The 144,179-nt window shown below is 41.3% G+C and overlaps 2 protein-coding genes across 3 annotated transcripts; both read left to right on the plus strand.

Annotated features, from left to right (window-relative positions):
- Window positions 1-30,906: 30,906 nt before the first annotated feature.
- Window positions 30,907-53,368, plus strand: TMX4 (thioredoxin related transmembrane protein 4; the record flags this gene model as incomplete). 2 transcript variants are annotated; one of them, XR_014490741.1, is made up of 9 exons in its annotated part: window positions 30,907-31,124; window positions 36,417-36,532; window positions 38,976-39,021; window positions 41,382-41,510; window positions 42,486-42,531; window positions 43,619-43,720; window positions 44,067-44,124; window positions 51,927-52,388; window positions 53,215-53,368. XR_014490741.1 is itself a non-coding variant. In XM_083348694.1 (8 exons), the coding sequence occupies 8 exons, from the start codon at window positions 30,907-30,909 to the stop codon at window positions 52,175-52,177; spliced, it is 966 nt and encodes a 321-aa protein (XP_083204820.1). In that variant the 3' UTR covers window positions 52,178-53,368. The 2 variants fall into 2 exon arrangements, 1 of the variants encoding a protein (XP_083204820.1); XM_083348694.1 differs by having other exon boundaries at window positions 51,927-53,368.
- A 2,586-nt stretch (window positions 53,369-55,954) lies between these two features.
- On the plus strand, window positions 55,955-107,745 carry HAO1 (hydroxyacid oxidase 1). Its single transcript, XM_083348695.1, has 8 exons — window positions 55,955-56,797; window positions 62,168-62,319; window positions 81,794-82,049; window positions 83,919-84,094; window positions 88,883-88,974; window positions 103,521-103,679; window positions 104,876-104,945; window positions 106,003-107,745. Exons 1-8 carry the CDS (start codon window positions 56,661-56,663, stop codon window positions 106,071-106,073), a joined length of 1,113 nt encoding a protein of 370 aa, XP_083204821.1. The 5' UTR covers window positions 55,955-56,660; the 3' UTR covers window positions 106,074-107,745.
- The last annotated feature ends 36,434 nt before the right edge of the window (window positions 107,746-144,179 follow it).

The following is a 144,179-nucleotide window of genomic DNA, read 5'->3' on the forward strand; positions in this document are numbered from 1 at the left end:
CTGGGTAAGCTGGTAGACCACAAAGCGAGGGGAACTGATTCGTCGGCAGGAAGGACAAGGGAGACGCGTCTTCGTTAAACAGGTTTATTTAGTCAGCCCGGACAACGGGAACAGTAAACAACATGCTTATATAGGTAGCTGTCAAACGGGACAGCAAATCAGCTGGGCGCATTTTTCCCTCCAAGAACAGGGGGCCAATCAGTCAGCTGTAGGGCAGAATTTCCCCAGCGACAACGCTGAGCGGGTAACTAGGCAGGGAATCCTGTCAGCTGGTTTTGGCGGGCGGCTGGCGTTTGACAGCTCGTTGCCGCGACTGCGCATGCGCCAACTTTGACAGCTCGCGGCGGCCGCCGGGCTTGCCGTGAGTTTGACAGTTGGGTGGTGAGTGCGCATGCGTTAGTGTTTGACAGCTCGCGGCTGTCACTGTGGGATAGCCGCGGTTTTGACAGCTCGCGGCTGTATGCGCATGCGCGCCGTTTGACAGCTGTCAAACGGCCGCGTGTGCTTGCGGGAGCGTTTGCGCATGTGTCATTTTTTGACAGCTGTCAGTGCGGCCGCGTAAATGCGGCCTATGACAGCTGTCATTATGGTTTGCAGTATATTGCACCCCTTCCCCCCCCCCTTGAACTGAACAAGGTAATTTAATTTAACTTTCAACAGTGTTAGAACTTGTTGGCGCGCTCCCGGCCCATTCGAAGTCCAGTAAGTATGCTGGCGGCCTTTTCTGTCGCGTGGATCTGCGAGGTGGAGGTTTCTCTATTGTTGCGGGGGGTTCCTCGGGAGGAAGATCGACTGGAGCGGGGACAATCTCTGGGTGAACGGTGCTGGGGGGTGCAGGTTCTTCCGTCGCTGTTCCTGGCGTGGAGGTGTTGGGGGGTGACCTGGGTCGGAGTTGATCTGCGTGTCTCCGTAGTGTGAGTCCCGTGCCAGCATTGATGGTGTATGACAGGGGCCGTTTGATCGAGAACCACCCCCTGGGTCCATTTATCCCTTCCCCCATAATTTCAGGCCCAGACATTTTGTCCCTTGGAGAATGTTTTGTGTGGCAAGTTGTTGGTTTTTTCGGCCGCTGGCCTGTCTGGGTGCAGTCTGTCAAGACGAGTGACCAGTCGGCGACCCCATCTCAGTTCTGCTGGGGATTTACCGGTGGTGGACACGGGAGTGGAGTGGTGAGCGAGGAGGAAGCGGGCGAGTCGACGGTGCCAGTTCCCGACGATTATCCTGCGCAGAGAGTCTTTGGTGGTCTTTACCATGACCTCTGCGAGGCCATTACTGGACGGGTGGAACGGAGCCGATGTTGCGTGTCTAATACAGTTCCTCCTCGTGAAGATCTGGAAATCACGGGAGGTAAATTGAGGTCCGTTGTCAGTGATTATGACATCTGGTAGACCGTGGGTGGCAAAAACTCCCCTTAGGGCTTGAATAGTGGCCTCTGATGTGGTGCTTGAAACCGGGAGAACCTCCAGCCATTTTGAGTAACTGTCTACAATAATTAAAAATGTTTGTCCCTGGAATGGTCCTGCGTAATCGAGGTGGATGCGGGACCAAGGATTGGAAGTGGTTTCCCATTTGTGGACTGGGGCGTGTGGAGGGGAGGGTCTGGTTTGCTGGCAGAGATAGCAGCCGGCTACGTGCTGCTCGATGTCCCTGTCTAAGGAAGGCCACCAGATGTAGCTGCGTGCCAGAGCCTTCATTTTTGAAATGCCAGGGTGGCCCTCATGTAAGGTTTGGAGAACTTTTGCTCTGTGGCATGAGGGGATTATTACCCTGCAGCCCCAAAGGATGCAACCTAAGTGTGTTGAAAGCTCTTGTCTTTTTGCGAAATAAGGTTGGATGGAGGGAGAGGGGCAGGTTGATTGCCAACCTGATGTGACCCATGAGAGTACCCTGCTGAGGGTGGGGTCCCTGGTTGTGGCAATTGCAATGTCTTTGGCAGTTACTGGGCATTCTGTGAGTTCTTGGATGGCCAGGACCTGGCCGGCTGGAGCTGGGTCGGGGTCTATCTGGGACAGTGGGAGCCTGCTAAGGCCGTCTGCATGGGACATTTCCGTCCCAGGCTTGTAGATTAACTGATAGGAGTAGGCAGAGAGGAATGTCGTCCAGCGAAGCATTCGCGGGGATAAAATTTGCGGGGTCTGGCGGTCCCATGTGAATATGCCTAGGAGAGGTTTGTGATCTGTATAGATTGTAAATGGTCTGCCGTAGAGGTAATCGTGGAATTTTTTAATTCCAGCTACGATAGCCAGGGCTTCCTTATCTATTTGCGCGTAATTGCGCTCGGTTTTTGAAAGTGTCCTTGAATAGTAAGCGATTGGGGCTTGCGTGCCATCGTTAAGGGAATGGCTGAGAACTGCCCCGATGCCATAAGGTGAGGCATCGCAGGCGATGCATAGGGGTTTGGTTTCGTTGTAGTGCGATATGGTTGTATCGCTGGAAAGTAATTGTTTTAGCTGTTTGAAGCTGTCATTGTGAAGTGGAGTCCACTTCCAGGGGGCCCCTTTGTCCAGGAGCCTATGAAGGGGTTCTGCTATTGTGGCTTTTGCGGGTAGAAATGAATGGTAGAAATTTAGGAGCCCTAGGAATGCCTGGAGCTCCGTTTTATTTTTTTGGGGGGGTGCGGCTTGTATTGCCTGTATTTTTGCGTTGGTGGGGTGAATGCCTTTGCCGTCTATTTTGTACCCCAGGAATTCTGCGGAGGGTACTCCGATTGAGCACTTCTCACGTTTTAATTTTAAGCCAGCTGCGCGGAATCTCGAGAGGACTTCGTGCAGCCTGGTTGCTAGGGACTGGGTGGAATCGCCCGCGATGAGGACGTCATCAAAATACGGGCAGACTCCGGGGATGCCTTTGAGGGTGCGCTCCATGACTTCCTGGAATATTCCAGGTGCCACTGAGATGCCGAATTGGAGGCGGTTCACTTTGAACGCCCCTCTGTGCGTCACTATGGTTTGGGCTTCTGCGGTTTCCCTGGTTACTGGGAGTTGCAGGAAGGCATGTGCCAAGTCTAGTTTGGCGAAAATGGAGCCGGACCCTATTTCTGATAGAACGTCTCTTACTGACGGGACTGGGTACGCATGCGGGTTGAGTGCTCGGTTGAGGGTCGCTTTATAGTCTGCGCAGATTCTGACGTCACCATTGGGTTTGACAGGTGTCACTATGGGGGTTTCCCAAGTTCCGCTGTCAGTTGGTTCTAGGACTCCTAGCTTGAGCAACCGGTCTATTTCTCTGTCTATTTTCGGTTTTAGGGCGAAAGGAACTTTCCTGGCTTTTATTCTAATTGGTCCGACCTCTGGTTTGAACTTGAGGTCGATGGGGGGGCCATTGTATTTGCCCAGTGAGCCGTCAAACACATCCGCAAATTTTTTGCAGATATTATCTAAAGAGTCGGTTTGGATGCGGTTTGTTCCTTCGAGGCGAATGCCTAAGGCCTCAAACCAGTCTAGTCCTATCAAACTAGTTCTTGGTTGCTTGGTTATTTGGGCTGTTAAGTGGCCAGAGAATTTTTTAAAATCGACCTTTAGGACGGCTTGTCCCTTTAAATCTATTTGCGCCCCTTGAAAATCTGCCAGCAAGACCCTGGAGGGTTGGATAGGAATGCGGTGATTTGTTTTGGTGGCTATCTTTTGGAGGGTGTCTCCTGACAGGATTGAAACGGAGGATCCTGAGTCGACCTCCATTTCGCAGGGGATTCCCTGTATTTTGACCCACGTCCTAACTTTGGCTCTGGGGATGTTGTTAGCGGGGGTTTTAGTTAAGGAGCGTATGGACCCTATAACCCTTGGTTGAGGGCGGGGAGGGACTGTCCTACCTGCGGGGATCTCGTCAAGGTCGTGGAGGGTCTCCCGGTTTAGGCTGCGACATGCTGATCGGATGTGGCCGGTCTTGCCACAGCCGTGGCACTTCGCGTTCCTAAACCTGCAGGTGGCTCGGGCATGGCTTCCGCCGCAACTGGCACACTTTGCTCTGGCGTTGGCCTGCGGCTTCTTCGAGTTGGGGCCCGGTTGTCGGTCTTGGTTGCGGTTCCTTTCCCGGCCGGCGGTCATCCGGTTGAAACGGGAGAGGATCGCGTCGACCCCGGATTCGGGCTCCGGCGGCCCCTGGTCGAGTTCCCTGGCCTGATGGACAGAGTTGCCCGGGTTTTCGCCAAACGACTCGATTTCGTCGCGATGGCTATCTTCGTATGCCATTATTTCTAGCGTGAGCTCTGCGAGGTCCATTGTGGGCTTTGCCACAAGTTTCCTCTGCAGGCGCGGGTTCTGGAGACCGGCGATGACTTGATCGCGGATCCGGTCCTCCAGGTCGGGGAAATGGCATTTTCGGGCGGCGTGCCTGACGGTCGCGATGAACGCGGTGGTGGTCTCGCCCGGCTGCTGCTTCCGACGGGCAAACGAGAGCCCCCAGTACAGTTCGGACCGCCTTGGCACGAAGTGTTTGCTGAGGCGGTCCGTGAGCTCGGCAAACGGAATGGTGGTGACCGGGTCCGGGCTGCAGAGGCCAACGGCGATGTCGTACACCGCTGGCCCACTCAGGCATAGGAGCGCGGCGGCCTTGTGGCGGTCCTCCATGATCTTATTTACGAGGAGGTACCCCTCGACCTGGCCCAAATGCGACTCCCATCCTTCGGGGTGCCGGACGTCGAACTCCCTTATGTGTCCTAGGGCTGCCATTCGGGGTCCGCGGTACTTTGGGCGCCTGGTAGGTTGGCTTGTCCGGTCGGTGACTTAGCAAGTGACTTCAGCGGATTGACCGGACAGCAACACTCCTGGCCCGTGGCTTCAGCTAGTACCGGGATCCCACCTTCGTCGCCAGGTGATTCGTCGGCAGGAAGGACAAGGGAGACGCGTCTTCGTTAAACAGGTTTATTTAGTCAGCCCGGACAACGGGAACAGTAAACAACATGCTTATATAGGTAGCTGTCAAACGGGACAGCAAATCAGCTGGGCGCATTTTTCCCTCCAAGAACAGGGGGCCAATCAGTCAGCTGTAGGGCAGAATTTCCCCAGCGACAACGCTGAGCGGGCAACTAGGCAGGGAATCCTGTCAGCTGGTTTTGGCGGGCGGCCGGCGTTTGACAGCTCGTTGCCGCGACTGCGCATGCGCCAACTTTGACAGCTCGCGGCGGCCGCCGGGCTTGCCGTGAGTTTGACAGTTGGGTGGTGAGTGCGCATGCGTTAGTGTTTGACAGCTCGCGGCTGTCACTGTGGGATAGCCGCGGTTTTGACAGCTCGCGGCTGTATGCGCATGCGCGCCGTTTGACAGCTGTCAACGGCCGCGTGTGCTTGCGGGAGCGTTTGCGCATGTGTCATTTTTTGACAGCTGTCAGTGCGGCCGCGTAAATGCGGCCTATGACAGCTGTCATTATGGTTTGCAGTATATTGCAGGAACTCCAAGGCGCTCCTCCAGGCCACACAAACCTCCTGCATATCTCACAGACTATACTGTAAAGTAAAGTGATGTATAATGTTATGAAAATTGTACCACTACCTACAGAAATTGGGGCATTTTGAAACTGCCAGTACTGCTTGTAAGCATGTGCATGAGATGTTGTTTAATCTCATTATAGTCCTTACTGCATTGGTAGCTCTTTAGCCATTGTTAAATCTCATTGTAGTCCCTACTACATTGGTACGCTTGTAGATGTTGTCTAATGTCCTTGTAGACATCTTGAATCTATAAGCTTTATTGATTATTATTTTTGTTATTATTTTATTATGGTGGTTGGGAGTGATTCATAAGTCTTGACTGTTAAGCTTATTAAGGGGTATTATAGCCTGATCTTAGGAGGGAGGGGTGTTATGTATTGGGCTTGTGGTATTACACCACGTGCGTTGCTGGGAGAGCAACGGCTCTCCAGCAACCCAGACAGGCTGTCTCCAGGCCTGCAATTGGTCAGCCCCAGGCGGCAAGCGCAGGTTCAAACCTATTGGCTGCCACCTTAGGGCTAGGCTATATATTGTGGCTGGGTGTGGCCCAAGCTCCAGTACAGTTCTAGCAAGAATAAAAGAATGAGTTTCTTTGTACTGAGTCTTGTGTCATCATTCCTGCTTACCAGAGCCCACGACTTAACAGTGACTTTGTTCCAAGAGTAGGGAATCTGGGATGATGGCTTAGCCATGCTAGGCCCTTTAATTGGAAGAGTGAAAAGTTGTTTTTGAAAAAAAATAATCAGAGGTGAACTGATTGGAGCAGGCCCCAAGCTCACTTTCAATGTCTTGATGTTAGTAAGAAGAGAATTTACACTCTGTTCAGATTTACAACGATGTATCCTGAATAGTATAACTAATATTCAGCCCACATTGTTTTTGTATGTCATATTCTAATTTGCACAACTGCTGGACCCTTAAATGTCTCATCTCAGCTTTTTATGCTAATAGACTCGTAACAATATAATTAATACACAAATCAAATTAATTCAATCAGTGAAACAAAATGAATCCAAATATTGTCTGAGATAAAGTTCAGAGACACTCTGTGAGGTTAAGTAACAGGAATTCAAGACTAGAATAAACAGATAACCCGGCACCAAAAAAGGACACTTTACAATTGCTTGTTTATTACATTTCTAGGCTACTCAACTTCAGATGACTATGAGAGTTTCCCAGAATTTAAAAACAGCAATAATATACTATCATAAAAAAAATCAGAAAATAGTAACCATTAAGAAAATAAAACTATGCCTTCATATCTCCAGTAACTCACAGAGCCTATCCTCCATTTCAAACCAAGGCCTGAGGAAAAAGCCAGTTTTTTTAAAAAATGCTTCAAAACAGGTGAGATGGGAGCTGTACCGATTTCTGGGGCCTGTTCTCAAAGAACATCCTTAAAAAGGAAAGAATGGAAATTAAAATGGTCCAGTATGGTAGAATTCAGTAAGAGTTTTGTAACCATCACCACCTCTTTTAAAGTAGTGGAACCACCACATGCTCCCAGCTATTCATCACCCCTTTCTCTGCAAAGAGAAAAGAGAGAGGAATCCTACAATAATTAAACTTGGTCAAAGTCCTGACCATTTATAATCACCAATCTAGCCAACACTAGTTCATTTTTAATTGTAACAATACGTGGGCATTCGTAACAAATAGCCGAATGCTTTTAATTAGAGTCCATTAGCAGCTGCAAGCTAAGATACAGGCAGTGAAGCAGTTTATGTTGTTCCTGAATAATTTAGCAGGCTTTGGTTGTAAGAACATTTGGTGCACAAAAATATCAACAATGGCATGAAGGTTTTTTTTTTCTGGAATGACTGAGCAAGAGGTTTAGAGACCCCACTTGGGATATAGGGTGTGAAAAATCAGAATTTGTTGCATTCTTATCAGATATGGCCAATATGCTGAAGCTATTTTCTGCAGATTGTAGATGGTTACAACAGTGCAAGAATGGAATATACTACTATTCTAAAGCTATACATGGAAAGGAGGAAAAATGGTTTGAACTCTGAATAACAATCATAAAGTACATTGCAACATCCAGGAGGAACGTAATCTTCTGGAATAGCGTTTTCCAACCTTGTTCAATCTCCAGATGTGTGGACTTCAACACCAAGGATTGCTGCATACTCATGTGTTATTAGATGAAGGGATTTTACTCAGAGTATATAGTTGGAAAAATAAGGCATAGCTCAGCTGTTTCTTTAGGAGGTAGAGTAATTTTCTGCATGTCTCATTGAATTTTTCAGCTACCATGATTTACTCAGATAGGTCTGGAAAAATGCACTATATTTCTCTTAATTTAGAATTGGCTCCAGCCCCATCCTTTATAGTAAAATTACCAGAAGGCTGCACTTTCTCTTGGGATAGCAAAAAATAATTTAAAAGGAAGCAAGATGCAAAAAAGGGTTTCCTCTTTAAGATATTCAAGTGAATACTGACCCGATCCTTTTAATTACCTTTCTTCTTCAGCAGTGAATGTTCAAATTTTTCTTTTTCTTTTATTCAGATAATATACAGAAACAGTGCAACATTTGCAATTCAGCTGCATACAGATTGAGACATTTTTGTTCTGAAGAGTTATTCACAGGCACTCTTTTAGAAGGTTCCTCACCAATCTTTCTGAAAGATGCTTGTCTTCCTGAGTGGTCTTGTAAAAATTTAGTTTTAATCACATCTGAAGTCTAAATGGAACATAAGGTCTCAGACTTATACTGTGCGGGCAATGGTAGGATTCAGCCGGTTCACACCAGTTCAGTAGAACTAGTAGCTAATTTTTTGTTGCCCAGACCTAGAACGGACTTCTGGAAGTGGCATCCACACAGAGAACCGGTTGTTCACACATTTGTATCCCACCACTGTGTGAGGGGAAGGATTGGTTCTAGCCCCTTGGTTACAACCTCTTTATGCTTTTCTTCTGTTAGGCTGTCAGGATTTCAAGTTTGAGATTTGTAGTTCATCCGGATTTTAGAACATCAAAAAATTATTTTCCCATTTCTATGAGTCAGAAGGTACAAATCCAATCAAGGCTGTTTTGGGCATTTTCTCAGCTTTTTACACTTGATAAATTAGTGAGCTACACTAAAAGTACCCTAGGCACTGTAACAGATGTATTAACACCAAATTAGACTCAATGTCTAATTAATATGAAGGAAGTCTAACACAAGTCTATCAATCACTAAACTTCTTACAAACTCCAGTGCCACCTCTACTACATCTGACAGATATTACCGAAGCTTGTTCAGAACTAAGACATGGAGTTTGCAGATATCAGGCTGCATCTCTCCCCCCCCTCTCTCTCATCAGTTCTTTAAATCAATACCACAGATGCCAAAGAAACATTATGAAAGTTGTTTGGTTCTAATAGACGAGGACTCAGAGTGGTTTAACAATGAACGAGTTTATTGAATACACAAAGTCAACTGTCAACTGTCAAATGTTGCAACCCTTTTATAGAGAAAGCGTTAGAACTGTAACCAATCAATGGAGTCTCTTTTCCCGCTCCTAGGTTATGGCGTCCAATGATTGCACCTTAATTTCCCGCTCTAAACCTTACTATGCTGCAATCTGTTTGCAATCTATTAAGTGCCTTGTTAATAACTATTTACATACACAACACCCCTTACCCCCCAGTTGATGTTATTTCTTTACAAAATCCTTTAAGTATTTTGGTGGCCTATGTATTCTAGAAGGGTATCTGTTACCTTGGCTGCTAGGGACCCCTCTTCCTGATTGACTGCTTGGCTGCTTGTCACTGCTGGACCTGGGCTCTGGGTTACTGGACTCAGATGTTTCCCTGTTGCTGTCTTGTGTATTAGTTTGTGTTTGGAAATCAGTGGTCACTGGCCTACTTTGCAGGGGTATTTCCCATTCAATTTGACTGAATTGTTGTTGTTGGGTACCAGGGGATGGGTCATTTTGCCTTTCCTCTACGCCACTCTCTGGCCTGTTGTTATCACTGAACCTGGATGTACTGTTTCCCCCTAGTATGCTTTGGTCCCCCTCTACTGGCACACATCCACTAGATCTTTTCCTCAGCTGGTCTATGTGTCTTTTACAGATCCTATTCCCTTCCCCCTCAATAGTGTACGACAGGGGACCTAAGATTTCAGTCACGACCCCAGGAATCCATTTGTCCCCTTGGGCATAGTTTCTGGCCCAGATCAAATCCCCCACTTTAAATGTTCTGTTAGGAATGTCCAATTCAATGTTTGGTTGAAGTCTGTCAGGGTGTAATCTGTCCAATTTGGTGGTTAGTCTCCTGCCCCACCTCATTTCAGCTGGACTTTTCCCTGTAGCAGAACAAGGGGTCGTGTGTTGGGCCAACAAGAACTCGGCCAGTCTCTGATGCCAGTCACCTTGAATGATTCTTTTTAAAGCGTCCTTCGTGGTCCTCACATTTCGTTCAGCCAAGCCGTTGGTGGAGGGGTGGAAGGGTGCTGAAGTCTTGTGCTTAATCGAGTTGGCCTTGAGGAAATCCTGAAATTCAATAGATGTGAATTGTGGCCCATTATCAGACACAATTAAATCCGGCAACCGATGAGTGGCAAAGAGGCCCCTTAATGCCTGTATTGTTCTACCTGAAGTTACTGAACTGACTGGTACTACCTCTAGCCATCTAGAGTAGCTGTCAACCACTACTAGGAACGTTAACCCTTGGAAAGGTCCAGCAAAGTCAATATGAATCCTGGACCAAGGATTCCTAGCTAGTTCCCACTTATGCGTACGGATGTGTTGTTGTTCAGGCCTGGAACGTTGGCACAGATGGCAATTGGCAACACATTCCTCAATGTCGTTGTCCAGTCCTGGCCACCACAAGTGACTCCTAGCCAACGCCTTCATCCGTACTATTCCAGGATGTCCCTCATGTAATTCTAGTAGAATAGCTGATTTGTGGATTCCTGGAATAACTACACGAGTTCCCCAGAGTAAGCATCCCAAATGAACTGACAGTTCATCTTTCCTTCTGAAATAGGGACTGTATTTTTCGTCCGGTTTGGCGTTAGGCCAACCACTCATGACCCAGACCATTACTCTCTTTAAGGTGAGGTCCTTATTAGTTGCCTCGGCTATGTCTTTAGCAGTTAGGGGCAAATCAGGAATGTCCTGTAGGGACATTATTTGTCCCACAGGTGCAGGGTCCTCCTCTGTTATGCTTAGGGGCAATCTGCTAAGAGCGTCAGCGTGTCCCATGTCCTTGCCTGGTCTGTATTGGAGGGAAAATGAGTATGCTGAGAGGAAAATGGACCACCTCAGTATTCTGGGCGACATGATTTGGGGAGTCTGTTTATCTGTGGTAAACAGTCCCAGCAGGGGTTTGTGGTCAGTCAGTATGGTAAAGTTCCTACCATAAAGGTAGTCGTGGAACTTTTTAACTCCTGCCACTATAGCTAATGCCTCCCTGTCTATTTGAGCATAATTGCGCTCTGCCTTGGTTAGTGTTCGGGAATAATATGCAATGGGTCTTTGTATTCCTTGGTTGTCTAAGTGGCTGATCACGGCCCCTACGCCATAGGGCGAAGCATCGCACGCCAGGTAAATTGGTTTGTTTTCTATAAAGTGGGTTACAGTTGATTTACTGGAAAGGATGTCCTTTAAAGTTTGGAAACTCACTTTGTGTTTGTTCTGCCATTGCCAAGGGGACTTCTTATCTAAGAGTCTGTGGAGGGGTTCTGCAATGGCAGCCTTGTGTGGCACAAACGTGTGGTAAAAGTTTACCAAGCCAAGGAAGGCCTGTAGTTCCGCCTTGTTCCTTGGTTCTGGGGCCCATTTAATTGCTTTAATTTTGTCAGGGGTAGGGTGGATTCCACTTTTGTCAATCCTGAACCCCAAAAAATCAGTGGATTTAACCCCTATGCTACATTTTTCCTTTTTAAGTTTCAATCCAGCCTTCCTAAATCTACCCAGTACCTGTTCCAGCCGCTCTACTAACATCTCCTCATCCTTTCCTGCTATTAGGACATCATCAAAGTAAGGGCATACTCCAGGTATGCCCTTTAAGGTCCTCTCCATCACTTCTTGGAAGATGCCTGGAGCTGCTGCAATTCCAAATTGCAGTCTGTGGACTCGGAACGCCCCCTTGTGGGTAACAATCGTCTGTGCCTCTGCAGCCTCTTTAGAAACAGTCAACTGTAAGTACGCATGCGCCAAGTCTAGCTTGGCAAACATGGCGCCGTCCTGGATCGTGGCGAGGACCTGCTTCACCGTCGGGACCAGGTAAGCATGCTTTTTCATTCCAATGTTCAGGGTGGCCTTGTAGTCAGCGCAGATTCTCACATCCCCGTTAGGTTTGAGGGGTGTGACAATCGGCGTTTCCCACAAACCACCCTCAACAGGTTCTAATACGCCCTGGCCTACAAGCCGGTCGAGCTCGGCCTCGATTTTTCCCTTTAAGGCAAAAGGTACCCTTCGGGCCTTAAGCCTGATTGGTTTTACTGAGGGGTCTAGGTTAAAGTTAATGGGGGGCCCTTTGTACTTGCCCAGAGATCCATCGAATACGTCTGCAAATTCATTGCAGACTGATTCAAGGGTCTTATTTTTAATCACTGAATTTATTCCCCCGATCCAAATTCCCAGGGCAGGGAACCAGTTAAGTCCAATTAAGCTGGTCCTATTTCCCTCTGTCACAATTAATTCTAAGACCCCCTTAAATCCCTTAAATTTTACGCTAAGGCTGGTCTTTCCTTTTACTTTTATTGGACTTTTTTGAAAGTCCGTTAATTGAATATTTGTTGGACTAAGTGGAATTCTCTTTCCACTTATTTGTTCAATTCTCTCAAGGGTTTCAGTGGAAATTATTGACACTGAAGCCCCTGAGTCTATTTCCATTCTGCAAGGGACCCCTTGCAGGAGGACTGTGATTTTTAATTTTCCAACTGGAAAATTGTGACCTTTTCCCAGCCTCCTCCCATTGACTCGCGCCACCTCCCCTAGCTTTGGGATTTTAACCCGGGGTTTAGGGGTCTCCTTGCCACTGGACTTAGGGGTTACCTTACCCTCAGGCCACACATCGACTTTGTTAAGGCGGTTGTCGCGAGCACGGTTCCTGCAGATGGCCTGGATGTGGCCGGTCTTGCTGCATGCCCGGCACCTTGCGGAACGGAATCGGCAGGAGGCGCGGGGATGGTTGCCGCCGCAGCTGCCGCACCAGTTCTGGGTGTCAATGTCGCGCAGTCTGGTTGCGGTGTCCCGCCAAGGTCGTTGTGTCCCGGTCGGTTGTCTTTGCGGAGTTGCGGTTTGTTGACGGCGGCCAGGTTCAGGCCCTTCGCTTCTGGGTTGTCTTGGCGCCAATTTTCCAAATCGCCTGGAGACTTCGGCGATTTCCTCCCACTGCTGGTCCACCTCCCCGCAGTCCACATAGCCCTCTTGGTTGATCTCGGGCGCCGCTGCCATGCTACTGCGGGGGGGGTCGCGATACCCTGTTGACTCGTAAGTTAAAAGTTCGTCAAGCACTTCCTGCAAATCGCCGGTGGGTTTGGCGATTATTCTGTTTTGTAGTTGTTCATCACGTAAGCCCAGTACTACTCGGTCCCGAATTCTTATTCCTAAATTATCGTATTTACATCGTACTGCGGCTTCCCTGACGGCAGCGACAAATTTTTGAATGGATTCTCCCGGTCTCTGGTTCCTCTTTTCGAAGATGCGCCGCCAAAAGAGTTCAGATCTTCGGGGAGTAAAGTGGACCTTTAATTTGGCAAGGAGGTCGGCGTAAGGCACGCTTGAGACTGGTTGCGGTTGACACAGTCCGACAGCGACTCGGTAGACCGGTGTCCCGCAGATCGTCAGTAATGCAGCCGCTTTTTTACGGTCGTCGGTGATTCCGTTCACTAACAGGAACCCTTCGACTTGTCCAATGTATTCTTCCCAATCTTCGGGGAAGTTTGGGTCGAATTCCTTCAATGACCCGATTTGCGCCATTCGGAGAATTTTTTCCTAATTCTTCCGCGGCCGCTCGGTTGACTGTGACTCGTTCTGAATTTGCCGCCTTTCGCGACAATTCCGCCAATTCTCTGGTCTTCTGTCAATCCCACCTTCGTCGCCAGTTGTTTGGTTCTAATAGACGAGGACTCAGAGTGGTTTAACAATGAACGAGTTTATTGAATACACAAAGTCAACTGTCAACTGTCAAATGTTGCAACCCTTTTATAGAGAAAGCGTTAGAACTGTAACCAATCAATGGAGTCTCTTTTCCCGCTCCTAGGTTATGGCGTCCAATGATTGCACCTTAATTTCCTGCTCTAAACCTTACTATGCTGCAATCTGTTTGCAATCTATTAAGTGCCTTGTTAATAACTATTTACATACACAACAAAAGTAATGTGCTTTGTTCTGGAATAAAGCAGAATGTGAATATTAAGTTTGCATAATCTGAAGAGTAGAAGTGAAAAGAAATTGGGAGCTTAGGAATCCATATCAGTTCAAGAAACAAATCCCAGAGGTCAGCAATAGACCTTTTATGATAAAATGCTGATGGGTAAAATATGTTACCCCGTCAATTTAAGACTAGCTAAGGAATATTTTTAGAAGTAACTATAACTTTTGTTATTATCTCCCTGTCATATAGGGTTATATTTCTGGTCAAAGCTCTGGATATGTCCCCTGACTTTTGTGACATAAATATTTTGGTCCCTGAACCTAGTAAGTTTTATATTTGGGGTAATCAATCATGTTATTCCCATAAGACATTAATCTTGAATGTTCAGCAGTTCAAAATGCAGAAATACTAGCTATCACTAAACCCAAAAATATGATTATTTCATAGCGGTCCTTTGCCTTACAACAGTCTACTCTTCCATTGAAAGTAATTTATTGGTCAATACTAAGGCAACTGTGCTGTTAATGTTCTTTTTAGTATGAGTCATACACACTCAAGAGCTGTTTACTTTCTTCTTTTATCGGTATATTAATAAGCTGAATTAGTTCAGAGAGAGCTTAGGTCCAGTTGCTGAAAAATCAGTTGTTTGCGTATTCAGAAATGGATCAAGGCTTTAAGGATTTCAACCATCCCTACTTAAGATCACTTTGTCCTTCTGAAGTAGCAAGTGCTGATATAATGAAATACTTTTGGTTTTTACATTCTAGATATGAAATCAATGTAACAATTTAGAGAGTTAATGCCTGTCCACTTGGATTATTCTATTTAAATATCTGAACAGTACATGAAATCATAAGGAACAAATAGCTAGTTTTGATCTGCTTGAACTGAGTATATAGCAGGCTGTTACTTATTTTATTTATTTCTTAAAAAGCAAGTGGCTGTGGAAGAGTGAAATCAGTGAGCTCACACATATCTTAACTAGTTTAATCTCCCCTCTCCCGATATTTTTCATCCCTCTATTCGACCCATTTGGACTACAAAATGTATTGGTTTACTCTGATCTCTGAGTTGAATGGGTTAAAAATATCAACATTATTTCAAAAGGACCAAAGAGCAATCAAAAGGTAGAACCAACTTTTCTGAGTTTGCATATACCTCCCTGAGTTTACACTAGGATAGATTAGGCAAAATGCTGCTACTACATTTGGGACTGCAGGCTAAGCAGGGACACTGCTTAAATATATGAGCATTATAATTCTAAAGAATTACAAAGTAAACTATTCAGTGAATACTCCCTGTAGAGAGAGAGAGAAAAAAGATTAAACATCTGATGAGGGTGGGTAATATTGTGGGACTTTAATTAATTGCATGTAAGGCTCCATCATCTCAACTTAATCTCAGGTATTGCTTATATAAGGGTTACAAGCTTTTCCCCCCTCTTCTTTGTGATATACTTATCTTATGCCTTGTGCTGGAAATAGATTTAAATAACTGTCTTCTTGATGGCTGCACCCTTCACTTCATAACAGCAGCTCGGAATTTTTGTAAACTGACCAGACAAATGGACAAAATACATACTGAAAACTCGAGGATCCCTAACAATTTATTGTTTTACCTTTCATTTTGGAATGTTTTGTATTACTCCAAGAACTATCATTACTCAGGGTGCAATAACAAATGGTTTACAGGGAATCCTCAACTTATGACCACAACTGGGATGGGAAAATTCATTGTTAAGTGATGTAGTTATTAAGTAAGGCATCATGTGGGAGGATCCAATTTTACAATCTTTTTTTGCCGTAGTTATTAAGTGAATCACCAGAGTTGTTAAGTGAGACACCATGGAACTGCAATTTCAATCTTCCCTGCCAGCTTTCCCATTGACTTTGTTTGTGGGGAGCCAACTGAGAAGGTTGTTAAGTGGTGAGCACATCATCATGGGAATGTTTCAACTGTCTTAAGTGCAAGGATCAATCGTAAATCACCTTTTTCAATGCTATTGTAATGGTTGCTAAACAAAAGTCACAAGCTGAGGACTATCCGTACTCTCCTCTTGGCCAGTTGAAGAGTACTGGTTGACTCACAGTGTTTTTCCCCTCTAGGTTTGCACAAGTAAAGATAATTTCACAGCAAACTTCAAAATACTGTTGTGATGGTGGCCATAGTTTACTATACTGTTCGATCCTCTGATGTGGGAAAGGAACTCCTTTGCTACCTCAGCTGACTTCTGAACCATTGCTAGAACATGTCTGATTCATTCCTTGGCTGGTTGTTATTTGGCTAACAGAAAAGTTTAGCAAGTTTTATCTGCCTGCAAGCACACTGTCTCCTCAGCGGGAACAGGAAGAGCTTTTAAGGCTACACAACTTTCCATAAATAAACAAGCAAACAGAATTGTTAAAAGAGTAAAGATAGGGGTGGTTCATTGCACGGGGGAGGAGGAACCAAGGTTATAGAGAAAGGGTGATAAACTGTGGATATTTTAGGAAAATTAGAATTGCACATTGCCGAGTGCACAATGGATGAGTCACATGGGGCACAATGAAAGCAGCTATATTGAGCTCTTGAGTGCCGTTACATTAGTGAAGAGGCTGGGGTAGGCAGTAATTTGGCAAAAAACCCTAAATTGAACGCCCCAGAATGTATTCCAGGGCAGCCCACATTTCTTCGGCTGAAACTGGAAACAAACATTCTTAAATTCTAATTTCATTGTTTTCTTTTTATTAAAACGAAAACCTTCAGGAATGCACATAAACGGAGTTGAGACGATTGCTTGAGGCTAAAAATAAAAATCACTGAAGGCAGCGGCTGTACAAAGAGAATGAGCTTTCCAAAGACTGGAATGTTTGTGGACAGTGAGGAAGGAAGGCCTGATTCAAGCAACAGATATTTAGAGCAACTTTGTACTTTTGAAGACTTCTCTTTTCTCTTTTGTCCAGCACTTCCGTGAAGAAAATGCCAGCTTCCTCTCCAACGAGTCCTGCTTCACGAGGGACAACATTCTAGATCTGGTGCTTCCTTGTTGTCTAGAGAAGAAAGAAGAGGTTTGCTTCTCAATGGATGTTGACAACAGATCAGAGATGCAAAGCCTCTTCTTTCTAATTGTCTTTCCCTGAGCTGACCGACAAAGATTGCTTCTGGCTACCTTGTATGAACACAGCAGTAGGCTTTCAGACATAAACCCTATTAATTATTTAAAACAACAAAAACAGTATATTTGTAAATATTCTTCTTTCAGTAAATCAGAAGAAAATGGAAGAAACCTCACAGAGTCTACACCTGTATGTATACGAGGGAGATGGTTCTCCCAAGTAGTAGCTGTTAAATTCATTTCATCTATTTTGCTTTTTTTTTTAAAAAAAAGAAAAGAATACTGGCAGCTTGAATAGAACAGACAAGAGAAAATCAATAAGCTGGTGAATTGGCACAGAGCCCTGAGTCGAGGGAGCAGGAAAATAAATCATAGCACCTACTGATCATTATATATTAATGCCTCCAGACTCTGATTCCTTGTTTTGTTTAGCAATTCCTCCTGATATAATAAGCTAGCTTGCATATGTTATAGATGTAGGGATGTGGGGGGAAGCAATAAGGATTTGAACACCTGCAGGAAAGGCCTCACTCAGTAGCTGTCTTACTATAGCAGATGGCTTAATGTTATTAAAAGCTACCAGAAGTGATAAATGTCATTACGAAGAACTGACAGAAGGACAGAGAAAAGAAGACACTTTTTCCAGACACTGGAAATTCCCATGCTTTCTAAAGTACTTCCAAAGGCAGGCATATTCTACTGTTGGAAAAAACTATGCAATACAATTTTGATTCAGAGGGCAGCCACAGATGTACTTTTCAGGTAATTAGCAGGCTTAAGATGTATTTCCAGTGCTGCCAGAACCTGTTAAACCTGGCCAGCTTTTTTAAAAACCTTACTCAAAAAAGAACTTTTTATTGCAAGAGCGATCCTTGATTTCACAAGCGTGCTTTCTCATGAAACAAAATATGTTCAACTAGTGAATGCAAAGAAATACAATGTAGTAGAAAGCGTATATTCCTTGTTGAAAAGAATTGGCCAATGGTATAATGTGGAAGGCTGTAGATGCTAGATTCCAGATATTTCAATGATTACTGAAATTACTTTGTACATCCTCCATACAATTATACAGCAAAGAGAAAATGTTCCCCCTTTCAGTAGATACTAACTTTCCTGAATAAAACACAATATACTAATTTAAAATTTTTATAACATACCGGGCACTCTGAATCATGGTGGGAAAACAACCCAAATCCTGGCAGGCATGAAGGAAAAGCTTATCCTTTTTGGCTAGTGGAGTGATGTTTCATCACGTTAGGATTAAGCAGTCATGTAATATTAGCATACAGCATTTAGGGTTTTGTACGAAAAGATCAGTTCTAATAACTGTAACGGGCTGTCAGAATAAGCCTGGGAGACGAGAAGAGGAACCGCAGCCTAAACCACAGTTAAACAAGAAGGAATGGGGGTGGAGAAAGCATCTCAGAAGGAATCATAGTTCTCTGGGAAGTAAAGCCAGAAGAGGGGAGAAGTGCTTTCAGACTTGCCAGATTCTGTTACTATAAACTTACAATAAAAGCAGTAAACGGAATGCACGTTCCTGTCTGAACTACCTTGAAGAGCTGACAGTAACCAATACAGTAAATATAGTTCTGTGGTGGCAAACCTATGGCACGTATGCCACAGGTGGCACACAGAACCCTCTCTGTGGGGACGCGTGCTGTCGCCCCAGTCCTCGGCCTTCAGCTGGATATAATAAAACCTTTTCGCTTTAGGCCTCCACCGCCGTGTGCAAAAAAAAAAAAAGTTCAATCAATCAATTTCAACTTCACGTGGGAAAAAAAAGATCTCACAAAGTTGGAATTGATTGATTGAACTTTTTAGTCCCACCCAGTCTGCTGTTACCACCACAGCCACGCCCACCCAATGGGCCACGCCCACCCAGCACCCGACGATACATAAGTGGGTTTTGGGTTGCAGTTTGGGCTCTCGGTCTCTAAAAGGTTCGCCATCACTGATATAGTTGTTACCTCACCTAACGGGTAAATTTATTTATTTATTTATTTTAATTCCATTTATATCCCGCCCTTCTCCGAAGACTCAGGGCGGCTTACAAGCTTAGCAGTAGCCTTCATTCTATGTATATGCCTGCTTATTAGGGCTTTCACACACCCCCAAGCGGCATTATTACAAAGTCAGCTTAATTGCCCCCAACAATCTGGGTCCTCATTTTACCTACCTCGGAAGGATGGAAGGCTGAGTCAACCTTGAGCCTGGTGGGATGACTTTTCATACTGAAAGCTTTTATATGATGCATACATAGGAAATGGGTTAACTACAGATGTTGTGTGGCAAAGGTTTACTCTGGGAGAGGGGTTAGCATTAGCCTCCAGAATCTGGATGATACTTAATTCATTGAAACGCTCACACAGCAAAAGTCTTGTTGAAATATTTTACGTTCTACCTTACAAAAGAATTAAAATATCAGACTAATAACATTACAGGAAACAAAGCAGGGCAGTTTTTTTTCAGAGGGATTCAATGTAAGAACAAGATGGATTCATACATTACATTCAGCCATTATTTCTGAAAGCCTACTGAGTAAACGATAATTGGCTAGTTTCACTCAGCATTGCCATAAACTGTGATCATAAATCTCAAAGTCTGGTTTCGCACAATGCGCTAAGCTGAAATTACAAACCATATTATGGCTAAGGATAATGTATGAGTCAGGTAAACAACTCAGTGGCATAAAAATGAACGTTGACTTCCAGACTTACACTAGGAAGTCTGGTCACTGCATAGATGCAATTTAAGTTCTTTAAAGCTGAAATAATTTTGAGAGCCCTACACTGAACTCTTTGGCTAAATCAGGGGTCTTCAAACTTGGCCCTTTTATGAATTCTGGGAGTTGAAGTCCACAAGTCATAAAAGGGCCAAGTTTGAAGACCCCTGGGTTAAACTTTGGACTACAAACGAACAAATTGTGATGTGGAACCAAATGCTGTTCATGGTCTTAGGGCTCACCAGCCTCAGTAAGCAATGGCTGATAGTTAGGAGCGAGAGTGAAAAATTCAGGACACATATATAGATAGATAGATATGCTGGAATCTGATTCATATACATAGACTTTCCAGAGTTATGAGTTCAACTTAAATGAGGCTCATTAGTGCATAAGCCATTATAAAGGCTGATACTGTCCATGATACACAAAGATCTACAGCAGAATTCCATCTATGCGGAATGATGACAAGGATACAGGTTCTGCTGTGTGACCATGCTCAAATTACTTGCTATTTCATTTTCAGGAAATATGTACCATTAGGGTGATTTAGATTCTGTCTGTGAAGTGAGTCTATTTCTCCTATTTTTAAAAGAGAAAAAAAAACTGAGCATCTTGCCCTAATAATATGGCAAAGATTAATGACATTGCCAAGAAAATGACAGTGTGAAAATAGGATTGGAGCTGGATGGTGCTGTTTCTGGGAGAGCTTTGAACAGTAAAACAGCCCAACAAAAACATCCTTATATTTAGCATGCTGTGATGGGCGTGTACATGTTTGCGTTTAGAGGTGATTGGGAGGGTCTGGTGGCTGTCGGTGCTTTTCTTGGGAATCCTTTTACCAGAACCATTTTTCCCACCAAAACCCAACAAGAATTTGATAAATGCGGTATATGGATGTAGTGTATGCCTTTAAAGCAGAACACAAAACCCGGGCACTGCAACACACACACACACACACACACACCACAACCCACAACAACAATCACGATAAGGAAGAGAGTCTAGTCACAGCACCACACCACCAGGAGAACCAGTCCCAAGATCAAGCAGGCAGCACAAGGCTCCAAGCTACCTCACGGACTATGTGCGTTCTTAGGGGGGTGGAGAAGCAACCAAGGAATAACAAATGTAAACTCGTGTGTATGTAAATTTTGTGTATAGTGTAAATAAGTGTATATAGTTATGGAGACAGAATGACAGAGGGTAATTCCTCACTATGGGGGAAGGGGTGTAGTGTATGCCTTTAAAGCATACACGGAATGTCAGCACAGCAGGGGGCTGGACAGCTCCAGGCTATAACCGCTTTTGGCGGGAAAGCCTGAATAGAGCGAGTCGTTGACAGCCCCAGGGTATGGTCAGCTCTGGCGGGAAGCTAGGGTTTAAATCCATTGGCCACCTGCACTGGCGGGAAGCCCAGGTTTAAATCTATTGGTCACCATTCACCTGGGCAGGTATAAGAGATGCCAGGTAACCCCTTTGCTCCAGCTTCATTTCTGACTCAATAAAGTCAGCTCAAGTGTCCTTCTCTCCGTACAACCACGCGACTTTGCAATGGACAAATGTTATCATTCCAAATTATATTTGACAAATTGCTTTATTTCTTTGGAAAGATCAAAAAAGCAGTGCTGAAATGCATTACTTGAATTTAAAATATTTATTAAATATTATTTAAATATTTGAATTTAAAATATTTGAATCTTATTTAACATGCCATTTTAAAAAAAAAATAGTAAAGTGACTTGCTGGCTCCTAGGCTGACATTGTACAATCTCATTTATGCATTGCTGAATTTTGTCTGTTGAGAAGGAGGAGTGCTTGGAAACTGTAAGAAGTCTGCATAAAGTTTATTTATTTATTTATTTATTAATTTAATTTATATACTGCCCTTCTCCCAGGGGACTCAGGGCGGTGAACAGGGCAATACATAAAAACTAGATACAAAAATTAAAATTATTAAAACATGATTAAACAATGCCCATAAATTAATACAAATTTAAAATTAAAGTCATTTATAAAAATCCCACCCCGCCCCATCAGGCCAGGCCAGCTTGTTTAAAAAGATGGGTTTTAAGATCGCGCCGGAAGGAGCGGAGATCGGGTGCTCAACCGGAAGATGGTTCCATAAATCCGGTGCACCCACAGAGAACGCTCTCCCCCTGGGGGCCACCAGTCGGCATTATGAGGGCTCAGAGCAAATTTTGGCTCATAGACCAATCCTGGAGAACACACAAGAGGGATGTAAGATGTGCCATGGTTGCCTATTACTTTTCTTGCACAATTTTAGTTTTTTTTTTTAAAAATAAATTTAAATGTGGAGCATTGCTAGGAACCTGTCACGTTATAAACAACCACCTCTTGCATCATTCATGTTTATTTTTAAGATTGGTAGCTTCAATCTATGCTCTGTCTGAATTGCATCTATTTGCCTTCTCCTCCCTCAAAACCTTAAAAGTAAAGGTAAAGGTTTCCTCTGTCCAGTTGTGTCCAACGTTAGGAGGCGGTGCTTATCTCAGTTTCTTAGCCGAGGGAGCCAGAGTTATCCGAAGACATTTCTGTCGTCATGTGGCCAGCATAACTATACACCGAGATGCACATTACCTTCCCACCGAAGCAGTACCTCTTTATCTACTCACATTTGCATGCTTTCAAACTGCTAGGTGGCAGGAGCTGGAGCAAGTAACAGGTGCTCACCCCATCGTGTCACACTTGGGTCTTGAACCCGGACTGTCAGCTTTCCAACTGACAAGCTCAGTGTCTTTAATCAGTAAGTCATCATGCCCCTTCTGCCAAAACCTTAGGATGCTAGCTAGAATACAGGAAACAAGAGGGGATGGCACAAAGGAACCTCGTGAGCTGGGGAGGTTAACAGAGGTTTAGTACTCGCTATACATAAACATGATATGCATGTTTTTTTTTAATTGAAAAGTTTTAACATACATTTTATCTTTAACAATCCCCCCTCCCCCTCCCCTCCCCCTCCCTCCCTACCTCTCTCCCCCTCCCCCCCGACTTCCCAGAGCTAAGTACAAGGTATAAAAACAAAAAAAAAACAATCATAGACATCCATATGCTAACAACCATAAACTCTAAAATCTCTCTCTCTCTAGCTCATATAGGATAACTACAAACACTATTAATATTAAGTATATATAGAAAAAAAGGAAAAAAGGAAAAGGAAAGGAAGACTTATTCAAATGCTACATGAAACTTTTTAGTCCTATATTTGTTCTGGATATACTCAATCCATTTTCTCCACTCCATAATATAACGTTCTTGCGAGTGATCTTTCAAATAAGCCGAAATCTTTGCCATCTCTGCCAGGTCAGAAACCTTTAAAGTCCATTCTTCTATAGTCGGCAGTTCCTCCTTCTTCCAATACTGACCTATTAAGAGTCTTGCTGCCGTAATTAAATTCAACATCAACTTAGTGTCCACAACCGTAGCATCTGTAATTATTCCCAACAAAAAAAGTTGCGGACAAAACTTTACCCTTTGCTTGAAAATCTTCTGCATATTCCACCAAATTTTTATCCAAAAGGCCTTAACCTTTTTGCAAGTCCACCATATGTGAAAATATGTTGCACCTTCATCGCCACACCTCCAGCATTTTGGCTGATAATTCGGGTACATACTTGCAAGCTTTTTAGGATCTAAATGCCATCTATAAAACATTTTATAAAAGTTCTCTCTTAAATTTTGAGCTTGTGTAAATTTTACGTTCCTCACCCAAATCTTTTCCCACGTGTCCATTGTAATAACTTCTTGGATATTTTGGGCCCATTTTATCATACAATCCTTAACAAGTTCTGTTTCTGAGTCAATCTCTATCAATGCAAGATATATCCATTTAATATGTGCTGGACCCTGATTTCTAATTTGCTTTATCAGATTTTCATCAGTCATTGTAAAACCAGTTTTCTGATCTTCTTTCCACCTGGCCCGTAGCTGAATATATTGAAACCAAGTTTGAACAATCTTCTCATCTCGCAAGAGACTGTATGGTTTCAGACACCAGACATTTCTTTCCAAACTTAAAATCTCCTTATACGTAGTCACATCATGTTTAAAACCAACATTTATATTTTCTATTGCGTGTTTTGGAATTGCCCACAATGGTATCTTACAGTCTAACTTATGTCTATACTTCTTCCAAACTCTCAGCAATGCCTGTCTTAAAATATGCACTCTAAACACATTATCTACCTTCTTATCATACAACAAATATGCATGCCAGCCAAACAACAAGTCGTGGCCCTCAAGATTTAATAATCTCTCTTGTGTCAAATTAATCCAATCACTTATTCCTGCTAACGCAGCAGCTTCATAATATAATTTGAGATTGGGCATTTTAAGACCACCTCTTTCACGAGTATCCTGCATAATCTTAAGTTTAACTTGTGGCCTTTTCCCTGCCCAAACAAATTTATTGATACCTCGCTGCCATTCCTCCAGATTAGAATCTTTCTTAAGAACCGGTATCATTTGAAATAAGAATAAAAATTTAGGCAGGACATTCATTTTCACTGCTGCGATTCGCCCCAACAAAGACAATTGCAATTTTTCCCAACTCTCCATTTCTTTTTGAATTTTTCCCCATAATTTTTCATAGTTATTTTTATATAACTTTGTATTAGAGGGCGACAGAAGCACCCCCAAATATTTGACCCTTTTAACAATCTCAAATCCAGTTAACCCTTCTAAAAGGGCCTTTTGCGATACTGTCATATTTTTGGCCAGAATTTTAGTTTTTTGTACATTAACTTTAAATCCAGAAACCCTCCCATATTGCATAACATGATATGCATGTTTATAGTGCAGGTTCGCATCCCACCAGGCTCAAGGTTGACTCATCCTTCAGAGGTAGGTAAAATGAGGACCCAGATTGTTGGGGGCAATTAAGCTGACTTTGTAATAATGCTGCTTGGGGGTGTGTGTGAAAGCCCTAATAAGCAGGCATATACATAGAATGAAGGCTACTGCTAAGCTTGTAAGCCGCCCTGAGTCTTCGGAGAAGGGCAGGATATAAATGGGATTAAAATAAATAAAATAAAATTTAAGTAATAAAATAAGCAAACATCCCCAAAGCAGTATTTTTGTGAAGATAGGTCTGTGTTTCTCCTTCTATGATCGGGGCCTTGATGAGGCGAAGGGGCTTGTGTGGGTAAATGAAATTGTAGGCAATGTCGCCAGACATGTATATGTCCAGAAGGGTCTCCCAAGGCAAACAGGCCATGATACCCCAGATTAACACCGATCACATCTGCCAACCCGCACTGGACCAGCATGGCAGATTATGGTCTATTCTTTCCACACGCCAATACAACCTTAGAAATGGCCCTCATTCCCCGGAGGCCCTAAGGCAATTAACCACAGCAGTGGGGAGACCTGCCCGAAGGCAGAGGGTGCTAAGAATCACCGGGCTAAATAAGGCTGCCTTTGGACTTTGTACATAGGATATTGTTCTCACAAGACCTAGAAGAGAGCTACAAAGACACATTAAAGAGTTGCACAAAGCAGGAGGACCATTTGGCTTAAAAATAAACCTGAAAAAGAACCAGGTTATATTTAATAAATTCACCAAATATACATATACATATGCATATACATACACACACACACACACACAAATGTTTTAAATGTTTAAGATCTCCCCCTATACCTGAAAAGTTTTCAATCAGTGTGTGCTATGTGCTCTAACCTATGCCAGTGAAACGTGGACCGTAACCTCACAATTGATACAAAAGCTACAAGTGGCACAAACAGCCATGGAAAGATACATGCTCGGCATTACAAGACAAGATAGAAAGACCTGCACATGGATTAGAGAACAAACGAAAGTATACAATATCATCAAGAGAGTAAAAAGAATTGAAATGGAAATAAGCTGGTTCCATAGCAAGAAGAACTGAAGGCAGGTGGACCAAAGCGGTCATAGAATGGATCGCACTTGATAAAAAGCGTCCACGAAAGAGACCTAAAACAAGACGGATCGATGACATCAGCAAGTATTGTAGGCCCAATTGGCAAAAGAAAGCTCAGGACCGTATTGGTTGGAAACATGCAGAAGAGGCCTTCATCCCGTAGTGCAGGGGTGTCAAACTCAATTTCATTGAGGGCCGCATCAGCATTGCAGTTGCCCTCAAGGGGCCGGGTGGGTGTGGCCAGGGTGGGCGTGGCTAGAGTGCGTATGGCCTACTGGGTGGCCATGGCCAGCTCTACATCGTTGGCATCAAGGGTGCCTATGGGGGCCTGGGCAGGAGTGGGACAGATCTGAGGGTCTCTGGCGGAAGGAGGGTCTCTGGGCCAGGGCCAAGGCAGTGGGGGCCGTTCCCTCACTGTTTCCAGGATGGCTTTGCGGGCCACATGAAACCACTTCACGGGCCGGATCCGGCCCCCGGGCCTTTTGTTTGACATGTCTGCCGTAGTGGATAGAAAATGGCTAAAATGATGATGATGATGATGATGATGTGTTTACCATCAGGCCTGCCCCACTCAACTGGGTCAGCTCAGGATGATGCAGCAGTAATTTCTTTCAGCCAGCATTTCCTAGTGTCTTCTTTTCTGCCCCTTATGGGAGCAAAAGAAAGGCAATAGTTTCTCCAGTTTTAGCTAACTGAGAAATGCAAAGGCAGCTTTAGCCCAATACAGTAGGTCAGCCTGGAGAAGTCTAGGACTACTGAAGCATGTGATCAGATTATAAATCCACCCTCAGCACAGTGTGGCAGTGGCACTATTTACAACACTCGAGTTTATTTGGAACACACAAACCAGTAAAGAAAATATCACAGTGGATATCAGGGAGATAGAAATGATCAGACTTCAAAAGAGGAATGGGGAACAATGGATAGGCCCAACTAAGATGGCAATTAGGCCTTCAAGAAAATGAACTTTGAAAGAAGCCAGCTGTTTGCCTTGAGCACATACTGTATAAAATACTCATCGTCCTTGCTTAGTGATGCTTTGTTCAGTGGCCATTCAAAGTTACGAGGATGATGAACAAAAAGACTTACAATTGGCCTTTATAGTTGTGGACATCACAGCATACTGCATTCATGTGATTGCCATTTGCAACCTTCACATTCTGCGCCTGTCAAAGTCAGAGGAAGCCACCTGGAAGTCACATGACATGCTTAACAACTGGAATGCCCATGGTAAGTCAGCATGGTTGTGTGATGTCACCCTTTATGACTGCATCAGTGACAGAGTTGCCGGTCCCAATTACGGTTGTTAACTGAGGACTAGGTCTAAAGCCAAATCTTAATCTCCCACTGTCTGTTATTCACTATACTGTACCTAGAGATCCCAGTAAGTTAAGTCCCTCCCTGCATTCTTAAAGATTATGTCCGATAACTTGGGGATGAGGTTATAATTCCTTTCTTTCCTTCTCCACAACCAGCTACCACTTTTGGAGAAATTCAAAAGAGCATCGGTCTCTAGCAATTTCCTCCCCTGCTGCTTAACTACATGAGGAGGGGAAATGAATTTAATCATGAATTTAGCCAACCAGTTCCCATAGGCTTACTTGCCTAGAAGCATTCACCTGCAAGTGAATTGGAAGTACTTTCTGCTTGAATGGAAATCTCTAGACTTTTCTGTTGACGGAGGGGCCTGAAAAATGTGTTGCAAAATGGGTGGGTTCTTTTGTGCCAAGGTCTGCTTTGACTGTACCCAACAGTTAATGGGAGGATATGGAGGGGCCAAAGTAATGCACATGCTACTGAAAAGTGAATCCAGCCAGTTCAACCAGTTCTAGCTCCTAGGGTGTCAAATTGCTGGCCCGCGGGCTGGATGCGTCATGCAGAAGCTGCACCCACCCCATTGCTGGCAGTGGCAAAACAGTCCTGATACGTCGCGCAACGTCACGTGACGTCGCAAATTTGACATGTCTGTCTTACATTCATCACAGAATAAAGACAGAGCTATTCCTTTTCAGCTTAGCCATCTGGTGTGATTAACCCTTTTAGAGATTATTAGTTACATTCAAAACAAATGGAACATCTTTTAAAAAGCAGTGTGGGACTATTATCTGTCTCTGGCAGGATAGGGCCCCTGGTTTCAAGGAGGGCACTGAAAACAGCTCTCTGGCTGGTGGAAAATAGGGCAACTTGTTCCAGGCTGCCTGCCCTGGGCCTCTTCAGTCAACCTGCTCCCCGCTGATCTGCTGAAAGAAGCTGCCCGATCACCTGATTCCAGGTGAAGGGTACCCACTAATCTTCTGCAGACTGGGAGGAAAGAGATGTCACTGGGTCCTTTTCCTCTGAAAGAAAAAGAAGCATGGCTGCCTTCTCTCTGCCATCGCTCTTCTTTAAAACATTATCTTTTTCTCTGGAAGAAATGTGATGAGGGTCCAAAGGAGTTTTAAGTCTGACCTGAACTTTGACTTCCACAGGGCATACACTGGACTCCTGTTAATTATGAGTCTATTTTTGCATGCTTTTCTTGACAAGAATACAGCCATGTTTCATTACTACCTTCTCCTGGATGTCTTCCAGATTCCGAATCTAGCCTACAGCTCTGTTTTTTTCCCTGATGGTCTCCTATTCAAGTATTACCCAAATTTGAATTTAAACCTTACTGTTATGAATGGGTGCCTAATCTCCAGTAACTTTAGACAACACTACTATTCTTTGCAGCCAACTGGGCTGCAATCTTCATTTTTCTGTCCTTTCTTGATGTAGTATTGGGCTGACATGCAAGCTGAACAGTAAGTAAATGCTGAAATTATTCAGCAGAACTGTGACTCCATGGGGAATGTCCCCAGGGTACAAAAACATTTTTCTTTGGTTAGAAAATATTCCATAATTGCTTCTTGGACGCTCTAACTGCATTTTATGTCCAGCTTCAAAGCAGCAAAAGTTCACCCACTACCTTTCTTCTTAATGTTACTAGTTTCAACAGAAACCTAAATGAAATCTGGAATATATTTGCAACTGATGTAACACCCAGTCCAGCAGTTATTGTCAATACAAAATTCAATGCATATGTATTCAAAGGCTCCCTTTTCTTTCCAGGGCTTTGAAAATCCTCTGGGCAAGATGACCCTTTTATCTTGGCTGGGCTCTGTAATTTTTTTTTGTCTAACATGCTAGGCCCAAATGGGGTAGGTTAGGTGAACCAAAGCTAAGAAAGGCTAGTTATTGTTAGTACTTGCATGCACAAGTCCCAAGGAAAACTGATAAGATCAGAAAAATCAAACATAAATCTTGAAGGCTATAGTCAAGGCTATGGTCTTCCCAGTTGCAATGTATGGCAGTGAAAGCTGGACCATAAAAAAGGCTGAGCGCCAAAGAATTGAGGCCTTTGAACTATGGTGCTGGAGAAGACTCCTGCGAGTCCCTTGGACTGCAAGGCGATCAAACCGGTCAGTCCTAGAGGAGATCAACCTTGACTGCTCTTTAGAAGGCCAGATCCTGAAGTTGAAACTCAAATCCTTTGGCCACCTGATGAGAAGGAAGGACTCACTGGAGAAGAGCCTAATGCTGGGAAAGATCGAGGGCAATAGAAGAAGGGGACGACAGAGAATGAGGTGGCTGGATGGAGTCACAGAAGCAGTAGGCGTGAGCTTAAATGGACTCCAGAAGATGGTAGAAGACAGGAAGGCCTGGAGGAATGTTGTCCATAGGGTCGCGATGAGTCGGACACGACTTCGCAGCTAACAACAACAAATCTTGAAAGAAGAGGGTGGAAAATCAAGAAAAAGGTGTGGATGCATCCATGAAAACATCACAGACCGAGGTTGGTTTTACCATTACTTCAGTTTAGACCAGGGGTAGGCAACCTCGGCTCTTTTATGACTCATGGACTTCAACTCCCAGAATTCCTGAGCCAGCATAGCTCAGCATAGCTGGCTCAGGAATTCTGGGAGTTGAAGTCCATGAATCATAAAAGAGCCGAGGTTGCCTACCCCTGGTTTAGACCAATCTGGTTGAAAAAATACAAAAGAAAAACAATCTGGCTGTGCTTTCAAAGATCTGTGACAAACAGAAATCCAGTATGCTTCCTGTCAACTGAATTTCTCCCTGATGGACTGTTGTAAGGGGCCTAGGAGCATTCTCTAATTGAAACCGAATACCAAAGGAACTTGGGACTGATTCATGGATCATGCAGAAGTGAAACATAGGTTGCTTCATTTTAATTTAATATGGTACTTAAATCCAGCCATTGCCGCATCACACTTGTATCAGAAGCACTAAGGCACTTCCAAGTTGAAAGGATTAGCCAGTGACATCACAGTTGCCCAAGGGATGCCCAGCTGGGGGCTCCTTTCATGTCCCTGGCATGAACGCTGGAGCCAAGAATGTTAGCTCACACGCCTCAAAGCAGCACTCGGATGCCAAATGCAAACTTGCTTAACCTCCATCCCAACTATTGTTGTGAAAACAATCCAAAAGCCGGACAAGATTTCATTGTAAGATTATTCTTGCTAGACAGAGGACAAAAATGAGGACTCTTTTGGTGGTATGTAATAATCATAACAATTGCTCTTCAATTCTGACTGTGTTCTGGCTTCTTCTCATTAGTCGTCTCTAATGTTTGGTTTCCATCAGATTTCCATAAACTGTAATTATGCTTTGTTTGCAGGAGGTTCCCAAAAAAACCTCCACCATTCTTTGAATTTGGCTGGCTGAAGGCATGAGACCAGTTGCTGTGGTTTAATATATGACTCAGTTCAGAGTGTGAATCCAAACGCCAAGCCTTCATTAAGCAACCCATGACTTAGCAAGATATCCAACCAAGGTCTCTCATTATAACTCAGCAAAAAGGTTGTGCCTCTGTTCCGTCTCTTGCCAGTCTCGACCCTATGGAACCGCAGGATTTATTTCCAGGGATCCAAGCAGATCTGCCGTCATCTTTTCCTATTTCACTCCCGACATTCATCCAGATAGTTAACCAATTCAGTTGCATAAATTAATCCATGGGGCTTGCCCAGAAGCAAATCAATCAGATTTTAATCAAGCGTTTGTATCATGTTATCAGTCATAACTATATCTTGCTTTATATATATTTTTAAAAAAATATTTCAATAGTTTTTAAATACGATTGGTCCTGAGAATTATGTTTTATATATTTATATTTATATTTATATATTTATATTTTAAAGTATGCATAGTACTAACGTACAGCCAGAACCACACTGCCTTCCCAAACCCGCGCATTGCGCTGAGACTGTTTGGATTGCCTTGCAATACGTTCCTAATGCTCATTCCCACCTCGCTTCTTCTACCCCGCACATGGTGGAAGCCGTTCGCATTGAACCGGAAGCAAAGGTGCCCGTCGGGCGGCCCCGCCACTCTCGGGTTTCTTAACTCGGCTTGGCGGCGGCGGTTTAATTTCCTAGCTGCTCAAGATGGCGGCGGCCGTCTTTTGGAGGCGCTGCTGCAAGCGCTGGAGAAAGGAGGGGATAACTCCGCTGTTGCTGATGCTGTGGGGAGCCGCCGGCCTGGCGTCCATCCTTACGGTTGCGGCTTCCCTGGAGCCGGAGCCGGAAGCGATGGAGAGCGGCGTGGTGGAGCTGAGCGGGTCCAACTGGAGCCTCCTGCTGCAGGGCCAGTGGATGGTGGAATTGTGAGTCAACCAAGCCGGGTCGGGAAGGGCGCGCGCAAACTTGGGAAAGGGAATGCAAGGCAGAAGAGGGTGGACTACAGCCACCATCATCCCCAGCCAGTTTGGCTAACACGTTTGCAGGCAGGGCAGCGTAGAGTGCTCCTGCTGCAAGTCCGGATAGCTGACGTGGCGTTAATTTTGGGGCGTTGACTTCGGTCCTTCTGGCGTGATTGGCGTGGTCCTGCACCTAAATCGAATGCAATTCATAAACCTAGTTCAGGGGTAGGCAACCTCGGCTCTTTTATGACTCATGGACTTCAACTCCCAGAATTCCTGAGTCAGCATAGCTGACTCAGGAATTCTGGGAGTTGAAGTCCATGAGTTATAAAAGAGCCGAGGTTGCCTACCCCTGACCTAGTTCATCCGTCTTCATTTTGGGGAGTTGGCTTTTTAGTAATAAAGTAAATGATTAAAGTGATAGGGTGTTTTTTTTACAAAGCTTTTTTGGTTTTAAGTCTTTTCCGATGGGCTTTAATTAAATCCAGTTTTTCCCAATCCAGGGTCTGCTCAATATATTAATAGGTCAAGTTAAAGAATTCCAGGCTTCTGGCCATACTGTTTGGTTCCGTTGTAGTTTATTCAAAAAACGTGAATGTCCTTGCAGGAGTTATGCTACATTGCAAGTCATCCCAAAGGTGCTTTTTCAACTTTTTCTTTGAAGATGTTTCGCTTCTCTTCCAAATAGCTTCTTCAGCTCTGAGCTGAATCAGAAGCTTCTTGAATGAGAAGCAAAACGTCTTCAAAGAAAAACAAGGTCCAATTGCCTCGTGGAATAGCACATTTGAGATAACTATGACCTGGATGACTAAAAATCTCCATAGACATACAGCTACATTGCAAGGTGATATTTGGTCTTCAATGCTAAATAACACCGGCTGCAGCATGCTAAACCCTGCTAATGAATTGCTGCATATATGTAAAGGGCTGTTGCCAAACAATATTATGGTGTAATGTAATGGCCTAGTTCTCAAATTGTTTGAAGACAATGACTGAATTTGCACAACAAGCTGAACTCACAAACTAGTGATTATCTAGTGCAGGGGTCGGCAACCTAAAAAAGAAAAAGAGCCACTGGGAACCGGTTCCATCACAAATTAAAAAAAGAGGGAGCCGCGTGCGTGTGTCCATGCACGCGCATGCGCAAAAAGGTTTTTTGCGCATGCGCGGACGCACGCGGCTGCCATTTTTTAAAAAATGAGATGGAACCGGTTCCCGGTTGCCCGATGGCGACGGCCCGTCTGCAAAGCTGCCGCTTTCGGCAGCTTTGCAGACGGGCCGTGGCAGCTTCCTCAAAGAGCGGCGCCCCTGCCCATTCCGAGAGGTGCGCGCGCACCTCTCCGAACGACCGGAGGTGCGCGCGTACCTCCGCGCGAAGGGGCAGCGGCGCCGCTCTTTCAGGAAGCTGCCGAAAGCGGCAGCTTCCTGAAAGAGCGGCACCGCTGCCCGTTCGCGCGGAGGTACGCGCGCACCTCCCCAAAGGTTTGGGGAGGTGCGCGCGCAACTCCGGTCGTTCGGAGAGGTGCGCGCGCACCTCTCGGAATGGGCAGGGGCGCCGCTCTTTGCGGAAGCTGCCGCGGCCCGTCTGCTAAGCTGCCGCTTTCGGCAGCTTCACAGACGGGCCGCGGCGGGCTTCCTGAAAGAGCGGCACCGCTGCCCGTTCGCGCGGAGGTGCGCGCGCACCTCCGGTCGTTCGGAGAGGTGCGCGCGCACCTCTCAGAATGGGCAGGGGCGCCGCTCTTTGCGGAAGCTCCCGCGGCCCGTCTGCTAAGCTGCCGCTTTCGGCAGCTTCACAGACGGGCCGCGGCGGGCTTCCTGAAAGAGCGGCACCGCTGCCCGTTCGCGCGGAGGTGCGCGCGCACCTCCGGTCGTTCGGAGAGGTGCGCGCGCACCTCTCGGAATGGGCAGGGGCGCCGCTCTTTGCGGAAGCTGCCGCGGCCCGTCTGCTAAGCTGCCGCTTTCGGCAGCTTCACAGACGGGCCGCGGCGGGCTTCCTGAAAGAGCGGCACCGCTGCCCATTCGCGCGGAGGTGCGCGCGCACCTCTCCAAAGGTTTGGGGAGGTGCGCGTGCACCTCTCCAAACGGGCGGTGCCACTCTCCATTTGGAGAGGTGCGCGCGCACCACTGCCCGTTGGAAGAGGTGCGCGCGCACCGGGCGGCTGGGAGCCGCAAGAGACGGCTCAAAGAGCCGCATGCGGCTCCGGAGCCGCAGGTTGCCGACCTGTGATCTAGTGTATTGCATGAATGTCTACTATCATAGATATTCTTGGGAAGGACATGGTGAAAGAAAAAGAAGACATGCAGTTCAGGATAAGGGATTAGCTTTACAAATAGCTGTTATAGTGACAAAATCTTGCACGTGAAGAAGAATTGCTGTTGTGGCAGCCCCCAAATTAGATTAAATATGTTACACCAGTGTAATTCGGAAACAGCAAAAATATAGTATTCTAATACTTCTGTTGCTTTTTTTGTAACTTTTTCTGTGGGATGCTTGAAAAGTGACTGTGCACATAAAGCATTTCCTTTTTAATCATTAAAGCAGACATGTTTTATTTCCAGGTTTACAAGGCTGCTTCAAAAGGCAAGTACATACATAGCTATCTACAAGCATGTACATCCACAGCCGTTCTACTTCCTTGGAAAATACAGAATGGCTGCACACGTATGACATAACAGCCAAGGGCATTTTCCATATTAGATCCATGAACTTGGGCGAGACATAGCTTCTTTTAGAAGCAGGAAATCAAATTGCTTCCTATCCACTCACTCATATACTATACTGAACACTCATTCTGAAAAATATGTACAGACTATTAAGTAGCCACTGTCAGCCTTTTTTATATTTGGTACAGTTATTTTTATTTGTGTACACAGATTATATGTCAGATGTGCATATAAAAGAATAGCTCTTATTTTAGATCTATAATATAAAAGACACCCTCCTCAAACAACAGTCAGATTCCGATCAGTGTAACTCACCAGTGATCCATTGCCAAACAAATGAAGAAACCAAGAGATGCTTTGGTTCACAATTTTAATACCATGGATATAAAGCAAAAGAGAAATACCACTGAAAGAGAAAGTATGTTCACCTCAGCTTAGCCCTCTCTTTTGGGTATGGATGAAATCCTAAGTTGTCCCGCAATGAAGCTTGTTCCCCCCCCCCCCCTTAACACAAATGCATAGACTACTGCAGGGTTTCACTGACCTGGTTCAGGGTGTCATATGAATGAGAAATAGATTTGTGAAATGAAATATAGAACTATTGAATGCACTATCATGAATAGGCGATCTTTTGACGGCTTCTGGCCTTAACATTTTTTGTGGAACTGCAGCATATTGGAAATGAAGTGAGTTAGGGATTTGAAAATACTGCTAAAATATCATAAAACCAGCTGTCAGAATTAGATTATATACTTTATAATGTAGGAAGTCCTACGTGTTTTAGCAGAAAATTAGCAGTTAAGCACCTCCAGGAGGGGCTTGCAAAATGTTCTGTCCCAGAATGTTCTGTGAAGCATAGAATACACTAAATAGCTTGTTTTAGGACTGGAACATTGCATGATGTCCTTACTTGATATGCAACAGTATAAAATTCTTACATAAGAAACACTGCATCACTTGTGAAGGTGGTTCTCCTTCCTGCAAATATATTTCTTGCAGAATAACTGTAAATGTGCATTTTCTGCAGCATACTTTCCCATTTGGTTGGTTCCTTCTTGGCCAGAATAAATGTTTATGAAGTAAAATATTAAGAATGTTTGCTGCCTAGAAAGTTTGTCTTTATTCCTGAAAGATTACATAATAGAAGGTGACTGCAAGAGATTGGCTGGTGTTAAATATTATATTTTTTGAAAGAATTTTAAGAGCATTTGCTGTACTAATTGGTAGGATGTTATGCTGTGATGCTGTTGAGTTGTTCAGTTTTTTAATTGTGCTTGAACTTTGCTGTTAAAGAGCATAGGTGTGCTCTTGTGACTACTCACGTTATGCACTAAGTTTTTTCAGTCAGCATGCCTAACCCTGCAAACGTCTCCTTTAGAAAGAGTATCTCCTTCAAATAGCTAGATAAGATCATTGATGAATACTGTGATCATATGTACTATTGAATAAATGAATTATAGGATCCAGGATGTACTGCTACATCAAAATGTTTTGAACTTCAAACATCCTGTTAGATTTCAAAGCAGCAGTACTAGTCTTGATAGAAATGTTATGACCACCTTAAAATACTCCCAAGTGTATAAACTGGTTGGATTGGTGTCAGACCACTTTTAGGAAGGTTGAAATAGTTTGTTTCCAATTCAAGACAATTATTTTGAGGTTGAAACATTTTGCATGCCCTACAGGTAATTCTTGACTTAACACCTTTCACTTAGCAACTGTTGGAAGTCAGCATGGAAAAAAGTAAGTTATAACTTGCACTTATGACCATCACAGCATCATGATCCAAAATCGGGTGCTTTGTAAATGGCATGTATTTATGATGGTTAAAGCATCCTAGGGTCACATGATCATCATTCATGACCTTCCTGGGGGAGAGGGGTGTTCCAAGAAGCAAACTCAGTAGGGGAAGCCAGATTCCTTTAATGGCCACAATGAGCTTAGCAATAAACCTTCTGGTCCCAATAGTGGTTGTAAGTTGAGAACTGCCTGTATATAATTTGGCCTACAGCAGTGTAGGTGCTGGATTGACGTAGAGGTTGGACAACGTTTTCATTGGTTTTACTTCAGTCACTGCTGTGTCGATGATCTGTGAGATTGAACCAATTGGATTTTTGACATTGAATGTTGAAAAATATAGTATTGCTTGGTATGGGGTGAATTTGGAGAATAGAATAATTGCGGGAGTGTAATATTGGCATTCTCACTGCTTGTTGATGCAGTATTATGGTAGAAAAAGATGATATCCAGGTTGCATTGCAGAATTCTTAAAATGAAAAACATTAAGAGTTGAAAATATCTTGTAAGTTTGAAAGTATTGTTACAACTTTCTCTGAACTTGAAAGTGTTCTAAGATCATAAAGGATATGTTTTGTGCTCAGATTTCTTAGAAATATGAAGAAAAATTCTGGTATAGTCAGAACAGCCTGTTTGGAACTCAAAAGCAAAAGATTCTGGACAATTTTGAATTCAAAATATTTTCCCCTTGTTTTTTTTCTCTTAACTGTTGTCAAAAAAAATTGATAAATTGGAAGCCACCTTAAAAGATAATGAAGTCAGTTCATGCTTATATCGTACTGTCACTTTCCTTAGCTATGCCCCGTGGTGTCCTGTCTGTCAGCAAATGGAATTAGCGTGGGAAACTTTTGCAAGAAATAGCAAGGAACTTGAACTCAGTGTGGGCAAGGTTGATGTCACTCGAGAACCAGGTAAGTAATGAATAATCACTAAGAACAAAAATCAGTGTAAGTACCGTAATTGCTTTTAAAAAAAATGTGAACAGAATATTAAGTCTTAATGTTATTAGCCCAAATTTGTAAGTTCCCCCAACCTCTGCTAGATGTCTGATATGATCCCAGATCAGTGTAGTCAGCACCCATGCTCACTGGGGATAATCCGCGTTGTTGGCATATAGTCCAGTGGATCTGGATGATGACATAGTGCAAGGGTGTCAAACTCAATTTCATTGAGGGCCGCATCAGCATTGCAGTTGCCCTCAGGGGGCCGGGTAGGTATGGCCAGGGTGGGCGTGGCCTACTGGGTGGGCGCGGCTAGAGTGCGTATGGCCTACTGGGTGGGCATGGCCAGCTCTACATCGTTCGCATCAAGGGTGCCTATGGGGGCCTGGGCAGGAGTGGGACAGATCTGAGGGTCTCTGGCAGAAGGAGGGTCTCTGGGCCAGGGCCAAGTCAGTGGGGGCCATTCCCTCACTGTTTCCAGGATGGCTTCGTGGGCCACATGAAACCACTTTGTGGGCCGGATCTGGCCCCCGGGCCTTGTGTTTGACATGTCTGACATAGTGACTAAAGCTGCTTTGGATATTAGGACTATTGTGTGAGATAGTCCTCGACTTCCCGTAATGGAACCCGATCATTATGGTCGCAAGTCATGATGTCATTAAGTGAAGTGTCCACAATATTGCCTCACTTAACGACCCCTACCAATGCTCTCCCGTTAAATGGAGCATGGGATGCTTCAGGTGAGTGAGGCCCTGGGAGGCCTAATGCAGGCCCAGGAATGCCTGGCTCAGGCACTCCAACCTGTCCCCCATTCTCTGAGGCACCCTGTGATCTGCTTAACAGGAGATCAGGGGTGAGGGTCATTAACAGAGTTAACCTTGAGTTCCTGTAGGCTTTTGGCCTGCTTCCCACTCCACTATGCCTCACACCCTCCTCCCCACCTTTTGTTGATATGCAGAGCTCAAGCTCACATTGAGAAAGGAGGGCCAGGCTGCTTTGCCCCTTAGCGTTCCTAGACTGTTTTAGCTCCATCCCAGAAGCAAGCACCATTTTCGGAATGGCCTCGATTTTTTAAAAAAAAAATCTCTGAAAATGTATTTATAGCTTCTGTAATAAGTAGAAGAAGCTCACCCAGTGAAGTCCATAAAAACTTGCTGTTCCAGAGGTTTTTTAATGTAAAAAAAAGGAATTTAAAAATCAATTCCAAAGCGATTGAGAAACAAGGAATGGTTGAACTTTGAATCCTTAAAGTTTATATTACAACTATGAGTGTAGTTGTAATCCATCGACTTCTAGTCACTCGGCTCACAAGCAAACCTCAAAAATATTGGCTCCTGCCATCTACTCATGAGAAGCAGTTGTGTAGAGTCCAATTGTGGACTTATCTCGAGAGCTCTCCTTTCTCTTGAGTGATTTTGCCAGTCTGAATCCCATATCTGGCCAAGGATTTCAGCTGTAATGTCCTGTTTCTTTAGGAACATCTTCATCTTCGTCATGGCCTTACTGGAACCTTTTTTAAAAACCATATTAACCCTATTGTAGGGTCTATGCTGATTTATGCATTACCTGTCTCAAAACAATTTTTGAGAGGGAAGAATCACCGGTACCAGTAAAAAAAAAAGTTTTTATTTGGCATGACTTAAGTCAGAAAAAGTACTCTTTTCCCAAGATACTTCTGGACTATCTGTGAGCTAAAAGCTTGTGTGCTTGGCCAAAATTTGCTCATGGATATTTTAAAATTACCCTTGAATATTTCTGAAATGTGCTAAGACAAATTCTTTTCTGCCAGTATTTGGGACTCCTCTCTCTTTCTCTTGTTTTCCTTCAGTGCCTGACCTCTTTAGTTATAATTCACATTTGTATCAGTAGTGGTTAAGGCAGGGGTGTCAAACTCAATTTCATTGAGGGCCGCATCAGCATTGCGGTTGCCCTCAGGGGGCCAGGTGGGTGTGGTCAGGGTGGGCGTGGCCTACTGTGTGGGCGTGGCTAGACTGCGTATGGCCTACTGGGTGGGCATGGCCAGCTCTACATCGTTCGCATCAAGGGTGCCTATGGGGGCCTGGGCAGGACAGATCTGGGGGTCTCTGGCAGGAGGAGGGTCTCTGGGCCAGGGCCAAGGCAGTGGGGGCCGTTCCCTCACTGTTTCCAGGATGGCTTCGCGGGCCGCATGAAACCACTTCGCGGGCCGAATCTGGCCCCCGGGCCTTGTGTTTGACATGTCTGGGTTAAGGGGATCCAAAAGAGACCAAATGGGTTCTTATTGTTCATGTAAAGCCATGGAAGGTTGCCAACTCCCACAAAATGTGTAGAATATGAAAATGAGCTCTTAATTATAAAGTGTTTATTAGGTGATGATTATGTGTAAGAAGCAAGATTATAAGTACTATTTAAAACAAGTATCTGTTCTCCTCAGGTGTAAGTGGCCGTTTCTTAGTCACTACTCTTCCCACTATTTACCAGTAAGTTTATATTTTAATTACTCTGAAAATAGTTGTTGTTTTACAATTGTAATTCAAAATGTTTCCTTTTGTATGTGTGGCAGAATAAAATATATGATGAAGCTAAGGAAAAATTGCCCATCTATATCGGGGCTTTTCAACCTTTTCATTGATTATATCACTTTTAGGATATGCAAGATCCAAGTACCACCAGTCTCTAGCAAGGTGTCAAAAACTTGATGACCAAAAAAAAAAAGGTGATGAAGTACAGGTAGTCCTCAACTTACAACAGTTCGCTTAGTGACTGTTCGAAGTTACAGTGGCACTGAAAAAAGTGCCTCCCCAAGCCACAGCCAAGCAAGACACCTGCCTGTCCGGCGGCGCTCTTCCTCCTGTCCGAGGTTTTCATTGTTATGAGCATTTCTGTTGAGGATTGGCAGCGGGGATGAGGTGGGGGGTGTTTGGTTTTTATTCCCCCCGTCTGCTGGGTGGTTGCAGCAGGTTTTGGTCACTTCACATGACCCTGGGACACTGTGACCATCATAAATATGAATCAGTTCCCAAGCATCTGAATGTAAATCACAAGACCCTGGAGACGCTGCAACATTCCAGCTGATCAGCGCTTCTTCTGAGCTCAGAAGCGCCAGGATCAGTGCCGAGCTCCAGCTGGAGACGGGCGCTGATCCTGGTGCTTCCACTGAGCCCTGACAGCCCCGAAGAAGTGCTGATCCTGGTGCTTCCGCTGAGCCCTGCAGCTCCAGCCGTCTCTCGCTCAGGCTTGTGCAGTGCTGCCACCAGTTCAGCTCATTCCCCTCCCCCGCTACCACTTTTCTAGGATGGTCGTGTACCCCCTGCCAGGTGCCAATGTACCACAGGTGGTACCTGTACCACTGGTTGAAAAGCCCTGATCTATATGTCCATTGCAATCTGGAAAAGCAGAGGAAACTTCAAAAAAAAGTTACCTTGGGAGCCCCAATCTTTTTATTTTGATGAGTGTTGGGAACATGTTGTAAGCATTGTGAAAAAAATAGTTGTTGGAATGTGGGGGGGCCTTGCCTATTTGTAGAATAATTCTTTTGGTGGATCTAAGCAGTTACAAAATATATTGTGACCAGAATGCTGCTTTCATAACAAAGTTTATACAAGCCATTTGATACCCAACTGCATTCTAGGAAGTGAACATGATGCTAGAGATTAGTGTTTTGGAGAATGCCAGCTTCCCATTTTTAAAAAGTTCAGATACTTTTATTATTATTTTTTGCAATTTAAAGAGTCAAATGAATAGAGACACTAATAGGAGATGAGGAAGTTTTCCATAGTTGCCATTTTGGACACATGGTATTTATGGGCAAATAGAAAGGACGCGGTGGCTCAGTGGGTTAGGACGCTGAACTTGTCGATCGGAAGGTCGGCAGTTTGGCGGGTCGAATCCCGAGTGCCGCGTAGCAGAGTGAGCGCCTGTTACTCGTCCTAGGTTCTGCCAACCTAGCAGTTCGAAGGCATGTAAAAAATGCAAGTAGAAAAATAGGGACCACTACGGTGGGAAGGTAACAGCGTTCTGTGCACCTTTGGTGTCTAGTCATGCCGGCCACATGACCACGGAGATGTCCTCGGACAAGCGCTGGCTCTTCGCCTTTGAAACGGAGATGAGCACCGGCCCCTAGAGTCGGAAATGACTAGCACGCATGTGCGGGGGAACCTTTACCTTTACCTTTTTACTAGAAAGGATTACCCCCCAGTAGAAAGCAAGATGTTTCAGTTTCAGAAGAAAATTATGAACTAAACAGGGAGTTTTCTGCTGTCCTTCTTAATATGGATAATGTGAGCCTGCTGTGAGTGGAAAATAAGGTAGTAATGTGTCATAGACCACTAGCAATTTGTCATAAACCACAATGGAATTCACCGTGCATTACTTCAATATCTCTCCCTGCAGTTAGGTCCAGTGGTTTTTTATTAATCAGATTACTTGGATTAACTAGAAAAAAATGGGCGGCATAGTAAATTCAGGCTGTTCCTGGGTTTATATACTTCAATATCCTTTGGAAAATACTAGTTAGATTTTTGGCCCAGAAGAAACTTGCTATGATAGCTACCCCAAACAAGTAATTGGATGATTGAGTTGTAATAAGAATAAAAGGAACTTTTTCTTGTTTTCCCCTGAATATATCTTCTTTATTCCTTTCTTCTCTTACTTATTTTCATCTTCTTTCCCCCCTGCCTTCCAGTTCCCCAAGTGGAATAATAGCCTTAAGGATGCAGAGAAAAATAGTATGAGAAGGATCTGGTTCTCTGTAAAACTTGTTAATTTGCATGATTGCTGCTCTTGGAGAGCAACAAGATGTTATATGCAATAGCGTAACTATACTTTAATCTGTTTTCAGTGCAAAGGATGGAGCTTTTCGCAGATATCGTGGCTCAAAGACATTGGAGGATCTTGAGAGTTATATCCTGGAGAGGAAATGGGAAAGTATAGAACCTGTGGCAGGATGGAAATCTCCCTCATCTTTAATGTAATTATATTGCAATATCATGTCCCAGATTGGAATTTTATCCTAGGTTAAATGCAGCCTTAGCTGAAAATAGCAATATTGTTGAATATTGTTGGCACTTTTTAACTTTCAGGGTGACTTATTGTGGTAGTCAATGTTTCAGCCCTATAGGGATGCGGTGGCTCAGTGGGTTAGGACGCTGAGCTTGTTGATCAGAAGGTTGGCAGTTTGGCGGGTCAAATCCCGAGTGTCGCGTAACAGAGTGAGCGCCTGTTAACTCGTCCCAGCAGTTCGAAAGCACGTAAAAATGCAAGTAGAAAAATAGGGACCACTACGGTGGGGAGGTAACAGCGTTCCGTGCGCCTTTGGCGTCTAGTCATGCCGGCCACATGACCACAGAGACAAGCGCTGGCTCTTTGGCTTTGAAATGGAGATGAGCACCGGCCCCTAGAGTCGGAAACGACTAGCACGCATGTGCGGGGGAATCTTTACCTTTACCTATGTTTCAGCTCAACCATCTACTGGTAGAGATTGTCCAGTGCTTTTAGGATTATAGGAAGGTAATTACTTTGCATTCAATTTTGAACTGTAGTTTTTAGGGAATAAAAACCACAGAAGTTGATAATTGGTTGTGATGATGACATATGGAATATATGCAAAGTTGTTGCAGTATTTAGAGGGCACCTGTAGAGTACAGCTTAGTGAACATTGCTATAAGATCTTGTGTGAAGTATATTATGATAAAGATTTTCTGTATAAATCTGCATGAAACAGTATGATGAAATTTGATAATTTGGTTTTACTAATACATTCTGCAACTATTGTGAAGGTTGGTTAGAGAAACACCACCACTTTCCTTTTATTTCCATACTTAAATTATTGTGTCTCTTGATCAAGTAACATGAAAAATAATAGTAGTCCTAGAACAAATGGGAACACACTTTTTCAAACTTTAATTATTTTTTTAGTGATCATGTTTATATTGATTCTTACTAGGATGTATGGAATGGCAGGACTCTTCCATTTATCTGGATGGATCAGAGTAAGTAAGCAATATGTGTCTTACATAAAGCAGAAAAACTTTCTACCTGATCTGTGTTTTTAAAAGATCCATCATATTCCCCAATAATCATACAGCTTGTGTTGCTTATACAATATGGAAAGAATATACGGTAGATCAATATTAATGCTGATCAAACCTATCCATGGAAAAAGTTTGTACTTCTAAAACCTTGGTTCAAATTGTGATAAATGGTTCAAATTGTGATAAATAATTGAACTTTTGTAAATTTCATGATGGGATGCCAGATTTCAACATGGTTGCATATCAACACTCCATATTCTGCCATATTGGTAACAATTCCAACAGAGATTTATAAACAGTTTTTTAAATTAAGTATATAATACATAAATTTCCATTTAGAAGATGTTAAATAAATTATTGGAAGTTTTAAACATACAGAAGAAAACACATAGTTGCTGTTTACCTGTATTTATTTAGACAATGGTATTAGTTGTATTCAGAAATAAAAGTTCTAACCAACAGTTGGAATGTTAAGCAGAACAATAAACCAGCAAGACTCATTTCCTCTGAGTAGGCTCACAGTATCTACTGGCTTTATGTATGTACAGATGCTGTGTTTTTATGTAAGTACGTAAGCTTTAAAATCAGAATAATATTCTGTCTTGATGAGTGTGAACTGTGTCTTGTGAGAAATTAGAGTAGACATGAAAATATTTTGTTCAATAAATGGAATTAGTTCCATCAACAGTTGTTGGCAACTTAAAACCTGCAGGGCATACCTCATCTGAAAATTAATGTTAAAAAAATGGAAAAACATAGTAATCTATAGTTTTTTTAAAAAAACTCAAATCTGAGCCATAGGTACACATCCCAGCTGGCACTACCTAATACCCACAGAAGAAATAGTGTTATGAAAGATTTTGTAAATGATTTATGTGAAATTGATTCAAACCTCTTAAAGTAAAAATGAAACAAAACTGTATGCTTCTGTAATTACATTTTGAGAATTTATGAGGATTTGACGATATATTGCTCACGTCATTCCAAAGAATAACTGGTAGATAACGGAACGACAGTTTTAATTCAAGTTATGTTTCTGTTGCAGCAAATCCACAACTATTTTACTGGCACTCTTGGAATTCATATTTGGGTTTCTTATGCCATCTTCATATTAGCCACATTTCTGATCGGTCTTATCTTGGCTTTGGTAAGAAAACAGTTTTTATACTCTTAAACCAGAATGTACAAAAATGGGAATAATAATGTATGGATAACGACAGCAAATGGCATCATCTTAAGAATTGATTGTAGATCAAGAAGATATTGGTATTCCTACTGAATTGAGGAATTGTGGGAAAAAAATGCATTTAGAGAGGGCTTTGATCTATGGCCTTCTTTAGCATAGCTCATGACCTTCATTGGTAAAAAAAAAAGATATTTTGCATTGAAGTGCAACATAATTACAAACCACTCAAACTTCAGTAATGTTGGCTATTTGACCAGATTTGAAATTCCCTAGGTTAGTTTTGTACTTTTTTCTTTCTTTCTTTCAGATACTTGTTTTGCTTATAGACTGCTTGTGTCCAGCTAAGTCCAAAGAAGAAAGTTTTGGTATGTACATACAATGAAGGATAATGCTAGTGCTTATAATGTTTGCTTGTTTAAACAAATATATAGTTTCCCAGAAAGAACTTGACAGCAAACAGAAAAAAAATAATACACTAAAAGAGCCGCTTTAAAACAAACAATAAGCAACTTCCGGTTTGCTGCAGACGCTTGGAAGCCTAACTCTGTCTTCTACGTCTGATTTTGCTTTGCTGGGAGACCCTGAAAAGGGTCGAAAGTCACCCGTTAGGGACGACAAGCAAGGAAGGGACCCCCCCACTTGATCGCGGGAGGGCAGCAGCCCTTCCACTCGATCCGGGGCAGCCCTCCAAACTGGTGGAGGAAAGACCGTCCATAACAATATGGCCCATCGTTAGGCTGCAGACAGCCGAAGTCAAATTCACCATCAAGCACTTCAAAAGCAACACGGATGAAACTGGGTGAGATCTGATCTTTTTACCCTGAGTACCTTCTTTTCCTATAAAAGCTGCTTGAAATATCTATCCCCATGAGGAGAGAAGGAAGGGAATTTCTATCCCACCCTCTAAGAATAGCGGCGCCTGATCAAAGCATTAAAAAGAACAATTTTAATCTAATTGGATTTATATATTTCTGAAACTTGGGGACCAAAAATTTTTCTACCTTTACTGGAGACATTTGTTTTTATGTACAAAAAAGAAATAAAATTGGAAAAAGGATTAGAAAAATTTTGGACTTAAAAAACCTTAAATGGCATCAGTGACATCTTGTGGCGAAGTTTGGTATTACAATTTGTTATTTCCTAAAAGAAGCCCAGACCTTAGATAAGACTTTCCTGACCTTGGCACCACCTGTGAGAGACTTAGCTGTAAGAGAACAGCTGGGCAGCATAATTTTTTAGGAGGTTAGGGAGGGGGGTGGGAACTTCTTTTGGTTGTTCGGATATGGGGGGCAGTCCAGCAACCACTGTTCAGGCCAGGGCTGGGATTGATCGCGGAGGGGAGGAGCGGGGGTCGGTCGCCCCCAGGACTCCAGGGCAAGTCGTGGGAATGCCTATTCCCACGACGTTAGGGAATGGCAGCAGGTGCAGGAACAGAGGGCCGTATCGATCTCAGGGAAGGCCTCTCCACTACGTGCAAGCGGTGAGGCGTTCCGACCCTCTTGTTCTACCCCGAGGTCCCGGGAGTGAGGATGTGCAGCCGCCTGAGCTCCGGCTGGTGTACCTGAATGCCAGGTCTGTCGTTAATAAAGCTCCTCTCGTCCGTGACTTGGTCGAGGGTGAGCAGGCGGACCTGGCTTGCATCACGGAGACTTGTTGGGCCCAGAGGGCGGTATTCCTCTGGCTGATCTTTGCCCACCAGGTTTCCGGGTGCTACACCGGCCTCGGGCTCAGGGCAGGGGTGGGGGAGTGGCTGTTGTTATGAGGGAGACCTTAGCTCCGCGGGAGGCCACCGTTCCGCAGATAGTCGGGTGTGAGTCTCTCTTTTTGAGATGCGGCCCTGGTGCGCAGTTGGGCTTGCTGCTGGTGTACTTTTCGCCTAGTCACGCAGCAGCAGCCCTGCCTGAGCTTCTCGATGTCCTCTCTGGGTTGGTGGTTGAGTTCCCGAAACTTATAGTTTTGGGGGACTTCAATCTACCGTCTCTGGGAGGATCATCTGAGTTGGCTCGGGAGTTCATGGCTTCCATGACGGCCATGGACCTGACGCAAGTAATTTCAGGACTGACTCATGAGGGAGGCCACACCCTTGACCTAGTTTTCTTATCTGGTCGGTGGTTAGATGATCTTGGTTGGGGCTCTCCAATTATTATGCCCCTGTCATGGACCGATCATCATCTCCTGCGGCTGGTCTTCCGTTTTGCCACCCCCCGCCGTGGGTGTGTGGAACCAGTTAGATGGTACCGCCCCAGACGCTTAATGGATTCCGCGAGATTCCAGGCAGCGCTGGGGTCCCCACCTGCCTCCTCCACTCACAGCTCGGCAGATGCCTTAGTGGAAGCTTGGGAAAGGGCAGCCACTGAGGCTCTTGACCGAGTTGTACCCTTGCGGCCCCTGACCCGATGCAGATCCCGTCGAGCTCCATGGTTCTCCGCGGAGCTCCGGGAGATGAAGCGCCGGAGACGGGGCCTAGAGAGCGGTTGGAGGTCCAGCCGATCCGAATCCGACCGATTGCGACTAAGAACCCATATTAGGTCTTATCTCGCTGCGATAAGGGTGGCGAGGTCTAATCACTTCGCTACCCTTATCGCGTCCGCAGATAATCGCCCGGCCGCTCTGTTTAGGGTGACTCGCTCCCTCCTTAATCAGGAGGTGAGGGAGGAACCCTTGCAGGGTCGTGCCGAGGAGTTTAACAATTATCTGTCGGACAAAATCACTCGGATTCGGACCGGTCTGGACTCTGACTGGGCAGAGTCTGGCGATCAGGACGCGGGTGGTCTTGTCGATATCACTTGGGAGGAGTTTGATTCTGTAACTCCGGAGGAAGTGGACAGGATTATGGGGAGACTGAGCTCCACCACATGTTTATTGGACCCGTGCCCTTCCTGGCTGGTTTATGCAGCCCGGGAGAGGACACGCAGCTGGTTCCAGGCAGTTATATCAGCTTCTTTGAGTGAGGGTAGCTTCCCTGCCGTCTTAAAAGAGGCGGTGGTGAGGCCCCTCCTCAAGAAGCCTGCCTTGGACCCAGCTGTATTGAACAACTTCCGTCCGGTCTCCAACCTTCGCTTTCTTGCGAAGGTTGTTGAGAGTGTGGTGGCGCATCAGCTCCCTTTGGTCCTGGATGAAGCAGATTATCTAGACCCGTACCAATCGGGTTTCAGGCCCGGGCACAGCACGGAGACGGCATTGGTCGCGCTGGTGAATGATCTCTGGAGGGCTCGGGACAGGGGTCATTCCTCTGTTCTAGTCCTATTAGACCTCTCAGCGGCTTTTGATACCATCGACCATGGTATCCTGCTGTGGCGTCTCAGGGGATTGGGAGTGGGAGGCACGGTTTTACAGTGGTTCTCCTCCTATCTCCAGGGACGCTCGCAGTCGGTGTTGACAGGAGGGCAGAGGTCGACCACGAGGTCTCTCGTTTGTGGAGTTCCTCAGGGGTCGGTCCTCTCGCCTCTCCTGTTCAACATCTATATGAAACCGCTGGGTGAGATCATTCGTGGCTTTGGAGTTGGGTATCATCAGTACGCTGATGATACCCAGCTTTTTCTTTCTACCCCAAACCACCCCAATGATGCCCTCAACGTGATGTCCCGTTGCCTGGAGGCAGTTCGGGTCTGGATGGGGAGGAACAGACTTCAACTCAACCCCGACAAGACCGAGTGGCTTTGCATACCTTCATCCCGGGTCTATTTGGATATTCCATCTCTTTCTATGGGGGGTGAATTATTACCCCCCGTAGATAGGGCTCGCAACTTGGGAGTCCTCCTAGATTCGCGGCTTACCTTGGAAGATCACATGGTGGCTGTGACTAGGGGGGCTTTCGCCCAGGTTCGCCTGGTGCGCCAGTTGCGGCCCTATCTAAGCCGGGATGATTTATGCACGGTCACTCATGCGCTCGTGACCTCTCGTCTAGACTACTGCAACGCTCTCTACATGGGGCTTCCCTTGAGGACCACCCGGAGGCTCCAACTGGTACAGAATGCAGCCGCGAGAGTTGTGTTGGGAGTCTCCCGATACTCCCATGTGACACCTCTGCTCCGTGAGCTGCATTGGTTGCCAGTTGTCTTCCGGGTGAGATTCAAGGTGCTAGTAATGGTGTTCAAAGCCCTCCATGGCATGGGGCCGGAGTACCTCAGGGAACATCTGCTGCCGGCATCAAGCTCCCTGCGCCCTGTGCGTTCCCACAGAGAGGGCCTCCTCAGGGTGCCACCGGTCAGAGAATGTCGACTGGTGGCCCCCAGGGGGAGATCCTTCTCTGTGGGCGCCCCGGAGCTATGGAACCAGTTACCGGTTGAGCTCCAGACGGCGCCCGATCTGCGCTCCTTTCGCCGCGATCTGAAAACATACTTGTTCGAGCAAGCCGGCCTGGCCTGAGGGGGGATTGGTGGGGTTTTTTATCATTTTTATTGGGGTTTTTACTATGTATCAATTGTATTTTAATCGGGCATGTATTTAATTATCTTTTAGTTTTTGTAAATTTCTGTGTTTTATTCTTGCCCTGTACACCGCCCTGAGTCCTCCGGGAGAAGGGCGGTATAGAAATATTAATAAATTAAATTAAATTAAATAATTGGCCTGCTTGAACTGTGAATGTAAACCATTATTGACTTTTGCTTGACAAACAACTTTTACTAGAAAGACTATTTATAAACATGTGAAAGAGATGGATGAAGACCAGGAAAAGATTCTTTTCATGCTGAAAGCAATACATGAAGCCATTCTTTCAGCCTGTGATAAAATAAGACCTAAAATAAAAGATGAAGACGCCAGTTGAGATATAAAAATCCAAACTTTGACTACAACCAAAGAACCAACAACGCAGAAGATATCAGAAGAAGTGGGACAATCAAATATTAAGACAGAGGACTCAATTGAACAATAAATACAGCTGATGGAAAATCCAGGAAAGGAAATGACAACATTGAAAATGGAAATGACTTTCTATATAAAACAGAAGAAATTTGAGAAAGAAGAACAGAGCGAATTGAAGACAAATATATCGGAGCAAGCATGGGGGACTGGAATAACAGGGAGACAATTTAATGAATACAAATGGGCTAGTCCTTCCAATCAAATGGTCTCCTTTATTTCAAATAACATATATAAGAACAGAGGGAGATCTATTTGACGATCTAAAAGTACTGATGGAAGCCTAATTGGCAAAGGAAGAAAGCCAGAATAAGGTTGAAGAAAATTGGGGTTTTGACTTGTTAGAGGGGATTTCATAGTATCAATTAGAGGGTTAAAGGGAGATGTTGAGATAAGGGTAATTTTGGCTATTAGACTTAAAATACTTGGAAATCAGTTGAAAATAAGGATTTTATCTGTTTAATATTTAAAAATTAGACCTAAAGGGGAAAAGAAAATTAATTATTATGAATATATTTGAGTTATTAATTAACCCAGGTAATACAGGGAGTGCAGAATTATTAGGCAAGTTGTATTTTTGAGGATTAATTTTATTATTGAACAACAACCATGTTCTCAATGAACCCAAAAAACTCATTAATATCAAAGCTGAATATTTTTGGAAGTAGTTTTTAGTTTGTTTTTAGTTATAGCTATTTTAGGGGGATATCTGTATGTGCAGGTGACTATTACTGTGCATAATTATTAGGCAACTTAACAAAAAACAAATATATACCCATTTCAATTATTTATTTTTACCAGTGAAACCAATATAACATCTCAACATTCACAAATATACATTTCTGACATTCAAAAACATAACAAAAACAAATCAGTGACCAATATAGCCACCTTTCTTTGCAAGGACACTCAAAAGCCTGCCATCCATGGATTCTGTCAGTGTTTTGATCTGTTCACCATCAACATTGCGTGCAGCAGCAACCACAGCCTCCCAGACACTGTTCAGAGAGGTGTACTGTTTTCCCTCCTTGTAAATCTCACATTTGATGATGGACCACAGGTTCTCAATGGGGTTCAGATCAGGTGAACAAGGAGGCCATGTCATTAGATTTCCTTCTTTTATATCCTTTCTTGCCAGCCACGCTGTGGAGTACTTGGACGCGTGTGATGGAGCATTGTCCTGCATGAAAATCATGTTTTTCTTGAAGGATGCAGACTTCTTCCTGTACCACTGCTTGAAGAAGGTGTCTTCCAGAAACTGGCAGTAGGACTGGGAGTTGAGCTTGACTCCATCCTCAACCCGAAAAGGCCCCACAAGCTCATCTTTGATGATACCAGCCCAAACCAGTACTCCACCTCCACCTTGCTGGCGTCTGAGTCGGACTGGAGCTCTCTGCCCTTTACCAATCCAGCCACGGGCCCATCCATCTGGCCCATCAAGACTCACTCTCATTTCATCAGTCCATAAAACCTTAGAAAAATCAGTCTTGAGATATTTCTTGGCCCAGTCTTGACGTTTCAGCTTGTGTGTCTTGTTCAGTGGTGGTCGTCTTTCAGCCTTTCTTACCTTGGCCATGTCTCTGAGTATTGCACACCTTGTGCTTTTGGGCACTCCAGTGATGTTGCAGCTCTGAAATATGGCCAAACTGGTGGCAAGTGGCATCTTGGCAGCTGCACGCTTGACTTTTCTCAGTTCATGGGCAGTTATTTTGCGCCTTGGTTTCTCCACACGCTTCTTGCGACCCTGTTGACTATTTTGAATGAAACGCTTGATTGTTCGATGATCACGCTTCAGAAGCTTTCCAATTTTAAGAGTGCTGCATCCCTCTGCAAGATATCTCACTATTTTTGACTTTTCTGAGCCTGTCAAGTCCTTCTTTTGACCCATTTTGCCAAAGGAAAGGAAGTTGCCTAATAATTATGCACACCTGATACAGGGTGTTGATGTCATTAGACCACACCCCTTCTCATTACAGAGATGCACATCACCTAATATGCTTAATTGGTAGTAGGCTTTCGAGCCTATACAGCTTGGAGTAAGACAACATGCATAAAGAGGATGATGTGGTCAAAATACTCATTTGCCTAATAATTCTGCACTCCCTGTATATATAATGGTTTTGATTTATTAAAGGGGATAGTGTATTATTAAGTAGATGATTTAATATGGTGGGAAATAGGTAACTTTTAGGAAATTAAGATATGTATAAGCCAAAAACTTATGGATAAATGTAATAATGATGTTTTTATTGAGTTGATATAATTAGAACTGTACTAGCTTGAATATGAGACAGTAAATGTTAAGGAAAAAAGAAGAAATATTTGGTGTAACCTCAGATTTGCACTAAAGATTTTGTTACTGAACTATTGGTTAACCCAGTCACCACGTTGCTTTTCAAATACCCAAATGTAAAATTGGAAAATTAATAAAACATTATAAAAAAACCCAAACAAACAATTAGCTACACTGAGGTCCTGATAACATTTGCATTCATCTACTAACCACACATCGCCAGGTCCATCAACATCTTGGCCACAGGTAAAGCCAGGTCTTCACTGTTTTCCTGCAAGCCAACTGGGCCAGGGCCATCTATGTCTCCAACAGGAGGCTGTTCCATAAGACAGGCACCATGATAGAGAAGACATGCTTCCAAGACCCCACCAGACAACACTTTTACTGAGGGGACCTGGAGCATGCCCAGCTTGTCAATTTAGTAGGAGGGTGGAAACCACTGGGGGATAAGCGGCACCACAAGTAATCTGGCCTTCGGCAACGTAGGGCTTTAAACTGACAACCAGTACCTTGAATTTCATCTGGAAGCCTACTAGGAGCCAAGGGCCAAGGCAGCTCATGCAGCTGTGGTGTTTCATGGGCACACCAAGATGCACCAACTAGTGCCCATGCTACCAAATTCTGGACCACCTGCAGCTTACCAACAAGGGCAACCCCATACAAAGCACTTTGCAATAGTCCAATGCACTCTACGTGTAAGTAGAACACATTTTCAAATAGTATGGAAATATGCCACTGTGAATAATGGCCTATTTTGAGTATTCCCTTAATTTCAACAAACCTTATCACTGGGTTCAGACACCATGCTGAATCATAATGAATTTGTTTTGGCCTAACTTGTATATATCCAGATGTTATAGTCTGTAAGAAGTTCAACACAGAGGTAAGAGGTTTGGGGAAATGAATCACAAGGGCTAGATCTGAAAGCTGGCACTTTGTAGCTTAGCAAAATATTCCATTTGTACAAAAAAAAAATTACTAGCTCTTCTTTCCTCAATTCTTTTACATCAGATTCCGTAGATCCTGATGAGAATAAAATAGAAGATCAACAGCAAATATTGGAGCTTTCAGCGGGGGACAAAATTCCAGAAAAGGGTTTGTCTGTTGGAGAAAATGAAGAAGAGGGAGACGATGAGTCTCAGCCCAATTCCTCAGATGACTCAGCAGTTGAAGGATGTGAGGGAGAAAATGATTTAGAATCTGACAAGTCAGAGGAGACATCCTTAAGACAACGTAAAAATCAAATGGAGCCTGAACTATAGTGAAAATAATTGAGTGTACACTCTTTAAGTGGACCAAAGAAGATGGCAGCTGAAGCCAAATATTTGACTTACAAACTATTGCAGCTAAATCTGGGCTGACTGCTAGAAAGCAACTTGTTTATTTTTAGGGTCAATATTTTGAATGTAAAATATGAGCAATGTTGAAATCAGAGACATGACAATCAAACAACCATGTTGAGCTCAAGAATAGGTAAGAGGTTTTAAATTGTATCAGCCGTACCATAAACTGTATGAAGTGGTCATTCTATACAACTGCAAATTTTCTGTGTTGCAAGAAAAGATTTTGGGGGGGCTTGCTGGTACAAGTTAATTCCAAAATGTAAAAAACTAGAGGACTGACGGCAGCTTAAGACAGTAATAAGGTTTTACTGTTTGATATGCTTGAACAGATAACTCAGTTTATAGCTTTCACAGGTCTTTGGCCCCAATTACCTAAGGCACTTCCTACAGGCTTCAGAGCTGTAATATGATGTGTATTTCAGGGGAGATCATAGTATAACAAGAGCTATGTTTATAATATAGTTTACAAGCTGCAAGGTTTTACTTTCAGCACACTTTCTTGAAAGCCAGTAAGAGATTTTTAAGTATGGATGTGGCTTTCTTACAACAGTCAGTTTCATATCCATTGTCCCAATATTAATCTGTTAGGTAAATATCACGATATCTGATTTGTTGGCCATATTTAGGTTTCTTTGGATCAACACTGCTTTGATGTAACATTAGTTCCTTTATGTATTTCAATTCATTTGACAATGCAGAAGACGGAAAAAAATGTCACTGCCAATTTCTTAATGTAAACAGAAAGTCTGGATACATAAATTACCTGTTAATTTATCCTCAATAATCAGAGTATTTATTCAGTCCCATAGTTGTCAAAGTTCTATATAGTGTAAATATGTAAAGTAATATAAGTATCAGTATTCCCTTGTAAGGTTATTCAAGTATTGAATGTGTTATGATGAAATAGGTTTATCAAAGAAGCAACTCAGAACAGCGTTATTTCCCTTTGTTTTTAGAGACAATTATTTTCAATGGTATCCAGAGAATTAAAATGAATGTCAGGATCATTGCTGAACATGCTATTCAACTTTCAAGTTGAGAAATATCTTAAGCCTAAGAAATGGTAGGCTCAGACGAAAGCAGTAAAAATGAAGTACTATATTTGCTTTATGCCCATGCTGTCATAATATTTGTCAGTTGTGTCCTCTGTTAATTAGAACTATTATTTTCAAGTTTTTGTTAACTTTTTATTGCACTAAAATGACTCCTAACATCTATACAATTTGCTTATTAAAAGACCTTTTTAAACAAGTTTTAGCAAAACTATCCATTGCACTTTGTTAATATTACAGGACAAATAGATTTAAGCGCTTGGGGGTGGGGGAAGAAGCATTTAAAAGCAAATAAATATTTAAGTCAGGGGTGTCAAACTCAATTTCATTGAGGGCCGCATCAGCATTGCGGTTGCCCTCAAGGGGCTGGGTGGGTGTGGCCTGCTGGGTAGGTGTGGCTAGAGTGCGTATGGCCTACTGGGTGGGCATGGCCAGCTCTACATCATTCGCATCAAGGGTGCCTATGGGGGCCTGGGCAGGAGTGGGACAGATCTGAGGGTCTCTGGTGGAAGGAGGGTCTCTGGGCCAGGGCCAAGACAGTGGGGGCCATTCCATCACTGTTTCCAGGATGGCTTCGCGGGCCACATAAAACCACTTCGCGGGCCGCATCCGGCCCCCGGGCCTTGTGTTTGACATGTCTGATTTAAGTGTACATACCTAACCTGCTGTGGCAATACTTATAAAAAAATGCATGCTTGAAAATCTTAATGTAGCACAGTTAAAGAAACTGATAGTTCAACATCTGCATTTACCAGCATTTTTTTCATGCTATTAAAAGCATCAAAAAGATAAGTTGCTAGCCAGTTATTTGATTTGATTCTTAAACCTCTGAAACCTTAGTAATGTGATAATGTAAAACAGGGGTGTCAAACTGGAAGCCTGTGGGCCGGATGCATCAAAGGCAAAAAACGTCACAGTACGTCAGGATATGTCATGTGACGCGATTGAGCTCGACACCCGTGACGTAAAAGATTTGGGTTCAGCATTGATTTGAGAAACTGGTACACAATGGTTGTGTCCTAAACATGTGTCCATGGAACTAAATTCAGTACGGTTTACTTTTAAGTAAAAAGAATTGAGAGTTAAATACTCTGGGCTCAGTATGACAGTCTTCCTTATTGTCTTCCAACTTTTAACGAGGTAAAAGTATTAAGACCTTAGTTCATAAGATTTCAGTTCATTCTTGGTTAGAGAGTTGATGTCTTGTTATCTACATGGATATATAAACCACGGTTTTAAGTTGGCTTATAATAAAGATGACTACAAAGCATTCCCAAGGAACTTATTAAATTTGAGGGGGGTTTTTTAACACAGAAAAAAGTGAAACAACTTTGAAACAGTAGTCACTATAGCCTCTATTCATAAATTTGAATGTATAGATGCTTATCTTTCTAACGCAGCAAGTGGAGTAAACTAATTCATTTTCAAGATTCTTAAAAGGGTTAATATTTGGCAAGTAAACTACTTTGCTCAGATGTCGCTATTTTACATCAAACTTTAAAAAGCAACATTACCATTCGTGTTTCAAACTTGTTACTTTAAATGAACACTTGCTCAGTTTTTAGTTTGGTTTGACATGATTTTTATGTAAAACATTTATATTAAAAAGCTGCTTTTTTAACTATAAACTTGATTATACTGTATATTTCTGTGTTCACTTAATGTTTGTTTATAGAATTCATAATCACATTCACTCCTCATCTTCCTACCCAGTACTCTATCTCAACTGTTGCTTCAGTTCCCAGAGATCCTCTGAAAGCCGGGGGGGGGAGGGGTTTCAGAAGGATCAGGGAGAGGTTGCACTGGAATGTTCCAGTTCAAAGCCATTGTCACCTGCTCATTCTGGGCATTGATTGAGACCTTCATCATGTACTAGAACCTCAGGATTAACCCCCAATTCCCTTTGGAACCAAGTAGGGTCCATTCAGTCCTCATGACTGACTGATTTATTAGGGACACCCAACCTAATCTCTGTTATATATGCCAAGTCATGAACAAGAGAGGTTTAATTATTGGTCAACCTGGCATTCAATAGCAGTAATTGGAAGCCAAGGTCTGATAACCAGACATGAGGAAATAGCCTTGGAATCAACTGGAGACATTGAAATCGTCTTCCCCAGGACCAGCTAGCCCTGCCATATCTCTTGTCCAAGATAATGTTGTCTGCTCCTTCTCTTCCCAAAAGGCCGAGTCTCCCTGACCTGTACCATCCATCCAATCCTAAACTAACAATCTTTTTCCCTCTCTGGTTAGCCAGTTCCTGTGAATTGCTTCTGATGTAGCATGCAGTGATCTGCCAGTCAGCTGCATTCCCATCACACATCCACACCACACTCCCAAATCCCCTCTCCCATTCTCATAGGGGGTTATGAGGGGCAAAATAGGTGCTCACCACTGCCTGGAGCAACCCAGAAATTATAGTCCCTCCTCCACAGAGGAAATCTAGGATGGTGATCTCATCAGTTGGCTCCAAATAGTGATTGAATGTCCTTTCACTTCTCATTCCAAGTCATTCAGTGCTGTGCAGAAGAGTCCTTGGGCACATGCTGCCCAAAGGTGGCACAAATGGATACATTTCTTTTGCAGACAATACCATTTGTAAAAGACAAAATGGCTTCTGCTCAGAGTGACAGACTCCATGGCAGAAGCCAACCTCCAGCTCTGCTACTGGGCCAGTTTTGCTCCTTGGCACTCACCCATGGCAACCAGAAGCCATAAATCTCTGAATTCAAGCTTCTCTGTGTTGCCACCATTGCTGTCCACTAGCTGATCGACAGTATCCCCAACTCTAATCTGGAGAACATCTAGATCATTTGATTGAGTGCCATAGTTACTGTTTTTTCTGGCCTGCAAAAAAGGTTGTATCTAGGTCACCTTAAAGGGCCTAGCTATGGTCACCTCCAACAATCATTGCTAACTCTTGATGCAGATTGGATTTGCTCTTTATTTATTTGTATTCCTTTTTTAATTAAAAATAGCAAAACAGAAATAATAGTGATGGTATCATTGGGAAAACGAAGAAAAAAATGCTTTGACAAAAAAAAATACAACAAATACATGAGTAAAAAGAGGGGAAGAGATTGGAGTGAGCAGTTGTAATTTGTCTAGAGCGGATTATGCCACTATTGAATATTCACTATATAGATATATTACTTTGTTCTGTATTTCCTTCTCTGGTACACTGTAGGGACATCTTAATTTAGTGAATGTCAAAGTCCAAAAGAATAGTCTGGAAATTTATTATTTGGGTTGCTTAAAAAATGTTCTGAACTTTGCTTTTGTTTAATGATTAACAAGTTGAAAACTAGCAGAACTAAATGTTTTAAAGACAAAACAGAGTGATCTACATCATGTCTGAAAGACCAATTTGCATTGCTGATTTTGAAAAGTTTGCTAAGAAATTTCTTCAAAAGTCTGTGTACGACTACTATAGGTCTGGGGCTGATGATCAGCAAACCTTAGCTGAAAATGTAGCTGCATTTTCAAGGTAATTAACAACTCATATTTGTATTTAATAGGTTGTAATTTAATTAAAGTAGAAATGAAAGTGCAGTACTTGAAGTGCATTCATGATGGGAATAGGTTATACTAAAAGTAAATTGGTCGTGTACAATTTGAGCATTCATCTGCTTCTTTCAACTCTGGATATCAAGGGATATCATGAAGCAGAATTCAATTTTCATATGAAATATTACAGTTTTGCAAGTCATTACCCTGGAATTGGAAGTGTCTTTGATCTTGGAGCAAAAAATATATATGTTGTGCTCAGCAAGCAGCCCTGTGACTAACATGTTGCTGTTATATCTAACAAAATAATGTGTGTTCAGATGTTTGTCTAGCAAAAATACTTTGAAATATGAAATCCAGATAATCATAAATCTCTGATAACTACCCAATCCTTATATCAAATGTTCAATTACTAATTTAGGGGAAAATATTTTAGATTTGTTGTATTAGAGCAGGGGTTCCCAACCTGGGATGCTCGCACCCCCTGGGGTGGCGAGACAATATTCCAAGGAGTCGTGAGTTTGACATGTCTGATTTATATATATTTATAATTATTTATGCTTAATAGAAATAAAATGCTGAGCATAGATTATATATGTAATTAAACAGTTTCCTAACATTAATTTTGTCTTGAATAAAATAAGCTGAATACAGACTATGAGGGCTTTTCTTTATTCTCTGTATTGAAATTGTGCATGTCAGTCATTAGTTTTTGCTTCTTGAAAAGTTAAAAAGGTCAAAGACAAAACTTGCAATTCACCTGTAACTGGGCAAAAATAATTTGATTTTCAACAACTTTTTCAGTTTAATCTTTTTTTATGATAACTTTATTACACGTTAAACATGAAAGATAAAAACTAACGAATACTAATAAGATGAGAAAAAGAGAACAAGCAAAGAATGAAGCCAAAAGTATAGAAAAGAGGGAAAGAAATACAAATAAATGAGTTCTGATTTCCAGCAGTTATAAATTTAAATTGACCTCTTACTCCATGGTTACAATTTTTTATATATCTATTATTTTTTATGATCATCAAACCCATATATCATAATTTCATTTTTTTTCAGTTTCATGTCAAAAGTCCAAAAGGATTTCTGATCAGAATTAATCAGTTGTCTTTTCTCTAATCAAGGCTTTCAATTTAGCTATCTCAACAAGCTCATCATTTTCATCTACTTTTCTATTGTGGGTAATGTCAGATCTTTTCACTGTTGCGTATATAAAAGTTTTGCTGCTGTTTTCATATCTAACAATTTTTTCCAACTTTTTGTTAATCTCAAAAGAAACATCTCTGGCTTCAGCTTTATATTAATGTTTAAAATTTTCTGAGTTATTGTACCTATTTGAATGCAATTTTTTTTAGTTTTTTTACATGTCCACTAAGCAAAAAAAAATAATCCTGTCTTCTTCAATGTATATTTGAATTGCCCATATCATTTTTTCAAAGTGGGCTAACCTTGATCAATAGACTAGGCAACCAATATTAGTTAAAGCAAAATTTTAGGGAAAAATGCTCTCATTCTTTAAATTCAAGAATTGTGCACTAGACAGGTCAATCAACCCCTAGAAAAAAGCAAGGACAAACCACTTTTGTATTGTCCCTGATGAAGTGAAATGCACAATGGATTGACCCTCCTACATTGGATTCTAACCAACGAAGGGAAGCTGGCTGAGTAGTGGGAACTTTAGGACAAAGTAACCCCGTTATCTTGAAGTTCAGGATTCTACAGAAAAATAAATTAGGATACTTGTACATGTACATTAGATTTCAAAACAGCTAACTTGAACTACAGAAATGTTAGGCATGGTCTCAGAAGAAATCCTCAGGTCAAAAAGAGCTTGGGGGGGTTGGAGATTTCTGAAAAATAAGACCCTAGAAATACAATCACAGTCTGTACCAGTGAGAAAGAAAGAACTCTATATACCCTAGCAGCTTTTGATTAACCTAAGAGTTAAAACAAAGATAATATAGGAAATGGAAGGTGGGTGTAATAACTAAGGAGATTGGTTCCACGAGAGAAGACAAGAAAGAATAGGCAGAAAGTAAGTAGATTTCACTTGGACACGAGGAAAAAAAAGTGTTAACAGTAAGAGCTATTCCACAAAGGAGCAAAATTACTTTGGGAAGTGTGGCCTTACTTTGTGGGCAATAGTGGACAGCCATTTTAAGAAGAGATTGGAATGGTACAGGGTCTCCTGCTTGAGAGGGGGGTTAGACTAGAAGATCTCCAAGGTCCCTTCCAATTCTATTCTATTCTATTCTATTCTATTCTATTCTATTCTATTCTATTCTATTCTATTCTATTCTATTCTATTCTATTCTATTCTATTCTATTCTATTATCACCGAGACACAAAATTTCTTAATGTTTCCATATACCAAGACTCTGTGATGGGCAAATTTGGGGACATCAACAGGTTATGATCTTGAATTTTGGAATGGTGGCTCATTCTGTTGTTGACAGTATATTTTATATTTTTCCAAAAATTATAGAAGATGCAGCTGGGAGCATATTACAGAGATAAAACTGACTTATATTTATCTTTCAGTTCAGACAGAAAGATTAAAAGCAGGTTATTACTGGATTATTATTTCTGTGCTTTTTACGACCAAGCAATGTCTACAGTAATTCTAAAAAATGTTAATAGGGAGGGAGGAAGTATTAGAATAAAATAAATGAACCCTTTAATAATGCAGAGAAAAGCTTGTGTAGGTTTTGAAAATCAAGTGTCTTAGCCAAGCTGCGATAAGCCTCCTCTTACAGCTGCATATTATCTTTAACAACAAAAACAACACACATGGGAGTTTGCTCAATGCAAGTATTTTTTTAAAGCATAATAATATAGTGTTTTGAAGTCTCCTAAACAAGTGATTTGAGATTATTAGGGTCTTTTAAAGTCCAAAGTAGTTTGGGGGGAACTAAAAGAAGATGTCATCTTCTATTTTTTTTATAGATTCCAGGTTTCTTTCAGCCAGCTCACTATTAGAAAATTGATTTTTTTTAATGAGGTCATGGTGCTGATGGCATTTTGACATACAAGAAAATCAATTTAAAAATCTTGTTTCAGCATGTTAAATTGGGAGTGAGAGAAAATGATCAGATAATGAATTCTGATAGATTGTATCTTTGACTTTCTAAAGGTCTTTAGAAAATAAGATGTTCTTCACTGACAAAAAGGAGACCCCCACACAGGTTGTTTAACAACATTAATCATAGTAAGCAAAATTGTTGCATACTGGAGCTGAGTGCTACCGAGATTTGTTAAAATGTGGGAGATGGTAGTGGTGATGATGGGTGCCGAAAGCATATATGTTTTTTTTAAATTCCATTTATATCCCGCCCTTCTCCGAAGACTCAGGGCGGCTTACAAGCTTAGCAGTAGCCTTCATTCTATGTATATGCCTGCTTATTAGGGCTTTCATACACCCCCCAAGCGGCATTATTACAAAGTCAGCTTAATTGCCCCCAACAATCTGGGTCCTCATTTTACCTACCTCGGAAGGATGGAAGGCTGAGTCAACCTTGAGCCTGGTGGGATGCGAACCTGCACTAATTGCAGGCAGCTGGTGTTACTTAAGGAGGCATTAGCCCACTGCTCCACCAAGGCTCTATGATAAAGCCCTAATAAGCAGGCATATACATAGAATGAAGGCTACTGCTAAGCTTGTAAGCCGCCCTGAGTCTTCGGAGAAGGGCGGGATATAAATGGAATTAAAATAAATAAAATAAATAAAGAATTATTAGGTTAAACAGATTTTTTTCTGTTAATTAGAATGATTGGGAAACAACAATGTTAGTGATGGGTTGGTGCTAAAGGTAAATTAATTAAATTCTGGTTCTTTGATGTATTGTGCTTCCAATATTTCTGTGTATATGTGGGTTCAAGTCATTGTTGACTCCTGGTAATCTCTTGAATAAGTCCCTGCAGTTTCCTTGGCAAAATTTTAGAAGATCTTTAGATCTTTCTTCTAGGACTGAGACTGGCTAAGACCACTTTGCAGATTTCATGTGTAAGGCAGACTTAGGCTTCCCAGTTTACAGTTTGGTGTTAACTACTATACCTTTAAAGTTTGGGTGCAGAGAGAAGCCAGCATTAGGTGTCAAAATATAATGCTTTTAAAGCAAACCAAAATAATTTTATAGATGCTATGTGGTATCAGGATTAGACCAGCTGTCTTGAATACTTAACATTTTTCAATATGATTGTCTTTATCCTGGGAATTGCCAACGATATCTTGGATCTGAAATGGTTTTCTGCATAACCTAAGTCAGTTCCTGGAATTCATATGGCTGTCCAGATAGCACCTCTTGGTCACATTCCATTTTCATATCTTTCGTGGGGATAGAAAAAAAGGGATAGACAACATTTTGGACTGTAACTGGTACATGGGCTGTATAATGGAGAGACATGTTTCCTCCTCCTCCTTTTTGTATTTTTATATTATTTATAAAAAATATGTTATAAATTGTATTAAGGATTTTGATTACAATAGTAAAAAACTAATCCAACCTAAACTGAAAGGAGACAAAAGATTATAGTAAAGAAAAGAAATATGTAAAAAAGTGATTTCAACCTTCATTACAACAAATGTAGTAACTCTTCAATCCCTGTAAGTTTACAAATAGATATCTCTTCATCGCAGTGTCCTTTAAAGGGATCTGCTATGGTTATGAGCAAGATGGTTAATCCTTTAGTCTCCTAGTGCTCAAACCCATGAAGGACCACTGTCCTGTGGTCTCCTCACAAGGAGCAGCCATTCAGAGGACATGCGGGCAATCTCCCCTCCTCTCCTTGTCCAGGGATGTTCCAAAGAACCAGTTACTCATCGGTTATTTGGTTTTTGTTGTGATTTCCGCTTTCACAGAGACTTCTTCCGTTCACCATGCTCCCCCTGAAAATGCCTGGAAAACCACGCTTCAAAAAGAAAAAGAAAAACTAGAGTTGATTTCATTTAAATCAAAGATTATGCAATTACTTTCCAGTAATCTATTATGTAACCGGCAACATAAAAACTATAATTTGATAATTACTCTTTCACAAACTGTACATCCTGGCACTAGAACTTGGTTATTGAAATTCTAGCTCAAACTCTTTGACATTTGGCAACTTATCATGCTGCTTTTTATTTATTTGCTCTCCATTTCCGGCCATGTGTGACTAACAAAAAGCTGACGTCAGTGGCTTGGTCATTTCCAGATTTTAGCATTTGATGAGTCATTTTAAAAACCAAACTTGCTTTCAGTTAATATCGGAGACAGCAATTTATTGCGTCTGCATCACAAATCTTGTATTGTAAATAAGCCCTTGCTGTGAATTATTTACTATCGGACCTTTTCCATCCATGCAGATTAAGACTATACCCCCGGATGTTGAAAAATGTGTCAACCTTGGACCTGTCAACTTGTGTCTTGGGAGAGAAAATCAGTATGCCAATATGCATCGCAGCCACTGCCATGCAGTGCATGGCTCATGCAGATGGGGAAATTGCAACTGCTAGAGGTATGTTCTGGGTTTGGAAATTCCTTGTAAAGAAATTCAGCAGGGGAGACAGTCTGTTAAGTGAAGAATGAAGAAATGTCTTCGTTCAAATTAAAGACATCTTATTTTGTCCAATCTGTTTTGCCTATTTTGCCTAATAATCATAGTTTGCTTAGGGAAATTAATACTGTATCCTGTGTTTTATTTCCAAGCAAAGTGTTATGCAACATAAAGTTATAGGGATGTAATATTTAGAAACTAATCAGGAAATGTCTACGGAGATTCTCAATCATCCAAATTATGGTTGTCCCAAAGGTGCTTTTTTTCACGAGGCTTTCTTGTTTTTCTTTGAAGACATTTCACTTCTCATCCAAGAAGCTCTCAATAGCCCTCTCTCAACATTTACAGCCCTCTCTCAACAGAGCAGGAGGGATATGACATCATTTATCTCCAGTCTCCAACACAGTCCTTTCAATAGTTCCAAGAAGGCTCCACACCCATTTGCATTACTCAGGTGACCCTGAAGACACAGATACGCCTCCAGGGGCTTCAGCAACTTGGTAAAAGAATGCAAATGACCAGTTGTCTGCAAGGAGTATAAATCCTTCCATTCCCCACCATCCAGTCAGAGCTGAAGAAGCTTCTTGGATGAGAAGTGAAACGTCTTCAAAGAAAAGCAAGAAAGTCCAGTTGCCTTGTGAAAAAAACATCTTTGGGATAATCAGGAAATGCTTTTACAATCTAGGACTGACATCCTTTTTTTAGGTTTAGAACCAGTATTAATCTGCTAAGCTAGAGCAGAAGCAAAAGTAAGGTTCGGTTGGCACACCACAATAGGGCTACTTTTCTGAAAATAAGACACCACATGTAGTCCATGTAGAGTAGACTGTGTAAGCAGGTCCTGAAAACACCGCAATAGCACTCACTTTGGGATAAATGTGCAAATTGTCAAGAAAATAAAGTGTTCTATACTTGATTCTCCTAGGACATGTTACTAAATGTACACCAACATTACACGAGTGGCAACTTAGCTACTTTATTCCATGGCTCTCGATCACACATATTCTTTCTAGTACTTCTATGTGTATTTAAGATAAAGTAGCATGTTGAAGAAAAGTCTATTCTTTGATTTCTTTCTCAGTTATACAGAGTGTTCATCTTATTAAACATATAGATTTGCACTGCAAAACAGCAGTAAGAATGATTCATTGTGAAGAAAAAGATATGAACTGTAACTTTCATTTAGTAAATGAGGCTTGGCAGTCTAATGTTACTGCACTAGACTTGAATTAGCCAATACTGATATTTAACTATTTTTTAAATGTTTTAAGTGTTTACTAGACCTAGAAAATGAACACCATTTTAGCATCTCATTTGCTATGAGTCTCTGATCAAATGTTTATAGGAATTAATCACAAGTTCATAATACGGTATATTTAATTAATGCAGATCAGTGCCAAAGCAGACTGAACAACAGATTTCTCCAGTTTAGTGGCTCTGATTATATTTCACTGAGAAAATTAAATTATTCTTGGGAATCTGTGGATGTACACAACCGTCTGCCTGACCATTACACTATCAGCTATACTGAGTACATGTAAATTTACTAATTTAAAAACTATATTAGATAAAACAATAAGCCAATCCTGGAATATTTTCCAAGATAAGTCAATTGATCAAAAACTAACCACGATTTCTCACGTTTACCATGCCAGTGCCTACTTCAGAATTTCTTTTTATTTCTACAATTTAATTTAATTTAATTTAATGAAGGTTGCCTTATGGCTGATTTAGAGTTGCCTGCAACTTCTTGTTGCCAACACTGCATACCTACACTTTGAAGGAATTGATGGGTAAACAGAGGTTGCAGAGGGCTGGAGATGGGTCAATGCAAACACCTCCTGAATCCCAATGCTGTATTGCGTTGTGTAGTCCCTCTGTATTGATTGGTTCTGACTTCTTGTTGGGAGGCAGGAGAAGGCAAGGCACATTCAAATGGGAAACATTAAAATTTGCTGACGTATAAAAGGAAAGGCACACCCATCCCTGAAAAACAGATGCATACATACCCTCAACCTGCCTTGTTGGAGAAATCTGCTCCAGCTTTCATTTGGGCTGAAAAAAAGTCATTTTTTGTATATTTTTCACTGCCATCTATTGATCTCTGGATATTTGCAGTTATGTCCTAATTTAATAGCCAGGTTTCTCCCTGAGATGACCTTAAAGGTTGAATCCCTTGTCTTCCCTGTTTAACTCTCTGCCTCCATATAATAAAATCTTTTGAACTGAATTCTTCAGGCAACAAAGATACACCAATTTCTAATGCAGTTTTAATTATTTTCACTGAGTGCCTCCATGGCTTGTGGATTCCTAGCCACCAACAGATTAAAAAGCCCTGGGCGGAATCTAGTGTAGGTAGAAGCTCTTCTTCTGGACTGCAGAGAGCTATTTGCTTCTTGGAGGCTTTGGTGTCCTTTATTGTTATTTTATAATGTTGTTTCCTTTTGTTGTGGTGCTGTTGTATCTTTAAGCCTTTGTATTGAAAGTGAGGAATGGAAGTTCACAGAGTCTTCTTAGATTGGAGCAATATGTAAACCCCACATATAAAATAATGTTTAATTTGAAAAATTAATGTATAAATAGGAGTCTCAGACTGTTCCTTTATTAGCAATCACATTCTCCAGTGCCTCGTTGATTTTTTTTTCTGCAGTAGGAATCCCCTGTTTATACTCTCTAAAACAGAGATCCCCAACCTTTTGGGCATCAAGGACTGGTTCTGTGAAGAAAGATTTTTTTTTCAAATAAACTTTTTATTTATTTTCTAATGTTACAATTATATCTTTGAAAAACAACGTGGCAGCTGAGTTACAATAATTCAATTCCATACAGATATTATTAATACAAATCTCCATCTATTCAGCCAATATTCCTCTCTAATTCCCTTAATATGTTCTGTCTCTTATTAGTATACTTCTTATTCTATCAATCAGATACAACATAGCTTTCTTACATTTATCAATAACTTTTAGTTTAAGTATGTCTTAGTTGTTTTAACATGCCATCTTTTAGACCATCAATAACCCAGTGAAATTTCCCAGTTTTAATTTTCCATTAATATTTAAGTTTAACGTTTATTAGTAATCATTTCCAAGTTTTAAATGGCCCCAATTCCCTTTGTCACAATTCCCACAACGTCTGATGTTCAGGATACCTATCTGATCTATATCAATTCTGAATCAACGAATTAATAATTCAATATAATATTCTTATTTTTGCATAATTTCCAAATATCTTAAATTCGGTAATCAAAATTTCTTCTATTTCAACCGTTAGTTTTCATTTTTACCACTACATCGAAATATACAGTCATGGCCGTTGGCACCCCAGAAATTTTTCCAGAAAATCAAGTATTTCTCACAGAAAAGTATTGCAGGAACACATGTTTTGCTATACACAGGTTTATTCCCTTTGTGTGTATTGGAACACAACAAAAAAGGGAGGAAAAAAAGCAAATTGGACATAATGTCAAACAAAACTCCAAAAATGGGCTGGACAAAATTATTGGCACCCTTAACGTAATATTTGGTTGCACACCCTTTGGAAAAAATAACTGAAATCAGTTGCTTCCTATAACCATCAATAAGCTTCTTACACCTCTCACCCGGAATTTTGCATCACTCTTCCTTTGCAAACTGCTGCAGGTCTCTCTTATTGGAAGGGCGCCTTTTCCCAACAGCAATTTTAAGATCTCTACACAGGTGTTCAATGGGATTCAGATCTGGACTCATTGCTGGCCACTTCAGAACTCTCCAGCACTTTCTTGCCATCCATTTCTGGGTGCTTTTTGACGTATGTTTGGGGTCATTGTCCTGCTGGAAGACCCAAGATCTCGGACACAAACCCAGCTTTCTGACACTGGGCTCTACAGTGCGACCCAAAATCCTTTGGTAATCCTCAGATTTCATGATGCCTTGCACACATTCAAGGCACCCAGTGCCAAAGGCAGCAAAACAACCCCAAAACATCATTGAACCTCCACCATATTTCACTGTAGGTACTGTGTACTTTTCTTTGTAGGCCTCATTTCGTTTTCGGTAAACAGTAGAATGATGTGCTTTACCAAAAAGCTCTATCTTGGTCTCATCTGTCCACAAGACGTTTTCCCAGAAGGATTTTGGCTTACTCAAGTACATTTTGGCAAACTGTAATCTTGCTTTTTTATGTCTCTGTGTCAGCAGTGGGGTCCTCCTGGGTCTCCTGCCATAGCGTTTCATATCATTTAAATGTTGACGGATAGTTCACACTGACACTGATGCTCCCTGAGCCTGCAGGACAGCTTGCATTCCTTTGGAACTTGTTTGGGGCTGCTTATCCACCATCCGGACTATCCTGCGTTGCAACCTTTCATCATTTTTTCTCTTCTGTCCACGACCAGGGAGATTAGCTACAGTGCCATGGGTTGCAAACTTCTTGATAATGTTGCGCACTGTGGACAAAGGCAAATCTAGATCTCTGGAGATGGACTTGTAACCTTGAGATTGTTGATATTTGTCCACAATTTTGGTTCTCAAATCCTCAGACAGTTCTCTTCTCCTCTTTCTGTTGTCCATGCTTAGTGTGGCACACACAGACACACAATGCAAAGACTTGGTGTCCTTGGTGGAGCAGTGGGCTAATGCCTCCTTAAGTAACACCAGCTGCCTGCAATTAGTGCAGGTTCGCATCCCACCAGGTTCAAGGTTGACTCAGCCTCCCATCCTTCCGAGGTAGGTAAAATGAGGGCCCAGATTGTTGGGGGCAATTAAGCTGACTTTGTAATAATGCCGCTTGGGGGAGGTGTGAAAGCCCTAATAAGCAGGCTTATACATAGAATGAAGGCTACTGCTAAGTTTGTAAGCCGCCCTGAGTCTTCGGAGAAGGGCGGGATATAAATGGAATTAAAATAAAAATACAAAAATAAAAATAATTGAACTTCTCTCCTTTTTATCTGCTTTCAGGCGTGATTTTTAGATTGCCCACACCTGTTACTTGCCCCAGGTGAGTTTAAAGGAGCATCACATGCTTGAAACAATCTTGTTTATCCACAATTTTGAAAGGGTGCCAATAATTTTGTCCAGCCCATTTTTGGAGTTTTGTTTGACATTATGTCCAATTTCTTTTTTTCCTCCCTTTTTTTGCTGTGTTCCAATACACACAAAGGGAATAACATGTATATAGCAAAACAATAACATTGTGTATAGCAAAACATGTGTTCCTGCAATACTTTTCTGTGAGAAATACTTGATTTTCTGGAAAAATTTCTGGGGTGCCAACAATTTCGGCCATGCCTGTATTTACCTTTCATCAATAAATCTTAGCATATATATGTCTTAATCACCTTTACCTAACCATTATAAGCAACTCAATATTCAAATTTAACTGTTAATATTTATACTGCTAGATTTGAAATAGCCAGAATTTTTCTATTCTTCAATTCATAACAATAACTTGTATTCAAAATACACATCTTATCTATTTGGGTATTTTCTATATTCTATTTTAAATCTCGTAAGTCAAGAATCCATTCTTCTTCAGTCTTATTCTAGCTTTCTTTGCGAGGTCGTCTTCCATGTCCGTGCTTCTGAGTCATCAAACAGTTCTCCTTGTATTATTATATGTATTATATAATATTGGAAAAAACATCCAGTCACCATTTTTTGAGCAGTCTAGCAGGTCTGGCAAGTCTAGCAGGTCGTCTCTTTGTTATCCCCTCTGAACGTAGTTGTCCTGAAATGTTTATCTTTTCTTACATCTGTTCCTCTTCTTGATCCACAGATTCCTTCTGATTTATGTAGCAGGCGTTTTCCTCCATCCATATTGTCAGATTTTTTTCTGGATTTTCCGTTAGTACCTGTTGGGCAGTTAAATCTTCTGTCATAATATTTAATTGTTCCTTTTTTTCTGTAGTATTCTGTATAGTTGATTTTTTAGTTATAATCACAGTTTGAATTTGCATATCTGAGCTGCTTTCTCATTTTTCTCCAAAGGCTCTAATTTCATTCCCAGCTATAAGAAGGATTTGATAAGTTGCTTTTAGTGTATCCAGAATTTGTGCCAAATTTTCCTTCATAAGAAAAGTCTGCTCCTGGTCTTCTTTCATAATGATGAATTAAATTAAAAACTTTAACAATTTTTTTCCAGTAGATGAAAGAGCACAGCTAAATCTCTCACAGCTGGTGTTCAAGGTTACAGAAATCTTATCTTATTTTTTAAATTGTAGCTTCTTAAAGAATAACAGATTGCAGTTTCAGGTTTAGCCACAAGATGTCACCCCAATGTTTAAAAATTTCCTTTGAGACTTCTGGTTCCTGTTTTCCAGTGGAGCAGTCAGAAGATTCGGAACCCTTTGGCTGAAATTTCTTTTTGTTGGGGACCCTAAGGGGCCAGAACCCACCCTGAAGGGGTGGAATGAAGGAAGGAAATCCCAGGGACTTAGGAGAGATGGCAGTCTCTCTGAACAGTCCAGGAGAAGCCTCTCAGAAACCAACAGACGAAAAAGCTGGTTAACTCCATGTCCAGTCACAGCTGAAAACAATGGAAGTCATAAGCTTTTAAATTAAGCGGATTTTAAACAGCATGCTTGAATCTGGGTAAGAATATTGATTTTCTCTATTGTACCTATTTTCCTGAAGAAGAAAGTCCCAAAAATAAGAGATCTCTGAAAAAAGGAGGGGGATTATACTCCCTCCTTTTGGTTACTGGAAGCAGAGAAACTTACCCTTTAGAGAGAGAGAAAAAAGACTAGAAAGACCTGAAAAATGAGTAAATGCTGACACCTACTGGTGGGTGAGGATTTTTTTCCCCTCTGACCTCAAAGTTCTTAAAAAATGCAGCTGTGTAAACAAAGTGAGAGTAACAAATTTGAAGCAATGAATAATTACAAAAGGAAACATATGATAAGTGGCAACAATTTCAAAGGACAACGATATTAAACCACAAAGAAATACAGAACAACTTTGAGAGTATGAATCAACTTATCTCCAACTTAATTTCACTCCAAGAAATTTCCCAGGAAAATACAGTAGAGATGACTGAACATAATTTTGAGGATAGAGACTTAAAGATGGAACCGTATAAAATAAAAAATCATGATTTAATTCAAATGGGAAATATTTCAACACGTCCAAGTAACTTTGAAGATAAGGAAAAGAATAAGAAAAAATACTTTACAGGGAAACGAATGATGCAGCAAAACATACTGATTAAGAAAGGCAATGGCCAGAGAAAAAAGATTAAAATGGACATCAAGAAAATAGATGATGGGACTTATCAGAGAGAATATTTAAAAAAGAAACATTTATTTGAATATGGCTAAAAATGGAAAAACTTTGGAATATATTACTCTTTAGAGAGATGATTTTTTTTGTTAACTAATACAATAAGAAACATTTGTTTGAATATGGCTAAAGAAATGGAAAAACTTTGGAATATATTACTCTTAGAGGGATGAATTTTTTATAATTAATACAATATATTTTTTTTCTTTTTCCTTTCTGTAAAAAAAATTGAAATGATTCAAAGCAAACGTTTTAGTTATTTAAATGTGATGATAAGAAAAGCATAACAAAATGTGTTTTGAATGAGAGTTAAAGGATTAGATGATTAGATCTACTGAATGGAATGCTTAAAGTTTAAATAGATTAAATACATTCTCAGCTATGGTCAAAAAGAATAAGAAATTGAGGGAATAAATATATATTAAATTAGGAGGGATACATATCTTCAGTCGTATGTTATTTTTTGTATATCAGTGCTTTTTCTTTTTTTCTTTTTTCTTCCTTCATTTTTTCCTCTTTTTTGTCTCCTCTTTTCTTTTTTCTTTCTACTTTTTTTACTATTGATTAAGAAATATAAAAGTATGAGAGGACTTATATGGAAAAAATAGAATTAAATCTACCAATGTAAATGTAGTTAATTGTTGAGAAAATTGTCACTAGTAAGAATATTTAGAATTTGGGGGGAGAAATAAGCAGAAATAAGCATGGTAACAGGATTTACGATAAGGCAACTAAAATGACAAATAGGATTATTGGAAAAACTATATACTTAATTGTTTATCAAAATAATGAGAATTGTTTTAATCTAATATTTTGCAAAGAAAGATACTTTGGGGAAAGGGGAAATCAACTGAAATTAACATATGGAATATAGATTATAGAAATCAATTGTTAATTGTCTTATAAATGTTACCCAGACAACATACTGTTTCCAAATTACTGAATGATTTATGTTATGTTAAAAAATACCAATAAAATATATAAAAAAAATTTCCTTTGAATCTCAAAGTTATTTTAATCCTTTCAGTTTTTCTTCTATTTTATGAGGAAAAGCCCCAATTTTCAATAAAAATAGAGAGTGAAGAAATAGATAATGAAGAGTCTTTTAGCCCACAAATTTTAGGAAATAAAGTTCCAATTGGGCCCCAATAATTTTTCAAATGTTTTAAGCTCCCCTGGATTGTTAGTCGCCACTGTTTATGGAGGGAGGAGTAAAATCCCCCTTCCCTTTCCACAGGGGGAAAGTACTTTGCGGCTTTCGTAGGTAAAAAAAAGAAATTAGAATTTAAGAGAGGTAGATCTCACCCAGACTCTTCCACACTGCTTTAACGTTGCCTGATGATAGGTGTGACTTTGGCTGTCCACAGCCTAGTGACCGGCCATATTGCTATGGCCAGTCTTTCGTCTGCCGGTTTGGAGGGAACGCCGGCTCTAACGGGAGAGTTACCGCTTTCCTGTGATCCAGCGAAAGCCCCTCCTTGCTGGTCACCTTTCTGGGGTGACTTTTTGACCCTTTTAAGCCCCCCCCAGCAATACAAAACTGGGTGAGGGAAATAAAGCTTGTCTCCCAAGCACCCATGGCGGCTGTGTCAGCAAACCGGAAACACTGTGGAGAAAGATTTTTCCGCGGACCAGAGGGGGCGTGGTTTCGTATGTTGCTTGCATCCAGCAAATGGGGCTTCACTTGTTTGTGTGGCCCAGTTTCCTGGTATGCTGTGGCCTGGTGCCGGTCCGCGGACTGGGGGTTGGGGACCCCTGCTCTAAAAGCTTAATTGCTTCAATAAGCCATGGCAATGTATTTGCTTTGTTCTCCTAGTAAGAGTTTTATCTCCTGGTAAAGAATTCACTGAGTCTAATTTTTCCTAGGTCAAAGCCTGTTAGGTGGTTTGCAAGATGTCATGTATCAAAAACCTGACCACTGCTTTCAAACATATTTGCATGTCTTGGGCACACCTTTGCCCTACTGTTTCTTCAGTTCATCTACCGAACATTAACTGACCTGTTGCATACACAATGGGTGTATATATATTTTAAAAATAATTTACTTTGGCCACCCAGATTGTGGGAGCTAATGATTCACTTTAAAAGACAAAACTGTTTAACAGTCAATGTTATGATAGCGCTGAAAAAGTAGCTTTATGAGCAGTCCTTGCACTTATGATTGTTGCAGTGTCCCTGTAGTCACATCAAAACCTGGACACTTCACAACTAGTGGGGATTTATATCACAGTCGTGTGATCACAATTTGCATGCTTCATAGCTGGTTCTGACCAGGAATGTCAGTGAGGAAGCTGGCAATAAAATTGCAAGTCATGGTCATGTGATGTCTTGCTTAATGACTAGGTTGCTTAGCAATGGAATTGCCAGTCACAGTAACCAGGAAATTTCAAATACAAAAAGGAACACGACAAGGATGCCCTCTATCCCTATTATTATTCATACTGACGCTAGACGCCCTAACGAGGATAATTAGAAATGAACCGCATATAAAAGGATTAAAAATTAAAAAAGAAATTTTTAAACTTCAAGCATTCGTGGATGATTTGGTCTTTATTATGGAGGATCCACAACAATCGGGACCGAAACTGTTGGAAGAACTAGATAAATATGATGAAGCCACTGGGCTGAAAATAAATAAGGGTAAAACTAAAATGATTGTTTAAAAATAGGACGAATAAACAGAAAGAAAATTTGGCTAGGACTATGGATATACAAATAGTTAAGAAGATAAAATATCTAGGAATTACTATTACGGCCAGATGTACTTCAATCAAAGAAGACAATTACGATAAAATAGTGAAACAAATAAAAGAAGACCTGGAAAGATGGGGAAACTTGAGTCTTTCACTGTTAGGAAGAATTGCTGTTATAAAAATGAATGTACTACCTAAAATCCTGTTCTTGTTCCAAAATATTCCCATACAATTAGATCAAAAATTTTTCGGGAACCTGAACAAACTGACACTAAATTTTATATGGCAAAGGAAAAAACCGAGGATTAAAATGAAACATTTGCAGGATGCCAAAGAAAATGGGGGTTTAGGACTACCGGACTGGGAAACATACTACCATGCAGCGTCCCTAACCTGGATTAGAGAATGGATAATTTTAAAGAATAAAAGATTATTAATTTTAGAAGGCCATGATTTGCAATTAGTCTGGCACGCATTCCTATGTGATTGTTAAGCAAGGACTATCTGTATCCCTTGAAGTGATCCAGTTGTTCCTGCATTGGCTGGACCTGTGTTTGCAAATGAGCTTGCAAGTATGAATAGAGAATGCACAAGGGGGGAAAAAAAGCACAATTTGTTTTTTATGCAATTGTTAGCACTAACTGGACAGAACATTCCCTTGAATTGGTTGGCAGATGTAAAAGGAAAAGTGGTGAGGTTTTTTTTTTTTTGTATTACAAGACTTATATTATGCTCCAATCTGAACTGATCCTGAACAGTTTCAATTTACTGACTAATGAGAAGCTATGATGATTAAAAACTGATGAAGAAAACTGGTGTTGTGATAACAAAGTTGGTCTATAGGAGGCCAAATAGGAATTTGAGAGTGTTATTTACTTTTTTAGAGAAAAAAAGGTGTCCTTTTTTTTTGGTTGAGTGGTCAATTTGTGTGATGTATTTTGTTTCATGCAAGACAAGATGGAGATAATTTTGGTTTTGAAAACAGTTTAATTTCACAAACAGATTCAATCCATTTATAACTAACTCCATTTATGTGAAGAATATAGTGCTGTTGTTACTTATGATTTAATGCTAAGAGATATCTCCATTGCTATTAATTTGGTCTTAAAGTGTTGGCAGGGGGACAGAGATCGACCTTGAGGCCTCTCGTTTGTGGAGTTCCTCAGGGGTCGGTCCTCTCGCCTCTCCTGTTTAACATCTATATGAAACCTCTGGGTGAGATCATTCGTGGCTTTGGAGTTGGGTATCATCAGTATGCTGATGATACCCAGCTTTTCATTTCAACCCCAAACCACCCCAGTGATGCCCTCGACGTGATGTCCTGTTGCCTGGAGGCGGTCCAGGTCTGGATGGGGAGGAACAGACTTCGTCTCAACCCTGACAAGACGGAGTGGCTGTACGTGCCAGCATCTCAGGAAACTCAGATCATTCCATCTGTCACTATGGGGGGTGAGTTATTACCTCCCGTAGATAGGGCTCGCAACTTGGGAGTTCTCCTAGATTCACAGCTTTCTTTAGAAGATCATATATTAACTGTGACTAGGGGGGCCTTCGCCCAGTTGCGCCTGGTGCGCCAGCTACGGCCCTATCTAGACTGTGATGCCTTGCGTACAGTCACTCATGCGCTCGTGACCTCTCGGTTAGATTACTGCAACGCTCTCTACATGGGGCTACCCTTGAGGACCACTCGGAGGCTCCAACTGGTGCAGAATGCAGCCGCGCGAGTTGTATTGGGGGTCTCCCGATACTCCCATATTACACCTCTGCTCCGTGAGCTGCATTGGCTTCCGGTTGCCTTCCGGGTGAGATTCAAGGTACTGGTTATGACCTACAAAGCCCTACATGGCATGGGTCCGGAGTACCTTAGGGAGCACCTGCGGCCAGCATCAACTTCCCTCCGCCCAGTGTGCTTCCACAGAGAGGGCCTCCTCAGGGTGCCGCCATTCAGAGAATGCCATCTGGTGACCCCCAGAGGAAGGGTGTTCTCTGTGGGTGCGCCTGACCTGTGGAACCACTTACCGGTTGAGCTCCGGATGGCTCCCGACCTTCGCTCCTTCCGACGCGACCTAAAAACCTATTTGTTTGAACAAGCCGGCCTGGTCTGATGGGTTTTGTTTTAATTATTGTTTTAATGTAATTTATTTTCTGCATTTGGGCACTAGGGTTTAATTTGTTTTTAATTTCTGTATTTTGGGTATTTTGGTATTTATGTCCCTGTTCACCGCCCTGAATCCTTCAGGAGAAGGGCGGTATACAAATCAAATCAAATCAAATCAAATAAATAAATAAATAAATAAATTGGTGGATTGCCATTTTAAATTCAAGCTCAGTATAAAACATTAATCAAAGCACTTTCTGAGAAGTCTCTCATAATAGCGTCCCTTTCCTTAGAATTTAGGAGTAGATAAATGGTGACATTTATATCCCTGTGGATATTGCCAAAGCTGTATATTAATATGACACTGTTTTCAGCTAAATCATTGCTAGGTGATAATTTAGTTTATTGTATTTATTAGACTTCATATCTGCTGTTAATGTGATTCGCCTAACAAGTGCTGTTCCAGCCCTTCAGAATTACTCAGCTTTGTTTGCAAAATTACCATGGGATTTAATTATAACCTGAAAAGCTTTACTTGTTGATCTACTAAGGTTCAGACAGACCATAGTTTGTCCTATCAGTTGGGTTTTGCCACATTATTGTTTTAACGGAAATCCATACTATCGTGACATGTTCATTTTCATAAAGCATTCCACTCTTCTCTTACTGAAAAAAAGGTTTTATTTGAGCCAAATGATTAAATACATGTTAAAGCTCTAAAAGTGGACATCTGGGTGCTATTAAATGAAATCCTAACCCTAATATATTAACATGTGTAGCACAGTTGTTATAGGGGGCTGAAGCTGTTTATTGCTCCAGGTAATGGAGCAAGTAAAATGTTTGGCTGGTTTATTGATTGTATATGCTATTGAAAACACCCCATTCGCTCCATTTAAACCAGACATGTCAAACACAAGGCCCGGGGGCCGGATGCGGCCCGCGAAGTGGTTTTATGTGGCCCGCAAAGCCACCCTGGAAACAGTGATGGAACAGCCCCCACTGCCTTGGCCCTGGCCCAGAGACCCTCCTTCTGCCAGAGACCCTCAGATCTGTCCCACTCCTGCCCAGGCCCGCATAGGCACCCTTGATGCGAACGATGTAGAGCTGGCCATGCCCACCCAGTAGGCCATACGCACTCTAGCCACACCCACCCAGCAGGCCACACCCACCCAGCCCCTTGAGGGCAACCGCAATGCTGATGCGGCCCTCAATGAAATTGAGTTTGACACCCCTGATTTAAACTTAAAGGAATAATAATATAATGAGATAATCCATGTCAATACTATGAGAGGAAGACAGAGATATAAACTACAGTATAATGGCCAAACATGGATGGTGAGGGAAATAATAATATTCAAGTCTTGATGCCTAGAATCTCACACGTCACCAGGGCTGACCAAGCCAATAAATGAAGCACTTCAAGCAAGAGGGACTGCAAACACATCAGAACTGGCTTCCCATATTTTGAAATGAAATAATATCAAATTGTAGCCCTAAATATAGGAGTTTTATTTCTCAACAAAATCTCATGAGAGTGTTCTGTTTTATGTACAGAGCTGTCCCTCAAAATGCAGTTGCAAACTGCTGGCCAGCAAACCCTGAGCATAGATTCTTAGAGAATTTGATTGATGGATTTTATGCTAACGAGTCATTATCAATGCTTTAGTTAAGAAGCAGGCGAGACAGCGAGTTAAACGGGTTAACTTTTTATTCCGAACCAGGCAAACAACAGAAGAACATGACTCTTATTTATACTGGCAGCTGTCAGTAGGTTAGCCAATCAGGGCTGAGCTGGTTCCCGCGCTGTTCGTCTCCTCCAATCGGAACCGGCAGATTTTGACAGCTCGGAGCTGTCAGTGGAGGCGCGTGCAGAACTGTCAGTCGGTTGCGCCTGCGTGGTTCTGTCCGGCAGCTTTTGACAGCTGTCAAAAGCTGCCGCGGCTTTTACCTCAGCCCTGTTAATCTCTATTACAACAATTCCTAACAATGTAAATAATGAATACATAACAATGTGAATTATAAGTGAATACATAACAATCAACTCTATAGATTTTTCTCTGTGATAATCAGTTTGTAATTTGGTTTTTCAGCTCTTCCAGTTGTCATTGTAGCTGAATCTTCCCACCTTAGTGCTGGCTGTCCTTCTCTTTTCTTCCATTTCCCCCAGCATTAAAGCTTTCTCCAGAGAGTTAAGTCTTTGCATAATGAGTCCTGTGGTAAGATATCATACATAACTTACTTATTAGGCTGATTATTAGGATAACATTTCATTGGTCTATATATAAACCTTGGATGATAAGTAGAAGGCAAAGTAAATCTTTTTACGTATCTGGAAATCAAGTTACCAAATGCCACCAAAAAAAGTGCGGGGAGAGATTTTCCCCTCTCCTGGTCAGCTCATAGTTGTTGGTTTCCAAGCCAGGTTTTTTTTGTTCCTGCTTCAAAATTGAACAAACAAAAGAAATACAGGCTAGTATATATAGGGGCTGGTGCTCATCTCCGTTTCAAAGCCAAAAAGCCAGTGCTTGTCCGAGGATGTCTCCGTGGTCATGTGGCCAGCATGACTAGACGCCAAAGGCGCATGGAGCGCTGTTACCTTCCCACCGTAGTGGTCCCTATTTTTCTACTTGCATTTTTACGTGCTTTTGAACTGCTAGGTTGGCAGAAGCTGGGTCGAGTAACAGGTACTCACTCTGCTACGCGGCACTCAGGATTCGACCCGCCAAACTGCCGACCTTCTGATCGACAAGCTCAGCGTCCTAACCCACTAAGCCACCGTGTGTGTACATATATATATATATATATATATATATATATATATATATATATATATATATATATATATATATATATATATATATATATACACACACACACACACATATATATGTATGTCTCTCTCTCTCTCTCTGTGTATATATATACACATACACATACACATACACATACATACATATATATATAAAGCACATGTAATATGACATTTTTTAAAAAATAAAAACTTTTTTCACATATGCTCCATATGAATAGCTTAGCTCAGGCCCAAAGGCCATAATAAAGGTTTAGTTGATTTGCCTATTCTTCCTAAGAGAATAAGAATAAAAGGGTTCTTTAAAAGGGCTAATAAAATAATTGAATTCAGTTTTCCAGTGAAGGACTATAGCAATTAAAATATTTTGAACTGAACTATTTCTATTCAATGCACATTTTATTTGATCCATAAAATGGCCTATGAACTTCATGGTTGAACTACAAAAATTGGTTAGTTGTGAAGAATGGGTGTGTATCTTCAGGTGTCTTTAAAAAACACACACACAAAATTGGTGAAGAAAGAAAAGGGCCTTAGGTACCTAAGTTAGACTCTGGTGTCTGGCAAAACTTCACACAATATTGATTGATTCTTGTACATGAGGAAAGAAAAAAAGGGGGCCTGAGGCAGAGTGGGGAGTTTCACCATTGGAGATGGTGGATGAAAAAGATCTCATCTCCTTGCCATCCCTCTCCTTAGTTATAGTTTTTTTTAATATAGTTTTAAAAATTTTGTTTCTATATTTAACTTTTTAATCTTTGTAAGCTGCCCAGAATCTCCTTACTGGGGAGATGGGAAGGATAGATAGATAGATAGATAGATAGATAGATAGATAGATAGATAGATAGATAGATAGATAGATAGATAGATAGACAGACAGACAGACAGACAGACAGACAGACAGACAGACAGACAGACAGACAGACAGACAATACAGTAATATGTGCACTTTCCTCTTGCTTCTACAACATTCATCACAGGAATCTATCTCAAAATTTTCATCCCCTTTTATACTTTCTGATAACATGAGGAAAGTGTCAAATGTCTAATCAGCTAGCTCCCTCTAGTGAACCATTGAAGGTGGAAAATCAAAATGTAACATGTTGCTCCAAAGTTGCTCCTGTGATAAATTACAAGGTTGTTTGGATTTTTTTCTTTATTTTTTAAAAAATTCGTAGGGGCAAACACACACAATTCAGTCAGTGGCAATGATAAATTAAGAATACAAGAACTGGGATCTGGTGTAATTAGTATGTTTGATTAGCTATTAGAGAGTGGGAAATACATTTCTGAATAGGAGGCTAGAGATTTCATCCTCTTTCACACAATAAAAGAATTAATGAGAGGCAGAAGCGAGGTGCAACCAAGATGGTAGCCATTGTTAGGGAAAAAGATTTTTAATTAGAAAAAAAGTGTGCTAATTTGCACAAGTGAAATTAAAGCTTCCCATGCATTTTTACAAAGAACAGCTTATCTGTGCACTCATAGAATATTGAAAAATGTCCCTTTTTCTCCTTTTAGATCTCTGGATTTCAACTCCTAAAATTCTCCATGGCTGGCTGAGGAATTCTGGGAGCTGAAGTCCACATGTCTTAAAGTTGCCAAGGTTGAGAAACCCTACCTTAGTGGCTTCTCTATTCACATGTCTTTCATGGTGCCTGCTTCCCACTAATAAATCCTCCACAGTTGTTATCCTTTTGAGACACAGAAGAAGAGTGGCTCTAAATAAAGTCATATTGCCAGGTACTCATCATTTACAACTTGAGCAAAATTGCAGATGGTCCTAACCAGGTTTCATACTTCTCTCTATGGTCTCATAAGCAACTTCACTGCCTAAACTATATAACATCCAGTAATGTAGTTTTCAGACAACAGAAGACTGACTATTCATTCCTAAAATTTATCAGAAGCAGAACCTATGATCTGTATCTGTTTCTATGTTTTTAGTAATATAATTCATGAACAGGAATTACAGAATTCTAAGTAGCTACTTTAGGGATAATTCATTGAGTCAATGTTAGCAGATGCTCCTACAAAAAATAGTAGTCTATTAAATGTAAATCAAATAGATAATTAAACAGTATGCACGTTAAGATATTTAGTTATGGTTCAGAAAGAAAGCTGTTCACTTAAAAGGTTTTAGGTTATTGATTATTACCATAGATTATCCTCTCCATGTCTCCAGCCTTTTAAAAACGATGATTGCTCTACATTATCTTTCTCTAACTTGATGCCTTCTGGATTTTTTTCAGTTAGAAACCCCATAATTCTTAGTCAACATGGGCAAATCCATTGTATAACCTCTTTCTGGTCCACCTCTGGCCCAGCAGGTGATAGAAAACCACCTAAAACCACAGTGCCATTATGAGAGGCAACAAAGCTTTAAAGAAAGTTAAAGAGGGTTAGAGGTTTTGTGCTAAATAAAATATGCCATCTTCCCCTGCCCAAGAAGCTGGCGACTGCTGTCTCTCAAGTGGGAATGTCTCCCCTTTGGGGAAGGAGTGGAATAGTCCTAACTGACAGACCATCAACACTGCAGATCAATACTTGATTCTTATAGTAAATGCGAGAATGCTGATTGGTAATGAAGAATACTCTCCATACATTCATACAACATGCATGTAGAAGTAACTCCTTTCACTGCAGCAGGAACATACATGAAGGCTTTTCTTCTACCCTTTTTTAGAGTGCAACACAAAGATTTCAGAGCTATAGTTTCTATCATGTGGAAATATTAATACGTCCAAGCTGAATGCTAGAAACCAGGAAACCGAGTTCTAGTGTTCCCTCAAACATGAATGCTGGCTTGGTGACTTTGGGCCAGTCCCTCTCTCTCAGCCCAATCCATCTCACATGAGTGTTGCTGTGGGGAAAATAGGAGGAGAAAGGAGTATTATCCCTGAGTTATTTATAAAAATAATACAGACAAGATTAAAACAAAAATCTAAAATCTAAATCTAAGTTAGCTGAGAAACAGTTGATGATATTTAAGTATCTGGCCACTGGATGGAGCACTAATACTTCTAATAGCAAATACTATACTCCTTAACTCCAAGGTTGTTAATATTGTGACAATTTCTTAGGATAGATTGATAGATATTAGTTAATGTAGCTGTTAATAGGAAACAGTATGAACAAAAGTAGTATTTCAGAAGTATAACAGTGTTCGAGATACAAGAGCTGAATTTAAATGTATTTTTTTAAAAAAATTCTTTTCTAATTCAAATGTTTTTTGACATACTTTATGCACCTCTCTCACTCACTCACACACAAACACACAAACACGCAGACGTGCATACACACACACACAGTCACATGCATGAGACCAAGTTGACATTAAGATTGAATTTGAATGTAGATATATCTTATGGAGAGGCTTCTACCTTCTATCTTTTTTAAAGCTTACTGGTGTATCGGTATCATTTTGGAATTCCTTGCAAGATAGAGCCAATGACATGGTTCAAATAGACACTAGAGACATTATCCCAAAGCAGATTTGGCCATTAACTTGTTTTGGGAATGTACAACTCCTAAACTTCTGCTTTCATCTTTTGATTGTATGGTTAGCAGGACAGGAGTTCACGATTCATATGCTTCAACAGACAACTAATTCTTTAAAAAAGTATTTCTAAAATTAGTGGGCATTCAGAAGAAATGGTGGTCACAAAAAGTAGAGCCTTTGGAAATGCTATTGCCTCCTCTTTTCCTATATGGCTAATTATCTCACCGTTAAAAAGACAGAGTGATTGTTTTCTGCTGATAGGAAGAGTGGGGAATCAGTAATCTTTCCCACTGGCTACTTAACTTGGATCAGCTGGATCCCAGCAAATAGTATCTGACAACGAAGCTGACAAGGAGGGAAATTGCTTACTGGCCTGGGCTGCAAACCAGTGATCCACAAGCAATCACTGACGGATAAGGCACATCAACTGCTTCACTTTCCTCTTAGGATCCCTGCTCAGGATTGGCGGGAGAGAAATGTTCTCACATGCAGGCAAGAGATCCTATACATGAGGGTTCATCTCATAGAAGTATTTGGAGACTAGGGAAATACCAGGCTAGCATAATTGTAGCTATAGCTTAACATCCAGACAAACTGGCCTGGATTTTATACAATATACTCATTCTATCAAGAAAGTGAGGAATGAAGTTTATAAGTCCCTTGATAGTTGATGCTGCACAAAATAGTTGGTTTGAAATGAATGAGCATAAATATTTTTAAAAAGGCTTTTTCACAGAATGTCTATTATTACAATAATAAAAAAACAGGCTTCCTTTATTCTTCCATAGAAACTGTCTGTTAGTAGTAGCAGCTCATCCAATCTATTTACAAAGAAGTGATAAATGCTGAAATCAAGTCAGAGATAACAAACAGGCAACCACCCAACTGTGAAATCATCTGGCCTTCATCGTGCCATAAAACAAACTGAGTTCCATGCTGCCAATACAGATGTCGTGGCATTTTTGTCCTTGCATGAAAAGGATGAAGCAATTAAAATATTGCATAATTTTTCAGGATCTGAAAAAGGAATTTTAACTTCTGTGCTAGGATCCTATGACTAACATTCCCACTCTTCAGCCTGTAGGTCAGCAGGAACGGGGATGATGGTGAGTTCATGGTCCACAACATCTATAGAAGAAGTTGCTCAAGCAGCTCCAAAGACAATTCTCTGGTTGCAGCTGTATATTTATAAGGACAGGCAGGTCACCAGGTCTTTGGTGCATCGGGCTGAAAAAGCTGGATACAAAGGCATTTTTGTGACTGTGGACACCCCGTATCTCGGAAAACGCTTAGATGATGTACGCAACAAGTTTCGTCTGGCTCCGCATCTCAGGTACTTAGAATCAGAGGTATCAACTTACCATCTTTTTTTCTGTATTCAAATCTTACATCTAAATACCATGCTATTGCTGTAACAATAAGCTATGAAACATGGTTTCAATTATTTCCCAAAGCGAAACTCCTTTTTCCATACCTAGCATGGCAAATATGGGAAACAGAAATATCTCATGCAGGGTGATAATTTTACACTGAACCACGTCCGTATATTTATAAAAACAGTTTTACTGGTGGTTTTTACTGAAACCCTAAAAGCCATCCTTAGTTAACAAAAAATTGTGCTGCAAAATAAATTTTGGTGTTGCACTGGAAGTGGAAAAAAATCTCCCGTTCTTCCAAATGTATGCATTTTAGTCCCGGCACTTTGAAGGATTATTTCCGCCTAGACCAGGGGTGTCAAATGGTGGCCTGCGGGCCGAATGTATCACGTGAGGGCATGCCCACCCCGGCTCCACAAAGGCAAAAAACGTTGCAATACATCACGATACCTCACATGATGCAATCGAGTTTGACAGCCGGGTCCTAGACTTAACAGAACGAAATTAATTATTGAGTTTATCCCTTTTCATATAGTATTATATCATTCAGTTTGCTGCCAGTGTTGGCAAAGTTGAATATTGATTGGATATGTTGTTCTATACTCACTTTCCAGCCGTTAATGGGGGAAGCAGGAAATGGTGTCCTTTCAGATACTGCTGAATTGCAGCTCCGAGTTTCCTCAACATTGTCCATCTTGGTTGGGGATGCTGAGCAGAGTTGTTCCATGTTGTCTAAAAGATCACTGTTCACACACACCCCGTCCATTAAGACTAGAGATCTATGAATCATGGGGAGGCAGCTGTGTTTTGAAGGGTTTAGCAAAGCTGCTTTGAGTACTTGCTCTCATATTCCGAACACCCATGTACAAAATAGGATGTGAGGATGGCCAGCAGCGGCTTTGAAGCTCCATGCAAGATGTTAGCTTTAATTAATTCTTCTCCTTCACTTCCTTTCTGTTGGATTTTGGAACACTGTGGGAAGATGGGAAGTGGATTGTTTTCTTTCTTTCTTTCTTTCTTTCTTTCTTTCTTTCTTTCTTTCTTTCTTTTCTTTTCTTTTCTTTTCTTTTCTTTTCTTTTCTTTTCTTTTCTTTTCTTTCTCTCTTATGCTATACATTACATTAATGACCACCACAATGGTCATTCTTCTCAACATTTGTTGATGATATTTTTGTTTAGCCCAAGCTGAATGAGTCATACATGCCAGAATTCAAAGGATACACTCAGTGATAGACTTCACCTGAGCCACAATATAATGTAAACTGTGATGAATCAGACATACTAAGAGTTTATTTTGTCCAGCATCTTGTAGTCAAGATGTAGTAGTTAGCCAAACAGTTTCACGAAGCCACTGGGAGGGTCTGAGTCATAAGCCCTTCTTGTGTGAATCAATTTTCCATTCCAAATGTTTGGTATGTAGCTATATAGTATCCTTCAGTACAGAAGCTTGTTTATTTTGTTTCTATGTATGGATAATTGTTACTAACAGTTCTATTGGCTTCCATGAAGTTTTCAAATTATCTTTAAAGCTATTTAGTTGTCAAAGTTAAGACATCTTGAGTAACTAATTCTGTAAGTGAACTACTATATGTACATTGTACCAAGAAAACAAAAATTCTTTTCTGTTTGGAAGAAAAGAAAAATGCACCAGTGACATAAGTTATATGACATTCTGCAAAAATTAACCCAAAAAGGTTCTCCATCCATTATTTATAAACACACACACACACACACACACACACACACACTTTTAAGGCAATAGTGAGTGTTGGTATTTTTCAGTCAACTTGTCTTAGTTTTCCCCAGCTTTCTTTTTCCAATTTCAGAATGAAAAATTTTGACACCAACGATCTGGCATTTTCATCTGAAAAGGGTTATGGTGAAAACAGTGGCCTGTCTGTTTATGTAGCAGAGGCAATTGATCCATCAATCAACTGGGATGATTTGAAATGGCTCAGAGGACTGACTTCATTGCCCATTGTTGCTAAAGGAATCCTCCGAGGTTGGTTTGCTTGTCTAAAATTCTACAATAGTTGAGGGGCTGTAGAACTCCCTCCCCCAATCTGCTGCCTTCTAGTGAAAAGCAATTATAATGCCTAGCTTTCCAACTTAAATATCTGTGCCTTTTTCCTGTTAGCCAGTGGTATTTTACATGTAGTGCTATCAAAGACCAACATTTTGTCTGGATTGTTGGACAATATCTCAGCAGACAGGCAAATGAATTATAGAAAACCTTTGTTGGAAAGGGTTGTCTTCACTTTGATATGTTTATGCATGTACATCTCAGAGAAACAGATGGGATATATAAATTGAATCTATCTTTTTTATGAGGTGCAACTTGTAATATCCATTCTACTTCATGAATAATTGATCCCCAAAGCCATCAAACATACAGAACAGCTGCTTGCTTAATTGAAAAAAAAAAGGTGCAAGGGTCCAGATAGAGTAGGGAACCAAATAATGGTCCAAATAACAGCAGGTTCTTCCTTGAAACCTTTCAATGACTTTCAGTATTAGATAGAAGAGTAAACAAAAGATTCCATAGTATATTCAATAAGTGTTCTGTACCAGCCTGCTACCGGCCCTGCAGAAAAGGCAGGGACAACCCCTTTACAAACGGCAAGAGGCTGGAATAAAGCCTGCCAAATTTATTAACATAAAACAGACACCAACCATGAAACAGGAGCTATGAAACAGGAACTATCCAAGCGGTTGCCTTCAGCAAACCAGCCCTCCCACGCATTCCCCTTAAATACAGTTCAGGGCGTGGCCTCTCTCTGCCTCCTTCTGAGGTGCCCCATTGCCTTCCTCTGTTTACTCCTGATTGACTGCCTCCTGCGTCAGGCGTCCTTGAACAGGGCCAGCTGTGGGTCATCTTCATCCACGCTGTCAGGCTCACACAGCTGGGTCTCCACCAGGTGGGAGGGGCCTGGCTGAGGGCTCTGCAGAGCCTCAAAGCCATCATCAGCAAGCTCTTCAACACCCCCTTCCTCCTCCTCTGAGTCGTCCGACCCAACTGCCGAACCCACAGGCTGACCCTGAATCACAACAATAAGTTTCCTTGTGATAGGTTTAAAAGAGGGAGCTTCCTAAATGTGTATGTGTGTGTATATGGATTGTAGATGAATCCTCTTACATGCTGACACAAACATGAGTGCAGACATCCCTGTTGAAAACTATCCTTTGAAGGTTAACTTAGGAGGGTGAATTTTAATCTTTTATAATTCCTGGACAATGCTTCCTCCCCCCCCTTTTTTTCTATTCAGCTTTGTTTTCCCATCTTCCCTTCTCTTTTCTCTCCTTCTCTTCCTCCTTTGACTGTAAGAAAGAATAGGATATACAGATGGGGATCTATTTTTTTAAAATGGACTTTTTCTTGCAGGCAATTAATTTTAATCAATATGTATTAATTCAGTAATCATACTAGGTCCTATTTCTCTTTCTTGGTATATATGAGCCTTGGTGGAGCAGTGGGCTAATGCCTCCTTAAGTAACACCAGCTGCCTGCAATTAGTGCAGGTTCGAGTCCCACCAGGCTCAAGGTTGACTCAGCCTTCCATCCTTCCGAGGTAGGTAAAATGAGGACCCAGATTGTTGGGGGCAATTAAGCTGACTTTGTAATAATGCCGCTTGGGTGTGTGTGTGAAAGCCCTAATAAGCAGGCATATACATAGAATGAAGGCTACTGCTAAGCTTGTAAGCCGCCCTGAGTCTTCGGAGAAGGGCGGGATATAAATGGGATTAAATATATATATGAGCATGGGTGTAAATGTATCTCCAGTTCAAATGATAGCAATCATATACTTGCAGGCAAAATGCAAAAGTGTTCTCTGATGCTCTTTTCCTGAGGTATAAATTGTACTATTTTGGTGCTATAATTTCATACACAGCAAATAGTATTTAATACTTTATAATTGGTTTTCGAAAAGGTGCTTGTTTGCTTTAGGGTTGGGTGGGCTAGAATATATATGCATACATGAAATAAAATATAAAAAGATGTATGAATATGATGGGAAAACTCCTAACACAATGTTATGTGGAGCTCAGCTTAGGTCATACCCCCATTTACACTTTCTGGAATTAATTCAATCATTTTTTAAGGGCAATCTTTCAAATAACTACTATATTCCTGATGTCATTTTGTGACTTGAGGCTCTACTTTTGAAGAATCATAATTTTTAGGCGTTTGTTAAAACTGAATTTAACCTCCTTGGGTTTGGTTGCCTTTGTACTGATAGATCTATCAAACTTCCTGGAGTTGCTGTTTGAAGGCAGGACTCCAGTAGTATGGTTTTCCTACAGGGACTCTCCTTGCAGTAGAACTGGGGAGTTTCTCAGCTGATACTGATTTCAAAAAAAGTTTTTTTTAATTGGGATATTAATCATTTTTTCTCAGAGGATAGCTGATTACTGATTGTTTATTAAACACTATAGTTTTAATTATAAAGGAGCCTTCACATTGTCAGATGCTAAGTCTTACTATTTAGGACACCTTGGAAAATCCATGATGGAAGAGAGCTTAATAATAATAAACCTTTATTGTCAAAGTACAACATGTGTACATTGAGATTAGCTGAGCCTCCCCCCCGTGCTCTCCCCCCCAACACACAGTGACAACAAACCCTCCATCCTACCACACCATGTGAACCAACTACACCACACACTGGCCTCCCAAGTCAATTCTGTATAGGTTCACAGAGATTATATCCCATTCAAAAGCCTAACAGCCCACGGATCAAAGCTATTTTTCAGCCTGTTGGTACGGCTGGCTATACTCCTATATCTCCTACTGGATGGTAGGAGAGTAAAGAGATACCGTCCAGGTATCTCTTGCCTTTATACCTCTAGAGCAGGGGTCCCCAACCTGTGGGCTGCGACTCACTACCAGGCTGTATGAAGGGATGGCCAGTACACACGTACACATGTGTGCACTCACCCCCCAACTCGTGCTAGTGCTGCCTTGAGCATCCCGCTGGCCCTAGGGCCACCCCACCCCAGAGCGTCCCACTGGCCCCCAAGCACTGCCATGCCCCCAAGCGTCCCACTGGCACCAGTGCCGCCCCAAGCATCCCGCTGGCACTAGTGCCACCCTGAACATCCTGCTGGTGCTAGCGCCTCCCCCCCTAGAGTGTCCCATCAGCACTAGTGCTGCCCATAGGGTCCTGCCAGCACTAGACCCACCCCATTTGCAGCACTCCAACCCACACAGCCCCATTTGCGTGTGCACATGCACTCATGCGCGGCCCATTTGCGCACGTGCACATAGTGGTGCCTGCCTCTCTTTCCAGGAAAAAAACGAACAATTTAGCTACTGAATCTTAGGCCTTTTGTTTAAACTAGAGGTTCTATGTATGATTTCAGTAAGGTAAACCCTATCAGTCACACAGACTGCTATGTGTTAACAAGTTTCTGTAACTGTCAGGGCTCTTTTGATATTAAACATGTCAATAAGTCAATTTGTATATCAGTGTAATTATGTGTTGGTCTCTGGTACAATAAACTCCTTGGGAAAAATCCCCTTTTTTTTGTTTGCCAGTTCAAATCCACAGATAAATTTACATCTTATATACTGGCTAGTAGGATTAGAGAAGAAAGTGGTATCCTTGCAATTTTCTAATAGCTTTTAGCTTTAATTTGCTTGTGATCTTGGAGTTATTTTTTGAGGTATTTTCTACCATTTTCTGCATGCATGTATGTGTAGGAGCATTTCCCAAAATAAAGTTTTACTGATATAAGTTTCATACAACTCTCTAAGGTCTGGTCTATATAGATAAAATAAATATAAAAATAATAATATCTAATTATTGCAATATTAATTTGTTTTAATTATAATTAATTAAATATTGATTAAAAATAATATATTTAATCTTTTACATGTGCTTCTCTGCTGGCTTGCCTATAATATATAGAATAATTAGGTCTACTTTTTCTCTTTGGGATAACTAAATCATTTAAGCAACGTGAGGTAACTGATGTAATCGGATGAATAGATAATTATTGAAATAATTAAACGTGGTCTGCCATAAATCTCTCAACCAGAGGGATGGTTTTGAGGTGATTAGGAAGATGAATGCTTATCAAAAGAAATGTGCACAAGATGGAAGCTAAGTTTTGTTTTGAAGTGGAAACACACTGCCACATTCCAGAAATTCTTCTGAACTGTTTAGATTGGTTGAAACAAAGCCCAAACATAATCTGGAGGGATCTCAGAGTGATTTTGTATGGTGGGAAAAACAGAACTGGTGCACATCAATCCCTCTTCTCTTTCTTCTGAATGACCTTGTACTAGACCACCCATCTCCCCCATCTCCCCAGCCCTTTCCTTCCCCTCCCCACCACCATTGACAATGTCTCAGTGTGGCACATCTCCCTGAACTGCCAACCACCCATTTTTCCTGGCATCTTAATTTCCCTCCATTCCCACTACTGCCCCTTCTACTGCTTGTATGTTTCAATTTGTAAATAATAGAAGAAGCCTGTTGAATCCCATATATGGACCCAGCCACCCAAAACAGGCATGGCACAGATCAACCCAACAGGCTTTGCGTATCCCTGCTTATTGGTCCACCTAAAGAAGTGCTGTTGACGGCCCTTTCAAAGGAATGAACAATGCCTTGAACTTAGGAAAAAGGCTCCTTTTTAGCTTCAGCATTGGTTCTGGGGTTGATTTAAATCGCTAAATTGCATTTTTCAGGCTGCCTCCTGTTTCTGAAAAGTGGGCATTAATGGATGTTGCAATTTCCAGAATGACACCTGCAACTTTTAAAAATTCAGCATTTTGTTTCCTCAGCTGATGATGCTAGAGAAGCAGTAAAGCTTGGCGTAAATGGGATTCTGGTATCAAATCATGGCGCACGTCAACTGGATGGTGTTCCAGCTACTGTGAGTATTAAAGGAAAAAAAAAGAGCTGGTCTTAGGGATTGGCAAATCACTGAAATAAAGCTAAAGTCATCAAGCAGCTGGCATTTCTCTAAAACAAGAAAACATTTTGGCTTTCAGAGTTGCTTCAGTGCTAATATATTTGATACTTGTGAACTTCTATCAGCTTGCTTAGTTTTTGAAAAAGCACATCAGATGAAATAGAAATATTTCCTTGTCTAATATGCAAGGTTATTTTTTTTCAAGCTTAAAAGGATTGCTTCCTTATTTTTATTTGCCAGAGCATAATAAAGCAAAATGTTACAAGCCTATACATATTTTACTAGTATTAATCTGCTAATTACTTTTTCATCATAAAATAATCTATCCTATCTTGATAGCATGATTATCAAAGGATATAAAAGAAGCTTGGAAGTCTCTGTCTGGCTGGAAATGGTTCAGCTTGGCTAAACACAGAACTACTTCAAATAAAGTTTAGCATATTTAGCATTTATTTTTGCAATCTATCAATAATCTGTTACTCCCTTTCCTGTTGATGCTTTAATGTTTATAGTGCTGTATTTCAGAAAAACTGCAAACTAATTACTTGCTGTAAAGTATTCCCAACAAACATTTTAAATAAAGGTACTGTAACTAACATGGCAAACTTAAACCTTAAATTATTAAATGAAATTCAGGCACAATAAATGCTTGATTAAAACAAACAACAAAATCACTTTAGTTAATGTACCAGTTGATTTATCTTAGAAACTCAAGCTAATTATGTGAAAAGCAAGAGAATGATTCTAAAGAAAAAAAATCAATAAACCTGCTATGTTAATAAGATATGCAAAGTCCTAGTAATTTGCCCAATCCTGCTGATAGGAAAAAAAATGGAAGTTTGGCTTTATTTTGTATTTCCTGGGCTAGAATAGAGAAAAGTACATTCTGATCTTTTTCAGTTCCACAGAATCAGGAAGAACACTCAAAGTCTATTCTTGTCGTGTCAATGGCATAAGCTGGTTGTCAATGGATGAACATTGGGCAATGTGTGATCCAGAGAATTACATAAATCCAGCAATTCCTAATTGTATATTTAAAAAGAAACTATGAGTTATAAAATTGGGTTAGTGTATAAAAATTATTTTGATCTGATGTCCAGGCTATAGGCCAGTGATGGCGAACCTTTTAGAGACAGAGTGCCCAAACTGCAACCCAAAACCCACTTATGTATTGTCGGGTACATGGTGGGTGTGGCCCATTGGGTGGGTGTGGCTGCGGTGGTAATGGCAGACTGGGTGGGACTAAAAAGTTCAATCAATCAATTCCAACTTTGGGGGATTTTTTTTCCCCCGGAGAAGTTAAAATTGATTGAAACTTTTTTTTTTGCACACGGCCATGGAGGCCTAAAGCAAAAAGGTTTTATAAAACCAGGCTTGGGACTGGGGTGACGGCGCATGTGCTCACAGAGAGGGCTCTGCGTGCCACCTGTGGCACACGTGCCATAGGTTCGCCACCATGGCTATAGGCCATTAACTACTTATCTCAACATTAATCAAGACTAGTTCCTATTATTACTAAGAGGAGGCAGAATAGTATTATACAATTAGTTTTTATAGGTAGCAAATTACAGCAACATTATTGCAATAAACTTTAATAATATGTAAGGAAAATCCTACTTCTTTATACGGGAAGAACTGTGTTAGGTGTGCCAGTTGTGACGATTACAAATGCTATACTCTCACCTGAGTCACCCTGTTTGGAATAAAATGTCCCACGTTACTATAAACATCCTAAATACTCAGCTGTCAAAGGAGCATATTCCTCTTCCTTCAATAAGATTAATACAGATAGTCCTCAAGTTATGATTATAACTGAGCCCAATGTTTACGTTGTTAAGTGAGAAATTTCTTAAGAGAGTTTTGCCCCATTTTACAATTTTTCTCACCACGTTTGTTAATTGAATCACTGCCGTTCTTAATAACACAGTTGTTGTGAATCTGGTTTCCCCACTGACTTTGCTATGAGAAGGTTGCAAAAGGGGATCACATCCAAATTTTGATCACATGACCGTGGGGATACTGCAATGGTCATAAGTGTGTAACAGAGTGCCATTGTAACTCTGAATGGTTGCTATATGAACTTTTGTAAGTCGAGGACTACCTGTATTCTCGTGCCTGAATAAGAAAAAAATGAGAATAGGCTATGTCCAATCCCTCTGACAGGGATGGATTTGAACACGTCAAGCACAATGGCCAGGGGAGAGGCATTTCTGCTGTGGGCCAACTGGAGTCCAGCTGCAAACCCTCTTATGATGACTTCACAGCAAGAAAGCAAGATTTTACAGAATAGGCAGGTTTATTGCGGGAGAAAAAAAAATCAGAATCTCTGTAAATTGAATATGTATATTTTGGCCATCAATTATCAGCAAGTACATTAAGGCAAGGCCTCCCTAATGCCTTTCATCTTCTTTATAATCAAGCCTTGATTTAATGGGGAGGATGCTAATTACTGATTTGAGACCACAAAAATGTCCATCTGTTCTTGTTCTGCAGTATTTTGGAAACATCTGTTTTTGCCCCCCGCCCCCCTCCCCGGCTAAGAAAATTCTATCATGGCAGCAAATCTCTGACCTCCAAAGATTTTTCTTCTTGATAAGATCTAGAATGTCCGTATGGGAGGTCTGGTGGAATAGATGAAAAATATTATTATGCAGGTGGACTGAGAGCAAGTCCCCCATTTGCCAGTTCATCTGGATGGTTAGTACCCTACTGCCCTACTCAGCACTCAGCTGGAAGGAATAACTTCTATTTTGTGAAGAAGCAAAACAAACACAAGGAAAACAAAACTTGCTTCTGATCTTATAGCTTGCTAAGTTATAATGGTTTATATGGCAAGGTTCCCCAAACTATGGTCCACGGCTCAGTACTGGGCTGTGGCCTGTTGGCCACCGGGCCGTGCTAATAGCTAGCGAGCCCCCCCCCACTCACGGTAGCACTGCCGCACGGGTACTACTAGCCCCATTTGCCCATGCACAGGTGTGCTAGCACTACTACTAGTGTCACGTGGGGGCTGATGGCCTGTTTGCATGGGTGCCAGCAGCCCATTTGTGCCTGTGCGTGGGTGCCAGTGCACCACTGCAGGCATGCACAGCCCACTTGTGCATGCACACACATGCTAGTGCCACCGCCATGTGTGTGCCAATTTGTGCGTGTGCAGCCATGTACACACACATTTCCCTGCTCTTCCCTTTCCTTCCGGGCTGCCAAACTGGAAAGGTTGGGGAGTTTATTTATCTATAATAGAAGGACTTCCCCAAGAAGTCTAAAAAGCATGCAAGTAATAAAAGTAATTAGGATAAAAAGAATGAATTACTTCTCCATCTTATTTGATACACTGGTGCCTGGTATATGTCCATCAATCTGCGCTGTTTCCTGCCTATAGGCCTATCCCAATGTTCACCATATTATATTCGAGTGATAGCCAATGTGTGGACTGGGTCTTCATGATGCTGTGAATGAGTACTGCTGCTTTCCTCTCCCTCTTCAGGCACTGCAAATTCTGTCATCTCTAACATCTTTTTGGCAAGTATTATCTGACACTGACAGATTTTAAAAAGTTAGAGATTATAGGAAATACAATAGTTGCAATAAAAAGAAACATCCCAGAAGGCAGCAGTGGGAAACTACTTGTGAAGAAAATGAATGGGTGTTCATGAAGTTACCAGGAGTTAACTCAGAAATGTTATGTCACAAAGGGAAGTTTGAATTACACTGTAGGAGAAGTTTAGGTATCCCACCAGCCTTGAAAGATATGCTGTGTGCCTCTACTCAAGAAGATCAACCTGGCTATAGGGAAGATTGTTGAGAAGGTGGTAGTGTGGCAGATGTAGCAGATGATCGGATTCCTTTTCAGATGGGGCTGGATTATGAGACTTAAATTATAATGGGACTGGAATGAGGGAAAGCAGATACCATGGATTAACTGGATTCCTTAGCTATCTTCAATATTACTAATAATAATAATAATAATAATAATAATAATAATAATAATAATAATAATAATAATAATAATAATAATAATAATTTTATTTATATACCGCCCTTCTCCCGAAGGACTCAGGGCAGTGAACAGGGCAGATATATAAAAAATACAAAAATACAAAAGTTAAAAGAAAATTAAACATATGCCCAACTAAAAACAGTAAATACAGATATTAAAAATGACCATAAAAACCCAACCCATCCCCCATCAGGCCAGGCCGGCTTGTTCAAATAAGAGTGTCTTCAGATCGCGACGGAAGGAGCGAAGGTCGGGCACCACCCGGAGCTCAACCGGCAGCCGATTCCATAGCTCCGGGGCGCCCACAGAGAAGGACCTCCCCCTGGGGGCCACCAATCAACATTCTCTGATCGGTGGCACCCTGAGGAGGCCCTCTCTGTGGGAGCGCACAGGGCAGAGGGAAGTTGATGCCGGCAGCAGGTGCTCCCTATGATGGTATTCTTCTACACTGGTTGCAAGGATTGGGGGAGGGTTGGGTGAATTGGTTCTCCCCTTTTCTGAATAGCCTGTTCAGGTTTCAAGCTTATGCTGTTTGGGGCTGTGTACAGTAACACCCCCCCCCACCTCCAGCCTTTCTGGCAATTTCCCAACATCCTATGATCCAAGTAATCTATGCTGATGTTACCCAATTTTAATGTATATTGTTTTCCATGCTGGATGAGTAGAAGATGCTATTGAGGTTCCTCTTGGCTGTGAAAGTTCAGACCAAGGGGAAAGGTTTAAGCTTGATTCCCAAAAGACAGATTGACTATGGAGTCTGAAGCTCACTGGTTTCAGAGAAAGACCCTTTTTAGCTCTATACAGGATTGCATTCCCTGGGCTGGTACTGTGGTGTCCTCTTGGATGTGTATCTTCTGCTTGAACAGCAAGTGTGTGTGCCCAAGAATGTTTTGGCACTTAGGTTTTATGCCAGTTACATCCATGTCTACATTGGCAGACTCTGTTGACAGTCGTTCTTGCTCTTTTAGTCCCCATCTGGATTACTGGATTAATGTACTCTGCATGGAGCTATCCTTGAAGGCCACTCAGAAGCTGCAGCTGTTTCAACATGTAGCATCCCAAATATTTATGGACATCTGGAAGATTCTTCATGTTTCCACTTCTACTGTGGAAGTAGTATTTAAGAGCTCTCAAGGCCTGTCTTTTTTTTTTCTAGGTAAATTTGCAAAAATTCACAGGGATTAAAAAAATGTAGTGGCTGGAGATACAATTTCTCCGTAGTCTACTTAAATAATTAAGCAGTTGTTGAATTGTACTGTCGCCCTGCAATGGAATGTGTTAACCATGCACCCTTGAAAAACGCAAGGGAGCTTAGGATGGGTAGGTAAACTATATCACCACCACAAAACTTTCTATTTTTGTCCCAGAGTAAACCCCCTGAAATGCCAATCTGCCTCAAATGGAGATTACCTTAGTTTTAAGGAAAAGCCACTGGTCTACTCTAAGTAACAGCAATTCCTCAAAGCTCTGGACTTACCTTACGGCTCTACTGGATTACTCGATTTACCCTATTGAGGTGCCTCTTTAAAGGGTAGATGCTAGGACCAGCTTTGTGATCTGAGTCATGCCAAAAGATGTTACTCGGTTATAATGAATTCCCAAATTCATAGTAAAATAATTACTTAAAATTCTGACGGTTGCCTTTAGGTTTTTGAAACCTATCTATAAAATTTGGCTTACTCTTCAGAGCAAACCTGTTCCAAAGTGGTGGCTGTTTCCTAAGTCTGGTTATAAAGGGATGAAATGGTTGCTTGAATTATGACTTGTGTCATAGGACTAAAGTAACAGCACTTGGGGCAATATGCTTGGATATGACATTGAGTGTACATTTGCGGAAGTGGGACCAAAATATTTCTGGCTCCAAAGTAAAACCTAAAGAGGGTAAACAATCTCTTTTATTATGTGCCAGATGACTAGAAAACCTCAACTGGAATATAGCAAATTGAACTTGCAAGTTTCGATTCCCTCAGGCCACTGATTTTGTCTTCAAAGAAATCACTCTTGCTGCTGCTTGTTTCTTATAGCATCGTTTTCAGAATATGAAAAAAAAGTTTATACATACAAATATTCCTTTGCTCTCTTACATATCAACATATTAGACTTGGGAGGAATTGTTGACATGCAATTTAAGACCTGGAACGTCTGTCATGATTTTGTGTCGTGTCCAATCATAACTATGAGCAAGTTAGCTGAATTGTTAGGCATTGTGGCTTTTTGTGTGCAGAAAAGCCATTTTTTTATCCTTATGAAGCAGTACAACAATAACCTTTTTGTTAGATGATTATATTGCCCTGTTCAAAGAAGAGAATTTGGAAATGTCTAGCCCAGAGGGTGCTTCAGCTTGTACAATTGATAAATGGCACCGCTTTTTATGCACTACTTTTATAGGAGTCAAAGTAAACTATTTAAGAATTCGTTCTAACCAATAACATCACCTTTAGAGTGGGGTTAAGGAGGATTTTCCCCAGATAATGTCACTATGTAAGTAGGCCAGAGTTCGTTTACCTAGAAAAAGTTTTTAAAAAATACTGGAAAAGATGAGTCTTACTCAAATTCTGCTTTTATTAACATCCCTCTCCCCTTAATAACTTCCCCAACTATTACTTGGTAGGAATAACCATTGCATGTACTTATTTCACTTGTTAAATTAACTGATTCTTCCTAAGCTGGGTTCAAAATATGTGCAATTTCCATATTCTGGTTAAGCTAAAAGCATGGAAAACACTTTTAACTGTGAAGCTGCAAAGTTTCTATTGGTGTGTTGTTGCAGGAAGAGGTTTAACTCTGGGCTCTTGCAAGGTGTGGTGCTTAGTACTTGGGTCTCTCTGTTATGTACTGGGCTTGTGGTGATACACCACGTGCGTTGCTGGAGCAGCTAACGGCTCTCCAGCAACCCAGACTAGCTGTCTTCTGTCCTGCAATTGGCTAGCCCCAGGCGGCAAGAGTGGGTTCAAACCTACTGGCTGCCACTTAGGGGCTAGACTATATATTGTGGCTGGTTGCAGCCCAAGTTTCAGTTCAGTTCTAGCAAGAATAAAGTATGTGTTATCCTGTACTCAGCCTCGTGTCTTCCTTCCTGCACCAAAGAGCCCACTATTTAACACTCTCATTGTTCCTCTTTAAGATCTACATGAACCTGCTTGGTGAGGTCATCCAACAGCATGGGGCGTGGTATCATCAGTATTCTAGTAATACTCAGTTACATATCGCCAATTCTGGCTGGGCAGATGATTCTGCTGCTTTCTTAGTGCCTGGAGGCTGTGAAGCTCTTGATAGGGAAGAACTGACTTCCCCAACAAGAACTTACCCCCAACAAGATAGAGTGCTTTGGGGGTTTTGGTCTGATAATATATTATGTCCTGGACAGACGTGCTACACAATTCAGGGGTGTCTTCCTCAATTTGTGGCTTCTGCTCAAGGAGGTGGTGGAAGCCACAGCTAGAGTAATCTTTGCACAGATACATCTTGTGTGCCAATTAAGCCCATTGTGGGCCTTGCTCAAAACCAGTCATATCTTCGTCACTTCCTAGTTGGGCTATTGCAATGTGTTACACATCGGGCAGCCCTTGAATACTACTCAGAAATTATAACTGGATCAGAATGCAATGTTGGTCGCTCCTTCCTTTGCCCATATCACATTGCTGTTGTGGAGCTACAATAGCTCACAATTTCTTTCTCTGTGTAGTTCAAAAAACTGGTTATTATCTTTAAAGCCCTACATGGCAAAGGGCCAGGTTATTCATAAGACTGTCTCCTCCTGGGGATATCTGCTTGCCCTACCAGGTTACATTGGGTGGCACATTTCAAGTCCCCTCTCCTAAATGTTGCCATTTTAGCAGGACCAGGAAGTATGTCTTTTCTACAGCAGCCTCTACCATGTGCAACACCTTCCCCTTGAGATCTGGCAGGCCTCCACCATTTGAGCTTTCCAGAAAGCTGCAAAAGATTGGCATCCCAGCCCCACCACCCAAGGCATTGGGATTGTATTAAGTTGGAGCCCAAGGACTGTATGATTTGATAAACTGGAGACTGTTGCTCAGGCATCACTTTATGGTCTGAATGTCTTGGGCTTTTATTATTGGGGAGCTGCCCAAAATTGTGTTTCATAAGATGGGTGGTTGCATAAGTCTTTAAAACAATTATACAAACAAACAGTGGTTAGCAAGCATACCTGTTTGGCTGATAGATTTTTCCAGGTCTGCTAGATAGACAAGTGGGATGCCATCATACCAAAGTATGCATACATCCCCTCTGTGCCTCCCTGTTTACACTGCTAATTAGTGGATCCTGTTAAAACAATGACAGATTTAGCAGGAACATATCTGCATTGGTGATATTTGGAAATTCCTTTTGAGATTCAAGTTAAGAAGTAAATATCAACACTTGGCAATCTCTATTTTGCCAGCAGGAAAGCCCTTAATGTTGCTGCTGTGTACGATATCCTCAAGGATGTGACCATCCAGCTTACACTTCTCTTCATTAATCACTATTTTCATAATTTTAGTTTTATACAAAAGCATACATTTGTCTAAATACCGATTAGTCCATGCAACATAGCCAGAACAGACTTTTTCTACCTCTATGATTCTCTCTATCTTAATTTATTGGGTTTGGATTTTCTCTGCCTTTAAACATGTCTTTTCCTAGAGTTACTTAATCTAAAAGAAAAAGAAAAAGAACCGAAGCGCTTGATAATGCTGATTAAATAACTAATTAATCATTTTTAGTCAAATAGAAACAGCTCTTGATCCTCTTTGAAGGAAGAGACTTTTTAGCCGGAGCGATTTTGTCACTTGCAATTTCACTTAAACTCCAATGTTTTTATAGAAAGAAGCGAAGTACTTTTGGGCTAGTGCAGGGGTAGGCAACCTCGGCTCTTTTATGACTCATGGAGTTCAACTCCCAGAATTCCTGAGTCAGCTCAGGAATTCTGGGAGTTGAACTCCATGAGTCATAAAAGAGCCGAGGTTGCCTACCCCTGGGCTAGTGGATGAAGGATGTAACTTCCAAGACGTGAAGCATAACTGATAACCCTTTTGCAGTTATTAATGTGGGATGCCTATGCCTCCATTGTAACAACAGGAGGAATTGTTAGGAACACATTTTGTCAACAATAGGCTCAGCTGAAAGTAGAGGGTCCGTTTTAGCCTAGCAAAAGACAAGTATTTCTACTCAACAGAGTAAACTTATATTTTTTTATATGTTACCCTACAAGGCAAACTGAGACACTCAGAGAATGTTTTTAAGAGGGAAATAATGGATGTACTGTAAGTAAAGTGATTAGAAACAATTTCAAACTTCATATTTTGTTGCAATCACCAGTTGTGTCCAGTGGAGAGAATTCAGAACTTAATATTGTTTTTAGTTATTTCTTTAAAAAGTACAATGATCCCAGTTTTATATAATTCATTAAAGAAACAAAGAGTAATAATAATAATAATAATAATAATAATAATAATAATAATAATAATAATAATAATAATAATAATAATAATAAGTTGGAAGGGACCTTGGAGGTCATCTAGTCCAACCCCCTGCTCAGGCAGGAAACCCTATACCATTTCAGACAAATAGCTGTCCAGTCTCTTCTTAAAAACTTCCAGTGTTGGAGCATTCACCACTTCTGGAGGCAGGTTGTTCCACTGGTTAATTGTTCTAACTGTCAGGAAGTTTCTCCTTAGTTCTAGGTTGCTTCTCTCCTTGACTAGTTTCCATCCGTTGCTTCTTGTCCTGCCTTCGGGACAAGATTAACAAATAAAATATTAATTTAAGGGAAAAAATAGCAAGTTTCCTTTCTCTGTTTTGTTTTCATCTAAACCAGCTTCCATCATACTCAAACCATCAAACCAGGGGAGGTAACCTTTCTTCCCCCATTTCCTAACTTTTCTCCATGGACTGAAACTCTATCACTCATGTATAAAGGTAAAGGTTCCCCCACACATGCGTGCTAGTCGTTTCCAACTCTAGGGGCCGCTGCTCATCTCTGTTTCAAAGCCAAAGAGCCAGCGCTTGTCCGAGGACGTCTCCGTGGTCATGTGGCCGGCATGACTAGACGCCAAAGGTGCACAGAACGCTGTTACCTTCCCACCGTAGTGGTCCCTATTTTTCTACTTGCATTTTTTACGTGCTTTTGAACTGCTAGGTTGGCAGAAACTGGGACGAGTAACAGGCGCTCACTCTGTTACGCGGCACTCGGGATTCAACCCGCCAAACTGCCGACCTTCCAATCGACAAGCTCAGCGTCCTAACCCACTGAGCCACCGCGTCCCTTCATCACTCATGTATAAGACAGAATAATTTACATCACTGGAGGAATTTCAACAGGGGTAGAAACTTTGGAGAACATAAAGAGGGAAAGGGGATTTAAAAAAAATCATGGGTTGAGAATGCCAAATGGGGCTGAATACAAAAGTTGGATGACTGTTGGATTGGATAAAACAGGGAAATAAAGGACAACATAAGATGTGTAATATAGGTAATCCTCAACTTACAACCATTCGTTTAATGACTGTTTGAAGTTACAATGGCACTGAAAAAAGTAATCTATGACCATTTTGCACACGACTGTTGCAGCATCCCTGCAGTCACGTGATCAAAATTCAGACACTTGGCAACTGACATGCATTTAGGATGGTTGCAGGGTCCCCAGGGTCATGCAATGCTTGTGACCTTCTGACAAGCAAAGTATTTCAAGCTTCTTTGCTCTCATCAGCTAGCCATACCCTTTGTGGGATTTGAACCTAGGCAGCCTGCATACTTGGCAATTGTATTAACCTCTAGGTCACCTACAACTGTATGCAGGCTGCCTAGTATGCAGGTTGCTTAGGTTTGAATCCCACAAAGGGTATGGCTAGCTGATGAGAGCAAAGAAGCTCGAAATAGCTATCCTAGCCTCCCATTTAACTCTTTGTCAGCAAAAAGAAATTTGAATACACAATGTTTCGCAGTAGCGACTTGAGCCCTGTTTAACGGTCTTAGGTTGGAGCTGCAAGGCAAAAGAAATCATAATAATAGAACTGCAATATAGCAAGTTCAAAAACCCAAGGTGCATCGATAAAAAAACCCCTTACATATATGATGTCAACAGCTTGTTGACAAAAGCTCAGCAATAAAGAAGAATTTTTTCTTATATCCCGGAGTTCATCATTTTTATTTTTACTGACTTCAAATGTCTACACTTGGGATTCCAGTTTTTAAATTTATTAAATATACATCTATCTATCTATCATCTATCTATCTATCTATCTATCTATCTATCTATCTATCTATCTATCTATCTATCATCTATCTATCTATCTATCTATCTATCTATCTATCTATCTATCTATCTATCTATCTATCTGTTCTGTACCAGCCTGCTACCGGCCCTGCAGCAGGGACGACCCCTTTACAAACGGCAAGAGGCTGGAATTACGCCTGCCAAATTTATAGCTACAAAAACAAACAAGACACGAACCAAGAAACAGGAGCTTTAAGAAACACGAACTATCCAAGCGGTTGCCTTCAGCAAACCAGCCCTCCCCACACATTCCCCTTATATAGAGTTCAGGGCGTGGCTTCTCTCTGCCTCCTTCCGAGAAGCCCCATTGCCTTCCTCTGTTTACTCCTAATTGACTGCCTGCTGCGTCGGGCGTCCTTGAACAGGGCCAGCTGTGGGTCATCTTCATCCACGCTGTCAGGCTCACACAGCTGGGTCTCCGTGGTGACCAAGTGGGAGGGGCCTGGCTGAGGGCTCTCATCAGCAAGATCTTCAACCCTCTCAGCAAGGTCTTCAACACCCCCCTCCTCCTCCTCTGAGTCATCCGACTCAACTGCCGAACCCACAGGCTGACCCTGAATCACAACACTATCTATCTATCTATCTATCTATCTATCTATCTATCTATCTATCTATCTATCTATCTATCTATCTATCTGTCTGTCTGTCTGTCTGTCTGTCTGTCTGTCTGTCTGTCTGTCTGTCTGTCTGTCTGTCTGTCTGTCTGTCTATCTATCTATATCTCCCTTTATTTTTATAAATAACTCAATGTGGCAAACATATCTACAGCTCCTTCTATTTTCCCCACAACAATAATGCTCTGAGGTGGGCTGAAAGAAAGCGACTGGCCCAAAGTCACCTAGCCAGCTTTCCTGGTTAAGACAAGACCGGAACTCCCAGTCACCTGGTTTCTAGCCTGATACCTAATTCTAGACCAGGGGTAGGCAACCTTGGCTCTTTTATGACTTGTGGACTTCAACTCCTAGAATTCCTGAGCCAGCTATGGAATTCTGGGAGTTGAAGTCCACGAGTCATAAAAGAGCCAAGGTTGCCTACCCCTGTGACCTAGACCAAACTGGCTCTTTGAGAGACTGATAATAGTTTATATGTGGCTTGCTTGGATGTCTAGTCATTCAGTTCTCCATACAGGTAGTCCTCAACTTACAATGTTCATTTAGTGGCCATTCAAAAAAAAAGGGACTTATGACTGTTTTTCACATGATTATTGTAGCATCCCCATGGTCACATGATCAAAATTCAGACACTTGGTACTTATGACGTTTGCAGTGTCCTGGGGTCATGTGATCATCCTTTGCAACCTTCTGACAAGGTCAATGGGGAAGCCAAATTCACTTAAACAACCATGATACTAACTTAACAACTACAGTTAGCAACTGTGACAAGAAAGTTTGTAAAATCAGGCAAAATGCACTTAGCAACAGATATGTTGGGGTCAACTGTGGTTGTAAGTCAAAGTCTGCCTGTATATCTAAGGCTCAAATATTCACACTTCCTTAAGAGTTTGGATCTGTAATAATGCCTCAAGAAATTAATGCTTGAGGAACAGGAGAATGTAAAATGTAATTGGTATAGGTAGAATTGTTCTGAAATGGATAATAAAGCTTAAAATTATGTGTTTGTTATACTAAAAGCTTTGTGTATATATATATATAGACTTACATATCTGTGGTTTTTTGTATAGATAGAAAGAGGGGGAGAGAAGAAAGGACAGCAATGGAAAACAAAAATGTAAATATCTTGTCAGCTCTGGAAAAGTCTACCAGGCCTGTAGAAAAACAAACAAACAGACAATATAATTGTAAGTTGTCCTTGAGGATCTATGTAGAGTAAGGATGTCCAACGTTGGCAACTTGAACACTTGTGGACTTCAACTCCCAGAATTCATCAGCTAATCATGCTGGCTGGGGAGTTCTGGGAGTTGAAGTTTTAAAGTGGCAAGCTTGGACACCCCTGATTTAGAGTCTAAATGTTGGAACACCATATGGGATTCTGGAGCCAATCACAGACCATGTCTAGCTCCCTTATTTTTAAGGGGTCTAATACTTATCTACTACAGCTAGTCCTCCAATTATGACTGGTCACTTAGCGACCATTCAAAATTCCAACAGACCTAAAAATAGAGTATTTATGACTCAGATATGTGATTCTAACAATTGTCAGAATATTTTGGGTACTTGGTAACTGGCCCACATTTACAGCTGTTTGCAGCATCCTGGGTCATGTGACTGTGATTTACAGTATAGCAACAGCAATAGCACTTAGACTTATATACCACTTCACAGTGTTTTACAGCGCTCTGTAACAGGTTTACAGTCGGCATATTGGCCCAACAATCTGGCTCCTCGTTTTACTGACCTTGGAAGGATAGATGGCTGAGTCAAACTTGAGCCGGTGAGGACTGAACTGGTGGCAGTGGGCAGTGAGTTAGCCTGCAATACTATTGTCTAACCACTGCACCACCACGGCTCTTACTGTATTTATGACAGTTTTTGCAAGAAACTGGCATTTACTTCCAGTTTCTGGCAAAAAATGCTCATTGCAGACTATGGATTCACTTAATGACCACCACAACAATTGTCATAAAATTTAGTTGTTCATGTGATGATTTCCTTAATGACCAGCATAATTCTGGGCTCAATTATGTCTGTAAGTCAAGGATTGCCTGTGTATTGAAGTCTGTTCCATCAGTCCAGATTGACTGAATTACAATTTCCTGAGATTTATGCAAATGTTGTCCAACAAATCTCAAGAGACTGCTCTAGGTTTTCTATTCCGTTTGAAGTTCTCGGTGACAGAAACTCTCAAGCATTAATTATACACCTCAGAGTTTCTTCCAGCTGACACTCCCTAATCACTGGAAGGCAGATTCAGTAGAACCTAGCAACTGATTTCTGGCGAATGAGAGTCGGTGAGGCTATAATAATCAAGGATTTTAATATGATACAGTGTCAGTGAGAGTCTAGGTTGCAGTTAGTAATTACATGGTGCAGAACACGGACTGTGGTTTCCCAGAGAATGTGCAGAAGCTTTGGGGATTTCAGTAATAGACACTTGGATATATAGTTCTTACATTAGCATTTGAAGCAGGCTAGCTGGAATATTTATCAAACAGGATAATAAAATACCATGGTATTTACAGCTTCTAAATATTTAAATGTTGGACCTCAAAGATTCTTCTGCAAGTATGTTAAATGTGGAATTCTCCTCCCTTCCCTTTTTCATTTATAGATTGAGGTCCTGCCTGAAATAATAGATGCGGTGGAAGGGAAAATTGAAGTATTTCTAGATGGTGGAATAAGAAAAGGCACGGATGTTCTCAAAGCCCTGGCTTTTGGGGCCAAAGCAGTCTTTGTAGGAAGGCCTGTAATCTGGGGCCTTGCGTACCAGGTAATATAAATCAGGAATTCAATTCTTCAGTGTTTCTCCTTCCCCATTGTAGCAGTCATTGGAGTGCTTCTGGGCAAAAACAACAAAGTGATAATTATAATGTTAAGAGGACAACTCAAAGGATCTGGCTGGTTAAACTGCATAGCTGGTTCCTAAGGCCACTACAATATTTGTATTAGTAACCTGAATGAGGACATGAAGAAAATAGAAGGAAGACATGAAGAAGACATGAATGAATGAAGACATGAAAAAATAAATTTGAAGAGGGCAACATAATGTACTGGATTTATGAATGTTCTACACAGGTAAAGGATTAACTTAATAGATTTGAGAAATGTGCTAAAAATAATGGATTTCCAATTTGTATTTCAGATGTTATCCTACGCTATTATTTGTTACCCAGGGACGCAGTGGCTCAGTGGGTTAGGACGCTGAGCTAGTTGATCAGAAGATCGGCAGTTTGGTGGGTCGAATCCCGAGTGCCGTGTAGCAGAGTGAGCGCCTGTTACTCGTCCCAGCTTCTGCCAACCTAGCAGTTCGAAAGCATGTAAAAATGCAAGTAGAAAAATAGGGACCACCACGGTGGGAAGGTAAAAACTCTCCATGTGCCTTTGGCGTCTAGTCATGCCGGCCACATGACCACGGAGATGTCCTCGGACAAGCGCTGGCTCTTCGGCTTTGAAACGGAGATGAGCACCGGCCCCTAGAGTCAGAAACGACTAGCATGCATGTGCGGGGGAACCTTTACCTTTACTATTATTTGTTTAACAACGATCTCTTAAGACACAACCCACTGGCCTCATAAATTCCAAGCCAGAACACTAGGATACACAAGCCAAAGTGAAAAAAATCATAACATGGTACGCCCAAACCATATTATGGATAACTTTAAGTCAGCCCATATATAGAGCACCATGCATGTTAACTGAGGCCTTCAGAAAAATAAGCTCACAAGGTTAATTGAATGACTTGGTATGCTCTGCCATTTCCCCTAATGATTCAAGAGGAAACATAGGAAGATTTCAGCTTCTTTTTTCAAAGCAATAAACAAATGGACCTGAAACTGTTGGTGAGCTAAGCTGGAGTTGTGAAGAGAAAAGAAAGATTAATCTGCTGGGCCAATTTGGTGTTTGCCAGCCAGGACAAAGCTAGGACCACCATATTTATATTCTTACAATGTGCTTTAATTTAATCAGGGCGAAGATGGTGTGAAGGAAGTTCTTCAGATATTGAAAGAAGAATTCAAATTAGCAATGGCGCTCTCTGGTAAGGTGCAGAGCATACAGAGAATCCTCCACTTACAACAGTTTGTTTTGTGATCCTTTGAAGTTACAAAGGCACTGAAAAAGTGACTTATGACCCAACCTTACACTTGCAGTTATTGCAGCATTTCCATGGTCAAGTGATCAGAATTTGGATATTTGGCAACCTGCATGTGTTTATGATGGTTGTAGCATCCCAGAGTCACGGGACTGCCATTTGCGGCCTTCCCAGCAAGCTTCCGAAAGGAAAGTCAAAGAGGGAAAACAGGTTCATGTAATGAAAATTGATTTGGGATTTGCTTAACAATCGTGCAAAAAAGGTTGTAAAATTGAGTGTGACTCACTTAATGCCTTGTTCAGCAACAGAAATTTTGGTCCCAACTGTGGTCATAAGTCAAGGACTATCTGTACAGTGATTATTTTATTTACCCTTTATATGTTGATTACACTTGATCTTTTTAAGTGCACTTATTTGAATCTTTTATACATCAATTATGAATGCTACTACTTAGCTGTAGTCTTCCTATTTCTAAAAAGTTCATAATAAAAGTTAACAACTATTTTTAATGAAATTTTCTAGGGCCAAACTAAGCCTGACTATTAATGTAGGGTTAGACATGAGGGATTTCTAAAATTCAGATGGAATTAAAAGAGATAATGCTAACAGAGCTTATAAGAACAGGGATAAGAGAAGACAACATGCCATACTGTGTTTCCAAGGAAAGTTCTTTTGGGTATAGTATTTTTTAATGGAAAATCCCACATCATCCCAACTTCTTTGAAGTAATGGCACTCAGAAATAAAATTAATCTTATGTGGCATCTAAAAGATTAAAAACTATGATACCAAATGGATCTCTTTAAGGAAGACTATTCCAAAGAGATAGCATTTGAGAGAAGGCATGTTATTAGTTATTAGCCACTTATCCTTTCAAAAGAGAGCAGGAGATCCAATGATTTGAATAAATACATACAGAAAGCAAACAATTTCAAGACTATTATTGTAAATACTTGTTGGAGGCAATTATTCTGAATATAACTATTCATCTTTGTCTTGTCTAGGTTGTCCAAGTGTAGAAGCAATAGACAGAACATTGGTACGGAGAGTTCAGTGGGAAGCTTCCAAGATGTAGCTGTATGTGTTGCATGAACCTCAACTGGTTGCGCATTTGTTGTTACTTATCAAGAATTTGGAATTAAAAATAAATGAAAGCTTCCAGGACACGTTTTAGTTGGAACTACCAAAGTTGTTTCTTCTGACAATATACCAAATATGTCAATCTCTTTTTAATGACTGGTGTAGTCTCTACTGCTATGTATCATAAGAATGACTTTTAGACATTTAGAGTATATGCTCTTAAAATCAGTGCTGCGTGGATTTCATTACTTTTGAAGAATGTTGCACAGCCTCCAGTGGCCTTGGATAGAATTTTATAACTTTCAATAATGATGAAAGTTGTAGGTTTTCTGATGGATTGAGAGTTACTAAACTGCAGTTATAACCATTACAACTATTAGTAATGACCCTTTTCAGTTGTTGGCTCACATGATTAGTTGATCTCTAAATTAACAGTAAGCAGCTGTTTTTATAGCACATAATATTAAAATAATATTTATAGTCTGAAATCCACAGAATGCTTCTTAGTGATTCTAATACTGAATCAAACCCAAACTGTAGTTGCTAGCATTATCTTTCCCCTTGTCAACTATAACGCAGGAAAATAAAGCAATTTTTTTAGCCAGGGTACTGCTGAGGTTATGGAGTAAGCAAGCTATGCCAAATGCCTTTTTACGTGTGCACACCCAGTTGCAAGGGGAAATGTTTGCAGAGACCATTGGAATTACCTTCCACCTTAAATCCCCTGTAACATCAATGGTAAACATTAGATTAGTAATGCAGCTTCCCAGGTTTTCAAATAACTTCTCGAAGTGTACAGGTAGTGAGACAAACAGACCCGGTATGACTTCCTTTGCTGACATTTACACGGCAGCCAGAGCCTGTTGGGACTGATACTGCTTCCCACAGCATCCTTAACTTAGAGCAGTCTGACATCAATGTACATGGTTACTGAGGCTAGCTTTATTATTTTTCCTTGAAGAATGTTTACTTTTCTCCAACAAAAATTGTGGTTTTTTTTTCCAAGTAGGTGTGTTGAGTCATCAAACTAGCAAAAGCACATTCAATTTTATTCCGCTAATTATAATAGTGGTATGACCTACAAAGCATAACATTAAGTTAAAATGCAAAATAAGTAGACTGATCAACCTTTTTGGTTGGTCTGGAAGTGGGAAGGAAGCAAGGAACAGTGGGAGAAAAATAGTCCTTGATCAACTTTAGCGCATACAGTTTTAGGAAAGAAAATATATTCTGATTTGCGGTAAGTAACCAATGTGATTTTCTACTGTCTTTTTTTTGAAGAAGCATTAATAATATACTTATTGTAAAAGAATTCTGGACCTGGTTTTCAGAAATGGTATCCATTAGCTCCTAATATGTGTCTTATCTAAAGGCTTAGATCACTTCAGAAGTAAGTAGATTGACAGCAAATTGTTTTCCATTTTCCAGAATTTATCTGTCCACCCTGTAATGTATTGGGCTTGCTTTGTTAAGAGAACACCATGTGGTAATTGCTGGAAGGCTGTTTGACCAGGGAAGCTAGCTAACGGCTCCCAGCTCCTCAGACAACCCGTCTTCAGTGCTGCTATTGGTTGCCCCTAGGGCGGCAATAGGTTGCTTCAAACCTATTGGCCACCTCCTAGGGGCCAGGGTATAAATTGCTGCATCTGCAGCCCTGTTCTCCAGTTCAGATCCTGCAAGCAATAAACCATGATCTTTGCTGAATTCACTTGCCTTGTCTTCATTCCTGCGCAACGAACCCAGTACACAACACTGGCGACGAAGGTGGAATCCTGCTTCTCCATCAAAACTGAAAGTCACTAGGGGAGAGGCAGTGCATGCCTGGCAGGAAAGCAATTCTCCCCCCATGGTCAGCTAGCTAAGCCACACTAATGACCACATGCTCAGAGGACCAGTCTCTGTGCAACGGAGAGGCAGGATTCGAAGACGCTGAGATCCAGCTGCAAAGACCAGCAGAATGCCCAAGGTCAGAAAGCTGTGAGAATTTAATATCAAGCAACCAGAAGAATGGCCCTTGTACCTGTCCCAGGTCGAGAACTACCTTCGGGTGAACCAGGTCGCAGAGGACGGACTGAAGGCCGCCACGCTACTCTGTGTGTGCGGCCCAGCGACGTTCGATCTAGCAGAGAACCTGTTCGTGCCAACACCATTGGAGTCCGTCTCCTACACAGAATTGAAGAAAAAGCTTGGAGAACATTTCCAACCAAAGATGTCGGTGATTGCTACACCTTTGAGCAAAGAATACAGCAACCAGGAGAGACTGCATCCGAGTACATCGTGGCCTTGAGGCAGGCCGCATGCCTTTGCCGATTCTCAGATGACAGAGACTTCGAGACCGGCTCACCTGTGGCCTCCGCAACTGAGAGCTACAGCAGAAACTATTTGCCAGGGAGGTCCTATCATTTTTGGACGCCCAGAAGGAAGTCATGGTGGACGAAGCCGCCGGAGGAGCCATCCGAGCTATCTGGCCTGCCAAAACAATGCAACGCGAAGAAGCTGTCCACCACGAGGACGCAGAACTCACAGAAGGCCATGAAGAAGACACCTCACATATTATCCCCTAGAATGCTTAGATGGTCTATTTTTTTATCGGATTATACATATAAGCTGATTCACAAACCCGGCAAAGAGATGGGCCATGCAGACGGCCTGAGCAGGCTTCCAGTACCGCAAATCGAACCAGATCCAGCCCCAGCAGCCCGTGTTTTGTCCATTCAGGACTTGCCAGAGTTTCCCCTCAATGCAGGGGACATAGCTGCAGAAACGGCGGCTGACAAGACAGTAAGTAGAGTGCTTTCTTGGGTACACACAGGGTGGCTGGATAAAAGCCCAGGACCTGAATTTCAGAGTTTTTTTTACAAGAAGTCATGAGCTATCAACTCACAAGGGGGAACAGGGTCATAGTTCCTACCTCACTAAGAGACAGGGTTTTACAATCACTGCATGAAGGCCATCCAGGTATTGTCCATATGAAAGCTTTAGCTAGAAGCTAGTTATGGTGGCCAGGATTAGATAAAGCCATTGAGGCCCAGGTGCATGGATGTTATACATGCCAGCAATCAAGGCCTGAAATGCCACACAGTCCAATTCACAGGTGGGAGGAGACTCACACTCCCTGGTCTAGAATTCACATAGACTTCGCTGGGCCCTTTCAGGGGCAGCTCTTCCTTATAGTGGTCGACAGCCACTCTAAATGGCTTGAAGTAATACCAGTTGCAAACATGCCTACTGCTAGGACCATCCAGGTGCTTAGGATACTCTTTGCCATGCACAGGCTGCCAGACGTCATAGTATCTGACAACGGAGCCTAATTTACTGTGGCAGAATTTCAGGCGTTTCTGAGAGTGAACCTAATTAGGCATGCAACGTCGGCCCTGTTTCACCCTTCTACTAATGGTCAAGCCGAACGCATGGTTCACACCACAAAAGAGTCACTGAAGCATATAGTGACTGGGGACTGGCACCACAGACTGGCAGATTTTTTGCTTTGCCAACATCCCACACCATGCACGGCTATAGGGAAAAGCCCAGCAGAGCTGCGCTGGGGGAGGCAATTGATCACGAAACTGGACAGGTTGCACCCAGACCGGGTGGCAGCAGAAGGCTCTCATCCAAACCCCCCGAGGGGGCTGCAAGTGGGCGACAGGGTGTGGGCCAGGAACTATGGGTATGGAAATTTGTGGGTGCCAGGAAAAATCACTAAAACGACAGGCCCTCTCTCCTACGAAGTGGGCCTAGAAGGTGGGTGAGTTGTCTGGCACCACATCAATCAGCTTAAGAAGCGTTTCCCAGAATGGCCACCCAAGCGAGGACTTCGTCATAAGTCCATACCCAGGGCCTCAAACTGGCAGCCAGGCTGATCCAGACATAGACTCTGAAGGCTTAAACAGCCAAAGCAACGGGGAGTTGGCTGTAGAGGGGGGGAGCCCGGAAGTGCAACATGGGTCCCCTGATGGAGAAAGCCAACCTGAGTTATACAGCCACTGTACTAACTCTGCTGAACAAACTGACTCTGGGGTGGGCCAACCTGGAAAGGCCAGCCAGAGAGCACCAAGCCATCCTGATTTGTGTGAACTAAGAGACACTGGTCTACCCAGCCCGGTGGGCAAGCTAGTAGACCAGGAAGTGCCTGGGTCCCCCAGGCGTTCCACAAGGGCTCGCAAACCTCCTGCTTATCTGCAAGATTATGTCCTGAAATAATAAAGCTATAATGTTGTATGTACCTTTTGTAATGTCTGTTGACCTACAAGATTGTCCTGAACAATGAAGCTATGATGTTGTAAAGTGCCTTATTGAGCTGCTAAGTGGAAACCTGTTTTCACACCAATGTTAAACCTTTGTAATTTGTATTGCTGTAATTACTTTCTGTTGTTGCTATAATGTTGTTCGTTCTAGGGGGGGAGGGGTGTAATGTATTGGGCTTGCTTTGTTAAGAGAACACCACGTGGCAATTGCTGGAAGGCTGTTTGAGCAGGGAAGCTAGTTAATGGCTCCCAGCTCCTCAGACAACCCGTCTTCAGTGCTGCTATTGGTTGCCCCTAGGGTGGCAATAGGTTGCTTCAAACCTATTGGCCACCGCCTAAGGGCCAGGGTATAAATTGCTGCACCTGCAGCCCTGTTCTCCAGTTCAGATCCTGCAAGCAATAAACCATGATCTTTGCTGAATTCACTTGCCTCGTCTTCATCCCTGCGCAACGAACCCAGTACACAACACACCCAACCTATCTCACAGGATGGTGGGTGGAGATAAAAATGAGGAAAAAAACACCTGTACATCATATTCATCTCTCCTCCAAAAACAATTATATAAATGTAATGTCTGACTTGGTTGCAAAGAAATGCAAGTAACTATTGGATAAATAATATTTAATTCAGGGCAAGGGCATCACATAAAAATATATTAAAACATTTTAAAAAACAGAAGATCTCAGGTGATTAGTAAATAACTTTGCTAAGATGCATTAAGATTCCTGAAGCTACTTCAGTATATCCAGACTGATTCTGACAGCATCAATCACAATTCTTAAGCAACATAAATATGTAACCATATTCCTAATGACCCTCTCTCCTTACATCTGGTGTATTACAGCCATTTTAAGTGAGGCAATTAATTATAAGAAACTGACTTGGATGAAAAACTGGATAAGCCATTACTCATCTTACAGGATTTGTGGCAAATGTATGCCACTGAAATTCTATCAGGTTGTATAGTTTGTAATATACTTTCTTATAATTTCAGTTTGGCTAACCCAAGGTAATCAGCAGCTGTCATGTGGGGAAAATGCTGTTCTCCCTGCAACTCCATGTACTGAACTATAATTCTCCCCCTCCCCCTCCCCCACTTCCTCCAGTTGAATTTCACTGTCAGGGTATCATACATAAGCAAGAGCTAGGAAGGTAGTGGGAGAAGGGCTAGCAAGCACTGAACTGTAAATTTTATAAATATGTAAATTTTAATAATGAAAAATAAGAAGCTTCATCATTTCCAATAGCATCCATTCTGGGAGGAGTTGAAGGATGTTAGTGAATGAAATGCGTGCCTAAAGAAAGTATTTTAGCACCCAGTTTATTAAAACTCCTATAACCCCCACAAAGTGCAAAGAACAAAAAAAACCCCATGTTTTTGTCCCATCCACTCTGGGTAATGCTATACCAGGGGTCTTCAAACTTGGCCCTTCTATGACTTGTGGACTTCAACTCCCAGAATTCCTCAGCCAGGCATGGTGGCTGAGAAATTCTGGGAGTTAAAGTCCACAAGACATAAAAGGGCCAAGTTTGAAGACCCCTGTTTATACTTACCCAGAAGAAAGATGAAAGCTCCCGCTTTTCTCTGTCACAAAGCCATCTTCTTCCACTGTCTAAACACTTGGGACTTAGCACCCCTTCTTTGCCCTATGAAGAATCAAGGCAATATTGCTTTAACATAAATTCATCGCGATGATCTTAAGTTTTACTTCTTAGCATGTGAACGAAAAGTCCTGAAGAGAATTCGTCTTTTCCCTTAAGTGGATTAAATATAGGAAAGGAAGGTGATCAAAATCTGAAGAAAGAAATTAACAATATTTTATAATATTCTGATGTCAGAAATCATTTGCCCATAAAAGCATAGGTTGCAGATGAAAACGTCTGGGAGAATGTATTATCTGGTGTTTAGGGGTTATTTTCTATAATATTCCAGAGGTGGTCCCCTTTCCTACCATCAAAATTGGTACGTTCCACATCATCATGATATGCAAATTGCCCTGAATAGGCCCGGATGATATTGCTGCGCTAAGAAAAGGTAGGAAAGAAAATTGATGGAGGTGAGGTGCAGCTAGTGGCAGAGAACAAAGACTTGGATAAAGTGAGAGAGCAGCCTTGGTATTTCTTTTTATGAAATAGATTGATAAATAAAGGTAAAGGTCCCCCCGCACATGCGTGCTAGTCGTTTCTGACTCTAGGGGCTGGTGCTCATCTCCGTTTCAAAGCCGAAGAGGCAGCGCTTGTCCGAGGACGTCTCCGTGGTCATGTGGCCGGCATGACTAAAGGCACATGGAACGCTGTTACCTTCCCACCGTAGTGGTCCCTATTTTTCTACTTGCATTTTTACGTGCTTTCGAACTGCTAGGTTGGCAGAAGCTGGGACGAGTAACAGGAGCTCACTCTGTTACGTGGTGCTCGGGATTCGACCTGCCAAACTGCTGACCTTCTGATCGACAAGCTCAGCATCCTAACCCACTGACCCACCATAGACTTGGTGAAAAGATAAGAGGCAAAAAAGAAGATGAAGCAAAGATAAATATTGGGTTTTAGCCCTTCAAATAAAAGCATGAAAAGGTGTCCTTATTCCACCATTAATTTTAATTAGGCAGCAAAGCAAATGAGACTGATTTTATTTTCAAGAATATTGTATATTTTGAGGAATAAGCCAAGAATTATAGGTTCCAAAATACATCCCACAAATTGGGTTCAGCTTAACTCAGAGTCAAAATCTGTCATGGCCTTAAAACTGCACAGTTTTAGAAATGAATGCAACAGTTTGCAGTTGCAGGGTTAAAAAATTGAGGGTCAGCTAACCAGAGGTTAATAGTATTTAGGTAGAAATTTTGATGGTTGGCTTATCCATGGATGGGCTTCTCCATCATTATCTGTAATACTTTTCAGCTGCCTGCCATGAGTTTAACATGAAGGAGGGAGATGAGAAAGAGTTGTGGTGGCTGACCTCTGTGTTTGCTTCCCAGGATTGTCACTACATTTGGGAGAATAATAAGTGCTCTCCAATGGGGCTATTTTTTGTTTTGGGGAGGGAAAATTCACAGTAGAACAGGTGCAGAGACATGGTTAGGATGTTGGATAAGAGCTGGAAGACCCAGGTTCAAGATTATGCCTCATGGATGGGAAGCCTTGGTGGAGCAGTGGGCTAATGCCTCCTTAAGTAACACCAGCTGCCTGCAATTAGTGCAGGTTCGCATCCCACCAGGCTCAAGGTTGACTCAGCCTTCCATCCTTCTGAGGTAGGTAAATGAGGACCCAGATTGTTGGCGGCAATAAGCTGACTTTGTAATAATGCCGCTGGGGTGTGTGTGAAAGCCCTAATAAGCAGGCATATACATAGAATGAAGGCTACTGCTAAGCTTGTAAGCCACCCTGAGTCTTCGGAGAAGGGCAGGATATAAATGGAATTAAAAAAAAGTCATAGTAGCTTCCTCTCCATTATATTCTCTTGCAATATTGGGGTGGGTGGATGGATGGGAGATGAGAAAAACCAGCGTAAAGGTGTGTCGAGATTCCCAGAGAAAATAGTGAGAAATTAAACCATCAATACTAATATAATACTTCTGTCAGTCCTGGAATGGAGAAAGGGGACAATTGTAACTGCAGCATTGGGTCCATATGGTTGAAGCCCGATATGGCCTTATAAAATGGAATTGGGGGAATACTTCTCTAAACAATGCATTTTTTCCTACCACATATCGCCATGGAATTTGCTTGCATAGCTTAGATGGCTTTAAAACATGATTCATCTAATTGACAGGAAAGTAAACTTTATCAAATGAGTGGTTAGAAAAATAAAACCTCTCTGTTCAGTGGCAAGGCACTTGAGGGCCAAGCCACATAAGGGGTATGCTGGCTGCAATTGTATTTCCCTTCATGTTCTGGCTGTGGGTTTTTTTGGGTGTTTTTTTTTTTGGAAGAAACCAGAATTTTTTGGGGGGACCCCCCTCTTAGTGTAAAACTAGTGTTTGAGCAGCAGAAAGTTAAATAGGAAAGCAGTTAGGGATTATGTTTTCAGAGTGCTTTGCTGGTTACCAGGATAGAGGTGGATTCTTGCTTTTGAGAAGGTGTTGCTTGCAGGTGGAGCTAATCTGTTGGTTGAAACATTTAAGCAGTGTCTTTGCTCATCATGTAAATTGTAAAAAAAAATAAAACAAAAATGCAAATATTGCCTTGGGTGTCCTTCTTCTAAAGAAAATAAAATCTAGTTGATAAATAATGTATCCCTGAGTTTCTTATTGCTCAGGAGGAGCAGAGTTGAAACTGGAATATGGGAACAAGCCAAAATGACAATTTTCAAAAGAGTAACCAGGATGCTCTGTTGCAGCCAAAGCCTAATCTTATGACTCCTTAAAGGCTGAATATATTTATTATGACATAGACATTTGCAAGGTACAGTTTTCTTCATCAAATCTAGTTGTGTAGTATTGTATAAAAGCTTATGTCGTATTGTACAAAAGTCTTTTGCTGTAGCTCTAAGAACACATATTGCTCCTAATAGAGCTCCCTTTACTTATTGGTATATAATGAATATGTGTTGAGCCTATTCAACTCAATCGTTATCTCTTTTCTTCCTGAAAATAATAGAAATAATTTTCAAGGATGATTGTAAAAGTTTTAGAATCACGTGGTGACACAAACTAGATGTCGAGTATCACAAAGAAAGCTTTAGGATGGGGCTTTTGTAATAATGAAATATCTTTTGGTAACAGTTTTGAAAGCCTTTTAATGCAAAATGATGAAATACAAAATTAAGTTGGACCTAGGTTGTAATCTGAAGATGGCCAATTTTGTGTGTGCTGTTTTTCAAAATTCTACCCTTTATTTACTGTGATTTGCAATGTTCATAGCAACCAAACAGTGTATACGAAAGTTAAGCAAATGTTTCTTGGTGTGTAATGAAGTGTAATTTCTGTTGTTTACCAGGCTTATCATATTGGTTGCAATGTGGGTTTCATTGCATGTCAGTTACAGAAAACATCAGACAGTGTTTATTTTAGATAATATAAATTTAGAGATTGGGTAGCCGTGTCATGTGTTTATATGCTTAGGATCTTTTTCCAAGATTTAATCACGAAGAAGTTTAGCAGTTAGCCAAATTCATCTTCAGGAAGGTTTCTTATGAACAATATCAGTGTCCAATTAGTGCCTAATTAAACATTTGAGAGCTAATGGGAGGGACATTTCTTTAAAGCCACATCTAATGCCTTTCTCCGATGTTGAATCCCTCTACAGAAAGAATGACTTCTGTGATTGGTATTAAGACAAAGGTCAGTGAAGATGAAATATGTTTACTTATTTCAGTCCATTAAACACTCTAGAATTTAAATAGAAATTACAGAGTTTTGAAATAACTTAGAGGTTATCTTTATGGGCAGGAATATCCTAGAGATACTCTGGAACAATATCCCTCTGACTTTTACCCTGATGGACTAGCAGGCTAATTTGGAGCGAAAAGGATTTGGGGAGGGATTTTTACTCTTCTGCCCTAGGAAACTGAACTTCGGAACAGAATTCCTTCAAGGAGGAATTATGAATACTGAAAGGCTGCCATTTTTATGTCTTTTTCCAGCAAAAACACACTGAGTATTTATGTTAAAACATACAACAGATAATGGCATATGCTATAAACTGAAAAAGATAAATTTTCCATGAGGAAAAAGGAAAATAAAGAGGAATGAAACTTAATTACAGGCATGTTGGCTTAAATCAACATCCTGAAATCCCTGCACAAAAAGAGGATCTTCAGAGCAAGACTGCATCAGCAACTCTTTTGAAAGATTACATTGGTGCTTTTTATTTTGATGAAGTAACAAACTAACATCCATTCCTAGAAATAAATTCTCAAGTCCAACAGAGATGGGTTAGATAGCAGAAACAAGAACTCAGTAGAGGTCAGTAAAATACCTTGCCTTAGAAATCAGAAACTGTAAGAGGAAATTTCCACCCTTGTTTATACTGAGTGAAGTCCGAATGGTTTGAAATGCTTCTTCCTAAGTTCATTGCCACCCGAGATAAACTGAGTTTTCTAAGATGTCTCCAACTTGTGCAGGGGGCTGGACTAGAAGACCTCCAAGGTCCCTTGCAACCCTATGATTCTAGGCTTCTATGATCTGCTGGAAATTTGCATTCTACCTCTTGATAGCTTACTCTCCATTAATTTTTGAGCTCTGCAAAATCTATGACATAAATTAAGGCAGTTGTCCAATTAAGTCAGGGAAACTACTATTATGTTTGTCTTCCCTTTTCGTTCAGTCCTAGCAACATTTCTTCCTTCCTCAGCTTGATAAGGAAAATCAATGTTTGCCTAGTCCCATCAATTTTAGACCTTGCTACATTGAAAATCTAGTCTTTTTTGTGTGCACATAGTTCTCTTGATTGATAATGGTACAATTTCCCATTACGTCTGGACTGGTTTTCTCAGTTTCCCAGTCTAACATAGAGTTCTGGACATTTTGGTGGTCTCCCACCAAAAAAGCCTTGAAATGACTAACTTTTCAAATTGATAAGGAGCAGTCAGCTGGGCGTGCCACATTGAATATTGAATGCTAGATTAGTGTTTCTCAACCTCAGCAATTTTAATATGTATGGACTTTAATTGTCATAATTCCTCAGCCAGCATAATGTTCTCTATCTTTCATAACTCTTTTGGGATGGCAAGGCTAATAATCCTTTGAATTTCATTTTTTAAATATATTTTGAGAATATATCATCTAGATCAGGGGTAGGCAACCTTGGCTCTTTTATGACTCATGGATTTCAACTCCCAGAATTCCTGAGCGAGCTATGGCTGGCTCAGGAATTCTGGGAGTTGAAGTCCGTGAGTCATAAAAGAGCCAAGGTTGCCTACCCCTGATCTAGATGATGGAGCTAGATAATTTGCAACTGCATTTGCAGGAACCCCATATCACAAATATATGATTGAATTAGTACAAGAAAGCAAAGTTAAGGCACATGACTGATCACATTTAAGTTGAGACAGAAAAGGAAATCCAAAGGATTGTTAGCCTTGCTACTACAAAAGAACTCACTCTTTCAGAGTGAGAACATTATCATTTTATTAGATTAATTGTAATAAAATATTACAATTTTATTTCAATTTTATTTCTGTAACAGCCTCCAAAGCCACAACAAATTCACTGAATTTACAATAGTCCTGCAAAGTACTCTAGACAAGAACCATACCCAGTGGGTACTAGCTCTATCTTTATTGTAAGGTTGTGCAAGTCTGAAAGTACTTCTCTTCCACTACCTTTACAATTTAAAGCAGGGGTCCCCAACCCCCAGTCCGTGGCATGCCAGCAACCAGTCCACACAAACAAGCAAAGCCCCATCTGCGGGATGCAGGCAGCACACAAAACCACACCTCCTCCAGTCCGCGCATAAACCTCTCTCCATGGAACTGGTCCCTGGTGCCCAAAAGGTTGGGGACCTCTGATCTAAAGGGAGTCTCTTTTGAGAAGTTTGCCATTCCCCCATTCCTTCTGCAGACTCATCTAGTTCTTATTTGACCATTGCCTAGTGTCTGTTGTTCTTTCTTCCGTCTCCCAAGGTCATTTCCACATACTGCTACCTCCTATGATTCAAACCCCTGCTTGAGAATGAATTCCCACTTGGATTTATCAATCTGATTGCAAAGGGTAGTAATCCTGGAAGTGTTGTTGAACTGAAGCACCCCTTCGATGCCTTCTGCAGCCAAAGAGTGATACCTTTAAGGAGACATCTGTTTCTGTTCCGTATTGCCTTTCCCACTGTACTATTTTTGAAAGTGCAAAGACATATGCATTGGTAGGTTCAATCTTGCTCCTCACCCTAGCTTTTATGCCTCCCAAGCAATATCTAAAGAACATACAGTATTAGTTCAATCTGTGCTACTGAGTGTGGACCAACTTTCCCAAACCCGATATCCTTCATTTGTGTTGTATGATAATTCCCAACCGAGTCTTTGGCCATGGGATGTATATCTTATGCTTTTGGAAGCTATGAATTTCAGGAAGGCTAGTCTAGATGTCCATTACATTTAAATGGAAATGGCAGTAACTTCTAAAGAGAGGGCAGGCCCTGTTCTTTTAATCCAATGACAACCCTAAGGCGTGAATATCTCCAGCCTTGTTCTTACATGCCAGTTTTTGTGTGAGAGACAAGAGCACCCTCCATTAGAAGACCTGAGTTGAAGAGTGTTCCCTCTTGGATATAATGAACAAACCATTCATCACTTTTTGTGCTGACCTTCAGGTTACCCTTTAGCAGTGAACTCTTTTTTTTTTTGAGTCTACTCGAGCCAATCTAAATATAAGCACCATTGCAAAGTATTGCTTAATGTTACCTCTTCCACAATACCAGAGAGGGATAAATAAAAAAAATGAAATGCCACTTATGTGTGCAACTTGTCTGTCGAGCTGAGGACTTCTAAACATTAATAAACTGGGCCTTGAGTCATACCCTTTTTGATAAATGAAGCAGTGTGGTTTTTCTGAGTCCGGCTGGAGATGCAAGAGACTCCACGAAACAAACCTGTGGAAGTCGGCAGGAATGGCTTTGCTTGTTTTGGCTCCCTTGAATGGCTTTCAGCCTCAAATCAAATACAAGGGAGCATGCGAAATGCTGGCCTCTGAAGTCGTGATTATACTCTGAACCTCTTGCTAAGGCACCCCCCCCTGCTTAATAAAGCTTCTTTTCATGTGAAAACCTGGCTTCAGGCAACATGGAAGTTCATTTGTCAGCTTTCTCTCTCTTTACGATAGGGCACCTAGAAGCTGCCTTCCGAAAGCTCTTGAAACAGTCGGAGGGAACTTCCTCCGCTTGCAAAGCTCACTTAAAACTCTGTGGAGGCCGTTTGTCAGTTGAGAAGGTCCCATGCACAGCTGTCCACTTTCCCTTTCCAGACTGCCTTTCGGTTGCTTCGAAGGGGTAAATCCTTTCGCCCATTTGTAGCTAACAATCCTTCGACGCCACCACAGATAGTCTTCTACTTATGACCACAACATTTCTGCTGTTGAGTCAGACCTTTCTTAAGGGAGTTTTACCCCATTTTACGACTTTTCTTGCCACAATTGTTAAGCAAATCACCGAAGTTGTTAAGTTAGTGGCATGGTTGTTAAGCGAGTCTGGCTTTCCCATTAACTTTGCTTGTCAGAAGCTTGCCAGAAGGAGATCACATAACCCTGGGACACTGCAGCCGTCATAAATATGAACCGGTCTGCCAAACGTGACCACAGGGATGTTTCAATGGTCATCACTGTAAAAAATGGTTGTAAGTCACTTTTCTCAATCCTGTTGTAATTTTGAGTGGTCACGAAATGAACTGTCGTAAGTCGAAGATTACCTCTACACTGCTGGATTGATAGTTACAGTCATTATTTCCCTCCTGGTTATGATTATCTGAGGGTAAATCAAACAACCTGGGACTATTTTATATTCTTTTGACACCATCATATATTTTCTGCCCTGCTAATGTGTGTCTTTCTAACTGATTGGATCTTCCTCCTCTTTAGAGCAGCTCCTTAGCAATATCAATCTCTTTGGTTGAAAACGTTGCAAAAAAATATTGAAAGGCCCCCACTTTGGTTCTCAATTCAACTTCCCCCCTCCTTCTTGCTACAAACAAATTTTCAAGAAGGGAACATTGACATGACTGAGTGTAATTGATAAAAATTGTATCTGAAACTTGTGTATTGTTTTGTCATTTCTCCTCTCTCCTCCCCCCACCCCAATTTCTTGGCAAACAAAGAATTCTTTTGCCCTGATAATCCTCTTTTTTTTTTTTGCCAGAGGCAAATTGCAGATGTTTGCTTTCTTTCCAGCGTGTAATTTGTTTAAGATGCAGAGTTGCAGTCTGGTAGTTTCATTCAGTCATTAGGTCCAGAGAGGCAGGTGGTTAATAAATAAACTTCCTATCCAATGAACTGAAAATGAGATTTTTGACATCCAATTAACCTTTTTCAGATTGTCCTTATGATGCATGATAGAAGTTCATAACAGAGGAGTCAAAATGAAAAGTGAAGCAAAGCAGACTCTTCAAAATATCTATTACGTTTATTCATCTGATTTGCACATGCAAGTTGCATTGCATACTATATTAGCACTTGGGGGTGATGAACAGCGGGCATATATTATTATTGCCTTTTTTTTTCTGCTACCCCTTTCTAAAGGCTTCCCCTTGTGCACTTTTTGGACAGCCCTTAGACCAGTTCCCGATGGATCATCTCCATGACACTGGCTTCTTTCAATGACTGCATTCCTATTTTTCTTCTGAAAATTGAGCAAAGCTGGACTTTATTTTTCCAATGCTGGGGCTTCTGCATTGTGTTTTGTTTTTAATTGGCTATGTCTTGGCTTAGGCACAGACAAGACAAGGCTGAGCATCACTGCAAGTATGCTACAGAAGCAACATTAGACAATCCTATTAGCGACCTTATCTTAATTCTTCTCAACAGTGTCGCAATCTATGTTCAAAGGAGCAAGCTGTCCACTTAATTTTCTCTACTTAGATGAGCTACATTTGCAGTACTTTTGAACCAGACTTTTATATATATATATATTTTTAATTCCATTTATATCCCGCCCTTCTCCGAAGACTCAGGGCGGCTTACAAGCTTAGCAGTAGCCTTCATTCTATGTATATGCCTGCTTGTTAGGGCTTTCACACACACCCCAAGCGGCATTATTACAAAGTCAGCTTAATTGCCCCCAATAATCTGGGTCCTCATTTTACCTACCTCGGAAGGATGGAAGGCTGAGTCAACCTTGAGCCTGGTGGGACTCGAACCTGCACTAATTGCAGGCAGCTGGTCTTACTTAAGGAGGCATTAGCCCACTGCTCCACCAAGGCTCCTTAATATTGCTGCTTGGTTTCAGGACCTTTGTTAAAGAAAAGCCATTGCTCCGTTTGCTTTACTTTACAGTGAAGACACTGAATTCTTGCTTCACCTTGCCTTCCAGCCTCTTGGACCCTTTGATGTTTCCCCCACCCAGGTGCACATGAAAGCAAGCAAGAACCCAACAAGCTAGAACCAAGATTAGATCTATTATGAAAAAAGTGCTTTAATGCACAAAGCACTGCCCAACTGTCTTTCTAATATTTTATTTATTTTTATTTTTATTACATTTATATACCGCCCTTTCCCGAAGGACTCAGGGCGGTTTACAGGGTGATTAAAAAACCAAGATACAAAAGTTAAAAACAAATTTAAAAAAAAATTATATTTGTCCCTGCATAAATAAAACCCCAGTTAAAATAAGATTAATCCTCAGCCTGTGCCAGAGAGCTCGAAGAGCCAGGTCTTCAGGCCCCCGTGGAATGAACGGAGGTCAGGGGCAGTCCTCAGCTCCACTGGCAGCTGGTTCCAAAGGGCAGGCGCCCCCACTGAGAAGGCCCTATCCCTGGGTGTTACCCGCCGGCAATCTCTTACCGGTGGCACCCTGAGAAGACCCTCCCTGTGGGAGTGCATTGGACGAAGGGAACTTGATGCCGGCAGCAGGTGTTCCCTCAGATATCCTGGACCCAAGCCATTTAGGGCTTTATAGGTCATCACCAGCACCTTGAATCTCACCCGGAGGGCAACCGGAAGCCAATGCAGCTGGCGGAGTAGAGGTGTTACATAGGAGTATCGGGAAACCCCCATCACAACTTGCGCGGCCGCATTCTGCACCAGCTGAAGCCTCCAAGTGGTCCTCAAGGGCAGCCCCATGTAGAGAGTGTTGCAGTAGTCTAAACGGGAGGTCATGAGCGCATGAGTGACTGTGCGTAGGGCATCTCGGTCCAGATAGGGTCGCAACTGGCGCACCAGGCAAACCTGGGCAAAAGCCCCCCTGGTCACGGCTCCTATATGGTCTTCAAAATTGAGTTGTGAATCCAGGAGGACGCCCAAGTTGCGAGCCCTATCGATGGGGGGTAACACCTCACCCCCCATCGTTAGAGATGGAATAGTCTGGTTGACCCGAGATGCCGATATGCACAGCCACTCAGTCTTGGCGGGATTGAGACGAAGCCTGTTTCTCCCCATCCAGACCTGGACCGCCTCCAGGCACTGGGACATCACGGCGAGGGCATCGCTGGGTTGGTTCGGGGTGGAAAGAAAAAGTTGGGTATCATCAGATGATACCCAACCCCGAAACCATGAATGATCTCACCCAGCTAATATCACAACTAATGGAGGTTTTGTAATAGAAATAGTGGGTGGTGCGTAGGCAGCTCACTGTTTAATACGTATTTAATTTTTCACATTTTGAATCTACTTTGGAGAGTTATCCTATCACAGAACTGAAAGGATTAGTTAGCAGCAGGGACTAAAGGGGAAGACCAATAGAGCAGTAGCAGCATCAATAGCCAACAGAGAACCAACAGAGCAGTAGCAGCATCATAGTTGAAACAGCACTCCTTTGTGCCTGTGTGTGATGTCAAGTGGGTAGATAAATGCAGCACTATTTAGACCAAAATGCTGCAATCACCATCCTGGATGTTTTATCTTTCTACTTGTTCTTGGTATTTCCTGCACATTATTACCATAGTGTTCAAAGCCAGCAGATGTGAAGGCAATCGAAGATAACTTTCAGACTGGTTTATAAGGAATTGGAAATAAAGTGAAAACTCTGAAGCATTCCAGGCGATATCCTAAGCAAAAGAGTCACCTTTATTTCTTCCAGAACAGAATGAAACAATTGTCATGATGGGTACAATTATTCATACCAATAATAGTTCCAGCCTACGGAATTGACTAGTAATGAACAGAATTTGGTATTCTGATAAAGTACAGATAGTCCTAGACTTACAACAGTTCATTTTGTGAACGTTCAAAGTTATCACAGCACAGAAAAAGTGACTTATGTTTCTGACCGCTGCAGCATCCCCAGGGTCATATGATCAAAATTCAGATGGTTGGCAAATGACTCATATTTATGACGGTTGCAATGTCCCGGGGTGACACGATAACCTTTGGCGACCTTCTGACAAGCAAAGTCAATGGGGAAGCCAGATTCACTTAACAACCGCATTATGACTTAACAACTGTGGTAAGAAAATGGGGGCAAAATTCACTTAACAATGGTTTTGCTTAGCAGCAGAAATGGGCTCCATTGTGCTCGTAAGTCGAGGACTACCTGTACACCAGAATTCCAGACTGGGGAGGGTTTTCTTTTTGTTTTCTTACTTGGATTATAGTCAGAGAGGGAAGAGAGCTGTCACAAATTTCCTCATTTAGCTGCAGCAGTGAGGTTGGAAAAACAGAAGGCGCCACGGGGAAGTTGGCACCGTATGCTATGCCATGATATTTGTATAAAAACAGACTGGGGAATAAAAAGGGGATACAAATCAATGGTCTTTCTTGTCAATATCAGAGTTTGAACAGAAGCAGCTGTGGCTGCTATTACAGTAGCATGTAAGTAGGGTTCATAACCCATTTCTAAGATAGTTCTCCATTTTGGGAGGTTGATATGAAATATAGCTCATTTGTGTTCAGTTCTGAATGTATACCTCTTCTTGCCCCAGCTGTTAATTTGTACTTATATGTTAAAACCAAGTACCTTTGGGGTCTAAATAATCCTCTGGGTTATGCAGGAAACAGATATGAAAATGCCAGAGTTCCTTTAAAAGGGCAATTGCCAGCTTACATGGATAGTAAATCTCTCCCTCTCTTGGCCCAAAGATCCACCAGAAAAACAAACAGGATTAAATAAATCATTATACATTTTTTAAATGCTGGTGTCCGTGAGTCATTTGTAAAAATGCTACTTAACTAGACATCAAACACCAGCCAGAAGAGTTCTTAAACTTATCCATCATGTTTTGGAAGCGAGATGTTTCTGAAACGTGTCTGCTTAGGCTGCCCTAAAACAGTGAAGCCTTGCATTTGTTTGGATACCTGCTCAGTTTTTGTAATGGAGGTATGTGACCTTAGAGGTATTAACCACTGCTGTAACTGGAATTTTCATAGATTTTCCTTTCTCTCTTGAAGATGCCCATAAGGAAGAAGTGAGAGAGTTGGGGTGTGATATGGTAAGAATCTAAAGCTTCATTCTTTCCTAAGTTCTTAAACTCTCAGCTAAATTCCATCTTCTTTGTCTTTCTGCTCTCAAGGTTTGACTCTGAACCTCACCAGCGTGCACTGAAAAGTGCAGCTTATTTGGGGAGGATTTGTTTTTAACAGGCACAGATTTTGATACTGAGGCTGAAACTGACTTTTGTTTTAACTTCATATGTTAGCTGCTTTAAACTCCATTTACAGCAGAAAGCTATGACATTAACATGGGGGGGCGGGGAAGAGGGGAAGTTTGTTAGTACTGATCTTTGTAACATGTAGTTGGACCCACTCAGTTAATAAGCACCTGCTTCTCTGTTCAGTTAACATTTGAGCAAAGAGTATAGATCAGGGGTGTCAAACTCAATTTCATTGAGGGCCGCATCAGCATTGCGTTTGCCCTCAAGGGGCCAGGTGGGTGTGGCCAGGGTGGGCGTGGCCTACTGGGTGGGCGTGGCTAGAGTGCGTATGGCCTACTGGGTGGGCGTGGCCAGCTCTACATCGTTCGCATCAAGAGTGCCTATGGGGGCCCGGGCAGGAGTGGGACAGATCTGAGGGTCTCTGGCAGAAGGAGGGTCTCTGGGCCAGGGCCAAGGCAGTGGGGGGCTGTTCCCTCACTGTTTCCAGGATGGCTTTGCAGGCCACATGAAACCACTTCACGGGCCGGATCCGGCCCCCGGGCCTTGTGTTTGACATGTCTGGTATAGATAGTCCTTGACCTACAACAGTTTGTTTAGTAACCGTGCAAAGTTATGACATGGAAAAACTTACGACCATTGCAGCATCCCCATGGTCACATGATTAAAATTCAGACACTTGGCAACTGGTTCCTATTTATGACCGTTGCAGGGTCTCGGGGTCATGTGATCATCTTTAGCGACCTTCTGACAAGCAAAGTCAATGGGGAAGCCAGATTCACTTAGCAACCGTGTTATTAACTTACTGTGACAGTTGCAGTGACTCACTTAATATCTGTGGCAAGAAAGGTCATAAAAGGGCGCTAAATTCACTTAAAAATGTCTTGACTTAGCAACAGAAATGTTGGGCTCAATTTTGGACTTAAGTCGAGGACTATCTGTACAACACCATAATTGGATAAAATCATAATTGTTCTGTTTTCTTAGTTGCAATCAGGGCTGTTGTTTTGACTGTACACATATTTCAAATGAAATATGGCCTCAGCAAAGTTTACAGCTTGGTTATAAAGACTTCAAGAAATTACATTTCATGTGTTTTCTCAATACACCTTGGCTTTGTCTGATAACACCAGGTGGTTCAGCTTGAAGAGATGCTTTTTCTGCCCTGTGCAGCTTTGTTGTGTCTGGATATTGATTCAGTCAAGGGGAAACCTTGAAGTTTCCATATCTGCAGAAGGAAAGGAAGATTGTAAACTGCCAACATTTCTTCTTATTACGTCAATGCATCCCAGAGTTTAATCTCTATTTCCACCTCCCTCCAATCTTGCTTTAATCCCCAGGTAAATTTTAAGCAGACGGCATCTCTGCTTTGTCCATTAAAAACCTGACTGAATTTGAAAAGCTTGCAAAGTGCACGGGAGGGGTGGTGGTGCTTCAAAGTGCTGTTTAACTGTTGAGAATCTACCATATTGCCCAGGGGGTATGAGGGAAGTCTGGTTGGCCCTCATTCATTACTAAGCAGCTACTCCAGACATTTCACTGGTGACTATTTTGTTATCTCTGGCCAAGACCTGGAAAGCAAACAAGGGGGGGGAGGAGGGCCGTGTAAATTAGGCACGGGGGGGGGGGGGTTTGAACTCTGTGGGATTTCCTCTTTACCAAAACTTCGCATGCATGAACAGGAGTTGCTGAATGAAGTCATTGTGCTGAGATGCTGTGTAGGAAGGCAAACTTTCTTTCCTTCCAAAACGCTGATAATTAACACCTAGGTCTTCGTTTGAGCATCCAACTGTTGCATTAGTGTGAAAGGGAAACTCTCTCCTAATCAGTCAAACTGTATCTGAGGACATGTTATATTAAGAGATGAAGAGCATTATGGCTTCCTTGTTTACAGAGCAGTAAGAAATTCCAGAGACAATAAATGGCTTTGTCTTTTGAAAGGGAGCAAATAAGATCTGATCTAAAAAGATTAAGAAGTCAGACCTGGTTATTTGTTGGATGGGAGACCCTCAGGAAACACCAGGGTTATAATTTAGACTAGGAAGTCAAGAAGTCATCCTGGAAAAAGGCAAGAGAAAACTTCCACATGGTTGCCAAGAAATCTATTATGGACCTTTCCATAAAGTTACCACTGGTCAAGCTCAACACAAAGATGACTTGATTAGTTTTGCAGAAGAGACTTAGTACTCACTGCCAGATACTGATGTGGCTGCCTTTCTGGAAACTGTGTGTAAGGCAGGTAATTATATTGTTTCTCTTTACTACTAGTATGCTTCCGAACATCAAATTTGACTGAATCTTGAACAAAATCAACCTAACTGGGACAGTCGAGCAGGATTCCTGTAATAGACAGAATAGAAATGCAGTATGACAGTACACAGTAGATACAATGAACATGACAAAATGGAGAAGAAAAGAAGCAGAGGTTTCTGACTGCAGCTTTAGCTTTAAGTCTGTTCACAGTCAATGATTTTAGAAAAAAAATGCCCAATCTTATGGATAATGTATAGTGAAGTAACATATCAGAAGACTATTTTCATATTTAGTTCTCTATATACAGGGCTTTTTTTCTCATAGAACGCTCAGAACAGAGTTCCTGCACCTTTTTGGGATGGAACCTTGTAGGGTAGGCAAGGCGGGTTGTATGACATGTGTGAGTTCCGGCACCTTTTTCTTTTACAAAAAAAGCACTGTCTATATATGTCTGTCAAGCAATCAGAATAGAGCTAGAACAAACTTTGGAGGTCTTCTAGTCCAACCCACTACTCAAGCAGGAGACCCTGTACCATTTCAGACCAGTGACTGTCCACTCTTTTCTTAAAAACCTCCAGTGATGAAGCACCCACAACTTCTGAAGGCAAGCTGTTCCACTAGGTAATTATTTTAAAGCCAGCCTTCCTTTACGATACTCCAGACTGTCAATTGCATGTCATATTGACTGGAGGCGTTTAAATCAACATCTTTTGTACCCCAAGCAGGATCTTTCTAACTGAGGCATAGACCTAAGTATGTAGAGTAGAATCATATGGATGGAAGGAATTTGGAGGTCTTCTAGTCCAACCCGCAACATAATTCAGATCAGGGTACAGTAGGCTTAAGGCTCCTGATTGAACTCTGAAATATATCATACAAGTCAGAGTTAGCATTCAAATATCTTATTAATGTTATCAATGAAGTCCTGTAAACTTTCTTTAGCTAGCTGAATTGACTGCGGCCAAGTAGAATGCAAAAAAAACAAACAACAACAACTCATAATTAGGTAGTTGTGCTAATTATTTTAGAACTATAAAGAATACTCTTTACAAATCTAAGATCACTGGACAGGCTGTGTTTCTCTGTAGTTGAGAAAAGAGTGCAGTGGCCATGAATTATGATTTCTTTTAAAACAACATTAACTATGGCTTGATTATAATATCTGAAGGGAGCTAATTTTGTTTAATCTGCTAGGAGGAGTGTATATACATGTATATGTATATGTATATGCAGGGCTTTTTTTCTCATAGAACGCTCAGAACGGAGTTCCGGCACCTTTTTTTGGATGGAACCTTGTAGGGTAGGCAAGGCGGGTTGTATGACATGTGTGAGTTCCGGCACCTTTTTCTTTTACAAAAAAAGCACTGTGTATATGTATATGTATATATATATATGTATATGTATATGTATATGTATATGTATATGTATATGTATATGTATATGTATATGTATATGTATATGTATATGTGTATTCTAATTCTTTTTAAGATATGTTTTTTTAGAGGGGTTAAGAAGGGCAGAATTTTGAAAGACTGTATAACAGAGTTATCCTTTAATTTGTACTACATTTAAGCAGAATACTTATATAATTAGTCCATTATTAAAATGGCCATGGGAAGCACTGTTATAAGGAAATAAAAGATACTTTCTGCTCTGAGCATCTCTTTATTTTCTTTCCCCTTTAGCTTGGTGTGAGTTCAGGCAATATATCTGTTCTTGATGTCTTTTGAGGATGAGAAATTGCAATTCAGTTTCCTACTGATTCAAATGGTTTGAGCAAATGTTGCTCATTAGAGGTTAACTGAGAGAGTGTAATAGATAGTATAGTACGAATAACAAAATCAATCCCTGATTTAGTGAAAAGGCCTCAGTTGTGTGTGTGTGTGTGTGTTTTGTGGGCTTATAGTGATGATAAAGATGATGATCATGCTCTTATTTAAAATTAATTTACTACTCCTGGTTGTACTATAAATGTAAGTTGTGTGTGCAGTGTGATGGCTGTGTCATATTCCTTTCTTAGTTTCTGACTCATTTTCTTAGTTTACTTCAGTCAGTCCCTCTTTTGGGCCCCTCACCTCTCTAGGGCAGAACCACAGAGGGTTGGAACTGCAGTTCTCCCCTTATAGCCCTGGAGGCCATAAATCAGCCACAAAAAGAAACTTTTAGTGAAGTGCATGAATGTGGCTTTAAAAATAGTTCTACCAAAACTAACCCAGTAAAATAAAAACTGGGGGAATGTCAGAAGTAGCTTTTCAAAGTGTGTATATATGTGGATATAAATATCTTCACAGCCTACATATGCACAAACACACACGCACACACACACCCCACACATGCATCCATAAGTGCCTTGTGTTATATAGGCATCTATATGATTAATTTCTAAGATTTTTAAATGTATATAATATCTATATAACAACAACAACAACAACAACAACAACAACAACAACAACAATAATAATAATAATAATAATAATAATAATAATAATAATAATAATAAAGTTGGAAGGGATTTTGGAGGTCATCTAGTCCAACCCCCTGCTCAGGCAGGAAACCCTATACCATTTCAGGCAAACGGCTGTCCAGTCTCTTCTTAAAAACTTCCAGTGTTGGAGCATTGACCGCTTCTGGAGGCAGGTTGTTCCACTGGTTAATTGTTCTAATTGTCAGGAAGTTTCTGCTTAGTTCTAGATTGCTTCTCTCCTTGATTAGTTTCCATCCATTGCTTCTTGTCCTGCCTTCAGGTGCTTTTGAGAATAGCTTGACTCCCTCTTCTTTGTGGCAGCCCCTGAGATATTGGAACACTGCTATCATGTCACCCCTCGTCCTTCTCTTCATTAAACTAGACATACCCAATTCCAGCAACCGTTCCTTGTATGTTTTGGCCTCCAGTCCCCTGATCATCTTTGTCGTTCCTCTCTGTATTCTTTCTAGAGTCTCAACATCTTTTTTACACGGTGGTGACCAAAACTGGATGCAGTATTCCAAGTGTGGCCTTACCAAGGCATTATAAAGTGGTATTAAAAGTTCACATGATCTTGATTCTATCCCTCTGTTAATGCAGTCTAGCACTGTGTTGGCTTTTTTGGCAGCTGCAGCACACTGCTGGCTCATATTTAAGTGATTGTCCACTAGGACTCCGAGATCCCTCTCACAGTTACTACTATTGAGCAAGGTACCCCCTATACTATACCTGTACATTTGGTTTTTCTTGCCTAAATGTAGAACCTTACTTTTTTCACCATTGAATTTCATTTTGTTAGATAACACCCAATGTTCAAGTCTGTCAAGATCCTTCTGTATCTTAAGCCTATCTTCTGAAGTGTTGGTTATTCCTGCCAGCTTGGTGTCATCTGCAGATTTGATGAGTTCCCCATCTATCCCCTCATCCAAATCATTGATGAAGATGTTGAAGAGCACTGGGCCCAGAACAGAGCCCTGGGGCACCCTACTACACACTTCCCTCCATGTAGATGCAGTTCCATTGAGTACCACATGCTGAGTACGGCCTGTCAGCCAGCTACGGATCCATCTGGTGGTGATGCTGTCTAACTCACATTTTTCTATCTTATCAAGTAGTAGGTTGTGATCTACTTTATCAAATGCCTTACTGAAGTCCAAGTAAATTATATCCAGAGCATTCCTCTGGTCCATTAATGTTGTCACTTGGTCAAAGAATGCAATGAGATTTGTCTGGCATGATCTGTTTTGACAAACTCATGTTGGTTTTTCATAATGACCTTGTTTGCCTCTAGGTGTTCACTGATTTGTTATTTGATTATTTTGCATACATACACACATAAAAAGGTAAAGGTAAAGGTTCCCCCGCACATGCGTGCTAGTCGTTTCTGACTCTAGGGGCCGGTGCTCATCTTCGTTTCAAAGCCGAAGAGCCAGCGCTTGTCCGAGGACGTCTCCGTGGTCATGTGGCCGGCATGACTAGACGCCAAAGGCGCACGGAACGCTGTTACCTTCCCACCATAGTGGTCCCTATTTTTCCTACTTGCATTTTGACGTGCTTTCGAACTGCTAGGTTGGCAGAAGCTGGGATGAGTAACAGGAGCTCACTCTGCTATGCAGCACTCGGGATTCGACCCGCCAAACTGCTGACGTTCTGATCGACAAGCTCAGCGTCCTAACCCACTGAGCCACCGCATCCCTCTACACACACACACACACACACACACACACACATATGCAAAAAGAAAAAATAAATAAACCCAGCAATGTTATATATGGTGGTGTAAATCAAAATGTCTGCAGGCCATAGTATTATAAGAGCCTAATAACAAAATACAAGGACACTATTTATCCCACTCTTGTGTCCCCCAGTGTGCAAAAGTGGCTGCCTTAGAAAAGGCTTGTACTTGGAGTTCCTGATAGTAACATTCCTAGAGATTGGGACCTGTAGGAAGTCTTCCCTACTGTATTACATCAGATGGATGGATTCTCCCTGGAGTAAATAGCCTCACAGATACTATTGTATGCAGTTTGAAAGATAATAAGCATCCACTTGCATGGCACCTTGAAGCCAATTGGCAGTCAATGCAACTGTCCAAGTAGAGATGTAGGTTAGATAAAATGCAATCTGTCTGTTGCTTTTCAAACCCATATATTCTGGGTCAGCTCTAACTCCTGAACGGTCTTAAGCAGTAGTCCGCTGTAGTAACTCTTATAACCCAAACATAATGTGACTATCACTTAAGTGACCATCAACAGAACCCCCTGATCTGTGAATGATTCAGCTGGTACACAAAATGGACTTCTGTAAACGTGCTGTTTATAGGGTCTCCAACTGCTCTTCCAATAGATGCTGTAAGTCCAGGAAGATTCCAAGTTGCAGACATCTTCTGCACATAGAGAAGGTAACTTTGGCCAAAATCAAATATTCTACTGGAATCCATTGGCTTCTACACTCACAGCCTCTCCAGTTTGCCTCATTTTACTTATCTAGACCTCTACAGTCATCAGACACTGAGATAGAGCCTTGATACATTTTTGGTTATACTTAAAGTACAGTTGTACAACTGTGTGTCACCACACATTAGTAACATCTGATCCTCTATTGATAGATGACTTCTCCAAGAGACCCCATGTAGAATAGATACTGAACAGGAGGGAAAGGAGGGTTGAACACAGCCCCACATTGAGGTCATTAAAAAAAATCCAAATGGGAGATGACTAGGGCATGAGTGACAGTGAGCAGATCCCATTGCCCAACTTAGAAACAGGGGCAACTAGTACATAATGTGAAGCTGTACAAAGGCCCTCCTAGTCACAACTACATTAAATTTTTAATGGGGAAAAATCAACAAAAGTAAGAACTTTGAAGATGTATATGACCAAAATAAAAAGCAGTTCAAGGTCACAACAAAGCAAATTGGAGAGATTGCTCAAACAGCTAGCCACGATACTGCTTAAAAATGGGAATATGGGAATAATATAAAAAGTTATTACAAACAATTGAATCTGATGTTCAGGATGGAAACAGAAGGAACAATTTAAGGATTAAAGGCATTTGGGAGAGCACAGGAGAGAATGACTTATTAGGATATTTTATTCCAAGAATTAATGAATTTGTGCCAGAGATATAATTCATTGAGAAAGATGTGGAGTGTGTCCACGGCATATACAATCTTAGCAAAAATCACAAGATGTTGTTATAAGATTTGTCAATGCTCAAGCAAGAGAAATGATTCTGTACAAAGCACCTGAGCTGGAGAAAATAAAATGAGTAAAAATACTACATATCTTTTCCAGGATAGAAGTCCGCCCACTTTACAAAGAGAGACTTCAAACCTTCTATTGAAGGGTTTATAAAACAATGAATAAGATAAGTGGGGATTTCCATTTACGTTAATTGCCTTCAAAAACCTCAAGGAAAGGAGATTATTTCTACTCCCTCTGAAATGAACAGAGCTTTGACAGAGTTAAAGGAAAAAAAACCATGAAAAATTATATAAACTGACCATGGGCACTTGCAGAACAACTGACTTACAGGAGAAGATAAGATAAATGGTTTTGAAGAAAGCTAAGAATTAGTCTTTATCATTTCCAAAAGAGAAGGAAAAGAAAAATGAATACTAATATTTTAACATATGAAAATAGTTAAGACTAGTAGAATATAGACATAAAGCAATGATTATGATTATAGACACTTAATGAGACATAGTCTTTTAATATATTTTATATTATAAAAAAACCAAAAAGAACATTTTCCAGAATATACAAGATGCTATTGGAGATACAGAGAGACAGGATAAAGTGGAATATAAATTTGGGTTAGCACATGGAAATCAGTCTATCAGGCTCTGTGCAAGACTTTAAGTTGAAAGTAATACATAGACAGCTTTTAAACCCAATACAAAAAATATGTGTCTTTGTGTATGTGTGTGTTTCTCTCTTTCTGTAAACACACACAAACACAAATACATAGATTCAGATAAATATATGCAAAGAGAGTGAGAGAGAGAATGTAATCATTCAATAAGATGTTAGAAACAGAATGTACTGTATTACTATTGCAGGAAGACTATTATATGTGCAAAAAACAGTGGAATAGCTTGACCCCAGAAATCGTGGGTGCTCCATCGCTGGAGATTTTTAAGAAGAGGCTAGAGAGTCACTTGTCTGAGATGGTATAGGTCAGGGATAGGCAACCTTGGCTCTTTTATGACTCGTGGACTTCAACTCCCAGAATTCCTGAGCTAGCCATGCTTGCTCAGGAATTCTGGGAGTTGAAGTCCACGAGTCATAAAAGAGCCAAGGTTGCCCACCCCTGGTATAGGTTCTCCTGCTTGAGCAGGGGGTCCAAGGTCCCTTCCAGCTCTATTCTGTTCTAAAATGGAAAGACTCTGAAACACCTACAATGCAGGAACGGTTGGTGAAGATAGAACTAGCAAAGAACTAGCAAAATTAACTTGTTTGATTACAGAAAGTTTAACAACTACATTTGTCAGAGATTGGACACTCCTCGTGGACTTTTTGCTGAAAAGAGAAAAATAAATTACTAATTTATAGATCTGAAGACTAGCAGGGTAGCTTATGGGGAAAAAAAGAAATTATAATGTAACCTTAGAGCAGGGGTGTCAAACTAGCAATGTCACGTGACATGTCGCGACCTATCATGACTTTTTTTTCCCATTGCCGGCAATGGGATGGGTGCGGTTTCGGCATGACACATCTGGCTCACGGGCCAGCAGTTTGACACCCCTGCCTTAGAGAGAGAGGGTAAAATACAAATGTGTTCATAGCTGCTAATGAAAAGCAGGAATGGTATGGCTAATATTTGTCAGCAATCTCAATCCTCACTCACACAACCACTATCAAGATACACCTATCTTTATAATTGTTTCTCTTTTATTTCTGTTTCAATTTCTGCTTCGTTTCTTATTATTTTATAAGTAATTCAGGCTGGTGAACCTACCTAATGCTGCTTTCTCTTCTTATTTTCCCCGCAACAACAACTCTATGAGCTGGGATGGGCTGAGAGAGAACGACTGGCACAAGGTCACCCAGCTGGCTTTCATGTCTATGGCAGGTCTAGAAGGGATGCTGTTTTTCTAGGCCAGCACCCTCACCGCTTCATCCAAACTGGGACATTTTTTTCCTAGAAATTTTCTAATATTTGTATTGTTTTTACCTTCTTGAATATAATATTCAAAAGATTTTATGTTTTAAAAAGAAAATAAAAACAGTAACACAAGCAATAACTGAAGTTGGAAAAAACAACAACGGATAAAATTCAAATTTGAAAAGCGTAGAAGACCGAATTTCATAATTTTATTGAATCTGGGGTGCTTTCCTATGGTATAGCAATTAGGTATATAAACCACGTTGTGGCACTGAGATATTCCAAATGTTGTAAACTTGTAACATTATTAGAGAAATGTAAAAAGAAAAGAAAAAAAAAGACAAAAGCAACAAGAATGACAATGGGATCGAGAGATCTCGTGGCAAGGCTTATATTTTATCCCCGGTGCTTTGTGGACCTTATCAATACTACAGTAAATGAGAAGGTATTGTAGTCTAAAGTTTCCTTCACCTGGCCAGAAGGAACAAATAAAGCTCTATAAAGAGAGGGAATAATCAGTGCTTGCCTTCGTTTTATCTTTGTTTTCGCCAGTTAGGCCAAAGCAAATGCTCCTCAGCTCCAGCTCTGATTATGGACTTTTCTTTCTCACTTCTGGATATAATTTAAACATTGACCAGAACAAATAGAAGCCCCTCTTCCACTTAAGACCAAACCTCCAAATGCACACCAAATTTATAGCACACAGGCAACAGTTACAGTTCAATGTATTATCACATTGGGGGGGGGGGGAAATCTCTCTTTCACAAAAGTGGGATTTAGAATAGAATAGAATAGAATAGAATAGAATAGAATAGAATAGAATAGAATAGAATAGAATAGAATAGAATAGAATAGAATAGTATTGTCACTTTAAATGTACCGCTCATGACCTCCCGGTTAGACTACTGCAATGCTCTCTACATGGGGCTGCCCTTGAGGACCACTTGGAGGTTTCAGCTGGTGCAGAATGCAGCCGCGCAAGTAGTAATGAGAGTGTCCCGATACTCTCTTGTAACACCTCTTCTCCGCGAGCTGCATTGGCTTCCAGTTGCCCTCCGGGTGAGATTCAAGGTGCTGGTGATGACCTATAAAACCCTAAATGGCATGGGTCCGGATTACCTTAGGGAGCACCTGCTACCAGCATCAGTCTCCCATCGTCCTGTGCGCGCCCACAGGGAGGGCCTCCTTAGGGTTCCGCCGGTTAGAGATTGCTGGCGGGTGATTCCCAGGGGGAGGGCGTTCTCTGTGAGTGCGCCTGCCCTTTGGAACGAACTGCCGATGGAACTTCGGACTGCCCCCGACCTTCGCTCTTTTCGCCGGGACTTAAAAACCTGGTTGTTCGAATTGTCTGGCCTGGACTGAGGGATTTTAAATTTTAAAGTATTTAATTAAATTATATTAAATTATATTAAATTAATTTTGAAATTTTAATTTTATTGTTATTAGGAATTGTGGGCCTGCACTAATTTAATTCCATTTTATTCTTTTTTGTACTGTTTTAATTGCCCTGTGAACCGCCCTGAGTCCTTCGGGAATAGGGCGGTATATAAATTCAACTAATAAAATAATAAATAATAAATTAATCAGCATACATTAAAATGAAATTTTGTTTCATACAGCTCTCAAAGGGTGTAACCACACTTCATAACCATAACCATAACTATAACCATAAGAATAATTATGCATATACCCACATACACATATATGACCCAGAGAAACAACACAGTCTACTTCAGATATATAGGAATTAAAATGAATCTTGCGAGTTTACCAGATGGATGGCATAGGGAACAAAGCTGTTACAGAATCTGGTATTCTTTCACAAAAGTGGGAGTTGTTTTTGATTAAACTTGTGCAGGTTTGCTGTAGGCTGTTGCAAGTACTATATACTCCAAAACAACAACCATTGACCCCCAAATTTCTGTTGTTAAGTGGGACAGTTAATTTTGCCCCGTTTTACAACCTTTCTTGCCGCAGTTGTTAAGTCAGCAACATGATTCACAGCATAACACAGTTAATCGTAGCAGTTAAGTCAGGAACATGTTTATTAAGTGAATTTGGCTTCCCCACTGACTTTGTTTGGCAGAAGGTGGCAAATGGGGACGTTACAGGCATGATAAAGATGAGCCAGTTGCCAAGGGCCTGAATTTTGATCTGCAAATGATTCTAACTGTGAAAATGGTCATAAGTCACTTTTTTCAGTGCCGTTGTACAGTCACTGACTAAATGAACTGTTGTAAGTCGAGAACTACCTGTACAAATTTGATAAGTAAAGGAAACTCAGACAGAAAAATGGGAAGAGTTCAGACAGTGGCTTAATGTTATACAGGGGCCAAACCCTCAGGCTGGCTTTTTCCATAAATAGAAGGTATTGATTTGGTATTGTGATTCCCAAAGGAAAACTGAGGTAAACATTATCTTGGAGTGGAGATATTCTACCCCTTTCCTGGATGGGTGGCTGTTAGCTTAATATTTTTTTATTATCAATTGAATTCTGGTTGTTTTCTGCTTCCCTCCAGAGTTCAAAACACAAGTATTGGGGTTGGTGCCTTTGAGTCATTGTTGATTCCTGGCAATGCGTGGACTACTCTCTTCAGTTTTCTTGGCAATGCTGTGTTTTTGGAAGTGGTTTGCCATTGTTCCTAACTAGGGCTAAGAGAGAGGGGAGTGGCCCAAAGTCACCCAGCTGGCTTTTTACCTAAGGTGGACTAGAGCTCACAGTCTCCTAGTTTTTAGCCTACCTTAACCATTATTCCACTGGCTCTTTTTAAATGTTTTTATACTGGTAGCCATATCTGATATCTGCAGGTTCCATTTTGTTGCACTGACTAGCACGCATGTGCGGGGGAGCCTTTACCTTTACCTTATCTCTTTTTTGGGGAGGAGGCTATAAATATTTCAACTTCAACCTCCAGCAATTATTCATGATGCAGGGAAAGGACAGAAAAAGGAAGGTGGTCATACATCATCTTCTGTCCACAGTCTAGATAAGAACAAAGTATCTCGGGAAATATAAAATTTGGTTGCTTGACCCTTGTTTACTTGCATTTTCACTTGGTTGAAGCTTCCAAGTATTTACAAATAATCTAGGAAAGCAGAGGAAATCAGGACTGTTTGCTTTTCAGTCTGACTCAGCTGTAACCTATTTTGGCACAGCACACAAAAATACAATCCAGCTGAAGCAGCAATTTTCTAAGGTATGTTGCATGATGTTCTATTGTTAAAAGGTCACTTTGAACATTGACCACAGGAAATGATTTTTTTTATAAATGTTTTATTAATTTTTAAAAATTACAGTCTTTAGTGCTTAGTAAACAACATGTTGTCTGGGTTCAAACATTTAACATTAATTTCTTCAATATAAATCTGTTTAATACTACTGAGTCCAAACTCAGTAGATATTTATAATCCAAGAAGGTCAGGGTGATAGGTATGCCAAAATATTTTCCTTTATTGCCAGCTCTTCCCCCAACCTAGGAATCACAGTGATATACACAAATCCATCACTAGATGTCATTCAAAGTTCATTTTCCACTCTTAAAATAAAAGATTGATTTCTTATATTTAGCCTCAATGTTTGTTTGTTTTTTTAAAGAGAAAATCTTAACAGTTATCTCAGTTCTCTAATTTATCAAAACTGTAGCTTTATGTTACTTTCACTTCAGTATTGTATGTTTCTGTTCCCCATGAGATTAAAATGCCGCTTCCATTTACATTCAGCAGTTTTTAACTTCTTGGGAGCCTTTCCTAAAAAATTCAGTTTTAAAATAGTAAAGAAAGGATGAATATTCTCACCCAGTTCCAAACAAGCTGTTTACAGTGTCTTAAGTAGTGCTTTTTCCTTCTTTGGTTGTCAGCAGCTAAGGGTTGGCCACAGGAATGTAGCCGGTCTTTCCCCTGCTGGTTTGGGGGGCTTTCCTTGGATCGAACGGAAAACCACTGTGTCTCTGTGATCAACGAGGCACTCTTCCTTCTTCATCGCCTCTTCAGGGCAATTTTAGGCCCTTTTTAGGGCCCCCAACAGGGCAAAATCGGACACGGAACTCAGAGCCCTGCCTTCCTGCGTCCTGTTCCATTGGGACACAAACTGGAAGTAGACTACAGGAAATGATTTAAATGAGGAGATATTTAATCATACAATTTTATTGAAGTAGCATATGGTTAGTTTAGAGAAAAGAAGGACTAGGGGTAACATGATAGCAGTATTCCAATATTTTGAGGAGCTGCCACAAAGAAGAGGGGGACAACTTATTTTCCAAAGCACCAGAAGGCAAGACAAGAAACAATGGGTGGAAACTAATCAAGGAGACAAGCAACCTGGAATTAAGGAGAAACTTCCTGACAGTGAGGACAATTAACCAGTGGAACAGCTTACCTCCAGAAATTGTGGGCGCTCCATCTCTGGAGATTTTTAAGAACAAACTGGAGGGTTGGAGTAGAAGACATCCAAGATCCCTTCCAACTCTATTTTGTAACGATTCAAATATTTAGTAGTTTAAAAGCTGTGTGCTAAGAACTAACCAGGTTAGTTTACAATTATGTATGTGTGACACGGTGTTAGACTGTGTCTCTTTTGCATTTTATTTGGAGTGTAGAGCCCAAGCAAGACCCTAATTCTCAAATTATTGGATTTGTTCTAGGAATTAAAACTCTTCCAATGTTCATGAACTTTTTTTTGGGGGGGGGGAACTAGTGAAAGTAATTGGAATCTGAATGTACTGACCATTGTATTTTGGGTAGATTTCCATTCCTCCCTCTCCTTCTCCCTTATTTTCCACAACTTCAGTTTCCAATCTTAAAAACTACACACACACACATACACAGAGGGAGAGGGAGAGGGAGAGAGAGAGAGCTGAATAGCTATTAATGCAAAACAAATTGAGATAGTTCAAGAAAATACTGGGGCTGATTCAAAGAGCAGTGTGATGCCTCCTTCTGAGCCTGGTAATGAAGGCAGTTTGGCCATATATCCCTTTCCTAGTATTAGCTACACTGGAAAATGGTAGAGGCATTATATTTTTTTAATAAGAAAATATTATTTATCATTTAAAAATATATGCTGCGCCCTATAATTTTAATTTTAAAAATTACAAGGAAGGTCAAAAATTATCTAGACTTCTTTTGATAATATGGGGAGTCCTTCTACATCAAGTAAGGTTGGCAGCAATAGTCATTGATGTGCATTGAATCTGTTGGGGTCAAAGGTAGAAGCAGCTATTGTAAGTTTATCCCTAGGTAGAACCCATTTTATATATATATATAAAATAATCTGAGACTTACTTCAGAAAGCAAGTCACGAGGGCAGGAATTACAGTATTGTGGATGAAACGGGTTCATCAGGTATAACACAGAAAACCGAAGAAGGAAGGCTGTTAACCATGTAACAACACAAAATATACCTTTTCAATACATGTTGCATTTTTTTCTACTCCAGCAGCAATCACACAATATGTAAACAGATTTTTATTAGGAATGGAAAGTTATAAACATTATGAAAAGCACCAGAGTAGTTGATAACTGCTCTGCAGGCAGATGTGAAACGTCTTACATTCTGTTTCCAAAGTACAGGTAGTCATTGACTTAACAACCACAGCTGAGCCCAAAATTGACACTGCTAAGCCAGTTCAGTGAGTTTTCCCCCATGTTATGACAGTGCCACCATTGTTAAGTGAATCACTGCAGTTGTTAAGTTAGTACCATGGTTGTGAAGTGAATCTGGCTTCCTCCATTGACTTTGCTTGTCGGAAGGTCGCTAAAGATGATCACATGACCCTGGGACGCTGCAATTGTTGCCAAGAATTATGATCCTGTGACCATGGGGGTGCTGCAACAGTCATAGGTGTGAAAAATGGCCATTGGTCACTTTTTTCAGTGCTGTGGTAACCTTGGATGGTCACTAAACAAATAGCTATAAGTTGAGAACTACCTTCATGTGAACATACATTTCATTCAGGGGCCACAATGGAGTTTGTGACATAAGAATTGGGCAATGTTGATGGATTGAAATGTGACAGTTCCATACTCGTAGGCATAAGAAGAAATGGGATCAATCAGTACACATAGCACTTCTTAAGGCATACAGGTGAAACTCAAAAAATTAGAATATCATGCAAAAGTTCATTTATTTCAGTAATGCAACTTAAAAGGGGAAACTAATATATGAGATAGACTCATTACATGCAAAGCAAGATAGTTCAAGCCATGATTTGTCATAATTGTGATGATTATGGTGTACAGCTCATGAAAACCCCAAATCCACAATCTCAGAAAATTAGAATATTACATGCAATCAATAAAACAAGGAGTGTACATAGAACAATATCGGACCTCTGAAAAGTATAAGCGTGCATATGTACTCAGTACTTGGTTTGGGCCCCTTTTGCAGCAATTACTGCCTCAGTGCGGCGTGGCATGGAAGCTATCAGCCTGTGGCACTGCTGAGGTGTTATGGAAGACCGGATGCTTCAATAGCGGTCTTCAGCTCTTCTGCAATGTTCGGTCTCATGTCTCTCATCTTTCTCTTGGCAGTGCCCCATAGATTCTCTATGGGGTTCAGGTCAGGCAAGTTTGCTGGCCAATCAAGCACAGTAATCCCACGGTCATTGAACCAGGTTTTGGTGCTTTTGGCAGTGTGGGCAGGTGCCAAGTCCTGCTGGAAAATGAAGTCAGCATCCCCATAAAGCTCATCTGCGGAAGGAAGCATGAAGTGCTCCAAAATCTCCTGGTAGACGGTTGCATTGATCCTGGACTTAATGATGCACAGTGGACCAACACCAGCAGATGACATGGCTCCCCAAATCAACACAGACTGTGGAAACTTCACACTGGACTTCAAGCATCTTGCAGTGTGTGCCTCTTCATTCTTCCTCCAGACTCTGGGTCCTTGGTTTCCAAATGAGATGCAAAAGTTGCTCTCATCAGAAAAGAGGACTTTGGACCACTGAGCAACAAACCAGGTCTGTTTTTCTTTAGCCCAGGTAAGACGCTTTTGATGTTGTTTGTTGTTCAGGAGCGGCTTGACAAGAGGAATACGACATTTGAAGCCCATGTCCAGGATCCGTCTGTGTGTGGTGGCTCTTGATGCACTGACTCCAGCCTCAGTCCACTCCTTGTGAAAGTCCCCGACACTTTTGAATGGCCTTTTTCTGACAATCCTCTCCAGGCTGCGGTCATCCCTGCTGCTTGTGCACCTTTTTATTCTACACTTTTCCCTTCCACATAACTTTCTATTAATGTGCTTTGATACAGCACTTGGGGAACATCCAACTTCTTTTGCAATTACCTTTTGAGGCTTTCCCTCCTTATGGAGGGTGTCAATGATGGTTTTCTGCACAACTCTCAGATCAGCAGTCTTCCCCATGATTGTGATTCCTACTGAACCAGACTGAGAGACCATTTAAAGGCTCAGGAACCCTTCGCAGGTGTTATGGCTTAATTAGCTGACTAGAGTGGGCCACTTTGAGCCTAGAATATTGCACCTTTTCACAATATTCTAATTTTCTGAGATTGTGGATTTGGGGTTTTCATGAGCTGTAAGCCATAATCATCACAATTATGACAAATCACGGCTTGAACTATCTTGCTTTGCATGTAATGAGTCTATCTCGAATATTAGTTTCCCCTTTTAAGTTGCATTACTGAAATAAATGAACTTTTGCATGATATTCTAATTTTTCGAGTTTCACCTGTATATGCTTAATTGTTGGTCTCCTCTCTAATTGGGCTACTCCTAATCAGGCTCAGCTGATGATCAATACTGCAAGGAGTTGTCTCTACTGTATGTGTAGACCAGCGAAGGAGTATATATTAATGAGTTCTGGTAGACGAATATATGAATATAGGACTGCATTGTGTCATTTCTATGTATAAACATATATGTTGATAGATGCATGGATGTGAGAATGGATACAAAGTCCTTAGTGCTCTCTCAGCTTCGTTGTTTGCTTGCAGACATTTCATTATTTGACTACATGAACCTGAGTATGGGATTTTCTCTCTGTTTATATACAGTAGCTTGCTGTACCAGTGTTGTGGGCTTGTCATTTTCCCCTTGGTCCTTCCTTGATTAGAGCATCATTTTATGTTTGTCTGCTTGATTGTTTGTGTCATTAGTAGTTCCTTGATTAGAATATTGTTTTCTGCTTGATTGTTTGCCTGGTAGTAATTCCTGCTTAAGTGGCTGTTGGAGAGGATCTTTTCTGGGGGGGGGGGTTGTTCCTAGCTTTTTATTGTCTCTTTCAAATGGTGTGTAAGTATAGTTTATTTCTATGTGTCTGTTGATGGCTGATTTGTCACTGTTGAAGTCCTAATTACACTTGCCATTCACAAGAGGTTTGCGTATGGAGGTAGACTTGAAATATGGGACTCATGTATGCAGAATGCAGTAGGTTAAAATGATCTAAAATGAACTATCATGGTAGATGCATTATATTTTTTAATAAGAAAATATTATTTATCATTTTAAAATATATGCTGCGCCCTATAATTTTAATCCATAAAAATTACAAGGAAGGTCAAAAATTATCTAGAATTCTTCTGATAATATGGGGAGTGCTTCTACATCAAGTAAGGATGGCAGCAATAGTCATTGATGTGCATTGAATCTGTTGGGGTCAAAGGTAGGAGCAGCTATTGTAAGTTTATCCCTAGGTAGAATACCAATCTAATTCATGCATCAACCATCTTGGGTCTGGCTTTTCATGCACAAGCCAATCCAAAAGCTGGCTTATCTATGCCAAACAGGAATACAGACTGCTATGTGGGTGTAGATCCTGCACGGCAAGTAAGAAAGGCCAATGTTCTCCAAATGGAACTGAGATGTTTCTGTGCCTCAACTCTGTGGCTGGGCCCCAGATGCTGCCAAGGGAGCATGGCTGGAAAAAGTCCTATCAGGTGCACTGCATTCTGCTATTGCTGCCTTCAAGGGGTCAGTATTTGCATCCCTTTGCAATAAGCCCCCTCCCTCTGCCTCCTGCTTGTCCAGATTTGCTGAAAGACACTCCTGCTTCTGCCAGCCTTCCCCAAAGCAGCCATTCTCTTCAGGTAACATCTGGAGACTGCACAGAGGTTCTGAGTGATGCTGGTTTCACTATGCCCACCTATTCTCCCCATCCAGGCTGGTGCAGGCTGACAGAAGCCACTGGAGGAAGTATAAAGATGGTGGGATGCAGGTAAAGCAAGAAAGTGAGTTAGATGATGGGCAATACCAGCAAGTAGAGCTATTAGACAGGGAGTAGAGACAAAGGATCTTCTGGAGCAGATCTCATGGTTTCCCCTGGCAGTCTAAGTTTGGTCCTGGATTCAGGTTTGGATGTATAAGCCTGGATTTTGCATAGACAGATCACTGCCAGACTGTTCTCCCTTTCTCCCTGGTCCAGCCAAAAGCTCTGTCCAGGCAGACTGGAGATTATGTGATTACCTACAAATTGTGCTTGCAACAGTTGTGGAGGGTTGTGGCCCCATAGTTAGAAAACTGCTGAATTATTCTATTAATTGGAGTAATTCTCATACACTGTATGGGCCCCAATGTATCTGTGGATATGTATAAAACCTGGGCTTTCACGATTTTTAAATTATCTTGGAATAATTATCTCAAAAAATGTATTTATTTCAGACAGCTTATTTCAGATAAATATTGATATTAAGATGGTTAAAAATCCCTAACAGTTTATATGGAAAGACAAACACTGTAAAAATGAATGTCACTTCAAGATTATATACTCGGAGGAATCCACTATCTTAAAGTTAGTTCAAGCAGATAAGTTATTAAGGAGGTTCATATGAGAAGGAAAAACTGCTAGGTTTTTAAAATCTAAACTATGATTGCCATATTATTTTAGAGGATTTAATTTTCCTGATTTTCAGCTTTA

This window comes from Vipera ursinii (genome assembly GCF_947247035.1).
Source record: "Vipera ursinii genome assembly, chromosome: 1".
Lineage (NCBI taxonomy): Eukaryota > Metazoa > Chordata > Lepidosauria > Squamata > Viperidae > Vipera > Vipera ursinii.

Excerpts from the sequence above, each read along its gene's own strand:
- HAO1 (XM_083348695.1), top strand. The coding sequence starts at position 56,661 with ATGTCTGAAAGACCAATTTGCATTGCTGATTTTGAAAAGTTTGCTAAG. Across the intron at positions 84,095-88,882 it reads TGCTAAAGGAATCCTCCGAG|CTGATGATGCTAGAGAAGCA; the intron begins GTTGGTTTGCTT and ends TTGTTTCCTCAG. Across the intron at positions 103,680-104,875 it reads TCTGGGGCCTTGCGTACCAG|GGCGAAGATGGTGTGAAGGA; the intron begins GTAATATAAATC and ends TAATTTAATCAG.